The sequence below is a fragment of the Vipera berus genome (genome assembly GCF_964194415.1).
Source record: "Vipera berus genome assembly, chromosome: 11".
NCBI classification, from domain to species: domain Eukaryota; kingdom Metazoa; phylum Chordata; class Lepidosauria; order Squamata; family Viperidae; genus Vipera; species Vipera berus.
Window position 1 is genome coordinate 17,744,157 of NC_138214.1, and position 114,213 is coordinate 17,858,369.

The 114,213-nt window shown below is 45.0% G+C and overlaps 2 protein-coding genes across 12 annotated transcripts; both read left to right on the plus strand.

The window, feature by feature from the left end:
* Nucleotides 1-13,547: 13,547 nt before the first annotated feature.
* On the plus strand, nucleotides 13,548-94,551 carry EDA (ectodysplasin A; the record flags this gene model as incomplete). The annotated part of the gene is made up of 7 exons (XM_081336954.1): nucleotides 13,548-13,922; nucleotides 68,133-68,274; nucleotides 84,922-85,101; nucleotides 86,234-86,268; nucleotides 87,186-87,237; nucleotides 92,273-92,403; nucleotides 94,228-94,551. 7 exons carry the CDS (start codon nucleotides 13,548-13,550, stop codon nucleotides 94,477-94,479), a joined length of 1,167 nt encoding a protein of 388 aa, XP_081193080.1. The 3' UTR covers nucleotides 94,480-94,551.
* A 7,012-nt stretch (nucleotides 94,552-101,563) lies between these two features.
* On the plus strand, nucleotides 101,564-108,758 carry IGBP1 (immunoglobulin binding protein 1). 11 transcript variants are annotated; one of them, XR_014027565.1, is made up of 7 exons: nucleotides 101,564-101,777; nucleotides 101,863-102,171; nucleotides 103,011-103,203; nucleotides 104,466-104,600; nucleotides 104,758-104,870; nucleotides 105,203-105,362; nucleotides 105,634-105,830. XR_014027565.1 is itself a non-coding variant. In XM_081336469.1 (7 exons), exons 1-6 carry the CDS (start codon nucleotides 101,584-101,586, stop codon nucleotides 105,823-105,825), a joined length of 1,026 nt encoding a protein of 341 aa, XP_081192595.1. In that variant the 5' UTR covers nucleotides 101,564-101,583; the 3' UTR covers nucleotides 105,826-105,856; nucleotides 108,444-108,758. The 11 variants fall into 11 exon arrangements, 4 of the variants coding, with proteins under 4 accessions (XP_081192595.1, XP_081192596.1, XP_081192597.1 ...); XR_014027567.1 differs by having other exon boundaries at nucleotides 104,466-104,595; XR_014027569.1 differs by having other exon boundaries at nucleotides 104,521-104,600.
* The last annotated feature ends 5,455 nt before the right edge of the window (nucleotides 108,759-114,213 follow it).

Here is a 114,213-nt window from a genome sequence, read left to right on the forward strand (position 1 = left end):
ATGGCGGGGACTTGGAGCGCGCACACTGCTGGAAGTTATTGGACAAGCAGGAATGACTGGAGACATGCAGTCACACAGAGATTTATTGGTAACAACACCTTGAGTTGCACCTGGAAACCATCTGATAAACAACACAACTCACAGAAGAGTGGTGACACAGGGGCACACCAAGCACCGCCCATTTCTGCCTCTGCTGCTGCAGTTTCAACCTGTTGTAGCTTCTGGGTGGCTTCCAGAGCCATGAAAAGCTCATGGCAATAATCCAGTTGTGAGGTGGCCAGAGTCAGCCCTGCCTCAGCTTGGACTCTAAGTAGAAAAGACCCTTGGCTCCATTTCTTGCAAAAGGAATAGTTTTATTAGAATTCAAGTGAATTGCAGTGAAGCAAAGCTAGAACTGAGGGTCACACCAACATTTCCCCCATTAACTGTCCCCGTTCAGTTCCTCTCCTCCCTGGCCCTTTATTGTCCAATTGTACTTGAGTAAATTGTTTCTGCTGTGGTCTTGCATTCTTCTCCCAGGGCAATGACCTTGAAGAGGCATGCCTCTCCCTACCAACTTCATCAGTTTCACTTCCCCCTCCCCATCCCGCTCCCTCCCCCCAAAGTTCATGGCAGGCTGCCAGCTCTGACAGCCAGTGCGATTGGCTGTCTAAAGGGCCATGAGCACACAAGGTGAAACTCTGCAAAGACCCTCCTGTGACAGGCTCTATAAGCAGTAGATGCAACTCTAAAAGGACCTCCAAGTCTTGACCGGGCAAGCGCAGCCCCACCAAGGATGGTGACCTTCTCAACCCGAGGCTTCTGTTCAGCCTTGTTAGAATTGAGCTGAAGCCTGTTCTGCCCCATCCAGACCCTGGCCAATGCATTTCACCTGTGCCACTTGGGATGGATGGAGAGCTGGGGTTGAGGCCGAGATCGAGGCTAGGTCAGCCTTCTGCCCCAGAGATGCCAAGAGACATCTAATAGCAGAACCCGTCCATTGCCCAGGGGCCCAAGTGAGGGTTTTGGAAAGACTACTGGTCAAAACTCTGCCAATCCCATCATTAAATGTTTCTGATCCAAGGGAGGACGTTCTGTTCCAGCCCCACCTAAGCAATTTCAGGCAAAGCTGCTAACCCAGTTCCTTCATGGGACTCTGATTGCCCCCCCTCCACCTCCCCAGCTTCATGTTTCACCTCTCTGGCAAGGGAACAATCCAAATTGATCCAAGCAGCTCTCAATATGCCACGCTGTGTCTCAGATGCAGGACTGTGGACAGGCATGAACAAAATTGAGAAGAGCATCTCTGGCTTCTATAAGCCTTTGGATAAATTTCAAGGTTTAGCACCACTAGTTCTTTAGGACAATTTTCAGCTTCATTTGTCTGATTATCAAATGTATTTGCTGCCTATCGCACAGCTCAGGTGATTTATCCCACTTGGGTCGAGGCTGTTGAACCTAATCTTTCAAATTTGGGTTCCTCTCCCTCCACCGTTGTGAAAAGGGAATTTGTTGTTGTTAGTTGCGAAGTCGTGTCCGACCCATCGCGACCCTATGGACAACGTTCCTCCAGGCCTTCCTGTCATCCACCATCCTCCGGAGTCCATTCAAGCTCACACCCACTGCTTCAGTGACTCCATCCAGCCACCTCATTCTCTGTCATCCCCTTCTTCTATTGCCCTCAATCTTTCCCAGCATTAGGCTCTTCTCCAGTGAGTCCTTCCTTCTCATTAGATGGCCAAAGTATTTGAGTTTTAGCTTCAGGATCTGGCCTTCTAAAGAGCAGTCAGGGTTGATCTCCTCTAGGACTGACCGGTTTGATCGCCTTGCAGTCCAAGGGACTCGCAGGAGTCTTCTCCAGCACCAGAGTTCAAAGGCTTCAATTCTTTGGCGTTCAGCCTTTCTTATGGTCCAGCTTTCACTGCCATACATTGCAACTGGGAAGACCATAGCCTTGACTATACGCACTTTTGTTGACAGGGTGATGTCTCTGCTTTTTAGTGTGCTGTCTAGATTTGCCATGGCTTTCCTCCCCAGGAGCAAGCGTCTTTTAATTTCTTGGCTACAGTCCCCATCTGCAGTGATCTTGGAGCCCAGGAAAATAAAATCTGTCACTACCTCCATTTCTTCCCCATCTATTTGCCAGGAATTGAGAGGGCCAGATGCCATGATCGAAAAGGGAATAGGATCAGGCAAAACTTTGGAAAAAGTGCAAAGAAGAACAACTAAGATGATTAAAGGCCTGGAAACTAAAACATATGAAGAAAGGTTGCAAGATTTGGGAAAGGCCAATCTTGAGAAAAGAAGGACTGGGGGGACATGATAGCAGTATTCCAGTATTTTAAGGACTGCTACAAAAAGGAGGGGATCAACTTATTTTTCAAAGCACCAGAGGGCAGGAAAAAGAAACAATGGATGGAAACTAATCAAGGAGAGAAGCAACCTGGAATTAACCAGTGGAACAGAAGTTGCCTTCAGAAGTTGTAGGGGCTTCATCACTGGAGGTTTTTAAGAAGAGACTGGACAGCCACTTGTCTGAAATGGTATAGGGCAGGGGTGTCAAACTCAATTTCATGGAGGGCCACATCAGCATTGCGGTTGCCCTCAGGGGGCCGGGTGGGTATGGCCAGGGTGGGCGTGGCCTAGTGGGTGGGCGTGGCTAGAGTGCGTATGGCCTACTGGGTGGGCGTGGCCAGCTCTACATCGTTGGCATCAAGGGTGCCTATGGGGGCCTGGGCAGGAGTGGGGCAGATCTGAGGGTCTCTGGCAGGAGGAGGGTCTCTGGGCCAGGGCCAAGGCAGTGGGGGCCGTTCCCTCACTGTTTCCAGGATGGCTTCGCGGGCCGCATGAAACCATTTCGCGGGCCGGATCTGGCCCCTGGGCCTTGTGTTTGACATGTCTGGTATAGGGTCTCCTGCTTGAGCAGGGGGCTGGACTAGAAGACCTCCAAGGTCCCTCCCAGCTCTATTCTGATTGATTGAAAACAAACCTGAAGCAAAGGATAAGGGATATAGACAGGCAAGCAGATCTAGGAAAGGCCCTATTCCCCGGACATAACCGATATGTTGGTTACTGCTGCCAGCCACCTTACTTGCACATCACAGCACTGGCAAGTAGCCCCAAACACAGCGAGCACTGAAACAGCAGGTCAATTGTGGTCGTGGTCAGAAAGCAGAAAGCCTATTGACACGCACACACACACAGCCTTGCATGTCTCTTCTTTAGTCATCAGAGTTCTGCTCAGAGTTGCAAGAGGAGGCTTGAAAGTCTGGAAGAAAAATCATCCACCAGATGGATCGCTGGCATTGCAGGCTTATGATTCAACATGTGTTGATGTCGAATTTATTGGCTAAGAATAGGGCAGAGCTGAAATCTTCAAAATGTGGGATTTGGCAATCACTGCTGTGCATCGTGCCAAAGTTTGCTTTAATTAGGTGCTGAAAGTAGGCTGAGTAATTGCCATTTTTATAAAACTTATTTGCCTCGGATTTAATATTTGTTTGAATAGCGTTACAAAACTAGGGTTGTTTTTTTTTTTATTGACACAGCATCATCTCACCTATGGGTGTTTGGACGAATAACTTGACTTTTGGCATTTGGAGCATAACAGCCTCAATTCTTTATTGAACCCTAGAAATTAGGAAAGAAAAAAGAGTGAAGACAGGTGGAAAAAAGGAAGCTCAAGATGTATTTTAATGCCTGTGGATCTCGGTCCAGCAGAGGAAGAGTTTGTGTCAAGTCAGCAGCAAACTGGGGTAAAAGATTTTTGAACATGCAATGTTAAGCATTCCTTGGAGATGCCAATCATGAGCAACCTTGTTTGTATGGCCTTGTTTGCATGGCCCTATACATCTGTACAGGCAGTCCTTGACTTACAACAGTTCATTTAGTGACCATTCCAAGTTACAACGGCACTGGAAGAAGTGCCTTATGACCATTTTTCACACTTACGACTGTTGCAGCATCCCCATGATCACATGATTTACATTGAATTTTACCCAGAAAAAACAAAACAAAACTTGGAGCCAGTGCTAGTTGTCCAACAGTAGTGTAACATGGGTAAATAAAGAGGTGCCTGGAACTACATGGAACATGGAATCCTTCCCAAGCTCACCCTGTGTTTGCTGAAATCAGCTCTTTTAAAATCTAAGACACTAGTTTGATTATGTTTTATTGTTTGTGTCTGCATTATATTGAATTCCAATATGACATGGGCATTCTCTCCCAAAGTTGCTGCAACTTAAACACCCTTTGAGTGTTAGTGTATACACATTTGAGTCCTTTATGGTTGACCTGGGCATGCTTCCTGTGTCTCTTACTTTATACAGCTGGTCCTTGACTTACACCAGTTCATTTAGTGACTATTCAGCACTGAAAAAAGTGACTTATGACCGTTTTTCACACCTGCTATCATTGCAGCATCCCGAGGGTCATGGGATCAAAATTTGGAGGCTTGGCCATTGGTTCATACTTATGACCATTGCAGTGTCCCAAGGTCACGTGATCCCCTTTTATGATCTTCTGACAAGCAAAGTCAATGGGGAAGAACCCAGATTCACTTAACAGCTGTGTTACCGAGGTAGGTAAAATGAGGACCCAGATTGTTGGGGGCAATTAAGCTGACTTTGTAATAATGCCGCTTGGGGGGGGGGGGCGAAAGCCCTAATAAGCAGGCATATACATAGAATGAAGGCTACTGCTAAGCTTGTAAGCCGCCCTGAGTCTTCGGAGAAGGGCGGGATATAAATGGAATTAAAATAAATAAATAAATAAATAAATAACTGTAGTGATTCGCTTAACAACTGTGGCAAGAAAGGTTGCAAAATGGGGCAAAGTTCACTTAACAAATGTTTCGCTTAGCAACATAAATTTTGGGCTCACTTGTTATAATTTGAGCACTACATGTATCGGGTGAAAGGGAAGCACTCCGAACAGGGTCAGCCAGCGGGGCAAAACAGTCACCTGGACGCCAGGCGCCAGGCGCTCGCCACCTCCTCTGTGCATGCCCAGGCAGGTTTGGCTTCTCGCCAGCTCCGCCTCACCTGGCCCAGCCTCTCTGCACGGTGAGTAGAGCGCGCCGCTGCCTGCTGAAACCAGGCAGGCTGGGGCGGGGTCTGGGCGGCATAGTGCAAGTAACGTGGACTCACTCTGCTCGCAGCATCCCTTCCCCTGGAGCCGACAGAGCCGGGTGTGTCAAGTGGGTGAGGGCCACTTCTTGGTCTCCTTTTGGGATGGTGACTTTCTTCATTCCTCACGGAGGGGGATCCCCTCCCCCGCTGCATTTCTTGCCTGTTTTTCTCTCTCCCTCATCGCAAATATCTTCCCGCCACTCTGCTCTTAAGGCTGTGCGCCCCTTGTCCAGGAATTTACAGTGGCCCTTCAAGCCATGGCCACCGGCAGCAAGGCCACCAGCCACGCTGGCAGCCTCTCCCACTCCCCTTGTCCCTTCCTGGGCACAGAGGGAGGGAGGAGGAAGGAGATGGGAATGAGAAAGGGAGGCAGGAAGGAAGGAAGGAAGGAAGGAAGGAAGGAAGGAAGGAAGGAAGGAAGGAAGAGACAATGAGAGGGAGGGAAGGGAGGAAGGAAGAAACAATGAGAGGGAGGGAATGGAGGAAGGAAGGGAGATCGGAATGAGAAGCAGAGAGGCAGAGAAAGAGGGAAGGAAGGGATGGAGGAAGCAAGGAAGGAAGGAGGGAGATTGTAATGAGAGGGAGGGAGGGTCTGAGTGAAGTCCTGCCTTAGGCACGGCCACCAGCAGCCCTGCTGCCCTTTCGCCATCCCCTTGCCCCCTCCTCCTGGCCTATTCTGATGGTCTCCCATCCTATCGCTCAGGATGCTTTGGTTACAAAGCCAGATCTCCTCACATGGAAAGGGAGTGGGCTTCCCTCTGACCCAAGCACTTTGCCCTCCTGCACCCGCCGTAAGCATCCTGGCCAAGGAGAGTGGGCACATCATCAGCAGCAGCCTTGACAAGGAGGTAAGCACAGTCAGGTGCCCCCTTGGGGAAGTGGGGCTGGACTGGGTTGGGCTGCAGGGTCCTGGTGCCCTGGGAGCTTGAGGGCTGGGCTGGGTGTTTGCCCTCTGCTGCCCAGCACTCTGGGCAGCCCACACCACTCTCCGCGAGTCCCCTACGCAGCCTAAGAGGACGGCGAGGGTCCTCCAGTGGACCATGCCCTGGCACCTACCCCAGTCCCACTGCCCTCCACCAGAGACCTCTGGATCCCCCGCACAGCCCCACTTGCACACCCCACAGGGGTCCCCTGACCTGAGCGACATTGAGCTGGCCATGCTCCCCCGGCCATTAACTTTGCTTGTTAAAAAGTTGCAAAAGGTGATCACAGGTTCGAGTCCCACCAGGCTCAAGGTTGACTCAGCCTTCCATCCTTCCGAGGTAGGTAAAATGAGGACCCAGATTGTTGGGGGCAATTAAGCTGACTTTGTAATAATGCCGCTTGGGGGTGTATGAAAGCCCTAATAAGCAGGCATATACATAGAATGAAGGCTACTGCTAAGCTTGTAAGCCGCCCTGAGTCTTCGGAGAAGGGCGGGATATAAATGGAATTAAAATAAAAAAAAAAATCACATGACCCTAGGACACTGTGATTGTCATAAGTATGAATCAGTTGCCAAACATCTGAATGTAAATCACATGACCCTGGGGATGTCAGAGCATGCACAGTTTTATTGCTCTGAGGTAACCCAGGAAAAAATACAGTAAACAGTGGTTTGTATTAAATGGCGGTTTATATTACACTATCTACAATCATACACTAGAAACAAAATATATACACATGGTAATACAGCACACTCCCAACAGACAGCAGTTACAGCAGGAAACAGACGAGAGAGAGAGAGAGAGAGAGAGAGAGAGAGAGAGAGAGAGAGAGAGAGAGAGAGAGAGAGAGAGAGACTCCAGACTTCCCTTTCATACTCAGACTCTTAAAGGGATACACACACTTGCTGAGTCATTCCTATCATTGCATTATCCACCTTACATTTTATTCATCATTACATAAGCTGTTTAGCTTTAAACCATTATCCTGACACTACTCCCATTTAAAGCTAAACAGCTGTTAAATCAAATGCTTTTACACTGATGCCTGCTTACATTTAAACACTTAGTCCAGGGGTAGGCAACCTCGGCTCTTTTATGACTCATGGACTTCAACTCCCAGAATTCCTGAGTCAGCATAAAAGAGCCGAGGTTGCCTATCCCTGACTTAGTCAATATATCGGCTTGAATAATTGAACAATTGAACTTTTTTTTTCCTGGTTACATTCCTGCCATATGCGGCAGTTCGTTACTGTGTCCTTCCATTTACCCTTTTCTACTTGAGGTAATGATAACATCTCTTGATAATTACGGGGTTCATACCTTACACTATATGCTCTAACCCCACTTGCTGTGAATCGATCACCTGTCCTGAGTTTTTGTTACTTCCCTCTTTATCTCAGGTCTATCCTCATCTATCCCTTTTATCTCTGACCTGCTATCCTGTTCTTCCTTCGTTGGACTTTCTGTAGCCTCTCCTTCCTGAGAACTAATGCTACTTGTTGGCATGAACACCTTGGTGTTAGCATATGCCCTGTCCCAATTATTTTGTTCTGCAAAACTGGCAAACCTTGAGATCACAACCTTCCTTGTTCCATCTGAAAATCTATATTCCTTGGAACCTGGCTGATATCCTACAAACCTACATTTCCTGGCCTTTTTCTGTCCTTTCCTTCTGGTGCCTTTGGGAATATGCACCCAGGCACAACTGCCAAATGTCCTTAGGTGAGCCAATGAAGGTTTCCTTCCATACAACATGTAATATGGAGTTTCATTGATAGCAACACTTCATATCCTGTTTTTATGGCTTCTACCCAGTACGTGTTACTCATTCCTGCATCTGTCAGCAGTGAGTTCTTCATGGTCTGCAATATACCATTTCTCCGTTCAGCCACCCCATTTTCTGCTGGTGTGTATGGATTTGTGTGTCTATGCTTTATGCCTAAATTTCTCAGTCACCTTTGGAAATGGTCAGACATGAACTCTGTTCCCCTGTCTTTTTTCAGCTGGCATACTTTATGGCCATACTTTCTCTCTACAAAGTTCACCCACTGCTTAAAACGTTGTAGAACTTCAGTTTTGTTCTTTATTAAATAGCAGAACCCATACCTGGTGTAGTCATCTACTAAGACTAGGTAGTATGTACCTAGCTCCTCCAAGAGAGGGTGCCATAGGACCAATTAAATCAGCATGTACTAACTGCAAAACTTTGTTTGCCTTGTGCTTTTCTTACTTACAGGATACATGCAAATAGCACAATCTAAATATGTGTTGCATTTTTAAATTTTAAGTCCCTCAGCTAAATCTGGCATCCTCTGCAGCACTTTAAAACTTGCATGTCCTAACCTTCTGTGTAATAAATGTACACAGTTATTATGCTTGGGAGTGTTTAGTACATACAAATTATCCTGTTTAATACCTTGTGCACAAATCTTCCCACCTTTCCTAATAGTGTACAGACCCTTTGCAAACAGTAATTCATACCCCAGTTTATCCAAGCTTGAAATACTCAGTAAATTATAGTCTAACTCTGGCACATATAATACATTATCCATTTTTCCTATACCAGGTACATAAACTTTACCTTCCCCTTTTACAGCAGACTGTTGTCCATTAGCCAAGCCAACAAATGCTTGTTTAGCTGATCTCAGGTTGGAAAATAATTGTGGGTCGTTTGCAATATGCTGGCTGGCCCCACTGTCCAACAACCAAGTGGGGTTTTTTTCCATTAATGTCACTGCCAGGGAAAATGTCAGTTGTCTCACTGCTCCTCTGTTTCTCTTCTCAGGGCAGCATCTCTGGAGATGCTCTGTAGAACCACACGTGAAGCAGCGTTTCACCATGCAAACTTTCTCAGCTACTCTGCTGGCACCCTGGGATATAACAGTTGTAGGCTTGGGCTATACGTTGTCGTCACCCCCTCTCTGCTGCTTTTCCAGATGTTTCTGTTCCTCCTCCAGCAACCAGCCAGCCAGTCAAATAACTCATGGCTAAGTCCTTCTCCTGCATGGACTCTAAACTGGTCACTAGGACATCCCATGAATTGTCCAATGAACTGAGCATCACATACACCTTATGTGACTCAGTACAAGGCATTTGATAAAGTAGATCACAACCTACTACTTGATAAGATAGAAAAATGTGGGTTAGATAGCATTACCACCAGATGGATTCGTAGCTGGCTGACAGGCCGTACTCAGCATGTGGTCCTCAATGGAACCGCATCTACATGGAAGGAAGTGTGTAGTGGGGTGCCCCAGGGCTCTGTTCTGAGCCCAGTGCTCTTCAATATCTTCATTATTGATTTGGATGAGGGGATAGATGGAGAACTCATCAAATTTGCAGACGACACCAAGCTGGCAGGAATAGCCAATACTCCAGAAGATAGGCTTAAGATACAGAAGGATCTGGACAGACTCGAACACTGGGCACTATCTAACAAAATGAAATTCAATGGTGAAAAAAGTAAGGTTCTACATTTAGGCAGGGAAAATCAAATGCATAGGTATAGTATAGGTGGTACCTTGCTCAATAGTAGTAACTGTGAGAGGGATCTCGGAGTCTTAGTAGACAATCACTTCAATATGAGCCAGCAGTGTGCTGCAGCTGCCAAAAAAGCCAACACAGTGCTAGGCTGCATTAACAGAGGGATAGAATCAAGATCAAGTGAAGTACTAATACCACTTTACAATGCTTTGGTAAGGCCACACCTGGAATACTGCATCCAGTTTTGGTCACCACGATGTAAAAAAGATGTCGAGACTCTAGAAAGGGTACAGAGAAGAGCAACCAAGATGATTAGGGGGCTGGAGGCTAAAACATATAGGGAATGGTTGCTGGAATTGAGTATGTGTAGTTTAATGAAGAGAAGGGTGAGGGGTGACATGATAGCAGTGTTCCAATATCTCAGGGGCTGCCACAAAGAAGAGGGAGCCAGGCTGTTCTCCAAAGCACCTGAAAGCAGGACAAGAAGCAACGGATGGAAACTAGTCAAGGAGAGAAGCAACCTAGAACTAAGGAGAAACTTCCTGACAGCTGGAACAATTAACCAGTGGAACAACCTGCCTCCAGAGGTGGTGAATGCTCCAACACTGGAGGTTTTTAAGAAGAGACTGGACAGCCATTTGCCTGAAATGGTATAGGGTTTCCTGCCTGAGCAGGGGGTTGGACTAGATGACCTCCAAGGTCCCTTCCAACTTTATATTATTATTATTATTATTATCCTTGGTGGAGCAGTGGGCTAATGCCTCCTTAAGTAACACCAGCTGCCTGCAATTAGTGCAGGTTCGCATCCCACCAGGCTCAAGGTTGACTCAGCCTTCCATCCTTCCGAGGTAGGTAAAATGAGGACCCAGATTGTTGGGGGCAATTAAGCTGACTTTGTAATAATGCCGCTTGGGGTGTGTGTGAAAGCCCTAATAAGCAGGCATATACATAGAATGAAGGCTACTGCTAAGCTTGTAAGCCGCCCTGAGTCTTCGGAGAAGGGCGGGATATAAATGGAATTAAAAATAAAAAAATAAAATAATAATAATAATAATAATAATAATAATAATAATAATAATAATAATAATTATTATTATTATTATTATTATTATTATTATTATTATTATTATTATTATTATTATTATTATTATTATTATTATTATTATTATTATTATCCTTCTTTCCTCTAATTCTAGGATTGTCCTCCTCATGGACTGAAAATATGTAGATGTGGTCTCTCCCAGCTTCAGCTGTGCTTTATCTAGCTTTCTTGTCAGCATAAGTTTGCTGCTCGCAGTCTCTCTCACATACACACTGTGCAAAAAGTTTCCCAGCACTCTTTAGCAGACTGGAGACCCCTCACGTGTATCAGCTGGCTATCCTCTAAACTCAGGATTATGCTGGCCAATGCTTTCTCATTCTTTCTCTGGTCCCCATCATCTAGGACTACAGGTGGATCAGCAACTATCATCCACAACTCCTCCCTTCTCCATTTTCAGACTCCAGGAGAGGTAGTTTGTCTCATTCAGCCGAGATACTGCAAAACCTCCTCCCATTACGCTGATGGAAACCATGTTGCCTGCTTCTTTAAACCACCACAAACCTCGACTCCTCTGGCTCTGGATTTAACTCTTACTGGGTTTCTCCTCACTCTATGCCCATAATCTGTCAAAGCATGCACAGTCTTGTTGCACTGAGGTAACCCAGGAGTAAGTACAGTAAACAGTGGTTTGTATTAAATGGTGGTTTATATTACACTATCTACAATCATACAGTAGAAACAAAATACATTCACATGGTAATACAGCAAACTCCAACACACAGCAATTACAGCAGGAAATGGACGAGAGAGAGAGAGACTCCAGCAAAGGCTTCCCTTTTATACTCAGACTCTTAAAGGGATACACACACTTGTGTCATTCCTATTGTTGCATCATCCACCTTACATTTTATTACATCATTACATAAGCTGTTTAGCCTTTAAATCCTGACATGCTGCAACAGTCATAAGTGTGAAAAAGCTCAGAAGTTACTTTTTTCAATGCTGTTGTAACTTCAAACAGTCACTAAGCGAACTGTTGTAAGTTGAGGACGACCTGTATTTTATTACTTTTTCCCTTTTTTTGGTCATCAAGTTTTTGATACCTTGCTACGTGTCTGGTGGTACTCGAATATTGCCATATCCCGAAAGTGGTAAAATCTGTGAAAAGGTTGAAAAGCCCTAGAAACAGTGGTTTATTTCTCAAATTGTTTTTCCCATCATTGGATGTTAATCTTTTGTTGGAAGTACAGATGAAAACTCCACCCGCTGAGCTGCTCCGTCTCCTGACGTTGCTTTTGAGTGCGTTGTCATGTTGTTTGTCCCCAAACGAAAGAGAAGAAAGGGCCAGAAGAAACCCGCACGGCCTGGAGCAATTCTCCCCAGCAAATCCCAGCCAGTCGCCAGGGGCAACTCTGATCCCCGGGCTGAGCATTTTCAGCGAGGCGGCTCAGAAGGCAGAGGGTTTCAGGCTGCCATTGCAGTGGGAGGCCCATCCCAGTTAGGGTCCGGGCCTCTGACATGAGGAAGAGGCACCAGACATAAAGGGAAGGAGCCAACGTTGCTCTCAGGTATTTGGTTTCAGGAGCAACTGGGCCTCCTGCAAACACAGAGGCTCTTTCCAGTTGCTATCCAGGGGCAGCCCCACCCCCACCCCCACCCCCCATAAGCACTCCTGGCAATGCAAGATCGTTATATGGACGGAGGTGGCCAGTTTTGCAGTTTGGTGTTTTGAACCGAACCCAAAAGGATTTGGGGTATTGACTCTAGTCTAAACGCTTCGATTTCCTTCACATGAAATGGGGGATTTCTGCCAGCAGAGCACAAGGCAGCAGAAATTCAGAAGCCCTAATTCATGGGTCTTCAAACTTGGCCTTTTTATGACTTGTGGACTTCAACTCCCAGAATTCCTCAGCCAGCATGCCTGGCTGAGGAATTCTGGGAGTTGAAGTCGACAAGTCATAAAAGGGCCAAGTTTGAAGACCCCTGCCTTAATTTGTGCCTGGCTGAAGAATTCTGGGAGTTGAAGTCCACAAGTCATAACAGGGCCAAGTTTGAAGACCCCTGCCTTAATTTGTGCCTGGCTGAGGAATTCTGGGAGTTGAAGTCCACAAGTCATAACAGGGCCAAGTTTGAAGACCCCTGCCTTAATTTGTGCCTGGCTGAGGAATTCTGGGAGTTGAAGTCCACAAGTCATAACAGGGCCAAGTTTGAAGACCCCTGCTCTAATTTGTGCCTGGCTGAGGAATTCTGGGAGTTGAAGTCCACAAGTCATAACAGGGCCAGGTTTGAAGACCCCTGCCTTAATTTGTGCCTGGCTGAGGAATTCTGGGAGTTGAAGTCCACAAGTCATAACAGGGCCAGGTTTGAAGACCCCTGCTCTAATTTGTGCCTGGCTGAGGAATTCTGGGAGTTGAAGTCCACAAGTCATAACAGGGCCAAATTTGAAGACCCCTGCTCTAATTTGTGGCGGTATCCTCCTGCCTGATTTTTTTCAGGGGCATCTTTAAGTCTGGGGTGAAAACTAAAGCTGAAACAAGCGCCTCAGTTTTGACCACGTGACCCTGGGGAAGGCTGCAATGGTCGTTAAGTGTGAAAAACGGTCGTAAGTCCCTTTTTTCAATGCCGCGGTAACTTTGAACAGTTGTAAGTCGTAGACTGCCTGGACCTTCCGTGGGCGCGCAGGTGGCGTGAAACCTTCCGGGCCGGAGCCGCGGGAAACGGGGCGCCCGGGGCGCTGCACGGCCCCCCCCCCCCAGCCGGGCAGGAGGGGCGAAGGGAGGCGGGCAGGCGCGCGCACCCAAGCGCCCCCCCCCGCAGAGGCGGTCTCCCGCCGGCCCCGCCTCCGGGCCTCCCTTCCCGCCTCCGGGCGGGGAAACTTCCAGCGGCGGCGGCGGCGGCGGCAGCTGGAAGAGGCGGCGGGCGGGCGAGCGAGCAGCGCGGAGTCGGCGCGGGGCGATGGGGCGGCCGCAGTAGGGCCGGGCCGGCGCGATGGGTTCGGAGCGCGGGGCGCCGCTGCCGCTTCCCCGGGACGGGCGGCCGCTGGAGGCGGAGCGGGGCGGCGGGGGCGGCTGCGCTTGCGGCCGGCGGGGCTCGGGCGCGTGGCGGGCGGTGGCCGGCTTCTTCGCGCTCTCGCTGGCGCTGCACCTCGTCACGCTGGGCTGCTACCTGGAGCTGCGCTCGGAACTGCGCCGCGAGCGGACGGCGCCCGAGGCCGGCTGGCAGCCGCGGGGCACGGCCCGAGCCCAGGCGGACCCCGCGCCCCCCCGGCCCGCCCGGGCTCTCGCGCCCGGCTGGCGGCGGCAGCAGCAGCAGCAGAGCGTGCCCGGCGAGCCCGGCAGCGGCAGCGGCGGCGGCCCGCGGCAGGTGAGTGCGGCGGGCGAGGGCTGGGCGCGCGTGCCGGGCGGCGGGGAGCCCTCCGGGGCCGGCGGCTGCTGGGAGCCCGCCCGCGGCGCGTCTCTTCCCCGGGGGCTGCCTCGGGTCTCGGGGACTCCTCGCCGCGGGTGCTCGGGCGGGCCGGCAGCCGAGACAGGGCGGGCCGCTTCTTGCGCCTCCTCGCCGCGGACTCGGCGATGTCGGGAAGCGTCTCCGCCCGGCCCGGCCCGGCCCGCTCCTCCCGGGAGGATGCTCGGGCTGGACAGCCGGGGAAAGCCGCCGCTCTCCGGGTGCGCCAAGGACGAGCCGCTCCGGCGGGCGGGCGACTCCCGGGAGGCGCGGCCGGAGCGGCGGCCCCCGCGGCATCCCGGGCGCCTCTCCCAGCCCGCCTCTCCCTCGGCGGCAGGTCCGGTCCGGCCGAGTCGTGCGCGGGGAGGGCTGGGCCGTCAGAGGCCGGAATCGGAGGGAGGCGATCGGCCCGGCCGGCCGGGGAGCGTTGCCAGCCTTGGAGCCAGGGCGAGATGCCCGGTTCTCGGTAACTAGTTGTGAATGGACGAACAGGGTGGCTTCTGTGCTACTTTTCAAACTCCGGAACACTTTTTTGCAGACAGAAAACACGGTCTTGTTCGCATGACAGACGTAGATGAAGCAATGAAAGCTTCCCTACATATCGGGTTATTGAGTTAGTTGGTGCCACTGAACTGCAAAGTAGCCAGATGGGCAGAGCCCCCCCCTCCCCCATCAAGTAACCGAAGCCAGCACCAACCCAAGTTTAGCATGTTGTGCAAAGTCTACAGTTATTTGGGGGTATGTTTTAGTCGTAGAACTTTGTAATGCCTGCATTAAAGAGTTTGCAATAAATAAATAAATGATGCAATCATGCATCATTGTGGACATCTGGATGGAGCCATCATGTCTGGCAACAGACCCGGTTTAAGCAAAACAAAGGTAAATAACCACGGTCCTTGTGGAGCCCAGGGACTACAGATCCCATTCTCCTGGTCTAGGCAGGGACCATGGAGTAAGGCTCCTTCAGCACCAGGCGGGGATGCCACGGAGCCCCACAGAGCTGGGCAAAGGGGAGTTACAAGCTTTCCATTTAACTATGGTCCTCTGTGATAAATATCCTGGTGCAAGTTGTTTGAAGAGCATTTAATGATCAGTGCACAGGCAGAGCAGGTGCCTCCTGCAGGAGTACCATACTAGGTGCAAGTTCCACAAAGTTCTGCCTTTCCAGAGAGGCTCCACCTAGCGCATATTAGCGATAGCAAACACACTTACACTTCTATACTGTTCCATAGTGCTTTAGAACACTCTCTGAGCGGTTTACAAATGTCAATATATTGCCCCCAATAATCTGGGCCCTCATTTTACCAACCTCAGAAGGGTGGAAGATTGAGTCAACCTTGAGCCGGTCAGGATCGAACTCTTGGCTATGGGTAGAGTTTGCCTGCAATATTGCATTCTAACCACTGCACCACCAGGGCTCATGCTGTTGGCAAGCTTTCCATTTAACCATAGTCGGTCCAATATTGCTTTAATGGCTAAGCCCCCAGCAGCTCTGGCTAACATGGCCAACAGTGAGTGATGCTGGGAATAGTAGTTCAGCCATTATTTTTTATTGCATCCACTGCTGCTGTATAGGGATGCCTCTGATTTGGTTGCGCATCCGATGATTGTGCCACTGCTTAGGTGGCTGTTAGGTGGTCTACAGGGGATATTAGGGTTTGACAGGTACGGCACCTGCTCTGTGGTTCACTTTTCAGTGTCCCCCCTTAGAGAGATCTGTGTCTAGCAAGCTCTTCCCATTTCCCAGTTTTTTTAAAAACTTCGAAGAGGTGCGGGCTCTTCCAGCACCAGAATGGTTCGGTTCACAGATGCCTTGTTGGCAGAAACACAATCTCCCTTTGGCTTTCCTAGTGGGTGGCTTTATCCTGGTGCATCATTGACTGGTTTCACTCTCCCTTACGGTATACCCATTTCTTGGAAGTTTCCTATATATATTCAGGTCACGCAGTGCTTTGGATTTGGTTCCAAACTGTGTTTTGGCACATGCAGGAAAGTAAAAGCAACAGCCGTCTGCAATTCTTAAGATCAGGTGGCAGCTGGACTTGCACGCCCTTAATAGGCAGTTTCCTCCCCTTGGAATCCTCAGAATTGCATTCCACGTCACCTGTGGGCACGATTCCTGCAAACGGGATCCTTCCCCAAAGATGAGACAAAGTCTCTTAGGGCAGGAGAAAAACAATACAGATGGTCCTCGACTTAGGATCACAGCTGAGCCCAAAATTTCTGTGCCAAGTGAGACGTTTGTTAAGTGAGTTTTGCCCCATTATACGAACTCTTTTGCCACAGTTGTTAAGTGAGTCACTGCACTTGTTAGGTTAATAACATGGCTGTTAAACAGATCTGGCCTCCCCATTGACTTCGCTTATCAGAAGGTTGCAAAGGGTCATCACACAATTCTGGGACCCTGCAACCGTCATAAATATGAGTTAGTAGCCAAGCACCTCAGTTTTGATCACCTGACCATGGGGATGCTGTAAGAGTGGGAAGTGTGGAAAAATAGTCCTGCCACTTTTTCCCCAGAGCTGTTGTATCTTTGAATGGTCACTACGTGAACTGTTGGGAGTCCAGGAATTGAATCCTGCACCTGCATTAAGGCCAACCTTGTGTAGGTTTTAATAGAGAAGAGTCCATCAAATGCAGGTGGACTCTGCAGATACAAAGCAGGCTGGTTTAGAGGAGGGGAGAGAAAAACTGGGACTGCATGTCATAAAGTACAAATTAATTCAATCTGGGTGAGCAGTGACCTTCCCAGTCTCGTTTATGGGCTGATATTTCTTGTCACTATATTTTAAAGGTAGCGTTAAGCTAGCTTAGTACCTGGCATTACATGTAATCTGTTCTTGAGACAAAGAATAAGAGCTGGAAAGGCAGTTTATGCTGTAGTTGTTTCTCTGTCTTGCTTTAATGGAGTGTTTTTCTAACCTTCAGTTGGAAAACCTGCACTTTTATAGTTAAATCAAAAGAATTACATCTGTGCTGTCTGGTGGACAATTAAATCAGGTACTTCCAGCTCTGGTGCTACTAAGTGTTAGGGCTGTGTAAAGGTAAAGTAAAGGTAAAGGTTCCTCCGCACATGTGTGCTAGTCATTTCCGACTCTAGGGGCCGGTGCTCATCTCCGTTTCAAAGCCGAAGAGCCAGCGCTTGTCCGAGGACGTCTCCGTGCTCACGTGGCTGGCATGACTAGACACCAAAGGCGCACGGAACGCTGTTACCTTCCCACCGTAGGGGTCCCTATGTGTAGAGCCTTCAAAACTGTGTTTTAGTTTGGCAAAGTCAACATCTCTCTTTTCAGTCTGCCCTGGATGTTTCAGAAGGCGCTTCTGGGTGTGTGAATGCCCAGACGCTTCACTTCAGCAGAGAATTTGTTAGTGAATGTTAGCAAAGAGCTTCATTAGGAGGGTGTCTTGAGCAGATGATGGAGTGAGTATCTCTGTGGGATTCTCTGCACTGTGTAGGTCAGGCTGACCTTAGGCACTCCTCTGTTGCAGATACAGATAGTCCTTGACTTACAACAGTTCGTTTAGTGACTGTTCAAAGTTACAGCAGCACTGAAAAAAGTGACTTATGACCATTTTTCACACTTACGACCATTTTTCACATTTATGACCATTGCAGCATCCCCATGATCATGTGATTTACATTCAGACAACTGGTTCATATTTATGACGGGTCACAGCATCCCAAGGAGTCACGTGATCCCCTTTTGCGACCTTGAGAAGGCAAAATCGATGGGGAAGACAGATTCTCTTAACAACCTTGTTACTCACTTAACAACTGCAGTAATCCACTTAAGAAATGTGGCAAGAAAAGTGGGTATCTGTTGTGGCCATCACAACCCGTACTTTAGTTTGGAGTCTAGAGTACGTAAGCACCTCCTGTACCTCAAAGCAAGGGGGGGGCTCCTCCCCTAAATCATGCTCTCTTGATGGAGGAGGGGTCTTGATAAGATGCTGTGAAGACCAAGGAGGGGGAAGGAGTGCCCACTGCTGATGGGCAAGCGGGAGCCGCCCCTGGCTAGGGAATGGATGGTCCTTGGGATGGTCAGCAGGCCTTCCTCCTTCCCTCTCTTTCTTCTTGCTAGGTCCTCATCCTGCTAGGTCCAGCAGCCCCTCATCTGCCCCCTCCCCCTGTTTCCTCTGCCTCCATTTCCCCTTTCATCTTTTCTGTGGGTCTGGGATGTAGATGAGCGCTCAGTTAAATTTTTACAAATGAGGAAGTTGACTAGCAGTGAATTCCACTCAGTGACTCATCTTTCAGGTGTGAGTGCCCTGTCCCTGTCCATTTTTTGAAATTTAGCTTACATGGATGTTCATCAGAGACGGCACAAAATGACATTTTCTGCTTTCACGAGTGACTTTTCAGGGACAGAACTTTCTTATCTTGTTGGCTTTGACACGTTTGAGACCTAGGTAGGTATCTCCTCCAGGAATGGAGGCTGTGTGTGTGTGATGCTGCTTCCCAGCAGTTTTTCCCCTTGTCTGGAGTCACGTGTGTTTGGGAGGGGGGGGGAAATGCCCTTTGGGGGATTCCTCAATCCTTTCCCCACTTCTCCTTAATGCCCCCTAGGAGGTCATCTGTTGGCACAGGCCCAGTTTGCAATCTCGATTGGACAGGACAGCCATTATGGCTCTGCCCTCTGCCCAGAGACTGATTCCTAAGAACACAGATGGCTTCTGATTAAAGGGTGGAGACCAAGATCACCCATCTCAGTGGGGCTGAACTTCCCCCAGGGAAAAACTGTGCATAATGTGTGGGGTGAGTGTGTGTTTGTCTCCTGGATCCTAGCTGTTGCTCAGTGGCTAGAAGTGGATGGGGAGTTCGGTGTTTATTAGGCAGTTCATGCTGCTGGGACTCTCCAAAGAATATAGAGGGAGGGAAACACCCCCCATAACTCAAGAGAAGGGAGCAGTTGCTTTCTTTTGAGTCAGACGGAAGAAAAATCTATGGGATGAGGTAACAGATTTTGCATATCTTCATCAATGATTTAGATGGGAGGACAGAAGGGGAACTCATCAAATTTGCAGATAACACTAAACTGGCAGGAACACCCAACACCCCAGAAGACAGACTCAAATCCAGATAGATCTTGACAGACTTGGACCCTCTCTAGAAAATGAAATTCTACATAGATAAAAGTGCGTTTTTAGGCAAGAAAAACCAAATGTACAGATACATATTAGGTGAAATTTGGTTTATTCTCAGTAACTGTGAGAGTGATCTTGGAGTCCAAGTGGACAATCACTTAAATATGAGCCAGCATTGAGCAGCAACAGCCAAAAAAGGCCAGTGTAGTCCTAGGTTGCATTAATAGAGGGATAGAATCAAGATCCCGTGAAGTATTAGTACCGCTATATAAAACCTTAGTAAGACCACACTTAGAATACGGCATCCAGTTTTTGTCACCACAATATAAAAAGGATGTTGAGACTCTGAAAAGAGTGCAGAGAAGAGCAACAAATATGATCCGGGCACTGGAGGCTAAAACATAAGAAGAACAAGTTGCTGGAATTGGGTTTGTCTAGTCTAGTGAAAAGAAGGACTAGGACAGTGATGGTGAACCTTTTAGAGACTGAGTGCCCAAACTGCAACGCAAAACCCACTTACTATTGTCAGGTGCTGGGTGGGCGTGGCCCATTGGCTGGGTGTGGCCCATTGGGTAGGTGTGGCCCATTGGGTGGGCGTGGCTCAACAGCACAACTTTGCGAGATCTTTTTTTTCCCCCCCCCCCCCCCGCGAGAAGTTGAAATTGATTGATTGATTGAACCTTTTTTTTCACACAGTGGCAGAGGCCTAAAGCAAAAAGATTTTATAAAATCCAACTGAAGGCCTAGGACTGGGGCGATGGCGTGCGTGCCCACAGAGAGGGCTCTGCGTGCCACCTGTGGCATGCGTGCCATAGGTTCGCCCCCACGGGACTAGGGTTTGACACGAGAGCAGTGTTCCAATATTTGAGGAGCTGCCACAAAGAAGAGCACCAGAAGACAACAGGGCAGGACAAGAAAGAATGGATAGAAACTAATCAAGGAGAGAAGCAACCTGGAATTAAGGAGAAACTTCCTGACAGTGAGAACAATTAACCAGTGGAACGGCTTGCCTTCAGAAGTGGTGGGTGCTCCATCACTGGAGGCTTTCAAAAAGAGACTGGACAATCATTTATCTGAAATGGTATATGGTCTCCTGCTCCAGCAGGGGGTTGGACTAGATGATCTCCAAGGTGCCTTCCAACTCTGTTATTCTATGCTTTCTATATACTAGTTTGATTTAATCACTGGTTTTCTTTGCACAGAGCCTTTGTGTGTCAATTATGGATCCTTCCTGGATCAGGAGCTCCTTCTTACAAACAATCCCTTGTGTCCTACTCCCCTTCTCTTTGAATTACAGCAAGGAGGTTTACTTGAGCCTAATTCAGAATGTAGCGGCTGTAGCTGTAGGTGTGTCTTGGTTCGTCTCTGTGACATATTTCTACTTTCTGAGCTGCAAAAGTTGCCAGTTGGTTTCTGGGTGGAATTCATAGGAGAAATTGTCATCTGTAAAGTCTACAGATCTTAGGAACATTATTCTCAATTGTTTCTGCCTGTCTGGAAAGGTCGCTGGTATCTGGCTGGCTCCTAGTCCCATCAGCAAAGCAGTGTCAATTGTGGGGGGTGGGGTGGGGTGGGTCTCCTCTGGAAAAGTCCTCCCCTTTGTAGTGCTTTTGTAAAGCCTTAGAAATTTGCCTGTTGCAGCTGGCCTGGCAGCTCTTGTCCTGAAAGGTGTTTGTGAGTTTTGCAGTGGAGTTTATAGTTTTCCTGATTTGTTTTTCCCCAGTGTGAACTGTTTTATTGTTCCTGTTCTTTTCCTTTTAATTGTATAAGCTGCAAAGCCGCATAGAGATACAAATTGCAGTTGAGGTGACCTGAAATACTTATACATACATTTGTCATGTTAAGTGAGGAGGCCTTTTTGTAGCTTTGTTACTGGGATGGTCACACAGCTAAAGAGGAGACTCCTTTTGCATTATGCATATCCACTTTAGACCAAGCTAAAGGGTGTCCCTTATATGCTTTGATGGATAGCTTGGCTGAATAGATGCATTTCAGTTGCTAGGACACATTTATGACTGTCCAGTTTGCCCACGAGGGAATCTCCCTCACCTTTTGCAAACTGCTGGTCTCCTCTGCTACCAAACCCTTAGAAAGAAATATTCTCTGATGCGAGGCCAATATTTTTTGTAGATTTATGGTCTCTGTGGTTTTCTAGTAAGAGAAGAAAACCTTGATGCTTTTAGGCACAGCACCTTAAAAGTCTTGTTAATTTCTATGAATAAAAGTTGCTTATTTTCCTGACTATTCCAGTAGTAGTATTCCAGTACTACTGGAATTACTCATCTGAGAAAGAGGCAGAAGGGTTTCCCCCCCCCTTCCATTTAGTTTTATTTTTCATGCATGGAAGAATTGTTCATAGGTTTCCTGTCAGATTTAACACAGATAGGTTCTACATTCTCCCCTAATTTAACCTAGATGCTGAATACATGTTAAGTAAAGTTGGATGGAAAATAGGCTGAGTGCAGTTTTGACACTGGAGGAAAAACATTAATAGCCTGCACTGTGTCAATGGCACTATCCTGAGATATCCAAAAATGCAAAGCATCGGTTAGGTCTAATAATAAAAGTCAAGCTGCACAGTGATAAAATGGGGCTAAAATTAAATACAAAGAAAACCGAAGTAATGACCAACCTGAGAATTGATAATGAAAATATCAAAGTGGAGAATAACTTCTGCCTTTTAGGATCAGTCATCAACAGTCAAGGAACAAGCAGTCAAGAAGTATGTTGTAGACCAGCACATAATAGAATAGCCGTGAAACAGGCTAACAGAATAACTGAGCTGAAAAGGACCTTGGAGGTCATCTAGTCCAACCCCTTGCTCAGGCAGGAAACCCTATATCATTTCACAGAAGTGGCTGTCTCTTCTTAAAAGCCTCCAGTGATAGATCACCCACAACCTCTGAAGGCAAGCCGTTCCACTGGTTAATTGTTCTCACTGTTAGGAAATTTCTCCTTAGTTCTAGATGGCTTCTCTCCTTGATTACTTTCCATCCATTGGCTCTTGTCTTGCTTTCTTGAAAACTTGGGAAAGATATCCAAATGTCTTGATGTGTCTGTAACCGGAAAGATCAGAATTGTACAAGCCATGATATTCCTTGTAACATTCTACGGAAAATGAACATTCTATTTTTAAGAAGCAGATAGGAAGAGTATTGAGGCCTTTGATCATTGGTGTTGGAGAAGAGTCTTGAGAATACAATGGACACCCAAGGAAACAAACTGATGGGTCATCGGAAAATAATCAACTCAGACTTCTCCCTTGAGGCACAAATGGCCAGGGTCAAATTATTCTACTTGGACACATGATGTGAAGACTCAGCTCTCTGGGAAAAGGCTCTGATGCTGGGAAAGGTGGAAAGCAGAAGTCAGAACAAGGCATTGTGATGGGAACGTGCTGGAAGATCTGAAAGACCAAGTTAAGAAAAGATTGGCATGGAGAAAATCTATGCGGTCACTAAGGATTAACAATGACTTGATGGCAGATAATTAATCACATTACTAAGCTTGTGGATATTATTTAGGGATTTTGCAATAATCCATAAATTGTTGAAAGCAAGGAGCAGAAAATGCCAAGATAAGTTGTACACAAATTTTAATAAGAAGTTAAATAACTTTTCTCTTTGTGCTTTTATAACTTAGGAACATTGTATCCTTGTATCACAATCCACAAGGTGTTTAGGTGTATTGTGAGTGAACTTTGGCTTGGATAAAATTTTCAGGAATTTATTAACAGCTGGAATTGACTTCTTCAACTTCATTTATGGAACAGTTGGTAATCTGTTTTTTTCCTTCATTCTGCTTTCAACATATATAGAAGGATACTTTTTGAATCTCTCAACAAGCTCTGCTTAACTGTAGCTTTTCTGACACTATTTCTAGTTGTTGCTTACCTTCAACTAATTGTGTGTCTAATTAACCAATTTATATCACATGTAACAACCCTTACAGATGTTTAATTATGCATTGCTTTTCCCCCCTCTTTTTTTGTAATCGCTTTTTTTTCTTCTGTTTTACCAAAGAGATTGAATAGCCATTTTTCTGGAATATTATAGGACCTCCTGCTTGAGCAGCGGGTTGGACTAGAAGACCTCCAAGACCCCCTCCAACTCTTGCTATTCTGTATTCTTTATTCCGTAAATATCTGTTTCCATCTCTTGGTGGAATCCTGGGTTTGCTTTTGAACCTTTGCTAGATGTTTATGTAGCGTTTGAGCTTCCTTTGCCATCCTCCCCTTCCCCATGATTGAAACAAGTTATTCTTTTAGAAGGCTTTTCTTCTGTTGGAACCAGAACCATGATAGCTGTTGGAGGTGGAATCTCAGTTCAGTTTATTTCCAACTGTAATGCAGCATACAGAAGAACAGAGGTGGAAGAGACCTTGGAGATTTTCAGTCCAAGCCCCTGCCCAGGGCAGGAGTTCTTATTCGATCCTTGACGAATGGCCTTGAAAATCATGGAGCACGCACAGCTTCTGAAGGCAAGCTGTTCCACTGAATATTTGTCCTTCTTGTCAGGAAATGTCTCCTTAGTTCCAACCTGGAACTAACCTTAGTTCCAGGTTAGATGTTCCTCTGATGAGCTTCCACCATTGCTTCTTGTTCTGCCCTGTGGTCCTTTGGAGTGTAGGCCCGACCCCCACTTCTCTGTGGTAGCCTTTCAAGTATTGCAAGATGCCTCTGGGTGTCCCCTAATCCTTCTCTTCCTTAGGCTAAATATAGCTAATTCCCTTAGCTGTTCATCATACGATTTAACCTCCATACCCCTTATCATCTTTATTGCTCATCTCTGTACACTTTCTAGTATCCCAGCATCTTTTTTGTATTGTGGTGATCAGAACTGGATGCAGTTTTCCAAGTCTGGCCTTACTGGTGCTGTATAGCAGAGGTCTCCAACCTTTCTTCTGGGACCAGAGGGAAAGGGAGGGGGAAGCATTTTACGCCATGTGTGCACACAAAAACAGGTCCGCAAGCACGCGTGATGCAAACAGGGCAGTGCTAGCGCCTGCGTGACACTCGCAAGCACCGCCCCGTTTTTGCCACATTGGCACCCCATTTTCACTGTGCAGTGCCCCAATTGTATACTGGTGGCAGTGCGCACACTGGCCAGCCTGTTCTGTGGCCTAGTGGCCAGGAGGCCACGGTCCAGTAGTGGGCCACGGCCCACAGGTTGGGAACCTCTGTTGTACAGGGTGATACTAACACTTCTCTTGATCTTTATGCTATCCCTCTGTTGATGCAACCTAAGAGTGGATTGGCTTTTTTAGCAGCTGCAGAGGACTGCTAGCTCACATTGAAGCGATGGTCCATTAAAGGACAACTAGATCCCTCTGAGAGTTACTACTGTTGAGCCAGGCACTGTATCTGTTTTCTTCTGCCAAAGTGCTTACTTTTCTCACCACTGAACTGAATCTTATTGGCTAGGGCCCAGTGTTCAAGTCTATCAAGATCCTTCTGAATCTTAAGTCTGTCTTCCAAAGTGTTAGCAGTTCCTCTCAGCTTGGTGTTGTCTGCACATTTGATGAGTGCCCAATTAATCCCCTCATCTAGGTTATTTATGAAGATGGTGAAGAGTGCTGGGCCCAACACCTCGCTGCATGCGTCCCTCCACATAGATGTAGTTCCATTGAGGACCACATGCAAAGTGCCGTTGCAAAGTCTATACTTACTGAACTCTCAGTATAATATACACTAGTTGATTACTTTGATCCAATACTTTAGTCACTTTAAAGAAGACAAGGTTTGTTTGGCATGACCTGCTTTGAACAATCCAATGCCGGCATCTAGTAATCACCTCGTTCCCAAATCTCTCAAATGCTCTCAAATCTGCTGCTTGATTACTTTTTCCCAGATTTTCCCAGGTATTGATGTTAAGTTGATTAGTCTGTAGTTTCTTGGATCCACTCCCCCCCCCTTGCTTTTGGAAGATTGGAAGTTCTTCTCCAATCCCCTGGGAGTTCCCCTGTGCTGCAGGAGTTCTGAAAGTTTTTGATCAGTGGTTCCAAGATCTCATCTGCCTGTTCCTTCAGCACTCTGGGTAGTAAGCCATCTGGTCCTGGCAACTGGAATTCGTCTAAAGTGGATAGGTATTTCCTTACCAATTCCTTGCCTATTTTGACTTGCATTCCTGTTCTACTCCCATACTGCTGGCTTTGATGGAGTGACACATTTCTTCCTTTTGTATAAGGACAGACGCCAAGAAGGTATTAAGCAGTTCTGCTTTCTCCCTGCTGCCTGTCACCTTTTTGCCATTTCCTCCCATTAGTGGACTTACCATTTCCTTGATTTTCTTCTTGTTCTTTATATGTTGAAAGAAGTTTTCTTTGTTATTTTTGGCATTTCTTGCCAGTATTAGTTCATTCTGAGCCTTAACCTTCCTGTCTCCATCCTTGCAGATTTGGGCTATTTGCTAGTATTCCGTTCTAGTTATGTGCTCCTTTTTGTTTTTTTTGTTTTTGTTTTTTTTTAATTCCATTTATATCCCGCCCTTCTCCGAAGACTCAGGGCGGCTTACAAGCTTAGCAGTAGCCTTCATTCTATGTATATGCCTGCTTATTAGGGCTTTCACACACCCCCCAAGCAGCATTATTACAAAGTCAGCTTAATTGCCCCCAACAATCTGGGTCCTCATTTTACCTACCTCGGAAGGATGGAAGGCTGAGTCAACCTTGAGCCTGGTGGGACTCGAACCTGCACTAATTGCAGGCACCTGGTGTTACTTAAGGAGGCATTAGCCCACTGCTCCACCAAGGCTCTCTTTTACACCTTTTTCTTTTCTAAGTTGGCCTGTCCTCTGCTGTCCAGTCAGCTGCTTGGCAGCAAATCAATGAAATCCCCCTGGCTGGAGACCTCCAGGGATCTACCATTGCTTCAGTGACTAATAGAATTAATTCAGCAAATGTGAGACTCTTTATCTAAAAGGGGGCTGTTGGTCATGCCAGTTCCGAGCACGATCACTTGATGCTAAGATGTGCAGAGGCGGCCCCTGCTTGGTCTAGGACAGGGATGGGGAACCTTGGCTCTTTTATGACTCGTGGACTTCAACTCCCAGAATTCCTGACCCAGCATGGCTCAGCTTGGAAACCTCTCCCTTTCTCCTCAGCATGGCTGGCTCAGGAATTCTGGGAGTTGAAGTCCACCAATCATAAAAGAGCCAAGGTTCCCACCCCTTCTCTAGGAGGTCTTCTTGGGCAAGACATGGTGGGGAAGGTGGAAGTGACGGCCAAGCAGATGGAGGGGAAGGGATGGGCATTTGGGGGAAGATTCCGAATTAAACTTTGCTACAAAGGCAAAGTGCATTAGAGGAAATGGATTATCAGGATATTTTCTATTTGGGGTTCAAGCATGGGACTAAAAACATAGTGTGGTTGTGGCTGTTGAATTGGATAGGGAATATATTCTGGTCCTGTTGGATCTCTCAATAACATTGGATACTAGTGATCATGATATATTTCTGGGTTGGGAATTGGAGGTGTTGTGTTGTGGTGGTTCTACTTCTTGGTGGTGGCAAAGAAGGAGGGAGTTGATGGCCCACGGGCTGAGCCATTGTGAAGTGCTGCCGGCATCTCTTTTGACACTTGCACGAAACTGCTTGGCGAATTCCTCTATTCAGGTGAAGCACTATCAACTCACTGAGGATACTCAGATAACAAATGGTACGTACTCAAGCCCTTGAAGTCTTGCACTGGGGTCTAGTACTTCTAAGGATTTGAATAGCAAGAAATAAATTGAACTTCAATCCCTTCAAAATTGCATTGCTGGTTGTCCAAAAACATCTGTCTCTGACTAGTCTAGCAGTGGCTGTCTTCAGGGTAGCGCTTATATAACAGTTGGGAGGGACTTTGGAGGTCTTCTAGTCCAACCCTATGCTCAAGCAGGAGACCCTATACCAGGGCTAGGCAACCTTGGCTCTTTTATGACTGGCTGGCTCAGGAATTCTGGGAGTTGAAGTCCACGAGTCATAAAAGAGCCAAGGTTGCCTACCCCTGCCCTATACCAATTCAGACAAATGGTTGTCTAATCTCTTCTTGAAAACCTCCAGTGATGGAGCAGCCACAATTCAGAAAGCTGGTTTTAACTTCTAACATCTGGTATTGCTCGTACCAAATACCTGCAGGACTGTCTGCATCAGGTATCACCTGCCTGCCCCTCGCTGTGAGCTTTGGAACTGTGGATGAAACTCTTTGAAGATCCATAAGATTCTTTGCCCTGCTGGCATTTAAGAAAAAGGCGAAAACCTCTGTACAACTTTAAAGCCTGATGAACCGAACTTTCAATTTATTTAATTCAGTAATCCGGTTATGTATTTTTTGATTTTGAACTCCTAAACTTTTCTCTTTATGCCTTTGCCACCCAGAAGGAGAGTGTAATAATATTTTATATATATAGGTAATACCGGAATAGAGAACAGAATACAGAATAACACAGTTGGAAGGGACTTTGGAGGTCTTCTAGTCCAACCTCTTGCTCAAGCAGGAGACCCTAGACCCGGGGTGGCGAACCTATGGCACGGGTGCCACTGGCGGCACACAGAGCCCTCTCTGTGGGCATGTGTGCCGTCGCACCAGTCCTAGGCCTTCAGCTGGGTTTTATAAAATCTTTTTGCTTTAGGCCTCCACCACCATGTGCAAAAAACAAAAAAAGTTTCAATCAATCAATCAATTTCAACTTCTCGTGGGAAAAAAGATCTCGCAAAGTTGGAATTGATTGAACTTTTTAGTCCCGCTCAGTTTGCCATTACCACCGTAGCCACGCCTAACCAAAGGGCCACGCCCACCCGGCACCCAATGATACATAAGTGGGCTTTGGGTTGCAGTTTGGGCACTCAGTCTCTAAAAGGTTCGCCATCACTGCCCTATACCATTCCAGACAGGGGGCTGTCCAGTCTCTTCTTGAAAACCTCCAGTGACGGAGCACCCACAACTTCTGAAGGCAAAGCTTGATTGATTGTTCTAACTATTTAACTAACTCCCTTGATTGATTGTTCTAACTGTCAGGAAGTTTCTCCTTAGTTCTAGGTTGCTTCTCTCCTTGATTAGTTTCCATCTGCTGCTTCTTGTCCTGCCTTCTGGTGCTTTGGAGAATAGCCTGACTCCCTCTTCTTTGTGGCAGCCCCTAATGACACTGCTGTCATGTCACCCCTAGTCCTTCTTTTCATTAAACTGGATACACCCAATTCCAGCAACCATTCTTTGTATGTTTTAGCCTCCAGTCCCCTAATCAATTGTTTTGGCATTGTAATTATGGTTGTTTTTCAGTCCTTTTAAATTTAAAACTTGTTGGTAAACTCCTTTAGGATTTTTAATACTAAAAAGTAGCATAAAAATATTTTAGTAAAATTATTGAGCTGATTATATGGTTTTGTCATTTTAGTTTCTCATGGCAGAAAAAGTGGAGGACCAAATGGTCAGAGGGTGTTTGATCAGCCTTGACAGCATCTCTCATCCTGTCAGAGGACAGGATGCTTCCCCACCCCCCCTTCTGCTCATTTCATTTGGGATACATCTCATTAGCTATAGTGGGACCCAGGATGGTGATTATGTCCTTATGCTCTTAATTTCTTCCATCTCACTTTTCCCCATTTTTTTTTGCTTCTGGAGTATATTTAAGAATAAAATTTTAACCACATTGTAAGTATGATCTTAATTTTGATGTGAAGTGCAATGCTGTTCTTTCAGCGGAGCGCTCTAGGGGTGGAATATAGTAACACTAAATATACAAAAGTTCACCTGGTTCTTGGCACTCCTTTTCTGCCTTTGGGCTTTGTGGAAGTAGTCCAAGAAATTTTGGAATCCACACACTCTTAAACACTACAGGTTCTACTGAAATTTGGCAGCCATCCCGACTGCTAAAGAGCCTAATCTATTTTATACAGTCTTCTATCTGAACCTGTCTAAGACACGCGACACGACTGTTTTTCCAAGTGACTCAAGTTTATTTCTCCTTAAAAATCTGTTAGAATACTTTCTTGTTGTGACTCTGACTTGCTCAAAACTGCTGTTCTGCTCTTGGACTAAAGAACTAGAAAGCCTCATCATTGCGAATACATAGAATTCTCATTCCCATAGAACCCCAGAGTTTGAAGGGACCTTGGAGGTCTACCAATCCAATCACCTGCCCAAGGCAGGAGTCCTCATACCATCTCAGGCAAATGGTTTTCTTTCCTTGAAAACCTCCATGTTTCAGTTCCTTGGGATAAGCTGTTCCATGGATTAGTTCCAGGTTTGTGGAAAACTGGCTTATCTGGATTAAATTCAGTCTTATTGTTGGCCAGCTTACAAGATGGAGATAACCATAGCTATTCCAGCATACAGCATACCGCAGGATTTCAGGGTGTCATTGTGGTGTTGAACAAGAGACCCCAGGTTCTCTTTAGTCGCTTTGTCAAAGAAGGCAATAAGGCTTGTCTGGCAAATCCATGGTGACTTCTAGTAATTGTCTCAATCTATGATGTTCATTGGTGAACTATGTACTATTAGCAGGCTAGTTAAAATATGGGTAGAATGACGCCAGAACTAAGAGGATGCAGATGATTAAAAATGGTAATCAAAGAACGTTCATGACATTTAAAAGGAGTGTCAAGTGGAGCCCTTATAAAAATCACTACTGGATCTTTGAGTCTTCAGGGTTTTTTTATTAATGACTGAAGGTACAGAGAATTTCCTATTAAATTTTCATGGGCTGAAAATAACCTAATTTTATTTAATAGAGAAATACAAAATTCTTCACTGAGGAATAAAAAAATCAAACCCACAGGGTTTAGGATGGGGGACATGCAGCTTATTAACAAAATGTGTGAAAGATATATTGGAGTCTTTTATGCTCACTGAGCTTGGCTGTTTTGCCACTTGGTCTAAGAATGCAATAAGCTTTGTTTTTGTGACATGCTTTTAATGCTGGCCTCCAGTAGTCACCTTGTTCATTTGTAGGTGCTCACAAATCTGCTGCTTAATTATCTTTTCTAGGATTTTCCCAGGTATTGATGTCAAGCTGGTTGGCCTGTAATTTCCTGGATCTGCTTTTCCCCGCTTTTTGAAGACGAGTCATATCAGCTCTTTTTCAGTCCTCTGGTGGTTCTCCCTTGCTCCAGGATCTCTGAAAGGTTTCATCCAGTGGTTCTGAGATCATGTCTGCCAGCTCCTTCACTACACTGGCATGGATCTGGTGCTAGAGATCTGAACTCATTGAAAGCAAGTACATGTTCTCTGATCAAATCCTTGCTTATCTTGACCTGCATTCCTGTTCTGTCCCCCATAGTGTTGCTTTCGACAGGTTGGACTTTTTCTTTTTCTTTTGTGAAGACAGATGTAAAGAAGGGAATTAAGCAGTTCTGCTTTCTCCCTGCTGCCCGTCACCTTCTTCTCATATTCTACCATTAGTTATATGCCCTTCTTTCACTTTTTCATATTTGTCCTCTTTGCCCCTCAGTTTGTCAGAGAGCTCTTTGTGCAAGCGTGCTGGTCTTGTGTGGTGCCTTTTGTTTTTGTTTGTCTGTGGTATTCCTTCTAGAATTTCTATCCTTGGAATCCTTGTCAATATCTTTCTTAGTCTGAAGTCAGCTTTCTTAAAGTCTAAAAGAGTAGTGTCTCTTTATTCAGTTAGCTGTGGCTGCATTATGGCAAGTTCTAGTATGGCATGGCCACTGACTCTCCCCCATTTCATCCCTGCTAGTAACATTTCATCCCTGAGCCATTTCATCCCTGCTAGTAACAATGAAGTCCAGTATAGCTGTCCTACTAGTTCCCCCCCCCTCCTCTGTTTGGATGATGAAGTTGCCAGCTAGGCATGTCAGGGACCTGTTTGATCTCTCATTCCCTGCAGGATTTGTCTCCCAGTTGATGTCACAGTAGTCCCCCATTACTAAAATTGTGTGTTTTCTGCACACCTCAGCTAACTAATTAGCAAAAAAATCCCTCTATTTCCTCTGCTTGGTTGGGTGGCCTGTGGTACACACCTATAGCAATGTCATATCTTTTTCCTCAAATATTCACCCAAATATTTTCAGGATGGCTTTCAGCCTTGGTATTGTGTATTTCTGTAGAGATATAGGAGTTCAATGCAACTCCTTCCCCTCTTTTGTTGGGTCTGTTTTTTTTTTTTTTTTACAAATTACAACCTTCTAGTAATATATTCCAATCATGGCTTCCATCCCGTCAAGTTTCAGTAATAGCTGCAATATTGTATCTGCCCTCATGTCCTAGGACCTCAAGCCCTCCCTGTTTATTCCATGTTTTGAGGTGTATAGATGTCAGCTGTCACCTTATGCTTGCTTGTGCTTCCCTGCGCTGTCAGACTCCCGTGAACTGTGGGGAGGTGGATAAAGAGGGGAATGCTTGGGAAAATGAAAGTAGAGGCTGTACTTCCTTGAGATGCTGCCTCAAGGTCACCTAGCTGGAAGAAGGAGGGAGTCGCATAACAACCTGCACTTGAACCCTCCATTAGGAAAACATCTTTCCTGAACCCGATTGGTTACACTGGGGGGAGGGGAGCAATGAGAGAGAGTTAAGGGAGGGAAGAGTAGAACTTAAGGATTTTGGCATACGATTTTCAATTCTGGCTTTGCACTACTGCAGTACACTTGATCTCTAATAAACTATACCTTTCTCAAGAAATGAAGCCAAGGAGTGTTTAAGTTGTGGCAGGTCTGACATTAGGCCTCTGACTCCTTTATGACTGACGCTGTATTTGCTTGTTACATCTCTTGTTACATGCCTGAATGCCCCTTCTCACCCCTTACTTCCTCGTTGTCTAAGAATTATCTTAAAAATTGGATTTTTCCATTTGTTCTTGTTTATTTCAGGCCACTGTTCAAATCTTTTTGGACCTTTTCTTTTGTTTCAGAAGTATGCAGCTGTTCTTCTAATTTTATATCCTTTCCAGATTGGATAATTAACCCCCTCAGCACCATTATTTAGATCAGCGATAACACTATCGAATAGCCGAGGACCTTGAATGGAGCTCTGTGGCGGTTCACTTAGTACGACTCGCCAAACTGACATTCGTTATTCATTACAATCTCTATTCAGCTACTTATGAATCCATCTACCTTATAGTTTAACTTTTTTTTTTTAGCAATAACGGTATTGTGAGAATTTTTGTGAGATGTTTTCCTGAAGTCAAGGTGCCACTTTGTCCATGGCATTCTTCCAATCTGTTAAGCTAGTAAGTCTTATCAAAAAGGAGGAGTTAGTTTGCAATGATTTGGGTGCCGTAAGTCTGTGCTGGCTCCTATTGTAGCATGGCTGTCCAAGTGCTCAAAAACTGCTTGGTCATCTGTTTGAAGGCCTTGCCCAATATAGACACCAAGATGAAAGGTCTGTCATTTCTTCTTTTCCCTTCTTTTGAAGATAGGGACTTCAATAAGCAATGGCAGCAGCAATAGCTCTTAGACTTATATACCAATTCATAATGCTGTACAGCCCTCTCTAAGCGGTTTACAGAGTCAGCCTGTTGCCCCCAACAATCTGGCTCCTCATTTTATTGACCTGGGAAGGATGGAAGGCTGAGTCAACCTTGAGCCGGTCAGGATCGAACTGCTGACTTGGCAGAGTTAGCCTGCAATGCTGGATTCGGTCCACTCCTCCACCACAGTCCTTTCTTTCTTTCTTTCTTTCTTTCTTTCTTTCTTTCTTTCTTTCTTTCTTTCTTTCTTTCTTTCTTTCTTTCTTTCTTTCTTTCTTTCTTTCTTTCTTTCTTTCTTTCTTTCTTTCTTTCTTTCTTTCTTTCTTTCTTTCTTTCTTTCTTTCTTTCTTTCTTTCTTTCTTTCTTTCTTTCTTTCTTTCTTTCTTTCTTTCTTTCTTCTGGGACCTTGGCAGGTCTCTGACGATTCCTTGACATTACAGGCCATAGTTTTGTTTCTCTTTACTACCGCTAATTCCTAGACTCTTCCAATTCTGGCTCTCAGATTTAAATTAATTGGAAATAAGTGCAGTTTTTTTACCATCTCCTGAGCTGGAGCTCCCTTCTTCCACAAGTGGCCGAATAATGGTCAGCTAGGGACAGGCACAAAATACAGTAAGGATTCAGACTGCCTTCTTGCTGTTTCCTGTTGCCAGTTCATACTTTTCTCCTAGCAACAGACCTACACTCTCTTTGTCTTTGTTTCCAATGTACCTGAAAATCCATTTTTTTTGTGCTGCTTTGTTTTAGACATTTCCACAAGTCTCAACTCGTTCTGAGCTCCAGCCTTTCTGACATAACTGTAGAGTTTCTGGTGACTGTTCTGCCTCTTTCTTCGATATGCTACCCCTTCCATTTTTATATATCTCCCTTTATCCTTCCAGAATTTTAAAAAGCTTATCCACATAGATCTCATTTACGTTTTTCCTTCAGGGTTTCACAGCATTCGGTCGGTTTTACCTTTCCAAAGTCTGCTGTTAAGATCAGTATGTGTCTCTGACCCTTCTGTATTCTTCTTCTGCCCCGGTATCACGAACTCAGGATTAATGTGATCACTACCTCCCAAATTAAATGCACTTTTTGAATCCATTCTTCCCTCTTGGAAAGGCTAGAGTCGGGGAAAACAGACCCCCTTGTTTCTTGGTCCACTTTTTTGACAAATGAGGTCATCAATGATGATGATGATGATGTGTGGATTCTCTGTCTCTTGGCTTTCTGGTAATTAGTTTCAAGGTTGTTGAAATTTCCCATTATCCTCTCTCTCTGTCTTTTTGACAGTTTGGTTTTAGCATAGAACAACCTCATGTATATCTTTTGCTTGTCTAAAACAAATTTCCCTGACTATCCCTTTGGATTCCTTCTCCTTTTGTGGAAATACTCAACAGCATTTCCCATTGGTCTGTCTCGCCAATTTCCACGCAGGCATAGGCTTTCTTTACAGTATGTTTGGTAGGGTGTTGGTGATCCAAAAGTTCACGGTGGCTTGTAGGCCAATCCCATGAACACACATTGCAGGAGATTCAGCTTGAAAATTCCCATGTGCCAGTGGTAGCTACAGCGGTACCTGAACCAGTCTCTTAATCTATTGATAAGGGTGGTTGTTGTTAGCTGCGAAGTCGTGTCTGACCCATTGCAACCCCATGGACAATGTTCCTCCAGGCCTTCCTGTCCTCTACCATCTTCTGGAGTTCATTTAGGCTCACGCCTCCTGCTTCAGTGACTCCATCCAGCCACCTCCTTCTCTGTCGTCCCCTTCTTCTCTTGCCCTCAACCTTTCCCAGCATTAGGCTCTTCTCCAGCGACTCCTTCCTTCTCATTAGGTGGCCAAAGTATTTGAGTTTCCGCTTCATGATAAGGGTGGACTTAGGGCCAAAGACTGGACCTTCTCTTTCTGATAGGAGAAGGGAGGACAACCTTGCTTGATAATATACTGGATTCCCCAACCGGTTACGGTGGCTTCCTTTATCACCGTTCCTTTGTCTTGTTGGAATTCAGCTTCTGCTTATTTCAGGTGGTCCACGACTTAATGACCGCAATTGAGCCCAATACTTATGTTGCCAAGCGGGACATTTGTTAAGTGACTTTTCGCCCCATTTTACGACCTTTCTTGCCACAGTTGTTAAGCGAATCACTGCAGTTGATAAGTTTAGTAAAGTCAATCCGGCTTCCTCCATGGACTTTGCCTGTCAGAAGGCCGCAAGAGGGGACCCTGCAACCGTCATAAATATGGGTCAGTTGCCAAGTGCCTGGATTTTGATCACGTGACCATGGGGATGCTGCAACGGTCATAAGCATGAAAAATGGTCATAAGTCACTTTTTCAGTGCTGTGGTAATGTTGAACGGTCACTAAATGAGCTGTTGTAAGTTGAGAATGATCTCTAGCCATTCTTCAGGCAGCCCTGAGGCTGGTTTAGAGCTTGGACCCCCTGACCTGGCCCCCTTGATTCAGAAGACCCCAGATCTCCTGCTTACTGTCTCCTCTGACCCCCAAATCATAACTTAAATCCTTGCCATTGTGGAAGGGGCTCCCCTGTAGGATAGTTCTGGATCAGATAGTGATAGTTAGAGCAGACTTCCATTCTGCTTAGATTTTATTTTTTTTGCTGCTGATATATTTTCCCTATTGCTTGCTTATAATCACAAAAAATATTGGCTTCATCTTGTGCACACCTGTGAATTTGCATCCTCTGCCAACAATTTGTTCAATCCAAGTGTTGCCTTTTGAAAATGTAGACAGTTTGTGCCATAGGCATTAATGTCTTGAGTAAGGAGTTTCTCTCAGAGTTTGCATCTCTCTTTGGTGTAATGGAAATGGGGCTTTGTTTTATCCTGCCAGGTGAACTGTTCCACTCTCAAGGGTTTACATCAACAGCCAAATATACTTGCTTAAGTCAACTTATTGGAAGGGGTTTTTCACCCCAGGGCGAATTTTTGTCCAAACTGGTCATAATAAAAAATGGTGATGTTAAGAACTGGTGCCTCAACTTCCTTTTTAAAAATTTTTTTCTAAGAGTACTATAAACCTTAGTATACGTAGTTCTTGACTTAAGACCATTATTGAGCCGAAAACATATGTTGCTAAGTGAGACATTTGTTAAGTGAGTTTTGCCCCATTTTACGACTTTTATTGCCACCGTTGTTAAGTGAATCATTGCAGTTGTTAAGTTAAAAGCCCAGTTGTTCGTTGAATCTGGCTCCCCAATTGGCTTTGCATCTCAGAAGGTCCCAAAAGGAGAGAAGATGACAACAGGACATTGCAACCGTCATAAGTATGAAGCAGTTGCCAAGCATCTGAATTTTGGTCACTTGACCGTGGGGATGCTGCTATGGTCGTAAGTGTGAAAAAGGGTCATAAGTCACTTTTTTCAGTGAAGTTATAACTTTGGTCACTAAATGAACTGTTGTAAGTCAAGGACTGTCTGTATGCAAATCACTGGATTAAGCTAATATTGGCTTATACAACACCTTAAACTAAACATCAACTTTTTAAAAAAAAACACATACTGTTGGGATTCTTCAAGATTGAACCAAAATAAAACAACCATATTATCATATTTCAGCATTAAATGTCCAGCGCAATGTACAAGCAATATCATCAACGTGCTATTAAATAAAAAGCAAAGTTCTAGGATGGGGGTAGGCAACCTCGGCTCTTTTATGACTCATGGACTTCAACTGCCAGAATTCCTGAGCCAGCCAAGCTGGCTCAGGAATTCTGGGAGTTGAAGTCCATGAGTCATAAAAGAGCCGAGGTTGCCTACCCTTGTTCTAGGACAGGGGTCTTCAAACTTGGCCCTTTTATGACTTGTGGACTTCAACTCCCAGAATTCCTCAGCCAGGCATGCTGGCTGAGGAATTCTGGGAGTTGAAGTCCACAAGTCATAAAGGGCCAAGTTTGAAGACCCCTGTTCTAGGAGGTCCAATTGAACTGTGCTGCCCTTGGGAGGGTGGGGTCTCATCTTGCCCTCTCCTTCAAATCTCCACAGGATAGTTGGTGAAAATGATCAAATAGGGAAGAAAAAGAGATTATTCCTTCGTGCAGATTCTAAATTCAGTCATTACTTGTTCTTGGTACTGCCTGCACAAACTCTGGCCCGTCATTGCTATAAAACATTTTCTGAGCCACCTTTGCCACATACACTCTGAAGAAACGGGGGTAACTTCTTACAGGGCTCAACCGTGATAAACTTGTGTCTGCATCATCTTAAAACAGAACGTTGTTGTAATTGGATGCCCCATTCCTTGGCACTCCTTATGAAGGGCAGGAATGATGCAAAGTTTGTTCTTAGCACTTTTTGAGGTTTGGTTGAAAAACCTCATTGAAACCACAAGAAAGCTACCGGGAGCATAACTGAACATCTGGAACAAATTTGTTAAATCTGTTTATTAGGAAAACAGCTTTTAAGAAATAATTTGCTCATCCTTCATTATTCTTCAGTCTCCCATGGACTATGAGGGGGTCTAAAATTATCAGCAGTTGCAAATAAACTTCTGAACTTGGATGATTACATTACCAGTGGCTAAGATACTGAGCAATTTGAAGGGACCTTGGAGGTCTTCTAGTCCAGCCCCCTGCTCAAGCAGGAGCACCCACAACTTCTGAAGGCAAGCTATTCCATTGGTGGATTGCTCTAACTCTTAGAAATTTTCTCCTTAGTTCCAGGGACCTTGGACGTCTTGTTTGCACCCCCTGCCCGAGGCAGGAGTCCTTTTAGCGTTCCTAACAAACGGTTATCTAAAGTGTTCTTGGAACCCTTCAGTGACGGAGCACCCACAACTCCAGGAAGCAAGCTGTTCTCTTGCCTAATTGTTCTCACTGCCAGGAAATTCCTCCTCATTTCCATCTGTGCTCATTTACTTTGGGATAGATGTGTTTCACAGCTCCTGATTAAATTGCCATGATTGGCTCAAATACCTGATTTATCCCAAAAGGTTAAAATAAGCATGGGTGAAAATGCTTGGTGGACAATAAAAAAAAACAAGTAATGAGCAAGCAAAGTACATATTGTGGAGATGAATTAAGTAAAGCAAATGAAAAAGCAACAGAAAACAGACAATAAAAAGCCCTTGTTAAAACACATAGGAGTGATAATCATGATAATATTATATACTATTGAGGGTACTGTTTCTAGCTGTTCAGTTTCTTTGTAATGCCAGTATCAAGATTCATCCAGAAGCTACTTACTGTGTTTTTGTTTTATTTCTCAAACTTAGGCAGTCGCCATCTCACTAAGTGACTCTACAGCAGGGGTCTTCAAACTTGGCCCTTTTATGACTTGTGGACTTCAACTCCCAGAATTCCTCAGCCAGGGGAATTCTGGGAGCTGAAGTCCACAAGTCATAAAAGGGCCAAGTAATAAATAATAAACCTTTATTGTCAAAGTACAACGTGTACATTGAGATTAGCTGAGCCTCCCTTTGTGCTCCCTCCCCCCAACACACAGTGACAACAAACCCTCCATCCCACCACACTATGTGAACCAACTACACCACACACCGGCCTCCCAAGTCAATTCTGCATAAGATTATGTCCCATTTAAAAGCCTAACAGCCCACGGATAAAAGCTGTTTTTCAGCCTGTTGGTACGGCTGGCTGTACTCCTATATCTCCTACCGGATGGTAGGAGAGTAAAGAGATACCGTCCAGGGTGTGAGTCATCCCTGAGAATCTTCCTCACTCTTCCAAGGCAACGAGCCCTGGCGATGTCATCCAGTGGTGTCAGGGAACAGCCCACAATGTCTTGTGCTGTGCTCACCACCCTCTGTAATACTTTCCTATCCGTGGCTGTCAGACCAGCATACCAAACCACAATACCGTACGAGAGGACCCTCTCTATAGTAGACCGGTAAAAGAGGGTCATTAGCTGTTGTTCTACCCTGTTCTTCCGCAAGACCTTAAGAAAGTGAAGCCTCTGTTGGGCCTTTCTAGCCACCTGGGTTGTGTTAACTTTCCAGGTCAGATCTTCACAGAGGTAGACTCCCAGAAATTTAAAGGAGGAAACTCTCTCCACACAGTCCTCCCCGATGTAAAGTGGGGCAGGTTCCTCCTTTTTCCTACGGAAGTCTAGCACCATCTCTTTCATCTTGCCGACGTTTAGGTGCAAGTTGTTGTTACTACACCATATGGATAGTTTTTGTACCTCCTCCCTGTATGCTGTCTCATCCCCAACTGTAATAAGACCCACCACAGTCGTATCATCTGCGAACTTGATTATCGCAGTGGATGGGTCAGATGATACACAGTCATATGTGTATAAAGAGTACAGGTAGGGGCTAAGCACACAGCCCTGTGGCGTGCCGGTGCAAAGCTTCAGGGAGGTGGACAAGTTTGAAGACCCCTGCTCTATAGTTTTACCATTCTACGGTTTTAAGTAGATTTAAGGGGCTGTATTCCTTCTTTCATATCTGGCTTTATTTGTTTCCTGGACTCCTTTACTTGTGAGAATGGTTCACAAGATTTAGCAGTCCAAAAATGGCTGCCTGCTTCTGGTATTAGGACACCCCACTGCTTCAGCAGGCTGAGATCAGAGGCCAGCTCTCCTATCCAGTAGTAGAACTCATCCTTTTCCTCAATCATTTGCTCCATCAGTGAGTTGCACTTAATGTTAGGATTTTTTTTCTTACATATACAGGCAGTCCTCGACTTACAACAATTCATTTAAGGACCGTTCAAAGTTACAGCGGCACTGAAAAAAGTGACTTATGTCCATTTTTCACAGTTACGATCATTGCAGCATCCGCAGGGTCACGTGATCAAAATTTGGAGGCTTGGCAATTGGTTCATATTTATGACGGTTGCAGTGTCCCCCGGGGTGTGTGTGTCATGTAATCCTCTTTTGCAACAAGCAAAATCAAGGGGGAAGCCAGATTCATTTAAAAACTGTGTTGCTCAGTAACTGCAGTGATTCACTTAACAAATGTGGCAAGGAAGGTCGTACAATGAGGCAAAACTCACTTAACCAATATCTCACTTAACAATAGAGATGTTGGGCTCAGTGGTGGCCGTAACTCAGGGACTCTGTAGTTATAACCTGCCTTTCTGAAACTTGAATCTACTTTTTTGCACGCATCACTTTGGAATAAGAGAAGCAGGCAAGGCCAGGAGATGGAGGTTGCGAGGAGACTTGGGATGCACCGTAACCTGGTTAGGGTGCCGTGACGGAATCCCGAAAGCCTGTCAACGCCTTCTCCGTGACCCAGTCAAGGCGGAATTGTTCTGAGTGTCCGTTGAGAAGCCTGTGTCCTCCAGCATGCCATCCGGCCAAGCAAGCGGAGAAGCTGATGTTGCAGGAGGTGGCTGAGGGCGAAGGGATTTTGGATGCAACTGCCAGACCATTTGGGGTGGGTGAATGTCCTCTCCTGCTTCCCAGACTTGCTTTGCATCAGGGCTGCTCAAGACTCGCCCTCCTGCGGAATGCAAAATATCCTCCCCCCCCTTACGCTCCTCTCCCTCGCCTATGAGACCGGTAGGGAGGGGAAGTTGCTGAGCACAGGGGACAGAGGGGTCCCCTCTGCAGAAGGGGAGGACAGGGAAATTCCAGATGTTCTTTCATTGAGAAAGGCAACTGGAGATGGAAGGCTGTGGCTTAATCAGAGGACAGAGGCCAAGACCCTTGGAGTCTAATATTTTGGATGGCTGGGAGGAAGGGAAGCAGGTTTTGGGAAGCCATATCAACTCCCCTGTGGCAGTCGTGATTTCTTGCCTGTGCATGCATGCTGGATCTTTGTGCACAGGCCTGACCAAATCGGATGCTCTAGAGCAGACATGTCAAACACAAGGCCCGGGGGCCAGATCCGGCCCGCGAAGTGGTTTCATGCGGCCCACAAAGCCATCCTGGAAACAGTGAGGGAACGGCCCCCACTGCCTTGGCCCTGGCCCAGAGACCCTCCTCCTGCCAGAGACCCTCAGATCTGTCCCACTCCTGCCCAGGCCCCCATAGACACCCTTGATGCCAACGATGTAGAGCTGCCCATGCCCACCCAGTAGGCCATATGCACTCTAGCCACGCCCACCCAGTAGGCCACGCCCACCCAGGCCATACCCACCCGGCCCCTTGAGGGCAACCACAATGCTGATGTGGCCCTCAATGAAATTGAGTTTGACACCCCTGCTCTAGAGGAGCTTTAGAGGGCAGATTAGTGCTTGAAAGGGAGGCTCTTATATGCAGGTTTTGCAATTCAGAATAAATATGGCCGCTTGTCCTGTTGACGGATCCAGCAGTGCAGAAATTGCTCCACCTTAGCAATTCGTCTTCTCCGTCTGTCCATTTGATTGTAGGCAGGGGGACGATGGCAGACGGGTACAGATACTGTATATGTAGTCCTCGGCTTAACAGCAGTTCATTTAATGAGTGTTCAAAGCTACAAGGGCATTGAAAAAGTGACTTACGACTGTTTTTCACACTTGTGACTTACTTTGCTTCTCAGAAGGTTCGCAGAAGGGGATCACGTGACCCCGGCACACTGCGACCGTCATAAATACGAACCAGTAGCCAAATGTCTGAATTTTGATCACGTGACCGTGGGGGATGCTGCAACGGTCGTATGTGTGAAAAACGCTCGTATGTCACTATTTGGTGCCGTTCTAACTGGTCACTAAATGAATTGTTGTAAGTTGAGGACGACCTGTATGCACATCTTTTGTAGTGACCTAGTGTACTCTGTTGTACGCTGACTTAATATTTGAACAAAACGATGTACTTTCTTCTGTGTTGCTTATAATACACAGTGCGTCGCTGAGGGTTTCCTCCCCCTCCTTGCCTTCTGTACAGCTGAGTCCTCACCTTACAATTCTCTTGCTCATTAGCCAGCACCTGAGCTGGGGGGTGGGGGGGTGTCTCACCCCTCTTCTTTCTTCTGGTTTTCTTTGGTTTAAGCCGCTTCATGGCTGGGGCCTCCTCTGCTCTGCCCACTCGCCTGCCCAGTCGCCTCCCCCTTCAGCAGGCAATTGTGCCCCCCCCCCCAGGCCTTTTGTCCGCCTGCTCCGGCTTCTTTTGTGTTTTCTTCTTTTGAAACTTGCAGGTGCTTCTAGGGAGCCCCCCCTCCCTTTGCCAAAGTACTCCCCCCCAAAAAAAGCAGCACAGCTGGCAAGGAAACAAACTGGGGCGCTTGATAGCTGTTTGTTTCCAGTTAGCTGCTTGTTCTATATCAGGGGTGTCAAACTCAATTTCATTGAGGGCCACATCAGCATGGCGGTTGCCCTCAGGGGGCTGGGTGGGCGTGGCCTACTGGGTGGGCGTGGCCAGCTCTACATCGTTCGCATCAAGGGTGCCTATGGGGGCCTGGGCAGGAGTGGGACAGATCTGAGGGTCTCTGGCAGGAGGAGGGTCTCTGGGCCAGGGCCAAGGCAGTGGGGGCCGTTCCCTCACTGTTTCCAGGATGGCTTCGCGGGCCGCATGAAACCACTTCGCGGGCCGGATCTGGCCCCCGGGCCTTGTGTTTGACATGTCTGCTCTATATGGAGCATCTCAACTTTCCTGTTACAGATGATTAAACCATGGTCTGGTTTACTTAACAGCTCTGCCTTTTCTTCCCTACCTGCTATCAGCTTTCAATCTCTGTTGAGCGGGAAGGTACAGTATACTGATTATGCTCCTATTCTTTTGTTTCGAAAATACTCTGAGCGTGCCATTTTGTTACTTACAGCAGGCCTTAGTAGCCTTTGCTTTCTGGACAACGTTCAGTTCCAGCTACCTCTCTTTCGTCGCACTGGGTGTCTGCTTTTTGATTTTCAGATCTTTGCCAAGTTTCTTTTGTGTAGACTTAGTGGTTTATCCTGCTGTCTTTTCATTTTCGTTTTCTCCCTGGAATTGTTTGCAGATGAGCTTTTAGTATTTCCTTTTAGTATTTTAGGAAATCCCATCAACCTCCATGCTCTGTTGTCTTCTCCCGCTGTGGAATCTGGCTTTTTCTGCTTTTCTGAAATGCACCATTAATTCAGCTTCAGTTCCCGTAAACAGAGAATTCCAGCATTCCATGGTCACCATCCTACCCACGAAGCTGCCACCTCGACTCCTTCTTTTTTTGTAAAAGTTTTTATTGAATTTTATAAGACTGGGGAAGGGGTAGAACCAGGGTAGGATTAAAGTTAGGGGTTAGGATCGGGATTGGGGTTGGGACAGGGTTGGGAACAACATTGGGATTGCCCCCCCTGGTAACATTTTCAAGCTTTAGTAAACAGACTGCTGTCCGGGTACACATGTTCAGTTAACGCTAATTAATATAATAGTAAATAGCTGTAGTGAATATGCTAAGTTATAATCATAGACAGTATCAGTTGGTCAATACATATCATTCTCCTTACTAATCTATATTCAAAATAACATATCACATTCATTTCTCGCTAGTTCGTTTTCCTAATCATTGGTAACATTTATCCCATGTTTTAAAATAAATTGAATCCCCTTTATTTTTAATCTCTAAGACTAATCTATCCATTTCTGCACACTCTAAATTTTTTTTTATTAAAATCTCTCCAGTTGGTAGGTTTTCATTTTTCCAGTATTGGGTAAATACTATTCTCGCTGCTGTCAATATGTGCAATATTAGATACACATTCTCCTTCTCATACTTAGCTCCTAACATTCCGAACAAAAACCGTTCTGCTTTAAGTTGTATCTGTATTTTAGTCATCTTTTCCAGCCATGTATCAAGAAGTCTTAAGCCGACTTCTTGATAGGTCTTCTCTGAGGAGTCGTAACAAGTTAATACAGGTATTCCTTGACTGGCAATAGTTAGTGACCGAAGTTAATACAGGTATTCCTTGACTGGCAATAGTTAGTGACCGAAGTTAATACAGGTATTCCTTGACTGGCAATAGTTAGTGACCGAAGTTACAACAGCACTGAAAAAAGTGACTTATGATCATTTTTCACACTTACGACCGTTGCAGCTTTTCCGGGGTCCCGTGATCAAAATTCAGATAATTGGCTATTGACTCATATTTACGACAGTCGCAGTGCCCCAGGGTCATGTGATACCTTTTGTGACCTTCTGACAAGCAAAATCAATGGGGAAGCCAGATTCACTTAACAACCAGGCTAGTAACAACTGTAGTGATTCAGTTAACAGCTGTGGCAAGAAAGACAATAAAATGGGGCAAAATTCACTTAACAGCAGGAATTTGGGGCTCTGTTGTCATAAGTCGAGGACTACCTGTAATAGCTAGTGCTTTCCTTCATCCTTTGGAGAGCATAGCAGAACAAACTAGGCGTTTCCCGGGTGAGCCACGCTTGGCAGATGCTGGGATAACTGGTCTCCCATTACTTCTTCCAGGTGTTCCTTCCATGGATCGGCAGTCAGTCACAAACGCCAAGCGTAATTGTTCTTTCTCTGAACACCTGTCTGGCTTGGCTGCCCGTCTGCTGGTTTGCATCACACTTGCCTAGTTCACGTGACAAAGCCATCCATATATGATGCGAAAAAGGTTTGTTCTTCAGCTGGCTTGAGCCTGAGGCTTTGTGGGGCTGAGAGAGAGTGGCGAGTTCAAGTTCACATCCTTGGCTTCCACGACTAAGAGAGAACTGGAACCCGGCTCTCCTCTCTGCCGTGGTTAATCTCAAGATGGCTCGATCTAGCTCCCAAAGCTCCACAATTTCAGGCTCCTGAGAAGGAAACGTTTTGGATAATGGAACCATTGTTCAAAATATTTCCTTCTCAGGAGTCTGAAATTGTGGAGCTTTGGGGGACCCTGGTAGACACAGAGGGCTTTTAAAACCAGAGCTCCTAGGTCAGGGGTAGGCAACCTCAGCTCTTTTATGACTCGTGGACTTCAACTCCCAGAATTCCTGAGTCAGTCTCAGGAATTCTGGGAGTTGAAGTCCACGAGTCATAAAAGAGCTGGGAGTTGAAGTCCACGAGTTATAAAAGAGCCGAGGTTGCCTACCCCTGTCTAGGTTCCTTTGCATCTTTCTTGCTCCAGCCATTTGGCTGTCTGGGAGAAATTCCTTCCTATGACTAGGGCACTTCTGGGTAAGTCTGAGCTAAATAGTTTGTTCCTTACTTTTGCATTGTATCTCCAGGTCTGAATTCTGAAATGCTTATGTTCTCTGGGCTTTGGTGTGGAGCATTACAGGTAGTTGGTTAGAACACTGAACATAGAATAATAGAGTTGGAAGGGACTTTGGAGGTCTTCTAGTCCAACCCCATGCTTTAGCAGGAGACCCTATACCATTCCAGACAAATAGCTGTCCAGTCTCTTTTGAAAGCCCCCAGTGACAGAGCACCCACAACTTCTGAAGCCAAGCTGTTCCATTGGTTGATTGCTCGCACCATTAGGAACTTTCTCCTTAGTTTTAGGTTCCTTCTCTCCTTGGTTAGTTTCCAACCATTGTTTCTTGTCCTGCCTTTTGGTGCTTTGGAAAATAGGTTGACCCCTTCCTCTTTGTAGGAGCCCCTCAAATATTGGAACAGTGCTACCGTGTCAGCCCTAGTCCTTCTTTTCATTAGACTAGACATACCCAATTCCTGTAACTGTTTTTTGTACATTTTAGCCTCCAGGTCCCTACTCATTTTTGTTGCTCTTCTCTGCACTTTTTCCAGAGTCTCAATATCTTTTTTATATTGTGGTGACCAGAACTAGATGCAGTATTCCAAGTGTGATGTGACTAAGGCTTTGCAAAGCGGTACTAGAACTTCACATGATCTTGATTCTATCCCTCTATTAACACAGCCTAGGATTGCATTCTTGGAACTATGGTGCTGGAGAAGACTCCTGCAAGTCCCTTGGACTGCAAGGCGATCAAACCGGTCAGTCCTAGAGGTGATCAACCCTGACTGCTCTTTAGAAGGCCAGATCCTGAAGCTAAAACTCAAATACTTTGGCCACCTTATGAGAAGGAAGGACTCACTGGAGAAGAGCCTAATGCTGGGAAAGATTGAGGGCAAAAGAAGAAGGGGATGACAGAGAATGAGGTGGTTGGATGGAGTCACTGAAGCAGTAGGCGTGAGCTTAAATGGACTCCAGAAGATGGTAGAGGACAAGGGAGGCCTGGAGGAACGTCCATGGGGTCGCGATGGTTTGGACACAACTTCGCAACTAACAACAACAACAACAAAGGATTGCATTGGCTTTTTTGTTCCTTACTTGTGTATTGTATCTCTTTGTTCCTTAGTTCCTTAGTTTTGCGTTGTATCTCCAGGTCTAAATTCTGAAATACTTATGCTCTTTGTGCTTTGGTGGGTATTAGCTGCTGCTTCTGAGTGAAATGAGCAATCCTCAATCTCACTGCAAACCGAACCTGAGATTGAACTGCTAAGGTCCTGAATTTGAATTCTGCTTCAGCACATGTAGAAGCAGCTACGGGTCTGGTTATTCAGGCATACATACCTCCAGACAAGGACTCTTATCTGGGGAGAAGGTCAACAAAACAAACCCTTATGGGAAAAATGTCTCTCTTTTTTTCAAACCTTTTTAGGAGGATTATAATATCTCCAGATAGCTCGTGCTGTGTTTCCTGAACGTGAAGATATTTGGTAATTTTAGCAATTGGTGGAGAACTGCAGACAAGCAGCTCTTATTGCACAGACATGATGCCCGGCAGCATGTCACAACAACTGTCTCATCAGTCTCATTTTACTGTTTCACCTACAGAACTTAAGTGACTTGTTTTTTAAGCACCTGAGTGTTGGTTGACACATTCCAGTCTGCTTTACTCATATTAAGCAGTAAATACAACACCACTTTCAAATGTTTTTTGAAGAATTGCTTCATACACATTTTGTAATTATAGGCCAATAGATTAATATATTTTTGAATGCTAAAGTTAACTACAGTTCGATGACTCTTTAATGGGTCTCCAAAGAATCATCATTGGCTTTTTAACACAGGTTTAGTAGTACATAGATGAGAATATACGCAGCTCAGGATTGATGAGGTTATCTAGTCGGATAATGAAATGTTCTACAAGCCAGCAACCAAACTCAGAGAGGACCAATGACTCCACAAAGAATATATAACAGGAATCACAGTTTGCTGATAGGCTAATTATTGCTTCATCTTTTGTCATAGAATTCTAGGGCAGTTATTACTCTGGCATTATAGAATCTCTTCTAGCATCCACTGATACGGGTTACAAGAACAGAATTTTGCAGTAGATCCAAGAACACCTGTTCACTTTGGTTATCCAAGCACTATTCTTAAAAAAATGTTTAGACCTATTCAATTGATGCTTTATACTGGCACTGTGCTTATGTAGTTATTTTAAAGTATTTGTAAGTATTTGACGCGGTGGCTCAGTGGGTTAGGACGCTGAGCTTGTCGATCAGAAGGTCGGCAGTTTGGCGGGTCGAATCCCGAGTGCCGCGTAACAGAGTGAGCTCCTGTTACTCGTCCCAGCTTCTGCCCACCTAGCAGTTCGAAAGCACGTAAAAATGCAAGTAGAAAAATAGGGACCACTCCGGTGGGAAGGAAACAGCGTTCCGTGCGCCTTTGGCGTCTAGTCATGCCGGCCACATGACCACGGAGACGTCCTCGGACAAACGCTGGCTCTTCGGCTATGAAACGGAGATGAGCACCGGCCCCTAGAGTCGGAAACGACTAGCATGCATGTGCGGGGGAACCTTTACCTTTACCTAACCTACCCTAAAACTCTGGGCAGAATATATATAAAAGACTGAGGGAAAAAAACATTGTTATGCATGCTGGATAATTGACTTCTTGGGTATTCTCTGAATTTCTCAGTATGGACTTCATTGATTATATAAAGAACTAAACCTTCAGTTGTGTCCATATCAGGGTGTGGAATGTGCTTAGGAGAATTGTTCGTGTATTAAAGCTCAGAATGTCTATGGAGATTCTCAGTCATCCAGGTCATGATTGTCCCAAAGGTGCTTTTGCAAAAGGCAATTGGACCTCCTTTGTTTTTCCCCTGAAGACTTTTTGCTTTTCATCCAAGAAGCTTCTTCAGTTCTGACTGGATGGTGGAGAATGGAAGAATTCAGTCAGAAATGAAGAAGCTTCTTGACTGAGAAGGGAAATGTCTTCAAGGTGAAAAAAAAGTTCAATGGCCTTTTGAAAGAGCACCTTTGAGAGTTCATGTATTACTTGACTACTGGAGGGAATATACTACTGGTGTATTACTGGGGCTTCTTAGTAGACACAGCCATTGCAAAATGTTTTAGAACTATACCAGGAACTCATGAGCTATTGAGCTTTACACAGTGTTGTGCTTAGCTTTACAGCTCTGTCAAGATTAGCAGGAAGGGCTCTTGATAGGAGCTCGCTCTGTCTGTCTGTCTGTCTGTCTGTCTGTCTGTCTGTCTGTCTGTCTGTCTGTCTGTCTATCTATCTATCTATCTATCTATCTATCTATCTACATACTATATCTATCTATCTATCTATCTATCTATCTATCTATCTATCTATCTATCTATCTATCTATCTATCTATCTATCTATCTATCTATCCATAGTGTATCTGTCTGGCTGTCTAGTATATCCATCCCTCATACTTAAAGTTCGTAACAGCTAGAGGACTGTTTCAGTATTTATGTCTTTGGTTTTACATATTACTTGACCACCAAGAGGATTAAAAATAGAAGTTTGGTGAGTTTTCCCCCGATTCACAAGAATCCATTTTGGCTAGTGGGAGGCTGGGCACATTCAGGTTCAATCTGTTCTTAGCCTATTGGGGCTAACTCTGCTTAACCACAGAAAAACTTCCGTGACTAGCAACATTAAATAATTCTGAGTGGAATTCCACTGGAACAAGCTTAGGGTCACCCAGAGGAATATGTTGTGGAAAACACCAGTCCACAGGGGCTGTGAATGCTTGTCCTCTGCCTCCTAGGAAAACACAAACGCACAGAAAGAAGCAGTAAGCAGGAGGCTGGTCCTTGAGATGCAGAAGTTGCTGGTATTCGGAGGGCTTCATCAGCTTTTCCCCCCCCTGCAGTTAACCAAGTTATCAGAAGCTCTTGTGCCTTTGAATGCCTGTTTTCAATCCTACCTGCCAGGAACAAGTGGGACTCTAATTCCAATAATCGCTGTCTCTGGTGTAAACTCTCTTTAGAGTAAAGTGGGAGTTTACATTCTGGCACCTTTTTCTCCCACCCTTGTAATGTAATGGGCTGGAAGCTGCTTTTTTGGGGTGGGTGGGTGTAAGGAATGGTTACTTGCTCTGGCAATGGTCTAAACCAGAGGTCCCCAACCCCTGGTCCGTGGACTGGTACCGGGCCGCGGCATGCCAGCAACCGGTCTGCACAAACAAGCAAAGCCCCATCCATGGGATGCAGGCAGGACACAAAACCATGCACCCTCTGGTCCACGGAAAAACCTGTCTCCACGGAACCGGTCCCTGGTGCCCAGAAGTTTGGGGACCTCTGGTCTAAATGGGTTTTAGACTATGTTCCTCTGACCTTGTGAGAGCAAGTCTGTTGAAGGCATTGTGCATTTATTTCAGTTGTATAGTTTGCATTTTGATGAACTAATGAAATCTAGAGGAATGTCTTAACATTCACCGACCGTATGTAATTTGTGAAGGAAAATTACCAGTGATTGCTTTGGAGAAAAGGGGGCAGAGGGTCGCTGAAATAATCCCAGCTTCCCAAGAGAACTCGATGGGGAGAGAGGGCTGTGTACTTGCAATAAGAGGGCAGTTTATCTTCAGTGATTCATTTGCAGAATTGCTTTTTAGCAGAGACGGCTATAGATTAACCTGGAAGCATCTGAATAAAAGAGTAAAAACATCTGGTTCCTTTACTGTATTCCGCACTAAAATAACAAACTACTTAGACAAGACAGATTATTGTCCAACATCACACTTTCTTGCTTAACACATTGAAAATAAAGTTCTTTGATTTCTGCCAGTTGTTCTCTATAACCCTGGTGCAATTTTGCAGGCTTCTGAAGTTTAAAAGGGAAGGCCTCCTCGGATTCAGACAACATGGATTTTAACCCCAGTGGTTGCTGTCCTAGCTGACTTCTTTTGGTTTAGGGTTTGCTGCCATAGCTTGAAGATCTCCTGCAATCTGAAAGGTTAATGCTAATTCCTAAGGCCAGTTTCGTCTCCTCCTCTGGCGCAATAGAATCTCCTTTCTGAAGGTCTGTTTTAAAAAATAAGTTGATGTTGTGAGGCCTTCCTGATTAAATGAATAGATTAAAACAGATCCAGCCACAATTCCCAAAGGAGAAATGGCTCCCACCCCCACCCCCACCCCCCACCCCCGTAATCCTCCTTGTGCTGGAGGAAAGAGATCCACCCTTTCGCTGCTTCTCAGACATTCAACAGAACATGGAGTGGGGGGGTGGGGTGGGGTCAACCCATAAGTGCCCCCCAGCTGCAGTTCTGCAGGCTCCAGGCTTCTCTATATCATATTGCCAAAGGCTGAGGATTTTCTGCCAACTTTTATCTTGAAAATGCAGTAAACAGATCGGCTGAATCTCTGACAGACTTAGCAGGAATCTCCCCCAAATGAGCCAGAGATTAATTTACATTCCCTGACAACTTCACGTGTCACAAATTGCACCCTCCCTGCTTTCTTTTTAATCCTGAAAAATCAGTTTGTAAGAAATGTGACTGTGGTGTGAAAAAGCTATCTGTCCTGACACACAACACGAACTGAGGGATAGCATCAAGATCTTGTGAAGAGTCAGCACTGCTTTAGCCTGCTTTGGTTAAGGTCACAGTTTTGGTCATAGTGATACAAAAAGATGTTGAGATTCTAGACAGAGTGCAGAAAAGAGCAACAAAGATGTCGAGGGGACTGGATGCTAAAACAAGATGGCCAGTTTCAGGGACTGGGTGTGTCTTAAGAGAAGGACTAGGGGTAACCTAATAGCAGCTTTCCAATATTTGAGGGGCTGTCACGGAGAAGAGGGGATTGACCTATTCTCCAAAGCAAGAGAAATCAACCTGAGGGCACGACATGAATGGAAATTATTACCAAGAAGCGATTCAACCTAGAACTAAGGAGAAATTTCTTGACAATTGAGAACAATCAACCAGTGGTATGGCTTCCCTTCAGAGGTTGCGGTGCTCCATCACTCTTTAAGAAGAGACTGAACAGCCATTTGTCTGGAATGGTATTGGACCTCCTGCTTGAGCAGAGGGTTGGACTAGAAGACCTCCAAGGTCCCTTCCAACTCTTGTCATTTTGTTACTTATTCTCTGATACTGCTGTGATAACACATGTGCGTTCACTGGAGAAGATCAAGGTTTCAGCTTGCACAGATGAGGTTGAATAACTCTTGTCTGACACTTGGAAAGCTGACAGCATGATAAGCAGACAGTGAATTCCATTTATCCAGGTGTCTTGGCATGTGATCAGTGTGCCAGATGCATTGCGATGCACTTTTGCACCATTCCAAAAAATGTGTTGGAGGGGGTTATCACAACTTCTAAACTATAAATATTCAATTTTTCCCAAAGCAGTGTTTACAGGCAATAGAATTCCAGTGTTTGGGATGAGCCTTCAAAATTGCACAGAAAGGATACAGTGTTTTGCTTATTATTTGTTTTACTTTGGTCAGAGTATACCTAGAATTATGTTTGGGCAGGGCATTTTGGGAAGGATGTTGACGGAACTTCGGCATATGCAGAGAACAGCAATGAAGCTGTTAAAAGGGCCTGGAAGGACAAATTATGAACAATGTATGGGGGGGGAGTGGTATGCTTAGCCTGGAGAAGAGAAGAATGTGAAGAGATTTGATAGCTGTCTTCTAGTATTGTGTAAAAGACAGGATGGAATTGTTATGAACTGCTCTGCATGAGAGGACAAGATATAATGTGTTTAAATTACAGGAAAGCAGAAGTTGATTGGACATCAGGAAGAAGTTTTGAATAAAGGATCAGCAGTGGAACAGATTGTCTCAGGAGTGTGGAGGTTTCATTTCATTCCCTGAGATTGCAGGATACTTGGGAAACATGCTTAACAAAATAAAAGAGTTAGAAGGGACCTTGAAGGTCTTCTAGTCCAAACCCCTGCCCAAGTAGGAGACCCTGGGGTAGGCAACCTTGGCTCTTTTATGACTTGTGGAACTCCCAGAATTCCTGACCCAGCATGGCAGTTGAAGTCCACGAGTCATAAAAGAGCCAAGGTTGCCTACCCCTGTCCTATACTATTTCAGTGGCTGTCCAGTCTCTTTTTAAAAGCCTCCAATAATGGAGCATCCACAACATCTGGAGGCCAGCTGTTCCGCTGGTTAATTGTCCCCACTGTTAGGAAGTGTCTCCTTAATTCTAGGTTGCTTCTCTCCTTGATTAGTTTTCAACCATTGTTTCTTGTCTTGCCTTCTGGTAGGTTTTGGAAAATAGGTTGACAAACTGATGTTGGTTTTTGGTTATAACTTTGTTCCCTTCTAGGTGTTTGCAGATCTGTTGCTTGATTATGTTTTCCGGGATCTTCCCAGAGATTGTGAGGCTGATTGATTTGTAGTTTCCTGGATCTCTTCCCCCCCCCCCACACACACACTTTTTATGGAAGATGGGAAGCATATCAACTCTTTTCTAGTCCTCTGGTAGTTCCCGGTGCTCCAGGATCTTTGAAAGATACGGTTCAAAGGTTCTGAGATCACATCTGCCAGCTCCTTCAGAACTGGGATGTAATCTGTGAGGTCCCGGTGAATTGAACTTGTCTAGAGTGGATAGGTGTTCTCTTACCATTTTCTTGCTCATTTTAATTTGTATTATTATTATTGTCTTTTACAGTTATGTTTTTGCTAGGTTGGTCTGTATTATCATTTTACGTGAAGACAGACACAACGAATGAATTAAGCCGCTCTGATTTCTCTCTACTGCCTGTTGCTTCCTTGGTATCTTCTCTCATTAGTGGACCAATTTGTTTCCTTGACTTTTTCCTTGTTTTTTTATATGTGGAAAGACACTTTTTTATTATTATTTTTGACATTTGTTGCCAGTCTTAATTTATTCTGAGCTTTAGCTTTCCTGACTTTATCTTTGCAAGTTTGGGCTATTTGTTGGTATTCTGCCTTAATTATGTGTTCCTCTTTCCATTTTTTTGGTACTTATCCTTTTTGTCTTTCAGTTTCAATCAATCAATCAGAATAGAGCTGGAAGGGACCTTGGAGGTCTTCTAGTCCAGCCCCCTGCTCAAGCAGGAGACCCTATACCATTTCAGATAGGTGGTTGTCCAGTCTCTTCTTGAAAACCTCCTCTGATGAAGCACCCACAACTTCTGAGGGCAACTTCTGTTCCACTGGTTAATTGTCCTCACTGTTAGGAAGTTTCTCCTTAATGCCAGTTTGCTTCTCTCTTTAATCAGTTTCCAACCATTGTTTCTTGTCCTGCCCTCTGGTGCTTTGGAGAATAGTTTGACCCCCTCTTCTTTGTGGCAGCCCCTCAAATACTGGAATACTGCTATCATGTCACCCCTGTTTCTTCTTTACTCTAGACTAGCCAAACCCAAATTCTGCAGCCGTTCTTCATATGTTTTAGTCTCCAGGCCTTTAATCATCTTAGTTGTTCTTCTTTGCACTTTTTCCAAAGCCTCAACATCTTTTTTGTAATGTGACCAAAACTGGATGCAGTATTCCAGGTGAGGTCTTACTAAGGATTTATAAAGTGGTACTAATAGTTCACATCATTTTGAGTCTATGCCTCTGTTTATACAGCCAAGGATTGTACTAGTTTTTCTGGCTGCTGCCACACGTTGCTGGCTCATAAGTCATAGGCACTGGGACTCCAAGGTGTGTCTCACAGTTACTGTTTTGAACCAGGTTTCACCTAATCTCTACTTGTATCTTTGGTTTTTCTTGCCTATGTAGAAAACCTTGCTTTTCTCCACATTAAATTTCACACTGTTGGATAGGGCCCATTGTTCAAGTCTGTCAAGATTTTTTTGGATCTGAGCTTGTCTTCTGGGGTGTGGGCTACTCCTGCCAGCTTAGTATCTTCTGCAAATTGGATGAGTTTCCCTTCTATCTCCTCATCTAAGTCATTTGATGAAAATATTGAAGAGTACTGTGCCTAAGATGGAACCCTGAGGCATCCCACTGCTTACTCATTAAGGACTACTTGTTGAGTACAGTTTGTCAGCCAATTACAAATCCATCTGGTGGTGATCCTGTCTATCCCACAGGTTGCGGTTACTTTGTTGAATGCCTTGCTGAAGTCTAAGTATACTATGTCCGCAGCATTTCGCTGACCTACTAATTTAGTCACTTTGTCTAAGAACGAAATAAGATTGGTTTGACATGATCTATTATTAATAAACCTGTGCTGGCTACTAGTTATGATTTTATTTGTTTCTAGATGTTCACAGATCTGTTTTTTGATTATTTTTCCCAATATCTTCCCAGGTATTGATGTCAGGCTGATTGGTTTCTAGTTTCCTGGGTCTGTTTTTTTTCTTCTTTCCTTTTTTGAAGATGGTAACCACATCAGCTCTTTTCCAAGCCTTTGGCAGTTCCCCAGTGCTCCAGAATTTTTGAAAAGTATGGTACAATAGTTCGGAGATAACATCTGCCAGCTGTTTCAGAACTTTGAGGTGTAATCCAGTTTTACAGTTATCTTTTTGGTAGATTGGATTATAGTTTCTTTTGGCGTGAAGACTGATGCAAAGATTGAGTTAAGCAGCTCTGCTTTCTCTTTGCTCACTGTTAGGTCCTTGCCATCTTGTCTCTTTAGTGGACTGACTGTTTCGTTGACTTTTTCTTGTTGTTTATATATTGGAAGAAACTTTTTTTTTATTATCCTTGACTTTAGTTGCAAGACTTTGTTCATTCTGAGCTTTTACTTTCCTCACTTCATCTTTGTATGTTCCGTCTGTCTGCTGATAATCAGCCTTAGTTATGTGTCCCTCTTTTCGTTTTTTGTATTGATCCTTTTTGTCTGTCAGTTTATCAGAGAGATCTTTGTGCGACCGTGCTGGTTTCTTCTTGAATTTCTTGTTTTTCTTTTTCAGTGGTATTGTGTTGGACTGAACTTTTATGATCATATTTTTCAGTGTTTCCCATGCTTCTTTCTTCCCCTTTAGGATTTTTATCCATGGAATTTTTCTTAGGCTCTGAGTTTGTTAAAATCAGCTCTTTTAAAGTTTAAGACATTGGTTGGATTATATTCCATTGCTTGTGTTTGCATTATATTGAATTCCAGTACGACGTGGTCACTCTTGCCCAAGGTTCCAGCAACTTCAACTCCCTCTTAGTAAGAATTGGGTCCAGTATAGCTTTTCCTCCAGTTCCCTCCTCTACCTTTTAGATGACAAAGTTGTCAGCTAAGTTGGCGAGGAATCTTCTTGATCTCCCACTTGCTGCAGAGTCTGTCTCCCAGTTGATATCAGGTTACTTAGAGTCTTCCATTATTCCTTTTGATAAGACGAGCCAGTTGTTTTCTGAATTGTTTTCTAGTTCTTGTGAGGTACAGTCCATCCTTTGCCAGTAGCCCTTCATGTAGGTAACGCAGACCGTGGTCTAGGACAGGGGTCAGCAACCTTCAGCACTCCAAGAGCCACTTGGACACTGGGAGCCACAAAGCCCGTTTGACATCTAAAATGAAGATAACGCTGCATATATCCTTTTTTTATATTTATGCTATGTATAAAAAAACTATAGTGTATTGCATTTATGAAATCAATGAACTGCTACAAAGAAAACAAATTTTTATGCAGGAGAAAGGGGGGAGGGAAACCTTTCTCCTTCATCTCCTTTCTCTCTCTCTCTCTCTCTCTCTCTCTCTCTCTCTCTCTCTCTCTCTCTCTCTCTCTCTCTCTCTCTCTCTCTTTCTCTCTCTCTCTGGGGAGGGGTTTTTTAAGGCTGCAGACTTTCTGGACCTCCGTCTTCTTGCAGGTTCCAACCAACTGCTTTGTATCTCGCCGAGGTCCCTGGGCTGTAGCCAAAATAGCTGCGATCGGAATACGCAGATAAAGCAGCCTTACACTGGCATTGAAGGCAAGCGGAGGCAGCGGACGGAGCAGGCAGGGCTCACTCTCAACCTGGGATCTGCGGCAGCTCCTTCAGACTAACAGACTGCCTGCTAGCTAAGCACTCCGAGCTGGAAGCCTGGCAAGCGAGTCTGACTGCACGCCGCAGCTGAGCTACTGCCAAAAAGGCCACCCCCATTTCTCCTCTGCCGCTTGCCCTTCCCGGGACAGCCTCGCACGCTCTCTCGCTCGCCTCCTGCGGATGAGGTGGTGGCTGCCCAACTGCGGGAGGTGGAGATGCCCCGCTGGGCAGAGGCACTGCCGAAGAAGCAGGACCCGGGCGACGGGGAACGAGGGAAAGGCAAGCGGGCCGGGGAGGGAGCAGGTGCTGTGGACATTGCGCTGCTAGCAGAAGGTGGCTCTGCTGCAAGTGGCAGAGGAGAAATAGGGGTGGCCTTTTTGGCAGCAGCTTGACCATGGCGTGCAGTCAGACTTGCTCGCCAGGCTGCCAGCTCCGAGTGTTTAGCGGGCAGTCTGTTAGTCCAAAGGAGCTTCTCTCTTTCTCTCTCTCTCTCCCTCTCTCTCCCTCCCTCCCTCTCTCCCTCCCTCCCTTGCTGTGTCTCCACCACCAATGTAAGCCCTACATGCGGGGAAAACCCAGCACTGGGGACTAATTGTTTACCTCTTCCGGGCGATGGGAGAGGAGCGGGCCGATCGCCTTCCCGGCAGCCAGGACTCCAGCACACCTTCCTGGCCAGTGAGGCCAATGGTAGAGCCAGCTGGGGATCGCAGGGGCTGCGTTTCCTTGGGGCCGCAGCTTGCAGGAGGGCTGGCCCACTGAGCAGAGGCTCTGGCGGGCCGCTCCCGGGGGGATCCTAGGACTGCCCCGTGCAGTTCCCTGGCCCCGTGTGCCTCAGACGGGGCCAGCCTGGGAAAGGGACTTCCTGGCTGCGCTTCTCCCAGGGAGTGGGGAGCCTGGGCGCAGGGCCAATCAGGAGCCCCCAGAGACAGAGACACAGAGAGAAGGGAAGCGAAGTGCAAGTGCCTCTCTCTGTCTCTGTCTGTCTCTCTGCAAATGGTGGAGGAGGACTGGAACTGCATTAGAAGGCTAAATGAGCCGCATGCAGCTCCAGAGCCACAGGTTGCCGACCTTTGGTCTAGGAAGCTGAAGTACTCTTGACGACACCAGTTTTTTAAGCCAGTGGTTTGATTCTAAAATCCTTTGTTCTCTCATTGGATGTTGGCCTTTTGTTGGAAGTAGAGTGTTGTGATTCAGGGTCAGCCTGTGGGTTCGGCAGTTGGGTCGGATGACTCAGAGGAGGAGGAGGAGGGGGGTGTTGAAGAACTTGCTGAGGGGATTGGACAGCTTGATGAGAGTCCTGAGCCAGGCCCCTCTCACCTGGTCACGACGCAGACCCAGCTGTGTGAGCCTGACAGCGTGGATGAAGATGACCCACAGCTGGCCCTGTTCAAGGACGCCCAACGCAGGAGGCAGTCAATCAGGAGTAAACAGAGGAAGGCAATGGGGCTCCTCGGAAGGAGGCAGAGAGAAGCCACGCCCTGAACTGTATTTACGGGGGAATGAGTGGGAGGGCTGGTTTGCTGAAGGCAACCGCTTGAATTAGTTCCTGTTTCATAGCTCCTGTTTCATGGTTGGTATCTGTTTTATGTTAATAAATTTGGCAGGCTTTATTCCAGCCTCTTGCCGTTTGTAAAGGGGTTGTCCCTGCCTTTTCTGCAGGGCCGGTAGCAGGCTGGTACAGAACATAGAGATGAAAACACCACTTGAGCTCCTACTTCTTTCTTCCCTAGCTGCTCATAATCTCTTGTTATTGTTTTTTAGATTCATTGTTGTGTCATTGGTCGGCATGTGTAGGAGGAGAAATAAATCTGTGAGGTTGATTATTTTAGTAAGTTTCTCAGTTACATCTTTGATTTTTGCTCCAGGGAGACAGGAATCTTTTCAATCTCCCATTTGATGCAGAGTTTGTCTCCCAGTTGATATCAGGGTAGTTAAAGCCCCCATTACAAGGGTCCCCAACCCCGCTCCATGGACCGGCACCAGGCTGAGGCATGCCAGAAACCAGGCCACGCAAACAAGTGAAGCCCCATCCATGGGATGCAGGTAGCATGTGAAACACACCCTCCTCCAGTCCATAGGAAAAAAAACTCTCCATGGAACTGGTCCTTGTGATGAAAAGGTTGGAGGCCATTGCCCCATTACTACTGCCGTATGTTTCCTGTATACATTTGTTATCTAGTTAGCAAAAAGAAAATCTGTTTCTTTTGCTTGGTTGGGTGCAGTGTCATTCTTTTTGCTATATGCAATGTCATTCTCTATGCTATAATAGTGGATTCCTACAGTGGGTAGAGGTTGGAGTAGTTTCCTTCTAAATTTTTCATTTTATGAAATGTTGCTCAGTGACAGTTTGTTTACTTTGAATATGAATACCAAGGATCATATGAATAATGACATAGAGTACTGAATAAACTAGCTGAACCCAGGCCTTTGAGAAAGTCTGTCGAACTTCAAAACTTTCCTTCCAAAACAGAAAAAATGAAAATCCAGCAAACAATATGCTTGTCAGTCTGACACGAATATCTGGTGTAATAACCAGTGTGGTTTTTAAGCACCTACAAAACAGTATTTTAACTACCAGAAATCAGTGGGGATTTAATCAAGAACCTTACCTCTTGCTTGTGGTGGAATCTCAGGCTAAAGTGGCAGGAGGTGTGAAGGGGGGCCTGAGCTTAGAGTCCTTGCACTGCAGGAAAGGGTGCAGATCTTACCTCCCTCTTGAAAGCGTTATCTGGCCATTCCCAAGAGAATTCAGTCAGTATGGTGAGATTCTTGTAAATAGGCATTCAACAGTGAAGAAGTAGCCTTGATCAGCTCACAATATTGTTCTGGTTCCTTGTGCCTGACGATTAGCCTAACTACCTTCGATAGTAGATTGTGGAAATTCTGTACATGTAATCTATTTTGATACAAAAACATTTTTATGAATTATTTGAAGATGTGGAGAGAATACTTAGCAAGATGTTCAGATCATAACAATTTGTGCAGGATAGCTAACATTTTAGAATCAAAAGTAAAATTCAAAATTAACGTGATCAGATCTTTAAGAAAAAGGATGAAATATAACGTCTCTGTGTTCAATTCTTCATTGAGAAAACAAAAATAAACTATAAGTATATACGATGGAAGATACCTGGGTGAGTAAGAATACTTGTGATAGTAATTAAATATGAATCCATATTATGAAATGGCTGCAGAAAAAGCAGAAACAATTTTAGGCTGCATCAAGAAAAATATAATTTCCAAATTAGAGAAGTTCCTTGTTTCACTTCATCACTCAGATACAAACTCAAATGATGCATCCAGTTCAGGGCACATTTTAAACATTCCAAGAAAAGCATTGAAGATGAAGAGATTGAAGGGCATGGGTTAGGAGAAGAGATAACAGAGAAAGGGATATATTTTAGAAAAATCTTCCTTGTATCCTCAGGAACACAATGATTTACTAATTACTTTTCTATATAAATACAAGAAGTCCAGGAAGAATAAAAGAAAGTGAGAAAAATAAGTCCCCCAGTTAGGAAGGAAAAAACAGGTGCACCGGTACAGGATAAGAAGTGTCTGGTTCAACAGTAGAGCCTGGTGGTTAGAATACAGTATTGTAGGCTAATTCTGCCCACTGCCAGGAGTTCAATCCTGACCGGCTCAAGGTTGACTTCCATCCTTCCGAGGTTGGTAAATTGAGGACCCAGACTATTGGGGGCAATATGGTGACTCTATGAACCACTTAGAAAGTCTGTAAAGCACTATGAAGTGGTATATAAATCTGAGTGCTATTGCTATTGCAGCGAAAGGGATCTGGTGGACAACTGCTTACGTAGGAGCCAGCAGTGTGCTGCAGCTGCCAAAAAGGCAACATAGTTCTAGGCTGCATCAAGATCATGGGAAGTGATAGTACCAGTCTGTACTGAACTATTGAGGCCACATTTGGAATACTTTGTCCAGTTCTGGTTGCCATAATGCAAAAAAAAAAAAGATGCTGAGGCCCCAGAAAGAGTGCAGAGAAGAGCAACAAAGAGGATAAGGGGTCTGGAGGCTAAACCATATGATGAATTGATTATGGGAGCTAGGTACATTTAGCCTCAAAAACGATGGATATGGGGAGACCAGATAGCTGTCTTCCAATACTTGAGGGGCATAAATTTATTGTCCAGAGGAGAAGAAGCAATGGGTGGAAGCTCCTCAGAGAGAGATACAACTTAGAAATGGGGAATTTCTTGACATTGGCAATAATTAATCAATGAAACCGCTTGCCTTTTGGAGTTATGGGTGCTCTGTTGCTGGAGTTTTCAAGAAAAGATTTGACAGCCATTTGTCTGAAATAGTATGAGGACTCCTGCCTTGGGGAGGGGGTTGAAGACCTTCAAGGTCCCTTCCAATCCTATGATTCTGTGAGAATACTGGTTTTTATTAAATAAGCCATAATCCAGTATCTATTGAGGGTTTCCCCCATTTTTTTGGCAAAATGGGATCTCCAATCCCTTGTTCCAGTCTGTGTTCAAAATGTACATAAATTGATATATTAATAACTGATATCTGAAAGAGTATGCTCATTTGTCTTGCAAGATTTAGCGATGACTTCTTACTTCTTAAGGGCCTGTGAAGCTGGAAATGTTGTAGTTGCAATTACTGCCAGTGGGTGGCATCAAACAAATAGTATAACTTTAAAGATAGAAAATGATAAAAACTTACAATTATCATCCAGCGGTTAGTTGATCTAAAAAAGAATCTTAGAATCTGCCCAGATCTTTCATATAACAGATTGTTTATTTATCTATTTATCTATTTATTGTTTATTTTATTTATTTATTTATCTAACAAATAAACAGATTAGTTATCTGTTAAAGAGATTGCTTATCTATTTTTATCTATTTATCTTTTCATATAACAGATTATCTACTTTATCTATAACAGATTTTTGATCTGACCTGGCTTATCCAGTAAGTGTCAATTTGACATGGAAAAACTGGCCAAATTTCAGTTTTTTAAAATCAATGTGGCTAAAAGAGCAGCTTTGAAATACAAGCAGCCTCGTATTGGTGGCACAGTGAGAGAGGCGGCTTTAGATTAAATGTTGAACTTAAAGCAGTTACATTAACTAAAAGTGCTACAGGGGAAGAGTCCAACAGTGCCCACGGGGAATTTGTACTAGGATGAAGGTTCCCCAAAATGTGGTACTACAGGTAGTCTCCAGGTTTCAACAGCAACTGGGACCAGGCCAGTGGGAGGCAGGCAGACAGGCAAGCAGATGTTGCAGGCATGTGGGGAGAAGACACGAGACCCCTGGGCTGTCTGGAGGCTGCTCAAGAGGAAAGTGACGGGAACAGCAGTGACTTGCAGGAGCGACACCTGCCAGCCCCCCCCCCCCCACTGACTTTGTTTGGGGGAAATCAGCAGGGCAGGTCACAAATGATGATCATGAGAACTTGGGACACAGCAACTGTCAAAATTGTTGCCAAGCGCCCAAGTTGCAATCATGTCAGTGGAGGACCAGCTGTAAGTTGCAGGAATTGGGTATGACCAATTTAGTGAAAAGAAGGACCAGAGGTGACAAGACAGCAGTCTTCCAGTATTTGAGAGGCTGCCACAAAGAAGAGGGGGACAACCAATTTCCCAAAGCACCAGAAGGCAAGACAAGAAACAAAAGATGGAAACTAATCAAGAAGAGAATCCAATCTAGAACTAAATAGAAATTTCTTAACAGTGAGAACAGTAAACCAGTGGAACGTTTTGCCTTTGCAAGTTGTGGGTGCTCCATCATTGGAGATTTTTGAGAAGAAATTGGACGGCCATTTGTCTGAAATGGTCTAGGGGTCTCCTGCTTGAGCAGGGGGTTGGACATTAGAAGACCTCCAAGGACTCTTCCAACTTTGTTATTCTATTCTGTTCTTCCTTTCTCAGCATCATTGAAGCTGGATGACTGGTGGGGGTTACAAACATTGGAAATAGTCAAATAAAGTGATGCTGAAGCAGCATCAGAAACCAGGGTGAAGGACTGGAAAGAGCCTTTGGCTTTATCATTAACTTTGAAACAACCTTGAAGTCACCAGTCCCCTAAAAGCTTGCTAAATGTGCTTCCAGATTCAATTCAGGGCGCTAGTAGTGACCTATAAATACCCTCAGGATATGGGTGGATTGTTTGCAGGACCACCGTTCCCCTGTTGTGTCTAACTACTCCTTCAGATTGGGCGGGAAAGATATGCTATGGATCTTGTCTATGAAAGGGGCAGACCCAGTCGTGATACCCACTCTTTGGAACATCCCCTCCCCCACTGGACTGGATTAGCCCCAACCCTCTTAGCCCCTCATAAGATCTTGGATACTTGGCCGTGTTACTGGCTATGAGGGTCAGAACATTACAAGTCTGACAGGTTCCTCAAACATCAGAAAATACCCCTTAAGGTTCCAACTGTTAATTTAGACCTGGATCCTTTAACCTCAACTGGAAATAGTAGTTTGCAGAAGTAAAAGCTAATGCTTGCATGAAAGCAGCCTGTCCAGAATAATGGCAGAGTACTGGTTGCAAAGCAATGAGATATCATGAAATGCTGAAATGCACCCCTAGTGCCCAATTTTACAGATATTTTTGCTAAATTATAGATGCACTTGATAAGTTAGGAGATACTATTCTAGGCAGTAATATTCTAATGGATAGCAATATAGGGCATTGCACGCCAAAACAACTAGACAGAAGGACAGTTTTTCCCCCATGCCGTCACTCTGCTAAACAACTAATTCCTACATCACTGGCAAACTACTTAGTAAAGCTGTATTACTATTATTCTCATCTTTCCTATTACATATCTCCTTATCTTCTTATGACTATAATTTTGTTGCTTGTATCTTATGATTTACATTGTTTTATTTAGTATCCTAGTATGATTTACGTTGTTGCTTAGCTAGTATCCTATGATTATCAATGTGTTGCATCTTATGATTTATGATGAATGTACTTTATGTTGATTATGATCACGATTTATCTATTGTTTGTATGTACACTGCTTGTACATACTATTGGTTATATGTACACTGAGAACTTATGCACTGGAGACAAATTCCTTGTGTGCCCAACCACACTTGGCCAACATAGGAATTCTATTCTATCCTATATGCTATACAGGGTTCACTGTTTATTATCAAGTGTCTCATAGAGAAATTAGCTAGATTTCTAACAAATATATATAACATAATAGGAATTATAGAAACATGCTGAGGTAAAGTCCACTGTAATGTTAGCTTTGATGGAGAAAATGGGATAACATCAGGAAATCTATAGAACAGTGCAGATGCCAAAGGCTTAGGTAAAGGTAAAGGTCCCCCCGCACATGCATGCTAGTCGTTTCCGACTCTAGGGGCCGGTGCTCATCTCCATTTCAAAGCCAAAGAGCCAGCGCTTGTCCGAGCATGTCTCTGTGGTCATGTGGCCGGCATGACTAGACACCAAAGGCGCACGGAATGTTGTTACCTTCCCACTGGAGTGGTCCCTATTTTTCTACTTGCATTTTTACGTGCTTTCGAACTGCTAGGTTGGCAGAAGCTGGGACGAGTAACAGGTGCTCGCTCTGTTACGCAGCGCTCGAGATTCGACCTGCCAAACTGCCGACCTTCTGATTGACAAGCTCAGCGTCCTAACCCACTGAGCCACCGCGTCCCTGCCAAAGGCTTAGAGAGGAGCAAATGTGATGTTTAGGAAAGGAAAAAAAGAGGATCCCGCTAATCTTTCCCTGGAGCCTGGACATCAACCCCTGGTAGAGGCAGTAGAGTGGATGGTGAAGGAGGACATTTGTATGAATTATGAAGACAGTACCATGTTTTCCAAGATCCATCAGGACTCGTGTCTTCTTCCTTGGCAGAATAACTAGTTTAGTGAAGAAGGGAAAAATCTTGATTGGAACAAAGGTTTCGGCAAGGAAGGCTCTGCGCAAGATAGCCAATTGTGAATCCACCTTAATACAGTACTATCCAAACTATTACATAATAGCTTGTGGAGTCCTTGGTGCTCTCTGGGCTTGGTGATTTGCTTGCAAATGTTTCGTTGCCAGACCGCATAACATCTTCAGTGCTAGAAGGGAGTGAGGTTTGCTCTCTGGTTATACACAGTCGCTTGCCCTGTTAGTGTTGGGGGTGGGGGGGATTATGGGGGAGAGCATACTCCATCTAGTATTACAGAATGAAATTAAATCTAATCTAAATCAGTCTCACATGGCTAGGTTAGAATACTGAATTGAGCTGGGAGGACCAAGGGAGTTATTTTACAAGGAGAAAATAATCCTGATGATAAAATGTGCACAACGTGGAACAGTATACTTATAGAAGTTGTAGGTTTCAAGCTACGAAATTTACTGTTTTTAGGATCACCGTAGTGCTTCTAGCTTGTCTACAGTTACTGGGAGAGAGGGGAGAGTTTGAGATCCACAGGTGCTCCCTATCAGCATGAGAGTCGAAGCCGTTGAAGAGATGTTTTGGCGAACCGAAGTCTCTTCTCATAAACAATTGCTGGAAGATCTATTGGACAATGTGGCCTGAATTGTCAGAGAGGGAAGAGAAAGTTTTACTCTTTTAATTATCTTATTTATTTATTTATTTATTTATTTATTTATTTATTTATTTGTTTGTTTTTATAAACCGCCCTTCTCCCGAGGGACTCGGGGCGGTTTATTTTGCGCCCTATTCTCAGCGCTAGCTTTCCTTCTATCGTACCGGTTTGCTAATGCCTAATAAGTTTACATTAGAGATCGCAATGTCTCTGGTGTTTTGCTTCGTTGGGCTTCTCAGCCAGAATCTAACAGTAGGTACTTTATCTCTGAAAATTCTTAAGACCTTTCAGTTACCTTTCATAGATGGTTTAATTGATTTTGATGCAGAATGCAAAGTAATAGCAATAGCACTTAGACTTATATACCATTTCACGGTGCTTTAAAGCATTCTCAGTCTATGGCCCCCAACAATCTGGGTCCTCATTTTACTGACCTGGGAAGGGTGGGAGGTTGAGTCAATCTTGAGCTGGTCAGGATCAAACTCTGGCAGTCGGCAGAATTGGCTTGCAATTCTGCATTCTAGCCACTGTGCCACCATGGCTCTTGGGCTCATGATTGCTTCCCTCTTTAGTGTATGTGATTTTATGAGCCTTTCATTCGTTTATACGGTATTTAAACTCTTGTTCCTGTAGCCTTTGGATGGGTGAAACAGGCAATAGTGTTTGAGCCTGGATATCTCAACTGGGCCAACTTACAGAATATGTCCAACATCTGGAACCCATGACTCCCGTGAAAGTGAAATTTGGCAAATTTTATAAAACATGTTATGACGTAATACTGAATGTCATGAAACATTTTTCCTATGCTGATCTTTGACTGCACTAACAAGTTCGGCATGGGCTGTTTCCAAGGCAGATAGAGCGCATGAGACGTTCTGTCACTGATGGAGGCGTTGAGGAATCTGGTAAAGAGCCGTCTCTGAAAGTTGACCCAGGTCATGGATTGTCTAAAATTAAATTAAACTTTGAGTATCCAAAAGCAATCCTGAAATATCATCCCATCCAATTCTTCTACCATTAATTTAAATTCCAGAAATTAGTCTGGTACTGAGCCTTGATGCAGACTTCTCATCCTTTAGGTCCGTGGTGGCGAACCTATGGCATGCGTGCCACAGGCGGCACGCAGAGCCCTCTCTGTGGGCACGCACGCTGTCCTAAGCCTTCAGCTGGGTTTTATAAAACCTTTTCGCTTTAGGCCTCCACCGCCATGTGCAAAAATAAAAAAAAGGTTCAATCAATTTCAACTTCTCGCAGGAGAAAAAAAGATCTCATAAAGTTGGAATTGATTGATTGAACTTTTTAGTCCCACCCAGTCTGCTCTTACCACTGCAGCCATGCCCACTCAATGGGCCAACACCCACCCAATTGGCCACACCCACTCAATGGGCCATGCCCACCCAGCACCCGACAATACATAAGTGGGTCTTGGATTGCAGTTTGGGCATTCGGTCTCTAAAGGATTCGCCATCACCACTTTAGGTGGTCATTCAAATGTAGGGGGATAATACACATGAAACTGAGGTGTCTAACAAAAGACTGAAAAAGGGCTCAGTTGGAGAAGGGAAGGCATTGTCACCTGTTGTCCTGGCCTCCAGTCCTTGAACCTTCAGAATGTAGCAGAAGTTTGGTGACGATATGACACCTTCTGCTTCCTCATGGGAAGATTATTCAGCCTCATGTAGAGGGCTCTTTTTTTTAATCCCATTTATATCCCGCCCTTCTCCGAAGACTCAGGGCGGCTTACAATCTAAGCACAAATCAAATGTGCTTAGCAATAGCCTTCATTCTATGTATATGCCTGCTTATTAGGGCTTTCACTCCCCCCCCAAGCGGCATTATTACAAAGTCAGCTTATTGCCCCCAACAATCTGGGTCCTCATTTTACCTACCTGGGAAGGATGGAAGGCTGAGTCAACCTTGAGCCTGGTGGGACTCGAACCTGCAATAATTGCAGGCAGCTGGTGTTACTTAAGGAGGCATTAGCCCACTGCTCCACCAAGTCTCTTTTGAGAACATGGCCTTGTTATTGTCTTCCAACTTAAAAAGTTATCTCTGCCTCCATTCTGCTGCAGATGTCAGATTGCTAAAAAGTCAGAGGAAGAAGTTTAATCTGTCACAGAGTTTCCCAGGAAAGTGGAAATGGCAGATACTGCGGTGGGTACCTACAAAAAGCCTTCCTTAGTTTTGTTCAGCTCTCAGAAAGAGCTATCCAAGGTCCTGTTTACTTGCTGCCGCCTTCTCCAGAGGTTTTCTGTCTGAGTTCTTTGCTTTCTGACCAGATTTGATTGATTTGCTGTGAATGGACATTTCTTTCCTGGATTTCTGACACTCGTGGAATACAGAGATACCAAAAGAAAAGATACCTGCCTTTTGTCCAAGAGTCTTTCAGTGCATTGGTTCATTGATGAAATCTCCCTGGCATTCTACCAGAAGGCACTAAGCTTCTCATAGTTCTGAACAATTGAAGTGAGCATTGACAGAGCTGGGTTGCTGTTGAAGTTGTGTTTGTATTTACTAGATGGTTATTTCAGCCTTAAATTATGTTACTCAACAAAGGGGTTACTGGGGGAATCCATTTGCACCTTAACTTAACAGATAGCGACTGCAGGAATAGGATTCAGGGAGAGTAATAGTGACTACTCTTCCTTCTCTGAACAGGATTTTTGGGAACCTGGGCCAGGCTGATTTTGGGCACCGAGAAGGGATTTTACTACCTTGCATACCGAGCACTGGGATTTTGGATACAAGCACATTTTGGGACTTTTGTAGTTTCTGAGTAGCATAATTAAAATTTGTGACCTTCTTTGACTCAGACGTTGGTTTTCTGTTATACAAACACAGATTTTTCTCTCGCATTACCTTGGGCATTGCAATGTGAAGGATAAAATGTGAAATCGGGTGGAATGACCTCCCTAAGGCAATTGTGCATTCCTTGGGGTTGAGGTATCATTCTCTTTTTGAAACTTTATACTAACTTCAGCACCTGTTTAATGAGCATATCACCTATGCTGAACTAAATCTGTGTCATTATGAAGAAACATGTATGCCAAAGAATCACAGTGCTGTTAGATCATTTAATGATGGGAGTCTGACTGTAATATTCCCAGCCTTTTTGGTTCTCAAAGAACTGTCTCCAAAAGATTGATTTGTGCTATTACTAAGCTTGCAGTTATGAAGCTGAACTATTTTGTTCATTGTTTGGAAGGCAGCAGATTTAAAGACTGAGCTGCTAATCAGTCAGCGACATTCCTTGTTGCTGTTCCTGACAGTGAGGACAATTAACCAGTTGAACAGCTTGCCCCCAGAAGTTGTAAGTGCTTCATCACTGGAGGTTTTTAAGAAGAGACTGGACAGTCACTTGTCTAAAATGGAATAAGGGTCTCCTGATTGAACAGGGGGTTGGACTAGAAGACTCCAAGGTCCCTTCCAGCTCCATTCTGATTTCATTCCGTTTGTCATCTGTTTGACGTATTACTGGTGGATACCTGTCATTGTGTTGTTGCTTGTCAGTTGTGGACTTTCCCTTTGCAGGTTGACAGTGGTTGTAATTCCAGGCGTAGGTGTGCTTCTCTCCAAAGGGGGCTTTGTGTTGGCACTCCTTGTGCAGGATTCTCCGTGTTTTGTGCCATCCTTATCTTGAATCCTCCATGGGACTCATCTCAGAAGGAGCCATTCGCTGTGGGCTGCAGTTAGATTTGAACAATGTCTTAATGTGGTCAGCATTCAAAAAGACGGAGCTGATTGAGCGGTGGCAGAATCTCACCTTTTTATTATAAAATTATTTCTGAGTTGTCCTTTGAAGTCCAGGTCCAGCAGTTTCAAACAAACTAGAAAACCTTAAACAATAAAAAATAATATCAATAGAATACTTTAAAAATAGAAATCTGGACCCTTTATTTCAAATTTCTCAGAACGGAAGAGTTTTAATACCCCACTAAAAGGGTTTGATTCCCTTTGTGTGACTCCGTGAAAACCCCAACGGCAATAAAAGGGCCAGTTCTTCATTTTGCTTTTGTCCCCTGACCTCCCTCAGGTCTCACGATTGCTCAGCATCACTGCTGGTTCTCTGGGAACAGAGGCTGGGGGTGGTTTGGCTGCAGCTCTGGCACTTCATGGCCGATTGTAGCGTTGTGCATTATTTGCCTTTCCAAACTGCCTTAGGTGAGTTATTTGTGCGGTGCTGGCTAATGCCGACTTCTCCTGCTCTTCCTCTCTTAGGTGGCCTTGCTGAATGTCTTCTCCCCTGAGGAGAGCCCTCTCTTTAGAGAAGAAAGCCGCCGCGTACGCAGAAACAAAAGAAGCAAGAACAACGAAGGGTCAGAAAGTGAGTCTGCATCCTTTGGACGGTGTCCCAACAAATGTGTTCCTACAGTTGTCCTCAACTTACAACCGTTCGTTTGGTGACTGTTAGAAGTTACAACGGCACCGAAAAAAGTGACTTTACGGCCATTTTTCACACTTAGGACCATTGCAGCATCTCTAGGGTCACCTGATCAAAATTCGGACGCTTGGCAACTGACTTCTATTTATGACGGTCACTGTCTCCCTGGATCACATGATCCCCTTTTGCGACTTTCTGACAAGCAAAGTCAAGGGGGGTAGCCGGGTTCACTTAACAACCCTGTTACTAACTTAACAGCTGCAATGATTCACTTAACAACTATGTCAAGAAAGGTCTTAAAATGAGACAAAACTCACTTAATAACTGTCTTGCTTAGCGACAGAAATGTTGGCCTCAGTTGCAGTTGTATTTCGCTTAACATAAATTTACCAAGCCATCTGTACATATTCAAATTTTCAAGTTCCAAATTTAGGACAATAAAAGAGCCCTTGTCATATTCAAATTAGCAATATACAATTGCGGAAGATCCTAAATTAGTTCCGCATTTCAGCTCAGTTCTGCCATGGAGCTCTCTCTGCAAGAGGTTGCTGGGAGGCAGAATCTGATCCGGAGGGCCACTGGACCTCCATTGAACTCCGAGTGTGAAGTGGATGGGGAGCAATGAGTTTTAATCCTGCATTTAATCCTGCATGCTTCCTTCAGTTCTGGCCCTCCATCCTGAGGTTCAGATATATGCACCTGTCCTCACTTGTAATGGCATGTGGGAACGACCTTGGGAGATTTGGGGTGGGGGAGGCAGGGGAAGGGTCAGATGATAGAGGGCCTAGCCCACTGCTGTGTAACGGGCAGGGAAAGAAACTCAGAAAGGCGGTGGTTTTCTCGTGCCGTTTCTTAAAGTCTAACAAATGTTTCAGTGTCATTTCTTGGTAACAGTGCACTGAGGGGTAGTGCAAAAATACAAAGCAATGACTTCCCTAAAATGGAGCAGGAATTACCTACCCGTCATGTTCATAATCTTTTTTTTATTTAATGACTTTTATTGTTTTTATCAATATATAAAATACAAATAAAAATAAAAATAGGAAATTAAGAGAAGGAAAAAGAGAGAGGGAAAGAAAAAAGCGTATACTTTCAATTCTTTTTAGCACAGTACAAGATAAACACATCCCAGTCTCAACATTTTATTTTTACACATTAGTATATAACTAGCCATTTCTATTACAAGAAATCTATCTAATCAGCAAAACCAAAGTCAAGTTTCATTTTTTTATCACAAGCACAAAATCCAGAAGTGATGTCCAAATAAAAAACATAATTAAATACGTTCTCCTCTTTGAATAAATCAATTTAACTATTTCTGCTTTATCTTCTTTGCTGTGGAAATAATATGTATTTCAAGTTGCACTTAATAATCTTTGTAAACTACCACCATTTATTGTAACAAAATTCACTGTATTCTTTCAGATTCTTTATTTAACCTTAAAAGGAAAAATACTAAACTTTTCTTTAAAAACATTTATGAAATCAAAACTTTCTAATATCTTTTTTAAACTTCCTCTTAACATGCATACTTTAACATGCATACTTTAAAGTTCACTATTAAATTTAGATCACTCCTTCAAAGTTACCCTTATAGAATAACTTTTTCTTCTTTTTAAAACTATAAATTTTTATTTAAGGAGAAACTTCCTGACAGTGAGGACAATTAACCAGTGGAACTGCTTGCCTCTAGAAATCATGGGCGCTTCATCACTGGAGATTTTTAAGAAGAGACTAGACAGTCACCTGTCTGAGATGGTATAGGTTCTCCTGCTTGAGCAGGGGGCTGGACTAGAAGACCTCCAAGGTCCCTTCCAGATTCTGTTCTGTTCTGTTCTATATTCCAATATCTATTCTGTTCTCTTCTGTTCTTCATTCCTCTCTATTCTATTCTATTCTATTCTAATCTAGTCTAGTCTAGTCTAGTCTAGTCTAGTCTAATCTATTTAAACTAATACATCTTTTTCTTTAACTTTCTCTTAATACTCTGAAATACACTTTCAATAATATTTTAAAAACTTTAGGAATTACTTAAGCATTATGTATAAAGAAAAACTGCACTTTCAAACTTTTAATTAAGACTTTCTTTCAGTTATAAATATCAAGCCAATAAAAATCCACCCTAATTCCAATTGACTGATTAAGTTTAAGTCACTCCTCCCAGCTTGTCTTCATGGAGTAAAGTCTTCTTCTTCTCTGGAATGTTTGTCAAGTAGCTATAAGCTTCTCTTTTTCTCAAGGCTTTCTCAACCTTGTTAATGTCCATAAGGAAAAAGTCCCAAACTTTTCCTTTTAAAAGTTGCAGATTTTCTTGGAGCTCTTCTTTTAATTGTGTTGGGAGGTTTATATTTAAACCATCATAATTAGAGTTGGTGTTAGGTTTATATTCCAAAATTGCAATTGACTCGTCTGCATTGTCAGTTACATTGCCTTGGTAATTTGGTAATTTTCTACACATATTTGCACCTCTGAAGTAGTTTAAGACGTTTTTTTAACATCCTTGGAGCATAGCTGATCTATGAACTGATGGATTTTATTTAAAGGTTTTTCAAATACAGCTCTAATGATTTGCTCCTCCATCTTCTTAATCCCCTCTTTAGCCATAGAGTAGCTTTTTTTGTAAATCACTTAAGAATTGCTGGCCAATCTGGAATCATGAAAATCGGTAAAGTTTTAGCTACTCACAGCAAAACAGACCAAGCTACAAATTACTAAAAATAATAAATTAAAACCACAACTTTCTGCCTTACATTTCAACTTTTTTTAAAAAAAAGATACTCTACACTTCCTTATTTTGGCTTGCCTTAGCAGCCTTCTACCTTGTTGTTAACAATGAAGAAATCCCCAAAATGGCACAGATCTTCAAAAGGGAGTAACAGGCTGTAGCTAAAGAGAAGCTCTTTTAGCTTAATAAAGATCAATAGTCCTTAAAAATGATTAAGAAATGAAAGGCACAAGTTACTGTCCATTTAAAAAATAAATTCCCAAATGACTGCTTCTTCAACAGCCAACTGATTGGAGCCCCCACCCCATGGCTTTGGGCACATAGGCTGCTTCAAAGCACAGCTCCTGAAGCTACTTGCAGACCTTTGCTGTATCAGAGGATCTTAAGCAGTGGTGGGATTCAAATATGTGAACAACCAGTTCTCTGGGTGGATGCCACTTCCGGAAGTCCATTCTGGGCCTGGGCAACAAAAAATTAGCTACCAGTTCTGCTGAATCACACCACTGATCTTACGGGATCATTTTAGGACTTTCCCTTACCCAGGAAAGTCATATAAAGTAAAGGAATGCCATTTTTTCCTTTTGGTAATTGAAAAATCTACAGCCCAGGGAAAACCCTTGAAGGATCCTTCCCTGAGCGTGTAGTCAGCTGGCTATCTTTTCACCGGAAATCATGTTTATAATCTTAAAAAACATCAGATATGTTCCGGTTCTTTTTGCCTGCAGTTGATCCTAGATCATGGCACTTCTTTTTAAAAAAGGTCTTTTTTTAAAAGATTATGTTAAAAAAAGGCCTTTTTAAAAAATGAAGTGCCATGATCTAGGATCCACTGCAGGAAAACAGAGCTGGAACACATCTAATGTTATGACCTTCATCCCCACCTCTTTTTTGTCTCTCTGTCTGTCTATCTATCTAAAATGAATCCTGTCCATTTTTGGCTCCTAAAAGATTTCAGCACTCGCTCAGATGAGTAGCATTTCTGTCAGCTGCTTTTTACTTCAACGTTTGTTAGTCGAGAGGCAAAGAAAGAAGAGACACAAGTCTTCATACCTGCAAGCTTCAACCTGCTGTAAATAGACCTAAATGCATTCAGGCATTGTGCATCCCGCCAGCAGCTGCACTGCAGTGTTTCTGACTGCGGCTGATATGCAGAAACAGCCCTTTTGAAAAAACGAAACAAAAACCCAACCAGAAACTCTACAAGTTTTGAGCTTCCTTCAGGCAGCAGCTGAATTTCTGGAATGACATCTGGATTCCTCTGCGCAGGTCCATCTTGTGTGATCTCCACAACAACTGTGGGATTTCGTCCTAACCCTAACCCTGTCAATGGGAAGTTGTCGTCATCAAACCAACCCAGATAAGAAAACATGTCCTTAACTTTCTTTTCACATCAGAACATGAGGATCAATTCACTGTCCTAGAGAAGTTTCGTCCCTTTTCAGGAAAGAAGGCCGACTTAATTCCACCAAGATCTTGTGGATTTTGCTTGCTCTGGGCAGCGGTCATAAGTCAGAACCAGTCATCCTACTGAAATTGATTAATAGCAATAGCACTTAGACTTATATACCGCTTCACAGTGCTTTATACCTTCTCTAAGCCATTTACAGAGTCAGCATATTTCTCTCAACGATCTGGGTCCTCATTTTATCGACCTCGGAAGGGGCTGAGTCAATCTCAAGCCCCGTCAGCATCAGACTCCAGACTGTGGGCAGTTTGCCTGCAGTGCTGCATTCTAACCATTGCGCCATCCGGGCTTAAAGTGAAAGAATGAGTGGCATTGACCCAACCAGCTCTCCGTGGTTTTCTGGGAACCGCTGAGCAGTAGCTGGCAGAGTGCAAATGATACAACAGTTGTTGTGAAACTGACTGGGCCCATGTGCCAGCACCCCATCGTACCCCAAGATTTCAAAGGTTTCAAAGAAAGTTCCTTTTATTGTCCAGCAGAGGTTTTCAAAGTAATTCAGAGATTGCTTTCATCTGTTCCTGGAATCCCGTAATGCAGCAGTCTCCAACTTTTCCAGCTTGGCAGACTGGCAGAGGTGATGAAATGCAGCTGTGCACACACACATGCATGCTTGCCCACCACTTCTGTGCCTGGTTCCAAAAGGGCTGTGGACCTGCACTGGGCCATGGACCGGGGGTTGGGGGCCCCTGCCCTAATTTGAACCCTTCAGGGGTGAAATGGCTGGCTGTGCTGTTGATGATGCTTTCAGCTCTTTGTTTGTAGACTTCCTGGCCAGTTAAGTTTGATTGCTTTCCATCTTGATGGCCTCAGGGAAGGGCCAGATAATGTCTGCCTCTGACCGGCTTTTGCTCCCTTGCTCAACCTGACTTGAGGTCAGGTGAGCCGAGCGGATGTTTGAGTAGATCCAGGGAGGAGCGAGTTTGTCTCCTGCAGTGAAAGGGGGTCATCAGCCTTACAGCTTACTGGGATTTTTTGAGAGGATGCTCTCTAGATATCACATGAAGCCAGAAGCAAGGTTCCTGAAAAAATCTTCTAATGCTCAGGGAAGATTTAGAACCAAAACATTCCGGTGGGAAGAGTTTCTGTCAGAGAGGATTGTTTCGTAGAGGCATAGGCATTTGCAGAAGGAAACTTAACTGCTTTCCCTCAGAGTTCAGGGCCGGATTGGATAATGAATCAGGTTTTGGCCGCTGATGGATGGATATCTTTGGTTCTTGTAGATCTCTCTGTAGCCTTTGATACCGCTGACTCCTTCTGAATCATCCCCACAGATGGGGTAGGAGATCATGTTCTGGAGCGCTTCTATTCCTGGTAGAAGGAATAATTTCACGGGGAGGCCTAAGCAGCTGATAAATCTTTGAGCACAAAAATGGCCTCAAGGCAGCACTGTGTCCCCAGGGCTCCTTAGGTTCTACAGGGAGCTGTTGGGGCAGCCATGAAGAGTTTGGGGATGGGTGCCATCATTCTGCTGAGAATAGCTGTGTTTATTCATAACGTCTCAACCAGGTGAGGCTGTGCGTGTCATGAACCCATGCCAAAATTCAGCAATGGGCTGGGTGAGAGCCAATAAGCTGAGGCTAAATCTGACAAGATGGAAGCTTGTGGGCGGATGCTTCCCAAACAGAGGCATCATCATCTGAGAGAGGGTTGGGCTGCTTCGGAAGGAATGCAGTTTGCAGTGAGCTCATCGTGATCACTGGGGCTCGAGTAATCTCCACTGTTACGAAGGCCTTTACCCGCCACAACGTTCCTTGCTTGGGGTCAGTCAGCTGCTGTCCCCTGTCAGCTGGGAGCGGCATTACTGTAACGTGCTCTAGATGGGCTGCTCTTCCATATGGGCAACCACGTGCAGAACCGAATGGCAGCTGTGCTGCTGAGGAGGGTCCGTGTCACCCCTGGGACAAACCGTTCTTCCAGATACGAATTCGCCACTAAGTGAATGATGCAACAACATAGGTGTTATTCAGGGGTGAACCTAATTTATGTCTTTTGAATAACTCTTTAAAAGAAATAGGATTTTAAAAGCTTTTCCAGGGAGGCACAGCTCTAAATAAATTAACCTCCTGATACGTAGAGCAGCTTTCCCTTCATAAAACTGTTCCGTTATTAGGATTACCTGAGGAAGTGCTACTGCAGCCCCACAGAATCGTACAATGAAAGAGACCCTGAAGATCACTGGGGCAACGCTTTCTCCACAGCTTCAGAACCTCTGACTGATGGCCTTCCAGTCTGTTTAAACACACACAAACACACACACACACACACACACACACACACACACACACACACTGAAATCTGTTCCACTGTTCAGTAGCTCTTCATGGTAAGAAATGTTTCTTAGAGTTCACAATAAGCCGATGTCCTTGAAATGTAATCCCACCATTTCTTGTTTAGTCCCCTGAAATAACTAAATAGTTCGGTCCTCTCTGCAAAATGGCAGTCCTTCAGATACTTCGAGCCAAGCGTATCAAATGCATTTTCTTTCCTGATCCCTTCTCCTCACGGCTGTTGTCCTTTGGACACCCCCTTGGAGGAGACTGTCAGAGGATCCTTCTAAATCATGGTGCCCACCTTGAGGAGTGCTGCCTCCTCCTCTCATCTTCATAGACGGTCAACTCTTACGTTGTTTGGGTGCCAACCGGGGATCCAGCTGCCTCCTGACACCTCTTCCAATTATGTAGGTTGCATTTTCCTTCAAGAAGGGCTTCTCTAAATCAGTGACCCTCACCCCACCCCACCCCACCATTATGCAGAGGCTTTAATGTACAGGTAGTCCTCAACCTACGACCACAATTGAGCCCAAAATTTATGCTGCTAAGTGAGAAATTTGTTAAGTGAGTTTTGCCCCACTTTACAACTTTTCTTGCCACAGTTGTTAAGTGAATCTCTGCAGTTGCTAAGTGAATCTGTCTTCCCCATTGACTTTGCTTGTCAGAAGGTTGCCAAAGGAGATCACGTGACCCCGGCACGCTGCGACCGTCATAAATATGAATCAGTTGTCAAGAATCCGAATGTAAACCACATGACCATGGGGATGCTACCATGGCCATAAGTGTGAAAAATGGTCATAAATCACTTTTTTCAGTGCTGTTGTAACTTTCAACCATTACTAAGTGAACTGTTGTAAGTCATGGACTATCTGTATGCAAATCACTGGATTAAACTAACTGGCCGAAGCCTGGGAAAAGTAACCGTATCAATTGAAGTTTTTGCAATCTCAGAGACACTAAAGCGAAGTGAATCGCCCACGCTTCTGCTTTCTAATGTGAGCTTAATCTGCATGCCTTGCTTCCTAGTCAGCAAACTCTCTGGAATTGCACAATTGTACTCTTTTGCCAGGATATTCTATTTTTCTTCAGGCATGTTCAGACAAATTGGTTAATTGTTTAGGTAATTTTATAATTGTCTGTATCCTTCTTTTCTCTGATATTTATTGGTATTTGGGGAGGGGTGTGTGGCTTTTTTTCTTCCATTGTTTTCTTCCATTGGAAAGGGCCACATTTTTACAACAGGTCTTTTCTGTTTATTTTGATTCCCAGAAGCGGATCTAAGGAGTGTGTCTGCCGCCTTGAATTATTTATTAAAATAATAAAGGTGGGATATAAACAAACAAACAAACAAATGTTTCACTTGCCCTTAAAAAAAAGTTGCTCTGAATCGGGTGGGGAAGCCCTCCCCCACCAAGCAGGGCCTGTAGGAAGACCAATTTTAGCCCTTTTTTCTTTTAATTTGAATCGGCTGGATTTTAGGCCTTCCCTGGCGGTCGGTGCTCGAGAGTAAAATGGAAGGCAAGTTGCTGTCTCCCCCTTTTTAAAAATGGAATCTCCCTCTGAAATGACCCATTTTGCTCACTGAATTTTGGCAGCAGCACATCGGGCTAGAGCAGGGGTAGGCAACCTCGGCTCTTTTATGACTCATGGACTTCAACTCCCAGAATTCCTGAGTCAGCTATGCTGAGGGGAAAGGGAGAGGTTTCCAAGCTGAGCCATGCTGGCTCAGGAATTCTGGGAGTTGAAGTCCATGAGTCATGAAGGGGCCATAGTTCCCCCATGCTGACTCAGGAATTCTGGGTTGAAGTCCATGAGTCATAAAAGAGCCGAGGTTGCCTACCCCTGGGCTAGAGAGACAAATGGGAACCCATTTCTGTGGTAGCTCTAGAAACACAACAGAATGGAGTCGCAGATATTTTATTTTTTTGTTGACTGCTAAATTGTCTTGGAGAAAATGGAGCTATTTTCCCCTCTACATTCTGTCCTGCTCTCTGGTCCAACATCCCTCAAGATCCAACTCTGACTGTCCTACCGTAGGAAGCATCCAGAGAGTAGGAGAAGGAGAAGTGGGTAGAGGGGAAGACGGTTGGCAGTGTGATTGACAAGGGGAGGCTTTCACGGAGTCTTCCGTTAAGCTGCGTGTGGATGCCACGAAGTGGAGGGTAGTTGCCTCCTGGACACCTGGGGTCTCCATCACCTCCGGGAGTGATTCCTGCCTGGCAGGAGGTTGAGGACTACACTGAACCCCAAAATATAATTATAAAAGTATTTAGTTTTTTTAGCTCTTGTTCATATACTGAATGTATTGTGCAGGGATGGATGTTGGATTTTTATTCTTTATTCATCAGACATTACTAGATATGGGATGTAATTTCATCATCAGAAATATAAATATACATATTTTTTTTCTTTTGTAGGCCCAAGTCCTTCTAAAAGGAAGAAAGGTAAGCTTGTCTTTCTATTTTTACACACACACACGTGACGTGACCTATAAGTATTTTCAGCTTCACCATCTATCCAAAATCCAATAGTTTGTGTTTACTTATCTGATTTAGATGGCTGCCTATCTCTTGGCAGTGACTCTGGGCGACCTACAATGTTATGTTAAACAAGCCAAATCATAACGCCACAGGTTGCAAGCCAGATGTTCGACTTAGGACAAAGCAACATTGACCAGTAGAACCGATATCCCCTTCTGGCCCAAAGCACTGGGGAACACCCAGATCTTTAAAGGTTTGCAAAAGGCTAACAGGGTCGGGACTGTTGGGATTTCCAGAGAATCTGGTTCACCAGGGGAGGAGAGGAGATAGCACACAGAGTACGTTCCCCTTGGACATAATGTAGGATACTCGCTGTCCTTCCAGGCCATTTCGTCTGCCTTGTACCCAGGAGAGCAGCAATGGATTGGGGAAGCCATACTAAATCATGTCTACAGTGTCCACCCACGGCTGCTCCAGGCAGAAGAAATGGCCTGGAAGGTCAGGGGGAAGCGCTGCTACCAAGGCAGTGATTAGATAAAAGGCCCTGGGCAAAACTGTAATGCAAGGAAGCATCTCAGACCAAGCCCCTTCCTAGTTAGAGAGAGAGAGAGGGGCCAAGCACATTCAGACTTACAAAGTTCTGTTACTGTAGCTGTACAATACTGGCCTATCTGGCGATGGTTTCCTAATCTGTACTATCCTGAAGGGATTCTCACCCCTCCTCTAGGCTTCATCTGAAGGTCTGGATAGGGATGGGCAACAAGCTCTGACCCTTCTCAGGAAAAGCTTCGAGGAGAATGCAGGCTCTCCAGGGACCTGCAGAAATGGCCAGTGAGGGTAGCTCTTTCCTGCTGGATTGCACAGCAGCAGAGAGGTGTTGGCTAGTTTTTTAAGCAGACACCTCACTTGGATGGAAACCTGGGTGTCCACGAGCCAGAACTTGCCTGCACGTGCCACTCCGGATTCCATGTAATTGTGTGAGACCTGAAGTAGCAACTAATTTAGCAGCAGAAGGCCTCTGGGAAGGATTAGCAAAAGCAGCTAGAGCGTGTCTTTCCCCTGGTTCTTATTTTGGCGGGGAGGGTGGGGGTGGAGGGAAATGGTGAGATCTGGCTTAGGTGTACAGTACATCTCATCCGATAAAGTCTAGGGTGATATGAACCAGAGGAATTTTATAATACACGTGCATAAGATTTTGTGAAGTTCAGGTTTAGCTTCAGACCAAAGGCAGGACAGCCGAGAGGCTGATTGGACAAAGGCTTGGCCAGCAGCCAGCCCAGGCCTGAAGAGACACAACCGTTGATCCTGAAAAGAGGATGACTTCAGTGTGCTTTGCACGGAGAATCTTCTGCTGCTCGTGATTTTTTTAAAAAGCAATTTTGCTTTTTATCGGTATTTAACACTGTATCAGTTGTCTAGACTGTATAAAGGTATTTCAAATGAATGTGGGAAATGCAAAAGTAAAGAAGGGACCTTTTATCACTTATGGCGGACGTGTGATAAAGCAAAGAAATATTGGAGCAGGATTCACATCCCAATACAGAAGATTCTCAAAGTAAATATAAAGATAAAGCCTCAAACTTTTCTTTAATGGAAAAATTGGAACTTTGATGCTAGATATGATGGCAGCAAGCTTGCTTTATGCACAAAACTGGAAAGACACTTTGATTCCCACAATGGATGAATGGTTGATGGGGTTAGCAGAGATGGCGAAATTGCCTGCTTTGATTAAAGGAAAAAACCAATTACTTTTGTTTCTTTTTGGAAACCACTTCTGGACTTTGTGCTCGAGGTGGGAAAAAATGAAACTTTGATTTTGGGTTTTAGCAATTAGATAGGTATGTTGTTATAGAAATGCCTAGTGTATACTATTATGTAAAAGTAAAAAGTTGAGGTTTGGATTTCTGTTTTGCTGCACGGCCACCATGGACGCCTGGAAGTCGAGCTCTGTCTTCCCTGTCCAGTTTCGCACCACTGGGGGACCCTGAAAAGGGTCGGAAGTCGTCCTGTAGAGGCGACCAGCAAGGAAGGCCCCTTGCTGGATCGCCAGAGAATCCCTCCAAACCGGCGGACGAAAGACCGGCCATAGAAATATGACTCGTCACTAGGCTGCTGAAGCCACACTTACTATCAGGCAATTCCAAAGCAGCGTGGAAGAGACTGGGTGAGATCTACCTCTCTTAAATCCTAATTATTTTCTGTACCTACACAAGCTGTTAAAGTATTTTCCCACCTGTTGAAAGGGAAGGGAGATTTTAGCCCTCCCTCTGGAAACTACTAAGGGAAGTTTAAAAACATTGAAAAAATAACTGGATCCTAACCGGAATTCTATTTCCTAAAATTTGTGGACTAAAAGACTTTCTATTCTTTATTTTTTAACTTTATTTTTACTGAAGATCTGGGTTTTTCTTTTTAAAATAGAAATAAAACTGAAAAAACTTTGGGGTGACATCTGATGGCTAAACTTAAGAGTTTAACTTGTTATTGTCTAAAAGAGACTTGGCTGACAGCCCAGACAATAGATAAGACACATGCAACCTTGAATATCAGCTGTGAGAAATTCAGCTGTGCTTTTTATTCAGTGGACTTCTTGATTGTACAGTAAACCTTTTAGGCAAATACAACATTATGGAAGAAAATCAGGAACAAACCCCCTTTATGATGAAAGCAATTATTCAAACTCTTCTTACAGCTGATGACAAATTAAGAAGCTACAGAAAAAAACTAGAAGGCAGCCCGGATATGCAAATTCAAACTACGACTATAACTAAAGAATTATCTATACAGAGTACAACAGAAAAAGTGGAACAATTAAATATCACGACAGAAGATTTAACTGCTCAACAAATACAGACAATGGAAAACCCAGAAAAGAAATTGACAACATGGAAAAAGGAAAAGACGTTCTATACGAATCAGAAGAAACCTGAGGATCAAAAAGAAAAACAGATGGAAGAGAAGACAAACAGTTCAGGACAACTACATCGAGATGAAAAAAATAAAGAGACGACCTGTTAGATTTGCTAGTCCTCTCAACAAAATGGCAACTGGATGGTCTTTTCAACGTCAGATAATAGATATAACAATACAAGGAGATTTGCTCGAGGATTCAAAGGCGTGGACATGGAAGACGACTTGGCAAAGAAGGAAAGCGAGAATAAGACTGAAATAGAATGGGGTTTTGATCTACCTATGAAAACTTAAAATACAATACACTTAAATAGATAAGATGTGCATTTTGAATACAAGATATTGTTATGAGTTGAGATAAAGAAAATTTTGGTCAAGTAAAATTTAGAAGTGTAAACACTAACAATTAAATTTGAATATTGATTTGTGTATAAAGGTCCTGTAAAGGTGATTAAGACACATATAAGCTAAAACCTTATTGATGAAAGTAATAAATATATCTTTATATCCTAAAATAGAATATACTTAAATAGATAAGGCGTGTATTTGGAATATAACATGCTGTTATGAGTTGAGATAAAGAAAATTTGGTTATGTAAAATTTAGAAGTATAAATACTAACAGTTAAATTGGAATATTGTGCATAAAGATCATGTAAAGGTGATTAAGATATATATAAGTTAAACCTTTATTGATGAAAGTAATAAATATGTTTGTAGCAGTAAGGGGAAAAAATATTAGTTTTAAGTATGAGATAGTAGATATAATGAGGAAGAGAGAGGAAGTGTGGACATAAAAGAAATTTCGGTTATCAAATTTAAGATTTTAAGATATTTGAGAATTATTAGAAAATAAGAATATTATATTGTACTATTAATTTGTTGATGTACGTGATGAGAACTTATATAGATAAGATGTGTATTCTGAACACCAGACTTAGGGAGGAATTGTAATAAAGGAATTGGGGTCATTTAAAATTTGGAAAGGATAAATATTAAACGTTAAATTTAAATATCAATAGAAATTAAAATAGAGAAAAATGTATTAGGTGATTGTCTAAAAGATTGAATGTTAAAACAATTAAGATATAAAAAAACTAAAAATTATTGATAAATGTTAGAAAGTTATTTTTTATTTGATTGATAGAATAAGTATTGTATTAACTTAAATATAAGACAGTATATATTAAGGGGGAAAGAGAGGGAATAGTAATAGTTTGAGATCTGCACTAATGATATCTATATATAATAGAATTATTGTACTCAGCCGCCACGTTGCTTTTCAAATATGTAAATGTAATATTAGAAAATTAATAAAAAAATTTTTTTAAAAAAGTTGAGGTGTGATGCTATTATTTTATTCTACTATACAAAAGGAAGTTGGAAGTCAATGCCTCTTTCTTTCTTTCTTTCTTTCTTTCTTTCTTTCTTTCTTTCTTTCTTTCTTTCTTTTTCTTTCTTCTTCTTTCTTTCTTTCTTTCCCTTTTCCCCACACTTTTCCCTTCCCGTTTCCCTCCCCTATCTTTCCTACTATTTTCTTTTGCATTTTTGTATTTTATGTTATAAATTAATAAAAACATTTTAAAAAATAAAAAGCAAGTTTGCTGCGCTCTTTATAGTAAGACAAAATTGCACTCCTTGGGACTGGGCTTGACACGGGTGGAAGAAAAAATAATGCTGTGATGTCATTCAATCAGATAAACCCAAGGAAGAAGGGCTTCCAGATCCACGCCTTGTTCCTCAGGCATAGGAGTTAAGAGCAGAAATAAAAATAGCTCTCATGATGGTAGGTTGTCCCTCTGGCCCACCTGCCAGAGGGATGGGGGCGAGTGTGGCCTGCGGGGGGTGGGGGTGGAATTCTGCAGCTTCTTCTCTGGGTGGGAAAGAGACATTCATGCCCACCGTGTCTGGGCCTGCCAAGCAGAAGACCAGCAGTCTTACCTGACCTGTAATGGGGATCCACCATTCCAGGCCACCACTCTTCCTACCCACTCTTGCCCAGGCCGGTCCAGAGAATGGGAATAGCCTAAATGCATGCCGGTCAAGTCTCATGTCAGTCCAATTGCTGCCCAGCAAGGACCTTTTGATTAGAAGCAGGACTAATTGGTCCAAAGGTTTGGGTTTCAGGTAGCATCCAGGCTGCTTAGTATGTCTTGATGCTGTAGGGCATGTGATGCTTTTTCAGTTAGTTAATGTCAAACTATCATCACATTCATTAACTGGGGCAAGATGAATTTGTTTTTGTTATTTTATGTTAATGAGGCACCTTGCTAATAATCTGGCTAAATCAAATCACTGTCTCTGCAGGCATTTTAAAACAATGTGATGATTATTAAAACTCAGCACTTGTAAACAATGAATGACTACTATGACTACTAAGCTCTGTCTAATATGTATGTATATTAATCCATAGAGTCTGGCTACAGTATTAGTTATAACAGAGTTTGAAGAGACCTTGGAGGTCTTCTAGTCCAAACCCCTGCTTGAGCGGGAGACCCCATACCATTTCAGACAAATGACTATCTAGTCTCTTCTTAAAAACCTCCAGTGTTGGAGCACCCACAACTTCTGAAGGCAAGCCGCTCCACTGGTTTATTGTTCTGTTAGGAATTTTTTCCTTAGTTCCAGGTTGCTTCTCTCCTTGATTAGTTTCTATCCATTATTTCTTGTCCTGCCCTCTTGTCTTCTGGTCCTTTTGGACCATAGGTTGACCCTCTCTTCTTTGTGGTAGTTCCTCAAATATTGGAACACTACTATCATGTCACACCCTAGTCCTTCTTTCTACTAGAATAGACACACCCAATTTCATACCCATACGTTCTTCGTATGTTTTAGCCTCCAGCTCCCTAACCATTGTTGTTGCTCTTCTCTGCACTCTTCCCAAAATCTCAACAACTTTTTTTACATTGTGGTGACCAAAACTGTAAATTAATAACAGCAAAAGTTGTTGAACCAGAGGAAGTGTATTCCTGTAATATGACGGTGACTTCCTAGCTCAACCCTCCTTGATTTCCTGCATCTGTAACGAGGGGGAAGCAGCCATCCTTTAATGTTCCAGAGTGGACAGCCCCGAAGCGGACTGCCTACCAGCAAAATTCAAGACAATCTTAGTAGGTTACAGGAATACAGGCCTGGATGGGGGATGCTGGTTTAGCTACTATTTGTAAAAAGGAATTCTGGTTGATCAAAAGCTGAATATAAATATCAGTTCTGAAGCGCAGTTTCAAAAAACAACACAAATTAGGTTGCATGAGTAGAAATAAATTGTCCAAATTACAGGAAGAGCTAATTCCACACTTGGAGGGCCAGTTTGATGTAATGATTAAGGCACCAAGTTAGAAACCTGAAGACGGCCTTGGGCAGGAAGCCAGCTGGCCAGGCATAGCCTCTCAGCTTTTGAAACCTTTCTAGAAAACTGCAGGGGTTTGTTCAAGCACTGGCCAGGAGTCAAGACTGACCAATAATACAGTAATTCCACAGTATGTTTTCAAGCTACTCATTCAGATAAAACTGGAGCAAGTAGAGATTAAGGGAGATCAGAATGGTTCACTTTAGGAAGAGAAGACGGAGGGGGAAGAATTATAGAGCTGGGAACATTCTGGGAATGTATAGAAGTATAGGGCTGGGAACCCTTAAAGCCCAACTCCGACCAGAGGGAGCTGCACGCAGTTGTCTGCAGAGCAAGGCCTCTTGAAACCCTCTGGGAATCGGGCACGACAACAACGGCAACCCAGAGTCTAGGGTGGCCCTTTCCAAGAGGGGAACAACCTGCTCCAGGCCCACCCAGGTTTCAGTAACACGGATCAGATTGTGGACAAGGTCACAATAGCTGGCCAGGGCAGCTCTCAGCCAGCGAGCCCAAAGTCCCCGAGTCTGGACTGCCTTCAGGATCCCGTTATTTCCCCTCCCTGCCCATCACTCTCCCAGCGGCCATGTCTGCTCCCTTCTCTTCCCCCAGGGCCCTCCTCGCCCCTGCTTCCTCCTCCCAGGCCAAGGCATCCATTCACCCCCACTGCAGTCACTCTGCCCTCACCCCCCCAGGGCTCCCAGGAGAACCCCTCCCACAAGTCACACCTGCCTCCTGGCACTCAGCTGAGAGGGGGAAGCTACTATTGGAGCCTCCAAGATGCACAGGGTCAATCCATAGCCCCCACCTATCCAGTAGTTGGGCAAACAATTCCTCCAATCCTTTTCTCCCCTTCTTTTCTAAGACTGCCCTGAGCTTGTAAATATATGCCAGATTTCTCTCAGGCAGGAATGCAAAAATGTTACAGGCCTTGCAGGAAACGAGTGCAGAGACCTGCACACGTCACTTTGTTAGCAAATAAGACTTTCCTTTTTCTTATTAATTGCCTCTGGGTCTCAGGAATTCTCCATGAACTCTCACAACGAAGTATACTGCTTAATTAATCACTGTGAATTCATCCCCTGGTTCTTTATATGCCTCTTACAGTCTCTGCTTACCCAATAGGAAACGGTCACTTTTGATATCAATCAGTGGCTCTCAGGATATATTCATGGTGGTTAACAGCAGACTCGGACACTTCTTGTGGTCTTTCTCTGTTCGTTCTGTTCTTTTCATTGTCTCTTCCTTCTGCTGACCCCTGGCAAATTTCTGTTTGCATACTTCCTGTTACTTTCAAAGAACTGTATGTGGGATGGGATGAGTTACTGGAAGAAGCAATGGTGTCAGTCCTGTTAACCGTCATAGCTAGGAAGCAATAGAATCTGCCTACGTAGCTTGTACAAATGAAAACTCAACCCTGTATTTTCACAGGCAAAAAAGCTGGCCCTCCTGGACCTGCTGGGCCCCAAGGCCCACCTGGCCCACCTGGCCCCCAAGGGCCCCCCGGAATTCCAGGAATACCTGGCATTCCAGGTACCACAGTGATGGGACCTCCGGGACCTCCGGGACCTCCAGGCCCCCAGGGACCCCCTGGGTTGCAAGGTCCTACCGGTAAGTGCTTAGGAGGGCGAATAGACGTGCAAGAAAGATTAAAATTGTCACCCTACTATATAATGCTTGTCAACTGTGGGGGTTTGTAGGCACCTACGGGAATGTGAGAAACTGGCACCTCAAAAAATGCCTAGGCTCTGGCCTTGTCCCGAAGGGCACGAAATAGAGGATTGTCCAAACTACGTGTTTGACCTCTACATAACCCATGAAGAATGTCACAGAGGAGCAAAGGAATCTTCCCAGGACCGGCCTGAATTATCTGTTGGTCCTTGTTGACTTTTCTGTGCAGAGACTTGCAGCCGTCCTCTCTCAATGCAGTGGGGATCAGTGAATTTGCTGAGTTACAGCAAGAGCACTTATGTATCGCTTCACAGTGCTTTACAGCCCTCGCTAAGGGGTTTGCGTGCTGCCCCCAACAATCTGGGTCCTCATTTTACCAACCTTGGAAGGAAGGAAGGCTGAGTCTACCTTCAGCCGGTCAGGATCAAACTCCAGGCTGTGCGCAGAGTTTGCCTGCAATGCTGCATTCTAACCACTGCACCAGCACAGCTCTTTTTATGTTATGCCAAAATCATGCCAAATGTAGTCTTAATTTGTAGAATTAAAACTGATGGATCTCTCTTCGTTTTCCCTCTAAAAAGGGTAAAATTTAAAAATGTCACCATTCCTAACCTGTTTAAAAAGGTCTAAAAATACATAAAATACCCATTTGAGAATATTGAGTATAAATTGTGAAGCAAGAACTTTTTCTTTTGATATCTTGAAATACCAGCTATTATTCAGGATTTTTCTGAATTATGGCTTTTTGGATTCAGGGTGACCTATGTTTTAATAAATGGGAATGAGCAAGGGAGGGAGGAGAATAGGGCAATAGTGGTGTAAATGTTCTGTACTAGGGTTGGGAGGGGGCTGCAATTTTATAAGAGGGGCAAGGCGCTAACTGATTTTTTTGGCTGTAAAATAGTAAATGCAATGTCACCGTGTGAAAGATGTAGGTATCCTACAGGATATAGTGCAGATACTCAATTTCAAGACCAATGAAATCCTAAAAGCATGGGATTTTAAAGAAGTCTTTTAAAAAAGCTTGCTCATATAAAACCATATATGACTCAATATAGAAACTATTTTGCAGGTACAGCAGAAAGAGCAGGTCCTCGGGATTCACAGGTCAGTGACTTCATTGGGGGGGGAAACTTCAGTACCCTGGTCACAAATGAATTGTGCCTCCTTTTTTAATGTAAAAATGCTAATTTTCCAGCCAGACCAGATTTGTTTATCCATCCATCCATCCTTGCATATAATCTAGGCAACCTGATTAGATTTACCATCTTTTCCTCATGTTACGTTGCTAAAGGAATTATTTGCTGTAATTTCACAAGTTTGTGTGAAATTACAAGCTTGCATTTAGGAAATTCTTGATGACCAAATAAGTTATTTATAGAAATGGTCTTTTAGTTCTGTGTGGTCAGAAAATCATGGTCTCTTCCAGGTAGACCTCAACTTACTACCTTTTAAAATTATGATGGCCTTGGAAAGGTGTGTTATGGCCCTTAAAGCACTTCTGGCAATTATAAAAAGATGTGCCACCCTCCCCCCTCCCCCCATGACCATATGACATTTCAGGTACTTGGTAAGTGACTGGCATTTACAACCAGTTGCCAAGGGCCTCACAATCATGTGATTGCCATTTGCAATCTTCTCTGCCAGCTTTCCTCCAAAGGGGAAAGGGGAAACTGGCAGGGAAGGGTGAAAGTGGAGAACACATAGGGGACCTGAAAGCTTCTGGATTTCAGCTCCATTCCTGCAGCCCCCAAAAGGATCTCCCCTCCGTGCATGGAGGGGAGGGGAAACCCTCCAGTGGGCACTCTTCCACTCCATCCCAGGAGATGTTTTCACGAGTGTAACTGCCAGAAACAGTGACATGGGTCTCTTTGCTTAATGATCACTCAGTGCCTGGGATTCCAGTCCTAATTGTCATAATTTGAGGACTGTGTATTGTAAATGTTCAGGATGAATTTGGGCATTTTTGGAAACTGGAAATGTACATTTGTTTCAATCTGACTCTGCTCTCTTCTGTTTTGCAGCCAGCAGTAGTTCACCTTCAAGGACAGGGCTCTGCTATCCAAGTCAAGAATGGTAAGAATGCCAAGCACTCAGCCACAACAAAGACCCACAACTCACAATGTCAGTTTCCTAGTTTCTGTTAAAGGAAATAGAATATTTCCCAGATTTCTGATTTTAACATTTCAACAGCATATAACACTAATTTGATTGTCTTTTTTTTCTTTCTCCTTCATTTTTTTATGTTTAATTAGAATTAGTTACCACATCAGTCCAGATATTTTGTTTTCATGCTCATCACCATCTTCACTATCTCAATCTTTGTTTGCCTCTAATTGTCATGTCAAATTGAATTTTACCTCAGGTGCACCATGTAGCTACTCCTTAATCTTCTAGGCCTATTGAGTAGGCAACACCTGTAACTTCTCAGAAGGAAGTTGACTCTTTGGTCCCCATTTTGGTGTCTTCCATGTCACCTTCGACCCCATTTGCCTCAAAGGTGATGCATATTTGCTTTACACGTGTGTACTATTAAAACAAACCTCGATGTGCAGTCAAACCTACACTTGTGGACACTCCAGTAAAGTTCTAATTTCACAGCTCTTAGGACAGACCTTCTTTTCTGGTGGACTTTTGAAGTTCTCCTGTCTTGTTGGGGGCAATAAGCTGACTTTGTAATAATGCCGCTGGGGGGGGGGGCGAAAGCCCTAATAAGCAGGCATATACATAGAATGAAGGCTATTGCTAAGCACATTGATTTGTGCTTTAAATTGTAAGCCGCCCTGAATCTTCAGAGAAGGGCGGGATATAAATGGGATTAAAATAAAATAAAATAAAATAAATAAAAATTTTCTCAAATATCTGCTTCTCCAGATGAGTCTGCAGCCCCCCCCCCTGCCTTCTTGTCTTCCTGAAAGCCCGTTGAGTTCTGTAGAGCTTTATGTGAAGGCAGGGAATTCTGAAGCTTTCTGCATTATTCTGCAACGGGAAAATAAACAGTATTTAACATGCAACTGTTCTAGCAAACACAACTTTTCTCACATAGAAAGTTTCCTTTCTTTTACATGGTGACACTTTGCGTTTGTTTTTAGTGTTGCTTTTTGTCCCTGTTGTCTCCAGCACCAACAAAAAGGCAACACTAAAAACAAACACAAAGTGTCACCACGTCAAATATTTGTATTCAGAATGCCATTCAATTCTGGCATCAATCAGATTTTCTCAAATTTTCTCAGCTTATTTAACAGCAACCCATATACCTGACCTGAAAGGTATTTTCTTAGTACAATTCAGGATGTCTTATTATTTTCCTTCTGTGATTTATCTCCAAGATAAATCTCTACTCTTAAATCAGTATACATAGCAGTCTCTCTGCCATTCCTTCCACAACATCCCCATGAGAGAGACCACCCAGTGAATTCCATAACCCCACCTTATTGTCCTGCTTCCAGTTTCAGTCACACACACAAGCATGGTTGCTATGGAGATTAGCAGTTTTCTTTTAAGGCTGAAGAGATAACAGTAAAACAGAACAACAAAACAGAAAGTTGCCTCAAGAGTTTGCTTTTAACAGGAGCATGCAGAATAGTCCAAATCAGGAGGAGGAGGAGGAGGAGGAGCTGGAGGAGCTGAAGGCGGAGTTAAAAGAGGGATCAGCCCAGAATCCCCATGTAGCCACAAGCAGACTAAGTCCAACCCCTCCCCTTTGAATTTCATTGATCCTAGTCTAACTCCAACCAAATGCCAACTGTTAGGTGATAAGATTCCTCCTGTGCCTAGGTTTTTAGCAGCAAATCAGTTTAACTGGACCTTTGTGGGTGGACCTGGTCTTTGTTATGCCTGACAAAATCCAGTCCAGGGTTGCAGGAGCCTCATCAGGGCTGTCAGTCAAACAAAAACAAAAATTCTAAGAGGCTTCCCACATTGCTCAGAGATTCAAGGTTTCTTATACAGCAGGATCCACAGGCATATGAGAGCCAGAATTAGATGTTGTTTCCAGCAAAGGGAAGGTGGATCAGGGCTGCCTCTGAAATCAGGTTGCAATCAGCTGTCATCAATCAAGAGATTTATTCACTTGCTTGGCGCCCTGGAATGTCTCTTCTCCGCTCTCCTGGCCAGGTGCAGAGGCTGGGAGGCCTTCTGTCATCCTGATCAGACTGCACCAGTTGTCCAGGTGGTGCCTGTGCTTGATCAGCCTTATGTAATTCTTGGTGTGGTGTCTCCTGAGGTTGGCATTCCACAGGATCAGCTGGAGCAGCTTCCTTAGATTCAGAATCTTAAGTCTGGGCCATGGCAGGTATCATGTAAGGCCCGGGGCTTCACAAGCAGATGTTGAGTTCAGGAAGCAGCCTGGCCTGCTTTTAGACAAAAGGTTCTTAATCCTGATTCATTTCTGAATCTGGACTCTTGCTCAAGCAACCTGGAACTTCCCCATTAGCACTTTTCTTTTTCTTACTCTTTGGAATGAGAACACCAAGCAAGCAGAAGGCTCAGCATCTCTCTAGAGCAGGGGTAGGCAACCTTGGCTCTTTTATGACTCGTGGACTTCAACTCCCAGAATTCCTGAGCCAGCCATGCTGAGGGAAAAGAGAGGTTTCCAAGCTGAGCCATGCTGGCTCAGGAATTCTGGGAGTTGAAGTTCACGAGTCATAAAAGAGCCAAGGTTGCCTACCCCTGCTCTAGAGGAAGGATGGAGCCAAAAGGTTCCTTCCCGTGACACACATCCCTACAAGATAAAGGCTGCCTGTGAGGGGGAGGGGTCCTTCCCATGGGCCCTTATTCCACACACAGGCTGGCCACCCTTTCCATTTCCTATGTTGTCTTTCGAGTGAATTCTCAATAGCCTCTGCAGCAGCCTCAAGGCTCTCAGGAAAGTCTTCTGCGGGCACCTCTCTTTAATTACATGGTCCATATTCTCACAATGCTTGGAAGTGAGTCCGGACCCAGGCAGAAAGTATGTTGTGGGAACAGCAACAAGCGATTATTACTCGGCCTCTTTGATCTGGTTTCATCTTGCCTCAGCAAAGGCTCAGTGGCCTTCCTGAAAAATGAAGAAAAGGACTTCTCATATGTGCTTACACAACAGTTTCAATAAAGGATGAGCCCGTTTCACTGTAATATCCATAATCGATGTTTGCAGAGAGATGACTTGTACATCACATGCAGTGTCAGGTCTCCACTGAGCAATTAGGGCCATAAATGTATTTTCCCTATCTTTAAGGCCTAGCCTCTTAGCAATTCTGTTTGGCTCTTTTTTCCCTTTTCTTTCTATTCTTTTGTCATTGTTATGTTTAATGAAATAAAAGCTTTTTTAACATCCTGAAAAGCGGAGTTGGGGAAGAGTGTGTGGGTGAGCCTTTGGAATTTCCCCATGTGGTCTTTCAAGAAAAAGAGCTGAAAAGCAAGCCAACACACTGGCAGGCCAGTCGCATCAGATCTCCACCTTCTGCTTGCCTGGTGGGAGGGGGCCTTGCCTGCCTCCTCGGGGGTGGGGGGACATTGGCTGTGAGTTGGTGTTCCCCAAAGGACTATTTCAGGCCAGTTGCCAAAATCACTGCTAAGGCAGTCTGGCTGGGTGATGGTTCCCCAAGTGGCTAGGAAAAAAATCAGAGAGGAAAAAAGGAGCTGATTAATAACGAATTTGTGGGAGGAATTCAGTGCTAGTGTAAACTGAAAGAGGACAGTTTCAAAATTAAAGATTATAAATGTTATAAAAGTGGTAAAGAGCGGGAGGGTAAATTAACCGAAGACGGGCCAAGAACTGACAAGGGCAATGAACACAGTGAGCGGAAGACCAGGTCGGTAGCCGTGGAAGCGCTGCCAGGGAGTTCCAGTCTCCGCCTGGGTATACAGGGGCTGACACAATGCCCCCTCCAGGGATCCTTCCCAGACAGCCCTGAGCAAGTGAGATGGGCCCAAAGCCCGGCCAGGGAGCCTCTGTGCCTGGGGGCTGGAACTAGCATCACGGCTGCTACACATTTCTGTTCCCTCTCTCCACCCACCCACCCACCCCCTGCCCAAGGGGCCTGGAGCAAGACAGATTGGAGAACCACCCATCCAACAGCCCAATTCTTCTGTTCTCCTGCCTTACCCTCCCCCTCCCCCCAAATAAGGCTTTTTTAATGGCCAGTTTGGTGCTGACGCTGGGTCCAATGATGGCAAAGCGCTTCTTTTCCCATAGCAGCAAAGGACCGTCCCCCAAACGGCTGCCTATTGGCCGGGAGCTGGTTCTCCTTCAGCCACCACGTTTGCTGGAACGAGGGATGCTACCTCTGCATCAGCCGCATTGTATGAATGAAACTCGGCCGCAAGTTTTGTTTTGACCAACTCGGCAAAAAAGGAAAGAAAAGAAGGAAAGTCTATGCAAATGTCCCTGTATCTCTTAGGCATGTTTTTATTGGCCTTTTCACAATGTGATTTTTAATGGGAAAAGTGCGTACGCGCCGTATGAATTTTTGCTACCCGCTTTTCTTAATGCGTGTATTCTGTATGTAGACCCGTGGAGTTGTGAACTCCGCTGCACAGCAGACTGCAGATTTCAGTCTTTAGACCTCCCAGCGAAAGGCTTGGGAGAGAAAGCGGATTCCTTCTGTGTCCTTTGGATAAATGCAGCCTTCACAGGGTGCCCAGGGAGGGGAGACTTAAGGTTTGGGGTTCCCTCTGAACTTCTGGGGCCTTTCTGCATGGGAGTGGCTGGGTGGGAGCCTGCTGTCTTCTAAGTTACTCCATCCCTGTCTTCCTCTTTCTGTATCTTCTCTGCCCCAACAGTTCTATTCCCAACATTTCTGCTACATCTGGTTGTAGAGGATTTGGGGGAAATCTTCCTCTCTGTTACCAAGGCTTTGACAGCCAATAGCATGCATCTTCCTTCTTTATTTTGGCAGATTGACAGTTTCCTCCTAGGTGTGACTGTCGCTGTCCAGACTGGTGATGACTTCTGTTGAACGTGTGACCTTAAGAGGCCACTAGCTGCCTCTCGCCATTCCTGAGACGTGTCAATTTAAACCAAGCATCCCCTTTTGTATAAGATGTTCTACCCTGATCCTGTCATGTTTGTACTTTTATGTTTCTTTTCATGATGACTTTTGAGTGACTGCCATTTTCTCATGCTGAGATCTTTCAGGTGGAGTCCTTAATGACTGGTCTCGCATAACAATGAACCCGAAAGTGTTTAAGCTGCACACCCGGAGTGGCGAGCTGGAGGTACTGGCAGACGGCACGTACTTCGTCTATAGTCAGGTAGAAGTGAGTACGGTCTTAGGCCTAACTCCTTTTCCTGTATCCAAAGTGCAACATCTGTGGCATCAGAAGGGTGTTGCTGCAGAACAAAGGAAGGCAATCAAAAGTGTATGCATTAACAACAAGTCTTTTATCTTGTAGACTAGGGGTGTCAAACTTGCCGCATCACATGACGTGTCGTGACTTTTTTCCCCTTGCTGGAGTTGGGGTGGGTGTAGCTTCCACGTGACATATCCGGCCCGTGGGCCAGCAGTTTGACATCCATGTTGTAGATGTAAACAATAGGAAATAAATTCAGGAGGTAGTAGTATTGCTGAAATGCCAGCTGTCTTGCTAGATCAGGAATGCAACTTCTCCTTTTCTAGACTCTTATGTGTCTAACAGGATTCTAATGGAACCTGCAGCCCCCCCACCCCACCCCCCACCCCGGCCGGACTTCCTCCTGTCTCCAAGCCTGCATCTCCTTGCAGCCCTCACCACTTTGCCTGTATGGCATTTTTCAACTGTCCTCAAAATGTTGTCTTTGATGGTCAGGATCCCTTCCTCCTTAGCCCCCCCACCCCAATCCATTTCTTGGTTGCCTCATGTACTTATTCGCTTACCTCCTCAAAGAATATGTCCTTTTCTGTCTGTCTCCTAAATTAAAAAGAAAAGTGAAAACCACTTTTTCAGTGTCACAGGTGCTTTATTAAAAGGGGAATAAAACCCAACCCACAAACACTGCAGATCACTTTGAGGGAGGAGGGGGTTATTACAAAATTAGCCCCTGCATAATAATACAATTTAAAAATAAAATTGTAAGTGCTCCTGCCAACTTTCAGGGTACATCCCAGTCTCTCAACCCAGTGGGAGTTGCACAAGCCCCATCCTGGAGCCTTTTTGCAAAACTCTTTTCTTAAGCTGCCTGTTCTGACCTGCCCTTCCCTGCTTGCGGTTGACCTGTTGTCCTACTGTGTGTATATTATGAATTACTACAGAATTTGGGGGATGGGGGTGGGGTGAATGAGCACCAGGTAAGGAATCTGGATGTTCGCTGGCAGAAGACAGGCCAGGTCCTCAGGCAGAGGTGTGAAAGGCCCCCACGCAAGACAAGACAAAAGTGTTCCAAGCTTGATGGGTCATTCTGGCAGCCTGTCCATGAATGCAGCAGCCTGAAACCTTTTACATGGGTGGCATAGATTTTTTTCCCCTGGGGATCTTATAAAACTGTGACTGGAGCGTTCTGTGAAGAATATGAGGGTTGGGTGTTTGTTTGTTTTTAAACTAGCTTTCCACAAATAATTTCTTTAGGTAATAGAGCCTATGAGCATGTCTGTCCCCACAGGCCAAACCTTTCCCAATGAAGTGGTATATTTTTCTTGTGTGGATTGGCTTATTCCTCAAGAGATGGCATTTCAGCCCTGCTTCTTTGATAGGCCCCTAACCGTGGAAGTGGGAAATCAACTGAAGCCTTACGTTTTCTTTGAAAATAATCTGTAAAGAAAATCAGACTTGTTTCAAGGATCTTTGATCATCAGTTCAACCGTCATTGTGCGTTCCATTAAATGAATTCATTTTGTTTTGTGGGACCCTGTCTCTCTCTCTCTCTGTGTGTGTGTGTGTGTGTGTGTGTGTGTGTGTGTGTGAGAGAGAGAGAGAGAGAGAGAGAGAGAGAGAGAGACAGCCTCTTGGCTCAGTGACTGGTGTCCATGTTCTCCGCCCTCATTAAAGAGTAATATATCCTGTATTTTGAATAACAAGCATTACTATAGGCGCACTTTTACATGAATCCTGTAGGGTTTCTTCCTCCTGGTGATACATTTTTTTTCCAAATGTTCCATTTCCAATTAGGTATATTACATAAACTTCACAGATTTTGCCAGCTTCGAGGTGGTGGTGGATGAAAAGCCTTTTCTGCAGTGCACGCGGAGTATTGAGACAGGAAAGACCAACTTCAACACCTGCTACACAGCTGGGGTTTGTCTCCTCAAAGCTCGGCAGAAGATTGCTGTTAAAATGGTCCACGCTGACATCTCCATCAACATGAGCAAGCACACCACCTTCTTTGGGGCCATACGGCTAGGGGATGGGCCCTCTTCTTAAGGACCTTGGGACCTCAGGTGGGGGCTTCTGAAACCACCTGGCATCGCTGTTCAAAAGATTGGGAAGAGTGAATGAAAGAACTCACGAGATATTTATTTTTTTATGTAACTATGGGAAGCAAGCCAGGTTTCCCTTGGTTCCAGCGGAGCAGTGCTAAAAAAATGGAGCACTGCTGGGAGGGGGGGCAGGGGGGGCAAGCCTCCAAGACCTTCCACCTGAGCTGTATATATCACACCAGAGGCAGGCGGTCAGAAGGCCACTTCCTTCCCACACCTTGCACTGACAAGAGTTACGATGGCAACCAGATGATGGAAGGCAGGCAACCGAATGCTCTCCAGGAGGATGTATGTTAACAGCAAAAGATTTTGTCCCACTCTTAATTTTTGATACCAAATATACAAGGGACCCTAGAACGTGGCCAGGACACATCCAAATTCTGATCGTAATAAGATCCATATTTTAGAAACTGGAATTACAGATGAGGGACTGTTTATGAAGTTGGAAGTTGCCTTTGGCAAAAACACACTACCCAGCTCAAATAGTGAATTCGACTTTCGAAAGCAAATGTGTTGCAGGTTTTTAAAAAAGAGGTTTCTTTCTGGATTTGGTTTTGTAGTGTCTCTCTCTACCCTGACATGTTCAGAATGTGGAATTCACTATTCAGTCTTGATACTTTAATTCCAGACCAAGATTAGCAGTGGGGCGGCAGGGGGTGGTGGCCGGGGGGTGTCTTTCTTCAAACTTCCCAATGGGCATTTTCTTAGTGAGCTGAGTCAGAGTGGTAAAACACAACCTTGCCTTGCACAGTATGTTTGTCCTGAGATGTGGACAAGCTGTCTGTTTCCTATTAAGAAAAGAGAGGCTAAAGGAAGACAATTAGGCAATTCTGGGATTGAGTTCAGACTTGGGTGGAATCTGGGAAGCAACTTTTTCCAATGTATACAGATCAATTTCAGCCAAACTTTAAAGCAACTGCTCCCACCTGATACTTTTAACGCTGTGAATTATAATTGCAAAGACAATATGACTGAGTACTCTTATTTTTTTGTGGAGCAATTCTGGCAAACTATTAAGTCAGCTAGCGAGGGGGATTTAGGGTTTGCCTCTCTCCTTTAGAACAGAGGTCGCAAACCTTGGCGACTTTAAGACTTGCGGACTTCAACTCCCAGAATTCCTCAGCCAGCTTTGCTTTGCTGGCTGAGGAATTCTGGGAGTTGAAGTCCACAAATCTTAAAATCGCCAAGGTCGGGGACCCCTGCTTTAGAAAGGTGATGGGAGAAAATTAAAGCAACAATTGTGATGATGTAATCTGTTTCTTCCAGCTTTCTGCCAGGGAGACAAACAATGTTGCCAGTTTTGTTTCAGCCAAACCCGTTCTTAGTAACAGCCATCCTGGTAGAGTAGTTGGGGAAGCAGAAAAATGCCAGTATGGTGCTTGGTTTTAATTGGCAACTGTAAAGATGAAATTCTACTATTGTGCTATGCACAGATGTCTTGATTCTCCTGTTCTCATTTATTTGCAAAGATGAAGAAATGCTTCTGAAAAAGGTTTGTGTATTATCTGCAGGATCTGGTTTAGCAATGATTTTTAAAAGGAAGCCGCAGCGATGCCAGTCCCATCATTTCCAGTGATGTAAGGTTGTTTCATTTTGGAAATAGTGGCCCATGTTCTGTACCAGCCTACTACCGGCCCTGCAGATAAGGCAGGGACAACCCCTTTACAAGAAGGCAAGAGGCTGGAACTAAGCCTGCCAAATTTATGGACACAAAAGCAAACAGAGCAAAACAAGACACGAACCATGAAACAGGAGCTATTCAAACAGTTGCCTTCAGCAAACCAGCCCTCCCACACATTCCCCTTTTAAACAGTTCAGGGCGTGGCTTCTTTCTGCCTCCTTCCGAGGAGCCCCATTGCCTTCCTCTGTTTACTCCTGCTTGACTGCCTCCTGCGTCGGGCGTCCTTGAACAGGGCCAGCTGTGGGTCATCTTCATCCACGCTGTCAGGCTCACACAGCTGGGTCTGTGTAGTAACCAGATGGGAGGGGCCTGGCTGAGGGCTCTGCGGAGCCTCATCAGCAAGCTCTTCACCCCCCTCCTCCTCCTCTGAATCGTCCGACCCAACTGCCGAACCCACAGGCTGACCCTGAATCACAACAGCCCAAGACTGAAAGCTCCCCAAGAAATGTTTAAACCTTCTGTTTTTGCCCTTCAGTCAGCAACATAAGGAAGGGCCAAGGCTCCAGGCCAGCAGTTCTGTTTGTCCAGTGGGACACTTACAAGTAATCCTTGACTTACAACCACAATTAAGCCCAAACTTTCTGCCGCTAAGTGAAACATTTGTGAGTTTTGCCCCATTTTACCACCTTTCTTGCCACAATTGTTAAGTAAATCGCTGCAGTTGTTAATAACATGGGTGTTAAGTGAATCTGTCTTCCCCATTGACTTTGCTTGATAGAAAGTTACAAAACCTGATTACAACATCCCAGGACAATGCATCTGTCACAGATGTGAGTCAGCTGCCAAGCAGCTGGATTTTGATCATGTGACCGTGGGGCGGCTGCAGTGATCTTAAGCGTGACAAACAATAAGTTACTTTTTTTCAGTGCCATTGTAACTTTGAACAGTCACTAAACAAACTCTTGTAAGTTGAGGACTACCTGTATTTATGGACCGTTCCACTTCAGGCTTCCTGTTTTTAATGGTCTTAAGGAGTTGGCTTTACTAGAGTATAAAGTACAACCCACCATGATGTTTTTTAAAAGAGCAATATTAGTCAAACTCTAGCCGTGGGGCTAGAGATGGCAGGTGGGGGGCAACCTTTAGGCTGCTTTGTGGGCCAGCAGTTCTAGTCATGATATGATCTCTATGTATGTAGATATATAGATATACATATATATGTATATATATGGAGGGAGAGAGAGAAAGATATATAGAGAGATATATATACAGAGAGATATAAATGTATATAAACTGGGATGTAAGTTTAGTTAATTTACAGTATTTTCTTTGCAAATAAAGCTCTCGATGTGATTTCAATTGCTGGAATCCCAGCCTCTGTTTTTCAACCACAGAGCAGTATCAGATTCTAATTCTGAAAGTACTACCACAGCCTGGGACATCCAGTGGCTCATGAAAGAAACTCTAGGGGCCGGTGCTCATCTCCGTTTCAAAGCCGAAGAGCCAGCGCTTGTCCGAGGACGTCTCCGTGGTCATGTGGCCGGCATGACTAGACGCCAAAGGCGCACGGAACGCTGTTACTTTCCCACTGTGGTGGTCCCTGTTTTTCTACTTGCATTTTTACGTGCTTTTGAACTGCTAGGTTGGCAGAAGCTGGGACGAGTAACAGGCGCTCACTCTGTTATGCAGCACTCAGGATTTGACCCACCAAACTGCCAACCTTCAGATCGACAAGCTCAGCGTCCTAACCCACTGAGCCACCGCGTCCCTAATAATGGTTAGGCATCCTTTTTACTTTTAGGAAGGGTAAGGAAGGGGTATCTTGGAAAGACTAGAGAAAACGAAGCAGTCTGAGAATGACAAGGCGGAGATACAGTGGGATGATGCTTACCATGGTATGCTACTCTGAGCTACAACACGACACCAGCTCAGTACTGGGAGAGGGAGGAACAGCCATTTAATTTCTTGCTACATTCACTTCTGCTCACTTTACAGCCTGCCAGTTCCCTAACACAGGGGTCCCCAGCCCCCGGGCCACAGCCTGTTTGGAACTGGGCTGCACAAGTGGCATTGCAAACGTGCGTTGCTCCATTTGCGTGAACGGTGGGTGCATGCGCTTGTGCTCGCAGAGCAATCCCCTTTTCCCCCCTGCCATTGCCAGTCTGCAAAGCCAGAAAGGTTGGGGACCCCTGCCCTAACAGAAGTAGGAAATGCTTAGAATGTCACCAAGTAGTTCACAGGTTTGTTCCAGAAATTTCAATGAATCTGCTTAGCCCATCATTTTGCAGGATTTCAAGGTATACTGAGGAAATGCCATTTTAGTTTTCAGAACATCAAAGCAGCAGCTATGGCGGTATGTATCTGCTGAATCAGATCCATCCTGTTGAAAGAAAAATCAAGTCCAGTCCTAGGTGGGAATAAATAAAATGGAGGCTGCTTGGAAAGAAGTTTACTTGCCAGAACTTCAGTGACACAGCATGTTTCCGGGTGGCTGACAAAATGGAGCTGGGAGTGGTGGGCTTTTATACCTTCTTTGGGCTTTGTATTTGAGGTTCTTCCTGTCCCTGTGCAATGTGCTTTGACCTGGCTTGAGTGTGCCCTTTTTGTTTTTTTTAATCGTGGGGGGGGGGGGGTTAATCCTATTATGTCCTAAAGGTCATGTTCCTGTCCTTGGGAGTCTTTGTTTTTCTATTCCCATCAGTTCAGATCTTCTCTGGGGCTGTGGCCGAAGGAGTTTTGCTTATGAATAGGTGGCCTCAAATCTGCATTTCTAAAAACTGGCCTCTGCCTGGGGGAAGAAGACGGGGTGGTGTTTTTTTTCTATTATTCCTTTGATCCTGCCTCTTAATATCCCCCAAAATATTTCCTTCTCTAGGAGGGTGGGTGGGTGCTGACTTCCAACAGTCCTTGCAAACTTAACAGAACCATGAACTACAGAAGACTTGCTCAAAGCCTTGGCCTCTGTGTGAATTTTAATTCCTCCATCAAACCCATTCATAGCTACAGAACAGGGATCCTTTGCCCACTGCCAGGAGTTCGATCCTAACTGACTCAAGGTTGACTCAGCCTTTCATCCTTCTGAGGTCAGTAACCCAGAGTGTTAGGGCCAAAATGCTGACTGTGTAAACTGCTTAAAGGTAAAGGTAAAGGTTCCCCTGCACATGCGTGCTAGTCGTTTCCAACTCTGGGGGCCGGTGCTCATCTCTGTTTCAAAGCCGAAGAGCCAGCGCTTGTCCGAGGACGTCTCCGTGGTCATGTGGCCGGCATGACTAGACACCAAAGGCGCATGGAACGCTGTTACCTTCCCACCGGAGTGGTCCCTATTTTTCTACTTGCATTTTTACGTGCTTTCGAACTGCTAGGTTGGCAGAAGCTGGGACGAGTAACAGGCGCTCACTCTGCTACGCGGCACTCGGGATTCAACCCGCCAAACTGCCGACCTTCTGATCGACAAGCTCAGCGTCCTAACCCACTGAGCCACCGCGTCCCTTAAGTAAACTGCTTAGAGGGCTGTAAAGGACTATGAAGCAGTATATAAGTCTTAAGTGCTAGTGCTTTAGCCGTGAAGGGCAGGCAACTCCAGAGCAGATCCTCTTCTATCCTCATGGCTGGGTTTGCCCCTCAGACAAGGGCAGGGGCTAAGAAGCCAGGCAGGGCTTGAGCTAACAGCACTTGAGCCACAGAAGGCTTCATGTTCACAGCCAGCCTCTCCAAACGGCTCTGGGAGGCTATCAGCAGTCGCCAGCTTCCAGAGCCCTTCCGGTGGCAGCTCTGCAAACGGACCGATTTCTGAGCCTTCCAGCCCAAAAGGTCAGTAGTGGAAGGCCGGCTAAAGGCACCCCCTTAGGTGCAGTTCCTCAATCCTCTTGAAAACTCTCAACAGAAAACTCGGGGACAGTTGGGGTGCTTCATCACTGGAGGTTTTTAAGAAGAGACTGGAAAACCATTTGTTCAGGATGGTTAGAGCATCTCCTGCTTGAGCAAGGGGGTGGACTAGAAGACCTCCAAGGTCTGTTATTCTGTTATAAGAAGTTTGAGAGATGTACTGTTCCCTTCATCTCTTCATTTGGAGGCTTCTTCCAAGTAAAAACAGCTGGGAAGTAAAAAGTAGGGATCCTAAAGGAGTTGACATTCCTTCTAAATTTTTAAAAGGACTTTCAAGCGTCTTCTTCAGAAATAAACCAAGGCAGCTCAGCAGGATTGATTGTTGTTTTCTTGCTTTGTGAGCCTATTTCTTTCCTTCCTCTGTCCTATCAGGTCTCCTGCTAAATTTGAGATGTGATGAAGAAACAAAATTAAAAATCAATTTCTATCAAAAATGCTTGGAGAAATATCTATTGGCAGCAGATATAAAGCTCCACTGAATTAGGTATCAAAGATATGAGCACATCCAATGAAAAGTCAAGAATTTCCCAAATTTGGGTTTAGAGGGGGCTCGCCCTATTGGTTTTCTTTTGATTTACTTTCCAGACTGCCCTGTAAAAAGTGCTAATATCACCTTATAAAATGCTAATAATGAAGCCTAAAGTTTAAGCAACACCATCATAGTTTCTATTTCCTTCTCTTACTGCCCCTCTGTAATAAAATGAATGAGTCAAACTCACTCAAACATTTGGAGGTTTCATCTCCTGGGGTCACCTGAGTGGTGCAAATGTGTGTGGAGCCTTCTTGGCTGTAGGTAGGATGTTTTTTGCCCTGTGACCATGACCTGGATGACCGAGGACCCAGAAGTTGTGGGTGCTCCATCACTGGAGGTAGACTGGAAAACTGGTATAGGCCAGGGGTAGGCAACCTTGGCTCTTTTATGACTCCTGGACTTCAACTCCCAGAATTCCTGAGCCAGCACGGCTCAGCTTGGAAACCTTTCCCTTTCCCCTCAGCATGGCTGGCTCAGGAATTCTGGGAGTTGAAGTCCACGAGTCATAAAAGAGCCAAGGTCGCCTGCCCCTGGTCTAGGGTCTCCTGCTCAAGCAGCGGGTTGGACTAGAAGACCTCCAAGGTCCCTTCCAGCTCTATTCTGATTGATGAAGTTAAGAATCACTCGTTTCCTCGACACACATTTCTTTCGAGTGGATTCTTCTACTTTACCCTCCTTCTTCATACGTTGCAGGCTTATGCTGATAAGCTCTCTTATCAAAAAAGGGCGTGTGATTTACTATTATATGCTGGAGGTTGCTGGCGCTGCCGTCCTTCCAAGGGGGGCCTTCCGGCTTGGAATCGCCCGGTTGCCCCCCTCGGCCATTCCCTGACTGCAGCCCGAGACCTTCGCAGCCCGGCCCAAAGGCCTCAGGTGGGCGGGACCGTCCGGAGACCACGCCCTCCTCAGCTGCCGCCCGGTTGCCACCCAGCCCCGCCTCGGGGTGTGACGTCACCCGTGCGCGCCTGCTCCGCGCTTCCCTGCGACGTCACTTCCGGTCGGGCGCGGCGATGGCGGCGGCGGCGGCGGAGGGGGAGCCGGCGCGGCTCTCGGAGCTGTTGGAGTCCGGCTGGCGGCTGCTGGAGGAGGTGGAGAGCGACGCCGGGGCGTCTTCGGGGGCGCCGGCCGTCCAGCGCCGGGTGCAGCGCGGCCTGGAGCTGCTGGAGCGCGCCGCCCGCGCCGTGGCCGAGCTGGAGCTCTTCAGGTGCGGCGGCGGCGGGCCGGTGGGGGGGGCGGCGGGGGCCCCGCGGGCGGGCGGACCGGCTCAGCCGCCTCGGCCTGTCTTGCAGCCGCAACGAGGAGCTGGAGGAGATCGCCTCGGCCGACCTGCGCTTCATGCTGGTGCCCGCCCTGCTGGCCGCGCTGACCCTGCGGCAGGTGGCCCCTGCGCGCCGGCTGGAGCACCTGCGGAGGGCGCGCGGCCTCTTCCTGGACTTCCTCCGCCTCTGCCGGGACTACGGCATGGCCCGCTTCGATCTGCCGCGCGAGGCCGTGGACGACGGCGAGGAGGAGCACGGCGGGGAGGCCGCCCCCGCCCCGCGCGACGGCCAGGCCTCCCTGCTGGCCATGGCGGCCGCCCGGCGGGTGAAAATCGAGAGGTGGGGAAGGGGCCCCGGGGACCTTTCCCCTCGGCCCCCGAGTCACCCACCCCCGGCTCACCCCCCCCCCCCCGGCTCGGCGCGAGCGATTTTGGGCAGCTCCTTCCCCTGGGGGAGGAAGACCCCCCCCTTTGAGTGCCTCTGGATTTCAGTCGCCCTGGTGGAAATGCCCAGCAAAGGCTGGCAGGAAACAAGTTTTGATTCTGGATTCTCCCTCTGATTTCTGGAGCAGGCCGATACTGAGTTGCAGACACAAATCGGCTTTGTAAAAACCAGCTCTGTAAGATGATGGGTTTTGATAATACAGTATGCCAGCGGTTCTCAAACTGGTTCACGGAAGCCCGGGGGGGGGGGGACATGATGTCATCACGGGGTTTGCAAAGTCTTGAAGAAATGTTAAATCTTGAGTGACCAGGGTCTGTGGCCGCAAAAGGTATTTAAAGGGGTCTGTGGTAAAGAAAAGGTTGAGAACCGCTGCAATATAGAATACTTGCTAGGTTTTAACACTGGAAATTACCTACAAGTCATCTGAGCTCATATGGGTTGTCCTGAAAACATTGAAGTAACAGCAGAAAACTTTTAAAATGCCTCGTGCTGGAGTTAGTTCAAGACATTAAAAAGGAACATCATGGCTGGGGGCCTGAGGCAAGAACCAGGTGAAGGATGGCAAAGTTAGGACTGACTCAATTTTTGGGCTGGGGAGATTCACTAGAAACGCAGTGCATTCCCTTCTTGGATGTGTTCAGGCAGAGCCGCAGAACTGTCTATTGCAAATGTTTCCAGTTGAATGCCTGCGGATAAGACTTGTTTTTCCCTTCCGTAAATCTTTTGGAAAACAGATACAAGCAAAAGAAAGAGGTGGAGAACCAGCTGGCTTCTTTAAAACCCTTCATTGATAGTGGTCAAGCTGAAGAAGAGCAAATACGTGAATTCTATTTGCTGCAGATCAAGAAGTGGGTCGCTATAAGCTTGGAGGAAATTGAAAGCATTGATCAGGAAATTTCAATCCTCAGTCGGCGGGGTGCTCTACAGGTGAGATAGTGACACCAATTGCACGGATCAAATTGCAAGCCTCTTTTGATAATCTTCCTCCTCATTGTTGAAAATTTAAGACCATGACTTCATGAACAAAAAAAGATATGAAAGCTATAACATATGCCTTATAACAGGATATAATTATATATCAGTGTATAAAGGCAAAAAGTTATATTGCTTTCTGGTCAAAAGAAAAGTCCCTAAATCTTGGAATATCCATTAAAATCTAAAAAACGTTAGATAACAGATAGATATTATCTCAACTTTATCTTCCAAAAACAGATAGGGGGCCTTTCTGGCCAGCAAAATTCCTTACAGAATTATTTATTAAACTGAATATGCATGATTCTTTATTGAATAGCTTTTAATTTAACAAACGTTTGTAAAGCTTCACATTGCAGGCAATCAAAGCATTGAATAATCTTTGTGAGGGAAATATATTTTGGGGGTTTGGGCTAGAATCTCCCTTGTTCTCGCCTTTGAAAAAGTTTGAGTTCTGGTTTTATATAAGTTAATTCAGATATGGTATCCACCATCTGTAATCTGAAATGTGAGGTGTCACTCTTATCAGATCTTAAATGCTTATGCCAAAGCTGGCAAAATAGTACGACTTAAGGTTCTGTGTGGAAAAGCAGAGAAACAGGAAGCGATTTAGCAAGAAAGAGATGGAAGGTTCTGGAAGGAAAATGAGGGGGCTTTTCTTATTTCCAAAGCGACTAACCAACTGATGCACAACATGGAACATTTAAAATCTGGTACAAAAGTAAAATATTAAAAATCCAGCTCAGGCAGCCTGACTGTTCATGCTACTTTGAAGAATTCATATGGATTATGGCCTTGGATAGCAGGAGATTGCTGGCTTTAGTGCAGGTGGAGACCAGGCGCATTGACAAAAAACACCTGAGGCGCTGCAGGCTGCTCTCCTGCCTGGAATATTTCTCAGCCTCGGTTTCCCATCTACGAAATGGCAGCCAGTCTTGCTCTGGAAGCACATTACTCATAAAAATGTGTTCTATGCACAATTGGCATGAGAAAGACCAAAATGGCGTTAGCATTTTGATGACTGATAGATGATAAATTGAAGGATAAATCTCTTCTTTACACACGCACACACACACACACACACCTGAAACCAGAACATATTCTGTGGGTGGGTAGATGCCATCTTTTGAGGAAAAATATTGTTGAGGAAATGTGCAGCTGCTTGTCCTCCGCTTCCTGGAGTTTTTTTTTGTTTTTCTTGTTTTTGTTTCTTTTAGTGTGAACAGATGCTGAAAATTGCTCCTCCTCCTGTTTTTCCATCCCTTCTCCCAGGGTTCAGCCACAAGACCTTCCCAGCCACCCCGCCCTCCAGGGAGGCCCTTCATCCTTACTCGGGATACTGCCCAGGCAAAGTATATCATTGTGGGGGGAGGGTCCTTCTGCTGCTTCTGGCAGGGAGGGAGGAGGCCTTGATGGCAGACGGGCACTTCGTGAGGGGAGAGTGGGCTCTTCCTGCTCCTGCTGCCCCGCTCAGCCTGAGGAGTCCTGGCCTGGCTCTTTTCCTTGCAGGGTGTTTGGCGCTGGCTATCCTAGCCTAGCAACGATGACGGTGGATGAATGGTACGACCAGCACCAGAAGCAAGGAGTCCTGCCCGACCAGGGTGTCTCCCAAAGAGCCCCAGGTATTTCTGAGCACAAAACCGGCAAGCAGGGAGGGAGTTGAGGAAAGGGCTCTCTTGGAGAGCAGCTCCCCGTTGGGCTGATCTGTCAGAAGCCCCGAGCTGAGGCAGTTTAGGGTCACTTGGAAAGATAGATGGATGGGGAAGAGGAGTAGCAGAATTTGGGAGATGCAGCATCTAACCTTTGGGGCTCGGAATGCCCCCACACTGCTGTCAAGACTTGGTCTAAAGTGTGCTCGGTTAGCTATAACAGGGGCTTAAAGTTTAAAACCTTTAAAGACTAAAATCCCCTTAGCAAACAATGGATGTTGTAATTCAACTTCCATTCTTTGCAGCCCTGCATAAATAGCCACAGAACGGAGCCCGCTAAAAAACAAACAAACCTGAAATTCCTGATCACTGAGTGGGTGGTGAGGAGAACCTAGAGCAGCATGGATTGCGCTTGTGTTGCTGAGCAGAGGCTGACTTGGAGAATTGACCAAACCCCAACATCCTGTAATTCTAATAGATTCTAATAATTTGTTCATGTAGATCAAATTTTGGAACACGTGGGCTTTTGTTCAGAATGCAGAGCACTTAAATGTTTTGCTCATCCTATGTTGGTGCAATTTTCCCCTCTCATTTTATCTCTTCCCCCCCATTCCCTAAGCATCAACACAACGGAAAAGGGGGTGAAATAGAGTTGGAATAAGAAATGGGTGGCCGTGTCAATGCACTTGACTGGGGTTGTGGTACCTGCACTCTAAAATTGTGTTGATGGACTTAGAAGCATATAGGTGGCGGCTGCTCTTAGCACAGCTCTGACTTTGGGCCTCTGGCAGGTCCTGAAGACCAGCAGAAAGAACAGGAAGAGGCCACAGAAGAGGGCGAGCAAGCCGCAGCATTGAAAGCGCGGGAATGGGATGAGTGGAAGGACCTGCACCCAAGGGGCTACGGCAACCGGAAGAACATGGGCTGAGGAGAGCCCCTCGTAGCCTTCGTGAGGAAGTGTGAGTGGTTCCTCTTTAGGAAAGGAGAAACGGAATTGCCAGGTGGTGTATCAGAGGCCAAGGTTGATGGGAGTTCTAGAAATGCCAGTTTAGGAAACACGGAAAGCTTCTGGGGGCATTGCATTCCTGGCTCCTCTTTTGTCTTAAAATAGTCCTTACTAGCCAGATTACTTGGAAGTACTTTGGGCTGTTGTAACTTATTTCTTTATTTTAAAAGACAAATAAAAGGCTCCCATCAGTTCATCCAAGCCTTCCCGGAGTCTTTCTCAGCCTCTGGCTGCTTCATTCTGTCTGAAAGAGAGCGAGACTTGCTTTGGTAGTCAGACTTTTCTGGGAGGCATCTGGAAGCGGTTGTGGAGAATCCTTTGCTAACTACCAGGTTCTGTGCCTCACCTTCTTACGTCCTTTTGAGAATGGGAGATACAGGTGCTCCCTGTATTTCTGAGATGGAAGAATGTGTCTTCGTACTTTGGTCCCCTGTAGCAGCGTGCTCGTAGTCCTGCATCTACAGCTTGTGAATGACTCAGGTTGCCTCCAAAATTTGGTGGGTGGGCAAGGTCAGCGCTCTGCTTACCCAGTTGTTCCCCCTATGGAACTGTACTTCTAAGTGCTGGAAGCAGCTTTGAAGAAGAGCGCAAGGGAAGGTAGGGGGAGGGAAGGGGTGGTGGGTATCTCTCCTTGTTGCGGTTTTCCATTAGGCGGTTAAGATGGGTGTCAGGACCCACCCCAAACCACATCTTAGGAAGACAAAAACTCTTGGAGTCAGTTCTAGTCCAAAAGGAATCTTTACTAGGACATGCTTGGTTATGGGAATACAAGACAGGACTTAGTATTGTTTTACAAATTGAAATTTTATAAAGGGTACCCGGTTCAACCCCCCTTCCCTCAACCCCATTTGGTCAGCCCCCATCCTTCTTCGTGTCAACCCTTTCGTGGGGAAAAAAAGGAACTTCGAATCTTTATGGTTATTTCCTTCTTCCTCTCCAGAATTAAAAGAAAACACAAGCCAGATACCTTCCTCCCTTTTGATCCCCCCAGTTCAAAAGGTTTCCTTGGCCTTTGAAATAACCTAAGGCAGGCTGAATCCACATATGCTCCTCCTTCCTCGGGAGGTGGCAGAATCCATATGGGGGGGGGAAATAATGTTTTAAACATACATTTATGAATGTGATATAAATGGATTCTGACAATGGGTCTCTTAGAGGCAAATGTCCCCAGATCCTTTTCACTCATGGTAAACAAAGTGCTCTTGCGCCCTTCATTAGAATTAAGCTTCTGGCCATAGAGATAGTCTTGCTTAATGATGTTGCGACTGCTGAAGGAATGGTAATTGTGACCAGGCCTTCAAACTTCAGCCATTGCAGTGCCCCTGCGTCCTATGATCCAAATTCGGGCAGTTGGCAGACCGTGCCCTCATTAGGCAAGGACCTCCTGCTTCTCTTGGCCCACGCAAACGGCCAGCTTCATCCCACCAACTCCTCCCCAGCCTCTGCCAGTTGCTGGCCCTTTGCGAAGGCCTTGTGAGGGTGGCATGGAGAGATCAGCAGGGGCTGGCAGCTACCTTGACTGGGCACGCCTCAGCAGCAGCAGAAGGAAGGGGGTGAAGTTCGGCTGGGAGAGCAGGGGGCAGAGGGCAGGGCAGCCAAAAAGGCTGAGAGAATGGGAGAGTTGAAGTGGAGGTTAGCCTGGCAGAGCCTCATCTGCCAAGGGAGCTGGCCAGGCGTGTCTGGGAAATGGCGGTCCCAGTTAGGGTTGTTAAGCAAGACCTACCTGTACAAGGCTGACTTGGCTTTGGGCTAGAGGTTTCAGCCCCTTGCCCTGGGATGACAGACGAATGGGCCATTGTCTATCCACTGCATTTGGTGGAGGGAGGTGGCAGAAGGTCAGAAAGTAAGAGCATTATTAAGAGAATTGTCAAGAGCATTTGGCTAATTACCGATGAGTAACTGCCACCATCTGTCACCAGGAGGGATCACGGCAGGGCAATGCAGAAAGGGCACCTGGAGGGAGGGAGGGGGCCGGCCCTTGCTGTGAGGGCTTCTGCCAAAGAAACCAAAGCAGGAACAAACACTTAATATTCCTTCTGGCTTCTCCATCCAAGGCTCACACAATCCAGCCTTTGGATTCTCCTTCCAGAAGGATTCAGGCAGGCCCTGGGTTCTCTCAAGAAGGCAGCCAGGGAGGGAGTGAAGTGTGGGGCCCCCCACCAGGTCCGGGCTAAGGGACTTCCCCTCGGGGCCCATTGCTCTACTTCGCTCCCTCGGGGTTTGCATCAGCTGTAGGTTCTAACCCACCGGCGCGGACTTTGGGGGCAGGGCACTGACCTTAGGATGAGTGGGGCGCGTCTCTGACCCAACCTGCCACCTGGGCTAATTTGGCAGGTGACACAGAGGGCCCCTTGCTTTATTTCTGGCCTGGGCGTGGGTCTCTCCATGGGGGGTGCCAAGCAGCAAAGATGCCCATCCTAGAAACGCTGCTTGAAGTAAAAATGTCAAGTCTATTATGCAGGCAGACATAACTGATAGGTAATGTTTCCCCCCGGGATTGCTCACACATTTCCCTCCAAATCTCTATTCTGTGTCTTCAGTTGCAGCGATGACTTTGGAGAAAATGCAATTGTCAGAGATCAGCTGTTGATTTCCCCGATCTTGAAGTAGGTGTTCCTTTTAACCAACTCTGGAGACCTCTGGATAACTCCCTCTGGAGCCTTGTGGAATAGTCCTTTGGGAGAAGGGCGGTATACAAATTAAATAAATAAATAAATAAATAAATAAATAAATAAATAAATAAATAAATAAATAAATAAATAAATATTTACAAACAGCCCCTTTACTTGATTGGACTATTTAAAATGCAGTCTCTCTTGTTACTGTTGCAGTACAGATAGTACTCAACTTACGACTATAGCCGAGTCCAAAATTTCTGTTCAGCGACACATTTTTTACGTGAATTTTGCCCCGTTTTGCAAATTTTCTCTTTCCAGTTGTTAAGCAAAACACTAGTTGTTAAGTTAGTAGCACGGTTGTCACGTGAATCTGGTTTCCCCGTTGACTTTGCTTGTCAGGAGGTTGCAAAAGGATCGTGTGACCACTGAGACCGTCATAAATATGAGTCAGTTGCCAAGACGGTCGTGTGAGGGGAATGCTTGCATGGTTGTAAGTGCTATTGTAACTTTGAACGGTCGCTAAATGAACTGTTGCAGTTCTTGAGGACTGCCTGTACATGGATGTGAACATGCCTTCTGTCCAGTTTCTGGAAATCTGCCTCCTTGATCCTCCTCCTCCTCCTGCCAGCCTGAAGCTGTGGAGCAGCCCGGAGAGGGCTGGTCAAGGGAGGGGGGGGCGGAATTTGGGCTTTGAGTCTCCTGCTTCAGGAGCAGGAGGGGGCTCATCCCTCTGAAGAGAGCAAGGCCATTGCTACACCACTGCCACCTGCTGGCAGCATTGACAATGACAGGCTTTGCTGACCGCTTGATTTGAATCGTTTTCCGCTTCAGAGACTCCAAGCGAAGAAACCAGCATTAAACCTCAGCAGGCAGAAAAGCCCCCTCCCCACTTCATAAATGCCTCTCGGGGAAAAGTCAGCTGGGTATGCATATTTCAAAGACTGACTGGAAGAAGGAATTGGAGATCCCCCTTTTGCCTAAACGATGTGAAACATCCTTGCCATCCATGCCCAAAATCTCAGTGCACCTTAGATTATAACTGGCCTATTCAAGTAAAGGACCTCTTGGAACACCCCACCACCACCACCACCCCGTACTGCACAGAAGAGGAATGTATGAGTCCCTGAGCTGTTGCAGATCCAGTGAGAATACCATTCTGAGAAGAATTCTGGCAATCTGTGGAGATCCTGTTCTGCTGCTTATGGAAGATCTTACAGAGATCAGTGATTCTCAACTTGTCCACAGACCCCTGGGAGGGGGGGCATGATGTTGTTACAGGGGGTCCATGAAGGCTTGAAGAAATGATTTAAATCTTGAGTTAAGTCTTGGGGGTCCACGGACGTGGTCCATGACCACAAATGGTATTTAAAGGAGATCTGTGGAGAAAAGTTTGAGGACTGCCATTGTAGATGGATGGCTATCATGAGACACTCCTCTTTTAGGGAAAGAGCTGGATAGCATTTTAAGTACGCCTGTCCCTCTGAGCGGCCCTTACCTGCAATCGTCACTGGGGCTGCACCGCTTTCTCCTCTCCTTTTCTTGTCCTTTTTGCCCAGGCTTTGCTTTTGGCCTCCTTTGCGATTGCTACAGCATTGCTCTCCATTCCCTGGGCAGAGCCAGTCTGGGGGCTGCTGCTGGGCCTGCAAAGCCAGCCAGGGGCTTTCAGAAGCAGAAACGCTCCACAGCTCAACTCAGTTCTCGGTAGCGGTGCATGAGGACTATCCCTTTGGTTCAGGGCAAAAGGAGTGTGTGTGTGTCACTCTGTGGTCTTGTGTTCTTTGACCAACAGCTCTTTTTATGCCAAACTTCCTTCCTTCCTCTCTGGCTCTCGCCCTCCATTAATCTGATTGCTGGCTTCACTGTTTGATTGATCACGCACAAAACATTTTCCCAAAATAAGCACCAGAGGTCATGGAAATAAAACTCTTAGCTGCCCAGTTTGGGGCAGGCTAAGCCACTGGCAGAACTCATTAGCTCTGACATTGGCTGGCGGGCATCGCCCTTTTCCTCCTTGCCAAGGTAGCACAAGTACCATTTGATGGGCGCTGGGGGGGGGAAACTCCTCATTCCCAACAATTAAAATATAAGCGATGGGGCAACCCAGAAGCCAGCCAGAAACTTTATGCAAGAGGAAGAGAGGGAAGCTTTGGCTGGATGGATCAAGAGAGGATTTCCTAAGATGAGCCGGGGATTTGGGAAGAGAGGCCACGGTAGATTATTGCCTGGTTTTGTAACACTTGGCTGACAAACAGACCTGTCGCCCTGACTGCCACTTAAACGGGGTCTTCGTTGACTTCCAACAGATTTTGATCCCATCTCTCGTGCCCTTCTATGGAATAAATTCAAAAATTCCTCTCTCGGTTGCTCTTGCTGACCTTTACTTATTTGTGTGTTTGATTTCTATAGCTGCTTCTCTCTCCGCATGGCTTACAATTCAAAATATATATTATTATTTAAAAAATGTAAAAAAAACATTTTAAAACAATAAAAACAGTTTAAAACATTAAAAAGAGTAGGTATAGAAGTTAGATGGAACAGCTGGATTTACAGTTAGGTACAGAGATGCCAGATAGCTGTCAAATTTATTCCAGTGCAGCAGGACTTGGATAAGAATGTATTCTGGCTCCTCACTTATTTAAACTTTACATAACCTTTACATAACTCAAACATTTAAAGGATCTTGATTTATGCCCTCCTTAACTAGCTGATAAACGGCTCTAAACCATAAAACGCCAGCATGCTGATGTTTTGTAACAGTACTAAGACCCATAAGCCACACATGAACAATCAAAAGTGACAAGCAAGTTGAAAGCTGCTCTCACAGAACCAGAAGGCTTAGCTTGGCCCCGGGGACCGAAGGGCTCTTCCTGAGCCCAAAATGTGTGCTCAAGATGGCCACGAAGTTCAGGCTGCCTCCAGGTCAGGCTAGACAGGCAAAGAGGACCTGGTTTACTCCTGGGGTGGGTTAACTTTCATTCTGATGGATAACTCAAGGTCAAAGTTGGGGTCAAATTTTGCAAACAAGGAATGTTCATGTGGGGAAGGCTAAGAATGCCAGCTGACCACAGAGATGGGACAAGCAATTTCAGAATGGGCCGAGCTGAACTCTCGTTCTTGGTCAGGAACGTTGCTTGGCAGACAGAGAAACAGTAATTGCTGAAAGAAAAACAATTACGTGCCTAATGTGATTTACTACTTTTACTACACTTTACTAAACTTTTTTTTGGTTTGCCAGAAGAAAGGTGAAAATCAGTTCATTGGTTTGAGTTAAGTGCCACTTTCATGATTAGTCTTGGAAGACTGAAAGGGAAACCAAGGCTTTCAATTTTGCAGTGTTATGAATAAAGAAAAATTAAAGTGGTTGCAGTAAGCTCTTTGTTGCTGGGCTTTGTCTGGTTGGATCCCAGGAAACACTCCTCCCACCCCCACCCCAGTGGTGGGATTCAGCCAGTTCGCACCACTTCGGCAGAACCGGTAGCTCATTTTTTGTTGCCCAGGCCCAGAATGGACTTCCGGAAGTGGCATCCACACAGAGAACCGGTTGTTCACCTATTTGAATCCCATCACTGCTCCATCCCCACATTCCCTGACTCAGTGCCTGGCTCATGCAGGACACCTGAAATCTTGATCTCTGAACAGGTTCTTTTGTACTGTGAATTTTACTCTGATCTGAAATAAAGCCATACTTCTTGTGATGAAAAAAATTCCTGAGCATTTTGCAGGGAAAATCAATTCAAGTCATAAAAATTCAATGCACCAAAAGTCCAGACAAGAAACAACGGATGGAAACTAATCAAGGAGAGAAGCAACCTGGAATTAAGGAGAAATTTCCTAATAGTGGGAACAATCAACCAATGGAATAGCTTGCCTCCAGAAATCGTGGGTGCTCCATCACTGGAGATTTTTAAAAAGAGACTAGACAGTCACTTGTCCAAAATGGTATAGGTTCTCTTGCTTGAGCAGGGGGTTGGACTAGAAGACCTCCAAGGTCCCTTCCAAGTCTATTATTCTATGTTTTAATAAACAAATCAAGACGCAAGGAATGTGGCCTTGCAGCTCACAGGACCGGTAGTAGGTTTTATAAGAATATTCCCCTAGCAACCCCTGAATCCCAAATGCAAATGTTTCTCTTAACTAAGACCATTGTTCTCTGTAGATAAGACAAGGGCAGGAAGTAGCCTAAGATCTAATTATGCTACTACTAATGAATAACTTGCCTTTGTGAAATGTATAAATATGGGTGCATCTCTTTGTTTGTAGGTGTGTGTTTCCCACTATTCTTTGGAGTAGACCCCTCCAGTGCATGCATACTGTCTAATAAAACACTTTCAGCGAGTTTTGTTTATTTGCTTTGGGTCATGGATCTTGATTCCATAATTCACACTGATTTTATATATATAGGACCTGTTGTCAGAAAGAGATTCTGAAGTCTTCACCAGATTGCAAAATTTTTCTTATCAAATAAACTGGAGAGAATCTCCACCCAGGGTGCTGCAGTTCTGCTGGCCAAGATGGCAGAGGCTCTCTTGATCTCTTTCCTGTTGTGAGGGAGGCATGTGTTGAGGAGGGCTGTTGTTGGAGGACACCTTTTCCCATAAACCAGAAGATGACTTCAAGAGGACGAATGGAAGCTTCCATATAACAGAATAACAGAGTTGGACCTTGGAGGTCTTCTAGTTGCTGTGGACAATATACTTGGATTTAAAGTAACACATTTGACAAAGTAGACCACAATGTACTTCCTGGTATGCTAGAAAAATGTGGGATAGACAGCATCACCACCAGATGGATTGGTAACTGGCTGACAAATCGCAATGGATGTGTAATCTTTGATGGAACTACATCTCCATGGAGGGAAGTAAGGCCCTCAGTGTGAGAGCACCCCAGTGGAAAGTGGTGGTTCCACCTGTCACTGTGTATCAACAGTCCCCAGCAGCTGTTTTTAGAGAAAGGGGAACATACTAAGAACAGGTGAAAAAGATCTCTGTGCCTTGGGGGTGGCAGCCGGATAGGAGCAAAAAAGCAAACTCGGCCTTGGGCTGCATCAAGGGAAGAAGGGTGTCAGGACGTGGGTGAGCCCCTTCCCCTGGCTCACTGGGGCCTGTTCAGAGGACAGTAACCAAGGTAACAAGAACGTGTGTGTGTGTGTGTGTGTATACACAATATTATAAGACAACACTCGCCATGTTTAGACTGAAGAAGAGAAGGTTGCAGCAGCCCATGAGAGCAATTGGAAAGGCCAGTGCTTTGCTGGCTGAGGAATTCTGGGAGTTTATTTATTTTTATTTTTATTACATTTATATCCCGCCCTTCTCCGAAGACTCAGGGCGGCTTACAAGCTTAGCAGTAGCCCTCATTCTATGTATATGCCTGCTTATTAGGGCTTTCACACACCCCTGAAGCGGCATTATTACAAAGTCAGCTTAATTGCCCCCAACAATCTGGGTCCTCATTTTACCTACCTCGGAAGGATGGAAGGCTGAGTCAACCTTGAGCCTGGTGGGATGCGAACCTGCACTAATTGCAGGCAGCTGAAGTCCACAAGTCTTAAAGTCGCCAAGGTTGAGGATCCCTGGGCTAGTGGATAAAATGATGGCCAAGGCTGGGAACCCACCAGTGGCTCAAGAAATGTTCTTGAGGCCAGAAGGAAGATTTTCCTAGTGCCAAGAGCCCTTCGCTAACGGAGCAGGTG

Bases quoted from the DNA above. Each gene is read 5' to 3' on its own strand.
- IGBP1 (XM_081336469.1), top strand. From the start codon at position 101,584: ATGGCGGCGGCGGCGGCGGAGGGGGAGCCGGCGCGGCTCTCGGAGCTG. The intron at 103,204-104,520 runs GTGAGATAGTGA...CCCTTCTCCCAG, and splicing joins GTCGGCGGGGTGCTCTACAG to GGTTCAGCCACAAGACCTTC. The intron at 104,601-104,757 runs GTATATCATTGT...TTTTCCTTGCAG, and splicing joins CGGGATACTGCCCAGGCAAA to GGTGTTTGGCGCTGGCTATC.